Raw genomic sequence first — 124,826 nt, 5'->3', positions numbered from 1 at the left:
AACTAATGAATAATGACCAGGTCCCTACTGAGAACGGGACGTAGCCAAGTCACTGTGTAGCGGCTAAATACTATCATAGTTCAGGATCAGACCACTAGGGGGCATAATGGTTCCTATAAATGATGGGACATAGACAGCTGCTGTAGAATTGGCTATACACCGTCATCGGTTTCTATTCAGGACCTGACCACTAGGGGGCATAAAAGTCCTTCCCAGTGATGGGAAATACACAGCTGTTGTAGAGTTGTCTATTTGCTATCAGTGATAAGGACCAGGAACTTATCATGAAGGGTCTTTAGTCACAGCCGTTTGGCCAGGCGTAGCCCAGTGCCACTTTCCGTCCGCCCCTTTCACGTGACCCTCTCACGCCCTGCCACTCTCAGCACAACACCGTCTTCACTGAGCGAGCGGCCGATTTTGGGTCCGTCGATCAGAGCTCTCGTCATTGGTCAGAGGTTAGACTGGAAACCAATCAGATTGAACAAGATGCGCGCAGATTCGCTGCCGGCCTGTCCATCATATAAAGCACACCCTGTGTGTCGTTCTTCCTGCCCTGGTACATGTGTAGGCCAGGTGGTTGACTATTGCAGTGGGCGTAGAGACGGCCGGGTGAGCGGGTGTACCACACGTCGTAATGCTGAGGTATGGGGTGCGGTTAGATTTCTCTACTCTTGTCCTCGGCTGTTACACACCGTACAGTGAACACCATATTCCTGAACCGCTCCTCTATGCCCAAGCTTCATGCCAACAACTTTTGTCGCCCACTTGTCACTGCCATAAAGGAATTCTTGGCTTTTTGATGACAAAGCTGCATGATCGGGTCAGCCTGGTGGCACACTCTTATATTGGGGAGTTGCATTAGACGGAATTACATAACATTTGTGTGGTGACCAGGACATTGAAGTTTCTGCTGCTCTGCTGAATAGAGGTGCTATGTATAGCAGTCCGCATTCTGTTCTAGCAGTCCGCATTCTGTTCTAGCAGTCCGCATTCTGTTCTAGCAGTCCGCATTCTGTTCTAGCAGTCCGCATTCTGTTCTAGCAGTCCGCATTCTGTTCTAGCAGTCCGCATTCTGTTCTAGCAGTCCGCATTCTGTTCTAGCAGTCCGCATTCTGTTCTAGCAGTCCGCATTCTGTTCTAGCAGTCCGCATTCTGTTCTAGCAGTCCGCATTCTGTTCTAGCAGTCCGCATTCTGTTCTAGCAGTCCGCATTCTGTTCTAGCAGTCCGCATTCTGTTCTAGCAGTCCGTATTCTGTTCTAGCAGTCCGTATTCTGTTCCAGCAGTCTGTATTCTGTTAATGGTGGCCTCCTATGGGCAGTTGTAATGTGCTGACAGGCATAGCAACTTCCATTTTTCCTTTTCACTGGTATGATTTTTCCCAATTCAAAAATGGAGATCGAGTAGCGTGCTGGTTTCCGTATTCCGTATGATCGCCTTGGTGTGCGGCTCTATAAGGCTAACTGCCGTACTAGAAAAGTAGATGGGATTTTAGCAAATGTTGTTTACGTTTTCTGGATGTAAATTGAAATGCAGATTTCACTCCATTTAACCCCTTAGTGACCAGCCTATTTTAGGCCCTAATGACCAAGCTATATTTTTCGTTTTTCTAGAGTCTCATTTAAAGAGCTATAACTTTTTTTTATTTTGCTGTCGACATAAGGGCTTATTCAGACGAACGCAATATACGTCCGTGCAACGCGCGTGATTTTCATGCACGTCGCACGGACTTATATTAGTCTATGGGGCCGTGCAGACATGTGCGTGTTTTTTACGACGCGTGAGTCAGCGGCGTAAAAGTCACGACATGTCCGTTCTTTTGGCGTTTTTCGCGCATCACGCACCCATTGAAGTCAATGGGTGCGTGAAAACCACGCATGTCACACGGAAGCACTTCCGTGCGAACTGCGTGATTCGCGCAACAGCTGTGAAAAGGATGAATGAAAACAGAAAAGCACCACGTGCTTTTCTGTTTACAAACATCCAAATGGAGTGTCATAATGATGGCGGCTGCGCGAAAAGCACGCAGCCGCGCATCATATGCTGCTGCCACACGGAGCTGTCAAGTGGCTTTTGCGCAGGCAAAACGCCGCGTTTTTTGCGTGCGCAAAAACGCCACGCTCGTGTGAATCCAGCCTCACTGTATGAGGACTTTGTTTTTTGCAGGATTCGGGTATGTGCACACACACTAATTACATCCGTAATTGACGGACGTATTTCGGCCGCAAGTCCCGGACCGAACACAGTGCAGGGAGCCGGGCTCCTAGCATCATAGTTATGTACGATGCTAGGAGTCCCTGCCTCGCTGCAGGACAACTGTCCCGTACTGTAATCATGTTTTCAGTACGTGACAGTGGTCCTGCAGCGAGGCAGGGACTCCTAGCATCGTACATAAGTATGATGCTAGGACCCCGGCTCCCTGCACTGTGTTCGGTCCGGGACTTGCGGCCGAAATACGTCCGTCAATTACAGACGTAATTGGTGTGTGTGCACATACCCTTAGGCCTCATGCACACGAACGTATTTTTTTTCCTCCCGTAAATACGGGTACTTAGTCACACGTATTGGACCCGTATTCCACCAGTGTTTACGAACCCAGGCCCGTATTTACGGACCCCGTTTTCTCTGCAAAATTGCATTGCACTAATCGGCAGCCCCTTCTCTCTATCAGTGGTGGATTGAGAGAAGGGGCAGCCATTTCGGGCAGAGTTTCCGCAGCGGAATGCAGCGATTGTCTTGGTGACGCGTCCCTCTTTTGACATCCAGTCCGACCTCCCTGGATGACGCGGCAGTCCATGTGACCGCTGCAGCCTGTGATTGGCCTGTGATTAACTGCAGCGGTCACATGGGATGAAACGTCATCCCGGGAGGCCGGACTGGAGGAAGAAGCAGGTAAGGCCTCATGCACACGACCGTATTTTTTCCCACCCGTAAATACTGGCGTAAATACGGGTCCGGTGTCGCACGTATTCCACCCGTTTTGCACCAGTATTTACGAACCTGTGCCCGTAAATATGGGTCCGGTGTCACACGTATTCCACCCGTATTTACGGGCACGTTTTTGGCGGCAAAATAGCACTGCACTAATCGGCAGCCCCTTCTCTCTATCAGTGCAGGATAGAGAGAAGAGACAGCCCTTTCTGTAATAAAAGTTAAAGAAATTCATACTTACCCGGCCGTTGTCTTGGTGACGCGTCCCTCTCTTCACATCCAGCCCGACATCCCTGGATGACGCGGCAGTCCATGTGACCGCTGCAGCCTGTGATTGACCTGTGATTGGCTGCAGCGGTCACATGGCCTGAAACGTCATCCAGGACGTCGGGCCGGATGTCGAGAGGGACGCGTCACCAACGCAACGGGCGGGAGACCGGACTGGAGGAAGCAGGAAGTTCTCGGTAAGTATGAACGTCTTTTATTTTTATTTTTTACAGGTTTATACTGATCGGTAGTCACTGTCCAGGGTGCTGAAAGAGTTACTGCCGATCAGTTAACTCTTTGAGCTCCCTGGACAGTGACTATTTACTGACGTCGCTTAGCAATGCTGCCGTAATGACGGGTGCACACATGTAGCCACCCGTCATTACGAGAGCTCCATAGACTTCTATGGACTGTCCGTGCCGTTATTACGGCCTGAAATAGGACATGTTCTATCTTTTTCAACGGCACGGGCACCTTCCCGTGAGAAAACGGGAAGGCACCCGTCGCCAATAGAAGTCTATGAGCCCGTTATTACGGGTCGTAATTATGACCCGTAATAACGGGAGTTTTTACGGTCGTGTGCATGAGGCCTTAGTTAACTTTTAATACTATTCACTCCAGCAGTAGTCACTGTCCCGGGTGCTGAAAGAGTTAGGCCCTGTTCACACAGAGTTTTTTCCGTGGAAAACTCATCGAAAACGGCCGTAAATGCCTCCCATTGATTTCAATGGGAGGCGGACGCTTTTTTACCACGAGCGGTAAAAACGCTTGCGGTATAAAGAAGCGTCATGCCCTATCTTCGTGTGTTTACGCCTCTGATCTCCCATTGACATCAATGGGAGGCAGAGAAAGTGTATTTCACTGCGTTTTTGCCTGTAGCACTCAATGGGCGCGAGCGAAAAACGCCGCAAAAATCGCGGCAAACAGCGGGCAGGCACCTCAAAATCTGTCTCAAAATTCCAAACGGAAATTTGAGGCAGAATTTTCCTCCTGTGTGAACTCAGCCTTAGGGCGGATTTACACAAACGTGCTATACGTCCGTGCAACCCGCGTGCTTTTCACGCGGGTCGCACGGACCTATGCAAGTCTATGGGGCAGTGCAGACTGTCCGTGAGTTTTGCGCAGCGTGAGTCCGCTGCGTAAAACTCGCGACATGTTCTATATTTCGGCGTTTTTCGCGCATCACGCACCCATTGAAGTCAATGGGTGCGTGAAAATCACGCGCACCACACGGAAGCACTTCCGTGGGATGCGCGTTATTTGCGCAACATCAGTAAAAGAATGAATGTAAACAGAAAAGCACACAGCCACGCATCATACGCAGCTGACACACAAAGCTGTCAAGTGCCTTTTGCGCACGCAAAACGCTGCGGTTTTTGCATGCGCGAAACGCAAACGCTCGTGTAAATCCGCCCTTACTGCCGATCAGTTAACTCTTTCAGCACCCTGGACAGTGACTATCCCCTGACGTCGCCTAGCAACGCTCTCGTAATTATGGGTGCACACACGTAGCCACCTGTTATTACGGGAGCCCCATAGACTTCTATGGGCTGCCCGTGCCGTAATTCCGGCCTGAAATAGGACATGTTTCATATTTTTCAACGGCCAATAGAAGTCTATGGGCCCGTAATTATGGCCGTTTTTACATTTGTGTGCATGGGGCCTTAGTTGTACTTTTTAATGGCACCCTTTTGGGGTACGTATCATTTTTTGATTAACTTTTATAAACTTTTTTTTTTGGTGGGGAATAGAAAAAAAAAACTGAAATTCCGCCATAGTTCTATGCGTTTGAAATTCACGCCGTTCACTGTGCAGCATAAATATCACATTACCTTTATTCTATGGGTCGGTACGATTGCGACGATACCACGTATGCTTAAGTATTTTTATGTTTTACGACTTTTGCACAATAAAAACGCTTTTGAAATATAATTATTTGTTTTTGCATCGTCGCTTTCCAAGAGCCCTAATCTTTTTATTTGTCCGTCAATGTAGTGATGTGTGGGCTTGTGTTTTGCGGGACGAGACTTAGTTCTGATTGGTACTTGATTAACTTTTATTATGACTTATTTGGGGGGCAATGCAAAAAAATAGCAATTTTGCCATTGTTTTTTTGCATTTTTTTTTACGGTGTTCATCTTGCGGTTTAAACTACATATTGACTTTATTATTTGGGTCATTAGGGTTGCGGAGATACCATATATGTGTACTTTAATTTTTTTACACTTTTACTAAATAAAACCACGTTTTATCGAAAAAAAATGGTTTAATCTTTTTTACTGTAATTTTTTATTTCACATTACATACTTTTATTTATTTTTTTAACGGGCAAAACTGCCGCAATCTAAGAACTTCGATCGCGGTTGTTGTTGTCATCAGACAGCTGAGCCCCGGCTCCAGCCTGCATGGGACACCCGTGCAGGACTTAGACTGGGCCGCCATGAAAAGGCGATGGCCTAGCCTAAGGCTCCTTAGTGACCACTGTGAAAAGGTGTATTTGTGGTCACTAAGGGGTTAATGAGAGGGGTGAAAACCGCAACAAAATACTCGTATCTAACATGCCAATGTTGCGGCGGAAACTCTGCAAATTTGCGGCTAATTTCACAGGCGTATTTCCGGTTGAGTTTTCTGGCCAATGTGCAGGAATTTACAAGGAATAGGAGCATTGCCCTATGTAATGTGTGGGAAATCACAAACCATTGTATGTTGCTTGGTATTATCTATACAGTAAAGTTATATACTGATTGTATACGCACCTCAATGTTAACTAGTCAGTTTATGTCTTTCAGTCCAGTAGAGTTGTTTTCTGTGCGGAGTCGGGAGCAGAGCCTTCCTCAGCGTTCTCATGGTCAGAAGGACTTTCTGTCAGATGGGTCACAGATACAGAAGGAAAAGCTGCGGATCTGTCGTACGGAGCAGTGGGAGCTGCTGGCAGAAGAGCGAGTGGAGCGACTGTAAGTAATGGTGTGCTAATGTAGGATTAAATAAACCCCTGCAATGGCTACTTAGGCCCCATTCACATCCCGTTATTGCCCTATGTTTATTGTGTATGCCGGGTAAGGTTCTGCCGTATAATAGAGAGAGAGATAGATGAGCTCTAGAGGGAGAGATAGATGAGCTCTAGAGAGAGAGATAGATGAGCTCTAGAGAGAGAGATAGATGAGCTCTAGAGAGAGAGATAGATGAGCTCGAGAGAGATGAGCTCGAGAGAGAGAGAGAGAGAGTGATGAGCTCGAGAGTGATGAGCTCGAGAGTGATGAGCTCTAGAGAGTGATGAGCTCTAGAGAGAGAGAGAGAGAGAGAGAGATAGATGGCCTCTAGAGAGAGAGATAGATGGCTAGTGCGCGCGAGAGAGAGATAGCGAGATATATATATATATATATATCTCTCTCTATATCTCAAATCCAAAAGTCCAGCAGCACTGGCAATCTCTGTCCCGTCTATATAGAACAAAATAATCAAGCAGCACACTGTAGAATTTTCTACGGAGTGCTGCCTGGTTCTTTTGTTCTATATATTATTTTCTATTTTATTTTTGAAGGTTGGAATAGCGTAGTAGTACGTTATTCTAGCCTGAGGGATCCCACATAAAAAGCATATGCCATGTGGTATACAATTTTATTTTTTTGTTAACATGGGTTCCTATGGGTGATGGTTGCCACTGTATTTTGTTTAGGGAGAGAGAAGTGCTTAATATGGGGGGGGGGGTTTGCGGTTATGTTGATCTATTTTAGTTGTGCATTGAGGCAGTCTATCCCATCCACGGAAGTGTCAGCCTTGAGTCGTTCACGGGTCTCTCGAAGGAAGTCGGTAATTCAATAGGAATAAGAAGTTATAAAAAGTATTAGTTAGGCCTCATTTACACGAGCGTAATATACGCGCGTGCTTTTCACGCGTGTCGTACGCACCTATATTACTCTATGGGGTAGTTTAGACGATGCGTGAATTTTGCGCAGCGTGAGTGCGTTGCGTAAAACTCACGACATGTTCTATAATCGTGCGTTTTTTGCGCATCCACGCACCCATTGAAGTCAATGGGTGCGTGAAAACCACGCATGCCGCACGGAAGCACTTCCGTGCGAACTGCGTGATTCGCGCAAGAGCTGTCAAAAGGATGAATGTAAACAGAAAAGCACCACGTGCTTTTCTGTTTACAAACATCCAAACGGAGTGTCAAATTAGAGATGAGCGCACCGAACTTCACCGGGTTCGGCCGAACTCGTTTTGACCGAACCCGGCAAAAAATGTTTGGGTACGCGACGTCAGGAGACAGTCACTGCCCACGGTGCTGAAAGACTTAAACTGTTTCAGCTCCATGGACAGTGACTTTCGATCACAATATACATATACGTGTAAAAAAAAAAAGAAGTTCGGACTTACCGATAAGTCCCGGCTCCTTCCTCTAGTCCGACCTCCCGGGATGACAAATCAGTCCAAGTGACAGCTGCAGCCAATCACAGGCTGCAGCGGTCTCATGGCCTGCCGCGTCATCCTGGGAGGTGGGGCCGGATGACAAGAGAGGGACGCGTCACCAAGGCAACGGCCGGGAGACCGGACTGGAGGAAGCAGGCAGTTCATGGTAAGTTTGAACGTCTTTTTTTTATTCACAGGTTGGTGTATATTGTGATCGGCATTCACTGTCGAGGGTGCTGAAAGAGTTACTGCCGATCAGTTAGCTCTTTCAGCACCTTGGACAGTGACGGGCGTCGACTAGCCTCATCTCTATGATGGCGGCTGCGCGAAAATCACGCAGCCGCGCATCATACACGGATGACACACGGAGCTGTCAAATGCCTTTTGCGCACGCAAAACGCAGCGTTTTTTGCGCGCGCAAAACGCACACGCTCGTGTAAATCAGGCCTTACTCTGAGGATCTCTGTGGCGCTGTTCATCAGGAAAAAATTCAAAAGCTCTTTTGTCTTCATGTATAAGCGTTTTATTACATAAAAAGTAACCGCGGTGCACAAGATTATGTGATGAAGAGCCCGGTTCGGATCTTGTGCACTGCGGTTACTTTTTATGTACAATTACCACAGGAGCTTTCACAGCGCCGGAGTCCCCGGGCAGAGCACTAGTTTTCACAGGGCCAGTCCCCGGACTACATAGCCCACTGTATGCCATACGGTGGGATACGTTTTGGCCTCTTGTCCGTTATACGCAGGGGTGTCTTCCTGACGTATACTTCCGACAGAAGGCCAAAACGTGATGTGAATGGGGCCTAACTTGTGCATATATAGAACTCCTTAAAAAGGAGTGTGTTAAATATAGGAGAGGTACAAACCGTGCCCAGCTTGCTTTCCTCCACAGGAATTTCTAATCCTGGCACCTGCCCGCACAATTCCTCCTTGGCCCTGCAGCAGTTAAACACTACTCCCCTTACCTCCCAAAAAATAAAAGGAAAATTGGGCACACCAGGAGAACTGCCTGTGCCCAGTGGATTCGTGTTAGTCATTCTGCATCGGAATTCCGGTTTGGCTGGGCTGTGGGTGCTTCTTGGTGCCACTAGGTTAACCCCATCTGGGCATGTTGTCGATGCTCTTGTTTAATGGTTACTGATGTTTATGAATGTTGATTCTAAGGAAGTTAATAACCTCCTCTGGACCTTTGCAGGGGGAGCTTAGGGAGTGGAGTTTGGAAACCAGAAGAAGAATTAGTGGAGCTGACATTGCCTGCGGTATGTACTTTTCGGTGACTAATGGATGCTAAAGTTCTTATATCACCTGGTGTTTCAGGAAAAACTGGATGGGGGGGGGTGGGCGACAAGGGAAATATCAGGATTGACTCAAAGCAAAATGAACCATAAGCAAAGTCCAAGTAAATAGACCATAGTAGCTCTCCGAGCATCTTTTGGAAGGCACACCGAATCCCCCCCCCCCCCCCCCCCAAGACCACTCAACCTTCCCTTACCAGAAATAACTACCGGAATGTCACTCAATAAGACTTGTTCCTGACACCATGTGGTTAGAGAGAGAGTCTCATATCCTTTCTGATATGTACAGGTAAGGCCCGATGCACACTACCGTAAAAAAAATCTTCGTAATACGGTCCACAATTACAGACCCATTCAGTTCTATTGGCCGCGGACACCTTTTCGTATCGCCACTGATAGGTGTCTGTGCCGTAGAACTGTGTCGGGAGTTATGGAGCATGTACTATTTTTTGTTTTTTTTTTACGGGCTGTGCTCTCATACATTGTATGGCAGAATGGGCCGACAATACGGGCTGCACGATTGCGGGCATCACCGTGTGCATGAGGCCTAACACATCTATAAAACTTTTCCCACAATGCAAAGAACTACTGGGAGGGGGGAGGGGTTTGCTTGTATGTAATATCACGCAGGATGGGATTTAGGCAGGATATCTGCGGGAAATGGTCATGTGGAGTCCTTATGGGGGAAAATAAGGGGAAGGAGAAAGAATAATAAAATACTGATCGGGGTTTGTTCTAAAGGTCCATCTTGGGCCGTGTAAACGAGCGACTATGGTTGAGTCAGCTCGTTGATCGGTGCTTGTTTGCTCTTTCACAAGGAGCTAAGTATGGGGATGAGCGCTCGTTACTCTGATCGCTGGTTCCCATACATTATCATATCGGCAGCGCATCTCCCTGTTTAGGCATTTAAAACTATACATTCATCGGCTGATCGTTGCCCTGGGCAATTATCGAGATCGCTCGTTTGCCTGATAATTGGTCAGTGTAAAAGGGCCTTAAGAGTGGGTCATCTCCCCAGGGAGGGATCAGGAACTTCATACATTATCACATGATGGGTACGACCGTTCTGCCGCACGCAGAGCTTGGCTGGGTAGAGAAGTTGGAAGCAAATGTTCTGCTCGTGTAGGTATCCGCAGTTGTCCACAATGGCTTTCCGCTCTTGAGTAACTATAGCTGAAAAGTGCCGGAATATGAGAATTTTGCGGTTCTCAATCAGGCCTGATGTTGGTTGCGATAAGCATTCAGCAGCTTCTCCTTGACGGCCCAATGCAGGTATTTTGCTATAACCGGTCTAGGATGGTTCTCCCTGGGATCAATTGATGGAGCAATGCGGTGGCCTCTCTCTATAGTAAGCGGGTCTGGAGGCAGGTCCAAACGCAAGGCCTGCAGGATTTTTGCAGAGAGGAAGGCAATGAGGGCATTCCCCGTTGTGGTCTCTGGAATACCCACAAACCTCAGGTTTTTTCTCCGGTCTCTGTTCGCCAAGTCCTCCGGCTTTTCCTTTATAGCCGTTTCCAGTTCCCCAATTGGCTGGGCATTATATGTAATACGGCCAAAGCAGAATTGATTGAGGTGTGTAGCACATCAAGGCGTTTATCAAATGAGGGCAAAACAAGTCTAGACACCTCCTGTGCCCCTGTGGTTGAAGGTAGATGGTTAGGTGATCGTAAAGACTGAGGGCTACATGGTGGTGAGAGGTTAGGAGGACTTGGGTCATCCTGGGTAAGAAACTCTGGAGAAAACTGAGATGTTCTTGAGCTTGTCCCTCTGGCAGGTGAGGTAGGCTTGACCGGATTATCCCTCATAGCGCCCTTTGGTTGTAGTTTAGGCGCTGGGAGAACGGAGGAGGTCTGGGAAGTAGATGCACTAGGTGATCGTCTGTGGGGTTGGGTCCTAATAATAAATTTGTCCATCCCCCCCCAATCTGGAGAAGTTGGTAAGAATTCCATTTGTAGAGAACCGTCCGGATAAAAAATAAGCTGGGGAGAATTACACTCCCAACATTGACATACGGGCCCACGAGGCTTGTAGCGATGTATGTCTGCTCCCAATGGAGACCAGAGTTGGCATGTTGAGTAAGATTATAATAAAGCTGGAGTCAAGTCCAGAAACGCAAATTAGACAGTGTCCGTATTTCTGAGAGTAGATGGTGTAAAATCCGGAAGTTTCCCTAGAGGGCAGCAAAGGGTCACTTTAAAACGTAAATAGATCAGTGAGTGTGACGATCTACCAAAAATGATGACCGTGTGTCAGTAGAAATGTTAGTCCACTAGGACATAGCAGAACGTGTCTGTAGAATCAGCCCACGATTATCCACGCACATGGGTCAGAAGAAATAAGTCCATTAGAGAGGTTGCAACAGTAGAAATCAGTCCTTAGGAAGGGAAAGTCGTTTTGTGGGGAGGGCCCAAAGAATGGTGCAATAGGTGTCTCTATAGGCAGGCCTATACTGTAGAAGAACATAATGGTCACTTATCTCTTAGCCCCTATGTAGGGCCTGTGTGGCCACCACAGGTCCCAGCGCCTCCTGCTGTATCTGGATTTCCAGTCGGAAGGTGGTCCGCCTTCTGTGTCCCTTGTGGGCAGAGTTCCGATCCACCGCTACGGCTGAGGGCTATCTGCCACTGCGGCCTATCTTGGCGCCACACTTCAAATATGGCTGGCCGGCTTGCAGCCTACTTCCGAGACTGCGGCGGACAGTTTGGCTTACTGCACCTGGCCAGGGACAGTGGCAGAGGTGAGGTAGTTCGATGAAGGGGATTGGAATGCCTGAGACCAAGGCACCAGCAATGGCGGTTCAGGGCACCACCTCACTCGTGCAGTCTAAGATGGCAGGTCTCGGCTGAAAGCCCTACCGCTGACCAGATGCACCCGTCCTCTGGCTGGCTCCAGTCATAAGCAATAATTCAGCTCTCCGGGTTCCCTAGTACCACCGCTACTAGATTTGCCAAGATAGGTGATGTTTGTGAGCTGGATTGCACCAGATCATTTATTTATTTTTTATTCCCCGCTTTTTAGCTGCCCACAAATTGCACCTTTCTTGGATACAATAAATCCTCTGTCGGACTTGTTTACCATTAATTGTAACTGTAACTCTTACTCCCATGTGCAGGGCAAGTTTTGGCAGACTATGGGATTCACAGAGGGAGGAAAGCAGTGTCTCCTACCCGAGGAAGCGGTCTACTTACTCGAGTGTGTAAGTCCATATTACATAGAATCTATAAATGTGTGGTGGAGAGAGAACATTTATTGAACCTTTACTGCATATTAAAATTTCAACTTGTCACCATTATTAATAACTTACTCATAGAAATCCTTCCTGTCTACGCTAACGTCACCACATTATAGATGTTCAAAGCTTCTATAGATCGCTCCCCTGTGCCTTGTTCACCATATAAGTACCAATTGCTTCCCTGTTTAGGGAACTATTCAGCTGTTTTACAGGGATCTTGCACTGTCTGTTCAGGAGGCTTATGAGGAGCTGCTCTCTCGTGGTCCGGTCAGTCTGCTACACTATCAGGTAATAAACACACGGCACATGTCTATTTACCTTTCTCACTTAGCAGGGTTTTTCTTCTCTGATGGTTAATCTCTCTCTCGTGCTTTTTATGCAGGTTTATTGCCATCTGAAAAGATTGGGCTACATCGTTACCCGCTTTGACTCAAGGTACGACCACTTGGCCTTTTTTTTTTTTTTTTTTTTTTTTTTAAGCTTTTCTGATAAATGTTTTGCTTCTTTCAGATTGATGACAAATTTCTGCATGCTGTGTGAAACTTTACTTTTACAAATGTTTGGGTTGCTATAGATCTGGGATATAATATTTCCCATGGAGATCCAATCAGAATGCTTCATCAGCTGTTCTTGCCCATGGAAGCAGCATACGTTTTCCCTACAACGGCCGCTTAGAGGATCTGTCACTAGTTTATTCATTCCCGATCTCCTAACTAATCTAATAGGCGCTGTGATGCTGATAACTACAGTGATTTATTTTTATTTTTTTTAACTATTTGCAAAGTTATGCACATTTTTCTAAATATGCTAATGTAGCTATACTCGCCAAATAGGAGGTGACTTTCTTTTCACTCTGGGCGGTGTAATGTTTTCTGTATGACGCTGTCCAATCAGCATACAGCTTCTCCCGCTTCCCTGTTTAGCAAAACAGTGTGATCATTTAGTATACAGCTTCCATTCCTGACTGTTTCGAGCTGGTGATATCTCCAGTTGTGTCACAGCTAGAACTGCGTGTTTGAATCTCATCTTTCGAGTGACACCAGAAAAGCTGTTCTAGGTGCTCCACAGCCGTAGATATGGCCATTTGAAGTGATCCCCTTCCCTCCAGCCTCAGTCTCTCACACTGTGTGAAGCAGCTTCATGCTGATAGGGCGGCGTCAGAGGCTGTGAGGTAGCTCCACCTCCGGAGAATCACTGGTGTTGACACCCACTTATCTAGTATATCATCCTTTGCATTGTTAGAAAAAAGCTCATAACTTTTAAAATAATAAATGTTTTGAGATACAATATTCACTGGAATTATCAGCAAGACTGCGCCAATTAGATTAGCTAGGAGATAAGTAATTACTAAACTAGTGACTGATCCTCTTTAAAGCAAAATATAGTATTACATACAACATGTTCAAATGAATGGCTGAGCATGTCATGCATGAACAGGTCCACCAGAGCAAGAGCTTCTCTTTATCTGATCTGGTCAATAGATGAGACCTCCATCTGTTGTCCTGGTGAGGAGACCTTTAAACTCATTGGTTCCTTACAATCAAGCTAAGAATCTGTTTTGTTGTACATGCTGATTTTTTTTTTTTTTTACTGAAACTTGGCATTTGCTTGCATAGGAGTATAGTATATTTTAATGTCGCATATACTCATCACTAAAATTATTTTGCTAAGGGGTCCGTATTCTTCATTAAACCACAAAAAAAGGTTGAGAACCCCTTCTCTAAAGAGGCGGAGGAGAGGATCGCTGGTTGTGGTACATGAAATTTCTTGAACTTAATGATATTCTGGTTCTAGAATCTAATGTTCTTCTACATCATTCTGCTTTTCTTCAGATCAGTACAGAAACCTTATGAGAGACAGATAAACTTAGAGAGCCGTGTTGTACCGAACAGAAAACGGAAGAGGAGTTCAAGACCATGGTAAAGATTTACATCTTCTACTGTGTAGTCATTCATTATAATTATTTAGTTGGATTGTGAATATTATGTTTTGGATAAGACAGCATAGTAATAATTTGGCCTGTTAGTATTGCGTGAAACATAAATTCCCAATGTCAGCAGTGTAGGCGTTAAACAACCCCTTTCCGACGTGCCATATATACGGCGGCCATTGGGTGTAGTACTATGGAGTGAGCACACGGGCTGAGCCAGCTCCAAACAACGAGCATGTCGGCTGTATCTTACAGCAGACACTTCAGTGTAATGTCCCGCTTGTTTAACAGACTCTATCGTGGGGTGCCTGATAAAGGCCCCCAGGTCTGACCTCTTTGAACTCGTATGAAGCCCTGCTTCCGGCAGGGCTTCGTAGGAGACTGTCAGTATGACTATTTTACTGCAAAGCATTAGTATTGTATAGCATGAAATCGATCCACCCCTAAGGCCTCATGCCCACTTCAGTTTTTTCCTTCAGGATGATAGCCGTTTTTCTGATGGCTAGCACCCTGACCCATTCATTTCAATGGGGCCATGCACACATCAGTTTTTTTGACGGTCCTGTTGCTCCGTTCCGATCCAAAGTAGAGCATGTCCTACTTTGGTCCGAGATTCCGTGACCGTGAGGCCCATGCATGTCAATGGGGCCGTCAAAAAAACTGAAGGCACATGGAAGGCATCCGTGTGCCGTCCGTGTGTGACGGAGCCTGTGATTGGCTTCGGAGGCCGCGGCAGCCTGTGATTGGCTTCGGAGGCAGTCACGTGGGATGAAGCGTCATCCCTGGAGGCTGGCCTTCTGACGTCATCCTGACATGCGTCACCGCCACTACAGCCTGTGATTGGCTGCAGCGGTGACATGGGATGAAACGTCATCCCTGGAGGCCGGACAGGAGAAAAGTAAGTATGAACTTATTTTTTTTAATTTCATTAAAATTTAATTTTCCGAGCATTGTACTGTCCAGGGTGCTGAAAGAGTTACCGCCGATCGGTGCAGTCCATTAACTCTTTCAGCACCCTGGACAGTACCATGCTCTGCGCTCGGAAACACTGAGTGCACAAGGCCTCTAAAACGGGCACACGGATCCGTCAAAAACGGTCGTGAAAACGGCGTCGGAAGTGTGCACGAGGCCTAAGGGGAGCTACTAAAATAAAGTTAAATACAATAAAATTCATCTTGTATTTTTTTTTTTGTATTTATATAAATAAATCTATATTTTCTTTTAATATTACAAAAAAATATATTAAAAGTTCAAACCCTTTTCCCATTTTCCCCCAAGCGCAATGTAAAAAAAATTAACATAACTGGTATCGCCGCGTCCGTAAAAGTCCAAACTATTAAAATATATCATTATTTTACCCGCACGGTGAATGCCATAAAAAAATAAAACCGCCAGAATTCCTGTTATTTTTGTCACTTCATCTCCCACAAAAAAGAATAAAAAGTGATCAAAAAGTCAATAGAAATTACAGCTCGCCCTGCAAAAAATAAGCCCTCATACCGCTCAATCCATGGCAAAATAATTATGGCTCTCTGAATATGGCGACAAAATTCTAATTGTTTAAAAATAAAATTTAGGCTTTTTTCTTGTAAAAGTAGTAAAACATTTAAAAAAAACTCAATTTGGTATTGCCATAATCTTATTGACCCGCAGAATAAAGCTAACATGATATTTTTACCACACTGTAAAAACTAAACCCCCCCCCCCCCCCCTCCCAAAGTTTGAGGAATGGCTGTTTTTTCCTATTCCACCCAACAATGAATTTTTTTAGTTTCCCAATACAATATACGGTGGCATGAAAATCTACAACTTGTCCCGCAAAGAACAAGCCCTCATACAGCTGTATCGACGGAGAAAGAAAAATGTTATGGCTTTTGGAAGTTCTGGAGAAAACTAAAGTGAAAATCCCAAAAATGACTGTGGTGGGAAGGGGTTATAGGAGTTTTCCAAGCCTTATAATAAAACCTTAGGATAAGCCAACAAGGTATGATCAGTGGGGGTCCAACCACAGGGATTAACCCAACAAAGGGACTGAGCTGCAGTACCGGGCACAGCCACTATCATATGGATGGTCCTGTGCCTGGAGCTTTGTAGCCCCTTCATTGTTTATACCCTTCGTTCTGCTGATAAGTCGGGGTTGAAGGACCATCAATTTGTAAAGCCAGGAAAACCCGTGAAGTACAACTTCCGTTAAGAATTGTAAAGAGAATGGAATTGTGTTATCGCTGTCTCTGTTTTATTTTTACTCTTCGTTTTTATTTTTTTCAGTTTAGGAGCTCAAAATGATTCAGAGACATCAGGAAACAATAGCAAAGAAGAAAGTAAGCTCTCAAAATCCAAGATTAGCCATTGCCCAGAAACAGTAGCTGCTCTCACCCCAGAGTCCGTCACCTTTGTGCCAGTATTAGAAAGCGTGAAAGCTGATGACGTAGCTAAAAATAACAACCCTCAGTTGGCGAGCACAGAAGCTCGTAACAAAGAAGCCAATGACTTTAAGGCTCCTATGGAATCACAAAGAAAATATAGATGGGATTTTTCAAAAATTTGCTTTCCGAACTGTGCACGTGATCAGCCTTGCGTTCAGCTGCCAGTCCCCAAGCCGGCCTTTCTGCCTGATAATGTGGTTGGACGCCAAGTGGAAATATCACATTGGTTAGGGAAACTAAACTTGCGTCGGGAGAAGTTTTCCAGAAGAGAACAAGAGCAATTGGACTGGGAACGGAAGTACAAAATCAGTATCAATGCTGACCCTAAAATAAAGAAATGCAGCAACTGGATTGAGTATAAGAAGCTCCTGCGAGAGAGAGAATGTCAGAGTCACAGGGAGAGGCCAGCACATCTTTGGTCAAGTACAATCCGACCACTGCTGACACCTGGACAGGTGAAATCTACAGGTGAAATCTTACTGTATATTTATCTTCCTGTTCATACTGTGTAGTGCGATTATTGCCCATGATCTGCAGAGCTAAAAAGTATTCTGTTTGCTGTTTAGCTTTGGACCTGTTCACATCACGTTTTGGCCATACGTTTAGTGTGCCTCCGACGTGCTGGTACACACAATTTTATTTTATTTTATTGAGGATGGAATAATGTAGTATACTAGGCCATTCCATCCTGAGCGATCCCTCAAAAAAAAAAGGAACGCACGGGATACGTTTTTAAAAAAATGTATTTATTTCTTTTTTTACATGGGAGGTCACAGGTGTACGACAGATAAATAAATACCTCTGGGAGACTCCTGCGACCACGGCGCTACCTGGTTCGCAGTTTTTACCTGAGAATTTGCTGCGTTATGGTGCGTATTTTCCGCAGCAAAATACGCAACGTATGCATGTAGCCTAAAGCTCATATATGGGATGGCATGTGGGCTATGGACGTGTATTTCGGGTTGTTTAAGCTATGGACATTGACATCATGGGCGTTCCCCCGGGCTCAGCGCCTAAGGTAGTGCTGTGCCCGGGAGTTCTGTATGCCTATGCAGTGGGATACGCCTGAGATATACATTAGAGAAAAATGTGATGTGAACAGGCCCTTTTCTCGCACAAAGCTCGTGCAAAACGTAATCCAATTAGGGTTCAAATGACATTCAATTCATAGCATTTTTTCTTCTGATCTAACCATTTTTGTGGACACGTTTTTTTTTGCTCTGTTACTCATTAGTGTCTTTATTGAAAATTGCAAACATGTTTTGTATTCACTCCACATTTCTCCATCCAGCTTCTGTTTTAGAGCAAATAACGGTGATCACTCAATCTACTTTGCTGGAGGATTGTAAGAGGTAAGTGTAATTAAAAATAGAAGGCATGAGAAAACTGAATGGCAGGATAATGTACAGAATGCAATTTTACCGCTATAGTGTGCTGTATGAAGAAGAAAAAAATGGGGGACATAGAATGTGGGTATATGATGTTTCGACTAGGAGGCTTGACACTAAGGATTAAGAAGTGGTCCCTCCTACAGGATATTCCCTGCCTACAGACACAGAGCTATTCAGTGTTGGCTTCGTGTCCGTGAGAGGCAGACACTCCTGCTAATGAGTTGTTACCTTTTTTATGTTTTGTTTTTCTTATATTTAAAAAAAATAAATAAATCTGGGAATCGGGGTTGAAGCAGTTCCCCTCCATGGCGGGCGCACATTGTCATACAACAAATGTGCCGAAGTCCACCTTTCTATGAAGACAAGAGCGTCAACTGCTTTGTCACCTGCCAGCCTAAAGAGCACCGCTCACCTTCTCCCACCAGTGTCTCCTCTTACTAAAGGCTGTACCACTGAGGAGGTGCTCCTGTTGGTCACACATCAGGGAGAAGGAGGATGCCATGGAGAGTGAGTGTTCCCAGTGTTGGTTTGGTGGGTTTTGATCTGGAATGTGCCAATTCCCTTTTCGAGAATCGTTGGTAACCTAGCAACTATCACTGTCCATGATGGGCATTATGGTTCACTTTTCTTGCCAACCTCCCCTAGAGTCTATGTTCATGAGGCAGGCCCCAAAAGCAGGCCAGGTCCGCTCGACTGACTTTACTTTCACCGGCCTCTTCTGTCTCACCACCACCACCACTGGAGGTACGGTCTGGTGCCCGCTCTCCCCCCTAGAGGAGTCTTTTCAGAAGGGGAACCTTCTGATTCTGACTTGGATTCGGTAGACAAGGGGTCTCTTCCCCCCCCCCCCCCCCTCCCCACTTCTGTTGAGGTGCCTATTAGTGCTGTCCGTGACACCTTACAGTTCACTCATTCTACGCGCTCTCCTTCCCCTGTCTATGTATTTCCTTCCTTCAGCCTCCACGATCTGAGTTGGATTTTCCAGTTCATTCTGAACTTGAAGGTATAGTTTTCAAGGAATGGAAACACCCGGACAAGAAGTTTTCTCACTCTAGCTGGCTCGACCTCATGGATCTTCTTCAAGAGGGGCCTCCTACAAGTGGGATAAGTCTTCGGTGGTAGGCTCTCCATATGAATGTATAGATGGATCTAGAACTTAAGTAATAAGTGATGCATGGAACACCCTATACTGCCTAAGTGATTTACAATACATGTGATATACTATGATTCATGTATACATCTCATCTCTAATGCATCCAAGCAACCTATGTGAAGCTTCTCTTGACGCTGCTCGACTGGTAGCTCGGACTTCAGCTTCCACCATTGCTTCCCACCGGACGATCTAGCTAAAAGCTTGGTCTGTGGATACAGCTTCCAAGCGGTTTCTGACCGCGCTTCCTTTTTCAGGTTTCCGTCTCTTCGAGACCAGATTGGGCGAGATCATTTCAGAGGCTACTGATGGCAAGAGCACCCACCTCCCCCAGAACACTGTCAAACGGGACCACCTCTGTCAAGAAGGCAAGTACTTTTTTTTTTTCTTTTTTTTCGATCCTTTCGTGGTTTCTCCAACACGCTTTTCCAGACTGCTGTCTAACCAGTAGTTGAAGGACAAATTTTATTTTAAGGCTCGCCCCTCCTGGCGACTCCAACCTCAATTTGCCAAGGCTAGAGCCAGTAAGTCCACTTGCGCCTGCAGGTACTCCCCCACTCCATTCAGTTTGAGTGGGGGGCAGGCTTCTGCAATTCAAGGACGTCTGGCTCTCTCATAATTTGGATGCCTGGGTTCAGGAAGTGGTATCCACCGGATACAAAATCAAATTTATCAGTTTCTTTCCAAAGCGTTTTTCATTCAGTCCGCTGTTTTTCAGTCCCCTATCCAGGACAACAGCCTTTTTTTTTTTTTCGAGCAATTGACACTCTGCTCTTTTTAAAGGGGTCATCATTCCAGTTCCGCCGACACAAAGGTTTCAGGGGTTCTACTTTTAATCTTTTTGTCGTACCGAAAAAGGTCCGTTCGGCCCACATGCGACACATGTGTTTCAATGTACATATCGGGGTCTGCCATCACTGCATAGAATCCCTTCGATCTGTCATCGCTTCCATGGAACAGGGGAAGTTTCTTCCCTCCATAGACATTAAGGATGTGTATTTGTACGTTCCCGTTTGCCAAGTTCACCAGCGCTTCCTGCCTTTTGCAGTGCTGTCCCATAATTACCGATTTGTGGCTCTTTCAGCCTGGCTACGGCCCCTTTACAAAAATCCTTTTATTCGTGATGGTGCTCCTTCAGACCAGGTGGGTTTCGGTCACCCCATGTCTAGACATCATTTTGATAGTCTCCCTCCAGGGAGAACAACGAGACGGTGCTCCAGATCACACTGGGCACTTTGTGCCAGTTCGTTTGGACTGTCAACCGCTCCAAAACTTGCCTGTTTCCTTTCCAGCAGATAGTGTTCCAGGGTGACACTTTTGACACTCGATCTGTGAGAGTCTCCCTTTCAGAAAGACTATCGGTCCTTCAGGATTTGCTCGTTGCTGATGGCTGCTCCTACCTCACTACGCCTTTGCATCAAGGTTTCTCGGAACCATGGTGGCCTTGATCGAGACCATTCCGTTTGCGCAGTTCCACACGCTCCCTTTTCAGCAGATGATCCTCTCCCAAGGAGTTCAGGGAATGGTTCCTCCGGATCTGTTTTTTTTTCCTTCTCCTAGGTGAATATCCTACCTGGCCGTTCCCTGTGGTTGCTCCTTTCTTCCTTCCTTTTGCTAAACTGGCAGAGCCTCTCCACGGATTCTAGTCCCAAGGAGTGGGGAGGAAGGTTCTGAAAATTAACAGCTCAAGTTCTAGGGTCTCCACAGGGAACCTCTTCAACCTGCTGGAGTTGAGAGCCACCTTCCTTTGCCTGCTGTATGGACATCCGGTGTGAGTTTCAACAGACAATGTCACAGCCGTAGCTTAGCTCAATCACCAGGATGGAACTTGCACCTCTTCAGTGGAGGCTGAGGTTGCAAAGATTCTTGTCTAACCGCAGTACACGTTCCCAGGGTCGACAACTGGGTCGTGGACTTCCTCCGTCATGAAAAGGAGGATCCTAGGGAGTGGTCCCTCCACCAAAAGTTCTTCGAGCAGACATACCTCAGCAGTGGCCAGCTGGGTGTAGACCTGACAGCATCCAGGTTAAATAGTCATGTTTCCTGCTTCATCTCCCGAGCCCGGGATCCAGAAGCCTGCGCTGTGGACTCTCGTGGCTCTGTGGACCAACTTCAGGCTCCTCCACGTGCTTACTCTCCTGCCTAGGCTCAAGGCTGAAGAAATTCTGGTAGACCCACATTGGCCAAATCGTTGGTATGTGGACGTCGTGTCCCTGCTAGATGATGTCCCATAGCCATTGCTTCTCTTCCTGACCTCCCTTCCACCAGACTATAAGGTCACTATGTTTAACGGCGTGGCTGAAGCTGCTGTTCTTGGGGTTTGCGGGAAAGTGTTGTTCTCTCTATTCTCAACTTTAGGAAGCCTTCCTCAGCCCGCATTTTGCCATCGTGCCTGGCAGACTTGCTTTCGTTGGTGGGAAGATTGTAATCTTTCTCCTTTTTTTTGATAAAGAAAATTTTCTGTCCTCGAAGGTGGCCTGGATCAAGGTTTGGCACATCGTTCCCTGAAAGGACAGTTGTTGGCACCTTCCATCTTGTTTGGCCAATTGTTGGCATTTAAGTCTGACGTCAAGACTTTTCTACAGGTGGTTGCTCACATGGTTCCCCCTTATTGTCCTCTGATTCTTACTTGGGATTTCAATTTGGTTTTGGAGATCTTGCAGTTGGGTCCCTTTGAACTCTTGTGAGAAATCTACATTAGTCTTTTTTCCAGCAAAGGGTTTTTTCTTGTTGCAGTGACTTCCATCCAGAGGGTCTCTGAATTGGCAGATCTGTCTTGCCATTCTCCGTTTCTGGAGTTGAGAACTCTTCAACTGCAACTCTTCATCAGGGAAGGCGGTGCACCAAGGGGTATTTCGGCGTCTCACGTTAATAAGGACATCATTTTACTGTCCTTATGTTCATCTCCCAGTCATCTGAGTTCGCTCTACAACCTGGATGTTGTCTTCGTCTTGCAGACTTATCTTTCTGTCACTGTTTCCTTCCAGAAGTCTGATTCCTTCATCCTCCGTGTCCCAGGAAGAGGCTGGCGGCCTCTAAGTCCACTTTTGCTCACTGGATTTGGGTGACTTTCCATGAGGCTTACCGGGTTCATGGTAAGGTTTCCCCTTTTTCATATCAAGGCCCACTCTACCAGGGCAGTAGGTGCTTCCTGGGCGGTGTGCCATCTAGTTTCTGCCCTTCAGGTATGCAAGATGGCCACATGGCCTTCCTTGCACACTTTTTTTTGTCAAGTTCTATCAGGTGCACACCTTTCCCTCTGCAGACGTTAACCTTGGTCGAAAAAGTCTTGCAGGAGTTAGGTGACAATGTCCTGTGTTCTGTTCCCGCCACTGGGGACTGGTCTAGAATGCACCGCAGTCTGTGTCCGCCAATGAGGACAGAATTTTTTGATTACTCCCCGTAAAATCCTTTTTTCGTCCAGTTCATTGGGGGACACAGCTTCCACCCAACGTGTTTTCAAGTTTTTTTTATTGTTTTGTTTATGGTTGTCCGTTTGAGAGATTCTCCTGTATTGTTTCGACATACCTTTTTCTTACCTTGTTTTTACTTCTCTTACTGCTTGCGGATAAACTGAATAGCTCGGTATCTGTGGGCAGGGTGTATCCTGTAGGAAGGACTACTTTTTAAATTCTTCGTGTCAGGCCTTCTAGTGGCAATAGCATATTCCCCCAATGAAAAAAAAAAAACGGCAGATTTCTTCGTGCTTTTCGCTGCAGATTTCACCGATTGTAATGTAAAGGGTAATATCTGTGGCCACATCTGCATGTACCATATTTTGATTTGGAAGCCATTTATGCAGAGAAACTTTCATTGCTTTATGTAAGCCGTGGCTGTGGTATGATTTGCAACGGTGTGATCTCCAATTATTAGTAGCACTTGGTAACTCCTGCTTACATGTCCTGATATCCTTTTTATTTATTTATTTTTTCTTCACTTTCCCTTGTTGGATTGAGACTTTGATAGGCGTTGCATTTTCAGTGTAATGTAGATATAGACTTTTACATCTTAAAGGGGTTTTCCCACCAGATACATTTTATGACATATCCACAGGTTAGGTCATAAATGTCAGATGCAGGTCCCACCTCTGGGACCCACACCCATCTCTAGAAAGGGGTCCCTTAAACCCCATTCTAGCTTTTTGTTCTCACTCTGCCTCCGGCCACTTAATGATTATATGTTCGGGAGTCACGGAAACGGCGTAACTCGCTGAGCTACGCTGTTTCCGTAAATCCCATAGAACTGATTAATAGTTACAGAAACAGCGTAGCTCACATGCTATATTACTTCTGTAACTGCCATTCACTACTATGGGCATTACGGAATCAACGTAGCTCAGTGAGTTATGCTGTTTCCGTAACTCCCAAACATGTAATCGGGAGGCAGCGTGAGAACAAAAAGCTAGAATGGGGTTTAGGGGACCCGTTCCCCCTTCATGGGCAAACCCCTTTAATTATGCTTCATAGGAAAAAATTACTCCAGCAGAATAAGTTTTTGTGTTTTTTTCCATTTACAGGCTTCAGGACAAGCAGAATATACCACAGATACACTTTAATTTATATCAAGCTGATGGTAGTGCAGAGTTTAAGAAATCCAAACCAGGCAAACCATATGCTTATTTGTGTGTGTGTAGGTAAGTGGGTTAAACAGTTACTGGTTCTGCTCACACTTAAAAGCTATGTAAAACTTTGAACACTTTGTTTTCATGAAAATAACTAAAATAAATATATATATATATATATATATATATATATATATATATATATATATATATATATATATATATACACATTTATCAATCACATCTAAGTTATGAACTTAGTAAAAAAAAAACAATTCAAAAGTTGCATTAAACACAATAATACTGTTTAAAGGTTTATGTAGCTTTTTAGCTTCTTTTTTTTTTTTTTACAACGGACAATATGGGCCGATCATCGAGACAGCTCGTTGATCGGCGCTCGTCTGCTCCTTTCACAAGGAGCAATGATTGGTTTTGTATGGTGACGAGCGATTGCAGGAAGATGTGCTGCTGACGACGATAATATTTATTGCCGCATATATGATATGATCATGGTTCATGCTCGTTCATCGGCTGATCATTTCCCTGTTAACACAGGGCAATGATTGAGGAACGAGCATTCATATGAACACTAGTTTTCCCGATCAGGGCCTTTTAGTTGTCCATATTTATTTTTATTTCTTTATCTTGAAAGTTCAGGTGTCCTCCATTGTCTATATAAAGGCAGAATGCTCACAAATTTATCCATAGACCTGATGGATTCCAGATTTATTTATTTTTGTTCCCATGAATGGCAGCTATCACGTCAACCTCCAGTGGAACGTATGTGGACAGTGACGTCAGGAGCTTTTCCAGGGCTGGAGTCCCCGGTGCAGAGCTGCTAGCGCTCTGTCCCAGGACTCCGGCTCTGCTTCTGACGGTACAGTCCATATATGGACAGTGACATCAGGATCTTTCCCAGGGGCCGAGCATCTACTACCTATCTGCCCTGGGACTACGGCCCCAGGAAAGCCACTGATGTCACTGTCCATATATGAACTGTATAGACCAACTCCTGGCACTCACTTGATTTGTATTTTTCCAAGAAAATACACATCAAGTGAGTACCGGGAGTTTGTCTATACTGGAATTTCTGGGATAGCTTCCCGTCCACGTGCACCACGCTGAACTACAAGGAGTGCCAACCGCCTTTGGTACATATACATATATGAACAGTAACGTCAGGAGCAGTACAGGAGTTCTGTTACAGAGCAGCTACTAGCACTCTGCCCTGGGACCCCTGTACTTCTCCTGGCATTACTGTCCCAGGTCAGAGCATCTACTAGCAGAAAGTTTAGTATGAAAAACCGCCCAATGCCCGGACAACCTCTAACGATTTGGGTACCTAGAAGGGGGGTCACTTTGAGCTTCTCAGTGGCAAGAGACCCTTCTAAGAAGTAGAGATTATCCAAAGCCTGCAAATCCTTGGCAGCATATTCATTGACTTGCATTGAATTTGCTATTAAAGGTGTTTCCGAATTTTTATATTGATGGTGTATCCTTAGGATGGGTAATCCATATCCGATTGGTGGGGGTCCAATCAGCTGAGTGAAAATGCTGCAGCCTTTCCTTAGTTGACCAAGCACAATGCTGTCCGCTTCCGTAGCGGCTGTGCCTGGGATTGCAGTTCAAGTAAATAGGACTGCAATTTTATAGTCACGGCTGATACAGAAGTGCACAGCGATGTGCCTGGTAAACTATGAAGAGGCCGATGTGGCGAATGATGCCATCCCTTTATTCAGCTGATCGGTAGGAGTGCTGGAAATTGGATCCCCGCCGATCTGATATTGATGACCTATTCTAAGGATAGGTCATTGAGTCCCAGAGAACCCCCTTTTAAAGTATTTGTATAATTGGGGAAAACCCTGAAAATGAGCAGATCTAAGGTGGGTCCCAGTGACCCCACGCCCCATGATCAGATGTTGCTGGGGGAAGTTGCCAGAAACTCTCCATTTCTCCTGTAACATTGCACAGTGCCCAATTAATGAATAGGAACTGGGTTCTTACGAAGAAACGCTCTTTGCATTTGCTCTTGCTAATATAGGGGGTTTTAAGCAGGATCAACCTTTTATTTCATCCATATGTCCTATTTGCGTAGGAGGTATCTAAAGCAGACCTTTTTTAATATTGTTAAATACTTTGGTCAAACACATCCTAATTTAATGTTTAATAATATAAGTATCGATAGTATTATTAATAATATTGCAAAGACTGAGCCCAAGTCCAGAACACTTAAAGGGGTTGGCCACTTTAAGGAAAATATTATTAGTGCATTATGAACAGTATTTTTTGTAAAAACATACTATGTGACAATTTCCAGTTCAGTGCCGTTTTCCTGGGATCATAAGCCACACCCACTGGTTATAACCACAATATCTTCCTTATTTATGGCTGCAGCTCCCATTCGTATTATGGCCGAGGATGAAGGAGCATGTGACTAGACATGTCACTCGGCGTCCTCATTGTAACACACTGCGCCTGCGCTAGTTTTCAGGACGCTCCGTATATCCTCCATCCTCTGCCATATTATGGACAGAAACTGTGGTAATAATAAGGCAGTGCGGCTTATGACGCTGGGAAACTGGCACTGAACTGAAAATAAAGTGAAATACGGTCTTAAAGTGTAGTGCTGATTTTTTTTTTTTTTTTTTTTTTTTTTTTTTTTTTACTTATTTATTTTTTTTTGTTAAAGTTTACAACCCCTTAAGTCTAGGTTCACATCTCGTTTGTGGTATACGATGACGCATTATTTTCTTAAAGTTACAAAAATATATGAATTTGTAACATACGCTTACATTTTCTTGTAGTGTACATCGTATACGTTTGTGTCCGTTCTTCTAAAAATGTATCCTTTTTGCGTTCTTGAGCGAAATCAAACTTTCTAAAGTCCAAATGCAAAGGAAGGAGGGAGTGGCATTCTGGCGCCAGTACGGGGGCGGTGGGCGCACTGGTTTCTCATGATATGAGTTATTTCCCCATGTATATTGACGATAACGTATACATTTACACGTAGGTTTTAAGATTGTATGTTGGCGCTATATAAATAAAGATTATTATTGTATGCGTCGCCATTGACGTCAATACAAACAAACGTATACATGTGGTTTTGAAAGAGTACTGAAAAGTTTAGACTACACTTTTCAGGACACGGGGGGTGGGGGTATAGAACGTAAGCACACAAGACGTATTCACAAACTACACCATTAGGGCATCCGTCTTCACCATGGAATTCAATATACACGCTGGTACTCGTTTTGGCACATATCGAAATGTAAACGTCAGACGTACAGTAAAAACGAGATGTGAACTGAGCCGAACGCTGTGTAGTGATTTATAGATCATTTTTAACCTTGCTTATCAATTTATCTTTCTACTTGTAGCTTCGATGAGCAGATCCCTTCCTTACGAACAGTGAAGAGCCTGGCATACCAGAGCGGAGACATAGCGGTTGTGTTTGCTCTGGTGGATTGGGGAGAAATAGCCTTTTACACCTTCAAAGACTTTCAATTACCGGTGGATGTTTACCCATAATAAATGATAATCCTTGAACATCTCCATGTATAGAGAAGAATTTGCTCCTTTTTTAATTGCTGTTTTTCTTTAATATATATGTTTTGAGAAAAAAAATTCCTTCTTGAGTTTATTTTTTAAAAAAAAAGAAAATCTACAATACCAATACTTAAAGAGGCTCTGTCACCAGTTTATAAGTGCCCTATCTCCTACCCATGTCTTTTCATTCTTCCGACACTCCGGTAAAGTTACTCTGGGAGTAATCTCCACCAGCGATCTGTCACGCTCGTGTGAACGTAGCTGAGGGAAGTCACAGGAGAATTTCTTAACTTCACTTAGGCCTAGAGATGGTGCCAGCCTGAATGCATGTGATTAGGCCTAGTGTAGTAGCGCTATATTATGATTTGTAGCCCACTTGCTGGGCTGGTTCTGTAGTTCCAATGGGAATGAATGAGAGCTGAGCATAAGCATGGCTACCGGGGTGGCGGTCACACAGGTCACCCTAGCCACTACGTCTAGTAATATAAAGTGGGTGGTTGGAGACAGAGCCATCTTGGCATTGCCTCATCTAAGAATTCCCTCCAATATGGTGGTGGGGTGATGTTGATAGCCACAATTACGTATTCTAATCCTCTAAAGGCAGCCTGTAGGATCACATATCTTCCCGACTGGTCTAACTGGATTGTATGTGGCTGAAAGGAAGAGATTTGCCCACAAGAATGGAAACTTCCCTTGCATAGTTTGAATAGGACACACATATCACACTGTATACTCTGTTTTCTCTAGTGCAGTGATCGCTGGATTATATAAGGTAAGTTAAAAAAAAATATATCTTTTTTTTTAAATAATTAAGACCACATACATTCCACTATGTTTCTTTGCACGTAGCCATAGCACAGGTGGAGATTCGGGATTTCTGTTGAATGGTGTCATCACATACTCTCATTCGTACAAAGAAACACAAAACCCTATCCCACACCCACAATGCCCAAACAACCCCAACTTCACAGGCAATTTAGCCTTTAGATCACACAAACTACACCAGTGTAAAGTCCTGATCGGTCGGTCTGTTAGGTGGAAAGGTTCAACCACCCAGATGCCTCCACTGGGGCAGTGAAGAAGCCAGTCGTCTCACCATCTCAAACGCCATGCCTTGTTGGGTATAGCATTGCGTATTTTAGGCCCTGGTCTCTCATATCACATTTGGGCAAATTGTCTCCCTTTTTTTTCTTGTACATATGTGGTGTAATCTGGGTTGAAGGAGACTTCTCCCTTCTTGCAATGAGCTGACAGAATGGAGTCACGGTCTCTGTAATTCACCATCATAATATAAGGCCATGGTGGTGTCCCAGGGGATTCTGGGCAGGTAGGTATTCTATGAGCCCATTCCATGATGAAGCCCTGTGCCAAATTAATAGGAGAAAGTGTTCCTTATCATTTGGTTTTGCAAAGAACTCTGGATTTGCTCCTCAGCTTTTCCTAGTAGGCCTAGTATACGGACAATATTCCAGCTATTTAGGTTTTCTGCTTCCTTTTGCTCGCGCCTGGAAGGTATTAACCTGTTTGGCTGATATCTGCACTAGCGTGCGCAGTGTCTTCCACGTTACCAAACCTGTGTTCAATTTATAGAGTGTGTTCAATAGATTCATTTAAGTCCACTTGGCAATAGGCTTTTCAATTTGAAAGATCCAATAGTTTTCCCGGAGTTTCAATATTTTTGTTTTGTCTGATAACTCGTCTGATGTTTTTTCGATTAATGTCCGTTTCACGTTACTAGGGTCCGACTTGTAGTATATTGAATAGTGACGGGAGTGCGGTGGATGGCTGCTATTTATTTTGGATCGGTGGGTGTAAATTTTTTTTGTGTACCTGTTGAGATGTGCAGGCCACATTATGGAGACCACAGGGGCACTTATTATTGGTCAAGGTGGTTTATAAAATTAATATTTGACGTTTTTTTAAATGATTGGTGGATTTTCTTTTGGGTTTGATTTCCAGACATGCCTCTTGCGATTGTGCTAGGCTTCTTTTATAGGCATCTTTCAAGATCTGTTCTGGGTATCCTTTTTCTTTGAAACTGTTTTGTAAAATCTTTGATTGGTACTTGATGGTAGAGGTTTTGCTGCATTTTTTTTTTTACTTCTCCTTTTGTACTGACCGTATGGTACATTGTTCAGCAATTTTTTGTAATGAGCAATGGAATATTCAAAATTCAATTCAAAAGTTATTGGGGAACAGTTGGGAGAGATCAGAGCTTATACGTGTACCCAAATATGTTATACCCCTAGCAGGCCAGGAGAAGGGGAAATTATTTTTGAGGAGCGATAGTGTCGAGGATGGAAGGGATACATTCAGCGCCTCAGACTTGGAGAAATTAATCTTAAAATTTGACCATACTCCAAAGCGGGACAGCTCGGACATCAACGAGGGAAGCGATAGATGCGGGTCCGTGAGATAAACCAATAGGTCATCAGCAAAGTTAGAACACTTCTATTCAGTCCCACCTATGACAACGCCCTTAATATCCAAGCTGTTCCGAATGGAGGCCATAAGATGTTCCATAACGAGGACATACAACAATGGGAATAGAGGGCAACCCTGTCTGGTACCATTATGAATAGCAAATGGAGCAGAAAGGGAGCCGTTTACTTTTAGTTGGGCGGATGGAGAATGATAGAGGGCTATTATTTTACTCATAAGGGAAGGTCCCAGTCCTATATGGTGAAGGGCAGGCCAGGATATCCTGTCAAACTCCTTTTCGGCATCTAGGGACAGGATCATGAGGGGGATGTGGCGAGTCTGGGCATGGTGGACAATATCAAAGGTTTTAAGAGTATTATCTCGCGCCTCCCGACCCGGCACAAACCCCACCTGATCCGGGTGGACTAATTCCGAGAGATGTTTATTCAGCCTGTTAGCTAACAACTTAGCATAAATTTTTAGGTCGACGTTGAGCAAGGAGATGGGGCGATAACTGGGGCAGAGCTGGGGATCTTTACCCGGTTTAGGGATAACCGTTACGTGGGCCAAGGTGGAGCCAGGGGGGAACAAGACGTCAGGTGAGATCGAATTAAAAAGGCCCGGAGCAGAAGTGGTGCTAAACCGTCAGTCAATGATTTATAAAATTTGGCAGTATATCCATCTGGCCCGGGACTCTTTCCCCCTGGGAGGTCCTTTATAACAGCAAGGACCTCCGATGAGGTAAAGTCAGCCTCCAACTCCTCCTGTTTTTATTATGTTTTAATACTTTTACAAAGAAAATCAAAAATGTTTTCGTTTTGTGTCAGTGTTTATTTTTCTGCCTCCCATTGATTTCAATGGAAAGAAAGGACATAAGGACGTGCTGCTATTCTCTCCCGCAAGTGACTGAAAGCCGCCCGGGGAAAGAAATGCCTCTGCCTCCCATTGAAATTAATGCGGGGCGATTTTGAAAGTTTTTTGGTGCTGATATCGATGCGGTTTCTGCACCAAAATCCGTGCCAAAAAACTCTGTGTGTACTGGGCCTAAGGCCAGATTCACACGAACGAGTGCAAACTTGGACGTGAAAAACGTTCGAGTTGCACCCATGCGGAACTTGTTTTTACGTATCCCTCATAGTCTATTTTTCAACGGACCCTTCATTCTGTCGTTTGAAACAACGGCCGCTTGAAATACGTGCGTCCCTGTGACGGATGTTGTCTTAATGACCGTCACAGACGCATACTAAGGTCGTCTGAATTTGGCCTTAGGCCGGGTTCACACAGAGTTTTTTGCAGGCGGAAAATCTGCCTCAAAATTCAGTTTTTCCTCTGCCTGCACGCCGATATTCGTGGTGTTTTTCACCCACGGCCATTGAGCATAAAACGCCGCGAAATACGCGTTCTCTGCCTCCCATTGATTTCAATGGGAGTTCAGAGGCGTAAACGCCTGATGATAGGCCATGTCACTTCTTTCTCCCGCTCGCCGGTTTTTCCGCTCGCGGGAAAAAAACGCCTCCGCCTCCCATTGAAAGCAATGGGAGCCATTTTCGGCCGTTTGTGAAATCCCCCTTGGCTATGTTTGCACAGAGTTTTTTGAAGCGGAAACCGCACCAAAAAACTCATCAAAAATGGCCTGAAAATGCCTCCTGTTGATTTCAATGGGAGGCGGGGGCGGTTTTCTCCTGCGAGCGGTAAAACTTCCCCGTGGCGGAAAGAAGCGACATGCCCTATCTTCGGCCGTTTCCGCCTCTGGCCTCCAATTGACTCAATGGGAGGCAGAGAAAGCGTATTTTGCGGCGTTTTATGCCCGCGTCTCTCAATGGCCGCGGGCGAAAAACGCCACGAAAATCTGCCTCAAACTTCCAAACGGAATTTTGAGGCGGAAGTTCCGCCTGCAAAAAACTCCGTGTGGACAAAGCCTTAGAGGGGTTATCTGTTTTATGTAAATAAAGCTTTTTCATTGTAAAAATGAAAATATTTTAAACTTTTTCCGTTTAAACGTTTTCCAAATAACAGTTTTCAAGATATCTGCCTGAATTTAGGGAATTCTTTACGAAGGCTGGAGACCTGTCTTGATAATGTGCTGCTCACACAGGTGAAGGGCTCATTAAGTCTATTTGTCTTTTCACACAGTTGGGTCAGAACACATTTTTAGACTTGATATTCACGAATGGAACCTAAGCCCCTTCAGCGGCGTCATTTGGACCTCCTTTTATGAGTGCAACTTTAACATTCTTTTTGGCTCCAGTTTATTGTTTGGCCTTTGCTCTTCTTCTTTTTAGCTCTGATGACATACAAAAATATTAACATATTAAATGCTGGTCTCTATTTTAAAACAAACAAGGAGAACAAAAGTGACTTTCTAATCTGAATACATCATGCTTTAAGAAGGGAAACAATGACAATAAAGCAGCTAATGACACATAAAATAAACTATAGTGACGAAGTACGCTCTGCTGGCACAGTGGCACTACCCCGGACCCACCCTAGCTTTACTGCTGTTTTGTGCATCCCTGACCTTTGGACTGTGCAGCCTTCCTTTCATGGTGAATTACAGTATATAGAGAAGGACCATCAGATGCATCTACTATGAGGTACGGTGAACATCAGAGGAGAGGAGTTGGGAGACTGAAATCTGAATTATCTTTTTAATTTTTGTGATCAAGAATAACAAACTAAGGCTTCCATCTGCGTCGGGGCTCCGTTCATGGGTTCCGTCTGAGCTTTCGGTCAGGAGAACCCATGAACGGAATCCAAACGGAAACCATAGGTTTCCGTTTGCATCACCATTGATTTCAATGGTGACGGATCCGGTGCAAATGATTTCTGTTTGTCACCGTTGTGTAAAGGTTCTGTCATTTTGATGGAATCAATACCGTAGTCTACTGTGCTATGGATTCCATCAAAACAACGGAACCCTTACACAACGGTAATAAACGGAAATCATTTGCACGGTTCCATCACCATTGAAATCAATGGTCATGCAAACGGAAACCTTTGGATTCTGTTTGTGGGTTCCCCTGACTTAAAGGTCCGAAGGAACCCATGAACGGAGTCCTGACGCAGATGTGAACGAAGCCTAATAATAAAGAAAAAATGCCCTATAAGGCTGGGTTCACACGACCACATTAAAGGACGGAACGTATTTCGGCCGCAAGTAGTGGACCGAACACAGTGCAGGGAGCCGGGCTCCTAGCATCATACTTATGTACGATGCTAGGAGTCCCTGCCTCTCTGCAGGACAACTGTCCCGTACTGAAAACATGATTACAGTACGGGACAGTTGTCCTGCAGAGAGGCAGGGACTCCTAGCGTCGTACATAACCATGATGCTAGAAGCCCCGCTCCCTTCACTGAGTTTGGTCCGGGACTTCCGGCCGAAATACGTCCGTCCATTACGGACGTTAATGTGGTCGTGTGAACCCAGCCTAACACTGAAGCATAAAAATTAAATATAACAGGCTCATGGGGGATCATCCATCACTTTTATTTGCCTAGAAAACCTAGCTCTGTCGTGCCAACAGTGCGCATGTCCTTGAAGATGATCCAGATGACATTCGTGAAAGCCAAAGTTCCCCATCTCAACAGTGACATCTGCAACAGAACTTATTAGTTAGTAATTGTTACTGTAAATGTAAAAGGGGTATTCCCATCTGATAATTTTATGGCATTTTGCAGGATTTTTGTTATTTTTCCCCTGTGCGTTTGTGCCCATGGTGGAGACCGCAAAATGGCCTTCCTCACAATGAATGCGCGGACTGTCAAGGAAATTAATTGGCAACCCTGTTTAATACCTAATATTCCTGTTGTTTTGGTATAGGGCAGGGACACTTTCACTGCTGGGACAATTTTCACACTTTTGACACACAAATAAATCCTGCATTATATTAAAAAAAAAAAGTAATCATATACCCTCAAAATACCATATTATACCCCCCCCCCATGTATTTTATGAAAGTCTGGCGCATTGTGAAAATGCCACTCACAACGTTACATTAAGGGTATGTTCACACAACCTTTTTTCAGCCATATTTTGGGCCGTGAATGCCCCGAAAAACTGCTAAAAATACGGGGGCTGAACGCCTCCAAACATCTGCCCATTGATTTCAATGGGAAAAACGGCGTTCTGTTCCCACAAGGCATTTTTTATGCGGCTGTTTTTAACCCCTTAGTGACCACTAATACGCCTTTTTACGTGATTCACTACTGGGCTTTAGGCTAGGCTGACGCCTTTTCACGTCAGCCTAGTCTAAGTCCTGCACGGGTCTCCCGTGCAGGCAGGAGCCGGGGCTCTGCTGTCTGATGACAGCTGAGCTCCTGCTCCAACGCCCGCGATCGAAGTTTACTTCGATCGCGGCTGTTTAACCCGTTAAATGCCGCCGTCAATAGCGACCGCGGCATTTAACTTTGTTTACAGAGGGAGTGCGCTCCCTCTGTCACCCATCGGCGGCCCGCGAATGCAATCGCGGGTCTCCGATGGGGTGTCATGGCAGCCGGGGGACTGATAAAAGCCCCCAGGTCTGCCCTGGACATATGCCTGTTAGGACGCGCCGGAGGCACGTCCTAACAGATTGCCTGTCAGATTTACACTGACAGGCAATAATGCTCTGGTATACTTCGTATACCAGAGCATTATAGCAGCGATCGGAACATCGCACAGTAAAGTCCCCTAGTGGGACTAATAAAATCAGTCATCAAAGTGAAATAAAGATTATTAATAAAAAGTACAGTAAAAAAATAAATAAAACCATTTTTTTCCATAAAAAGTGGTTTTATTTAGTAAAAGTGTAAAAAAAAAAAAAAGTACACATATGTGGTATCGCCGTGACCGTAATGACTCCATTAATAAAGTTAATATGTAATTTAAACCGCAAAGTGAACACCGTAAAAAAAAAAACGCAAAAAACTATGGCGAAATTGCAATTTTTTTCCATTGCCCCCCAAAAAAGTCATAATAAAAATGAATCAATAAGTCCCATGTACCCCAAAACAGTACTATTCAAAACTACGTCTTGTCCCGCAGAAAACAAGCCCAAAAAATCACTACATTGATGGAAAAATAAAAAAAGTTACGGCTCTTGGAAAGCGACGATGCAAAAACAAATAATTTTAGTTCAAAAGTGTTTTTATTGTGCAAAAGTCGTAAAACATAAAAAAACCTCCACATATGTGGTATCGCCGTAATCGTACCGACCCATAGAATAAAGGTCACATGTTAATTACGTCGCACAGTGAACGGCGTCAATTTAAAAACGCATAGAACAATGGCGGAATTTCAGGTTTTTTTTATAATCCCCCCCAAAAAGGTTAATAAAAGTTAATATAAAAATTATATGTACCCAAAAATAGTGCCATTAAAAAGCACAACTAATCCCGCAAAAAACAAGTCCTCATACAGCTATGTAGACGAAAAAATAAAAACGTTATAGCTCTTTGAATGCAACTATAGAAAAACGAATAAAATAGCTTGGTCATTAAGGCCTAAAATGGGCTGGTCACTAAGGGGTTAAAAATGGCCGCGTAAAAAAAAAATGGCTCGTAAAAAGAAGTGCATGTCACTTATTCAGCCATTTTTGGAACCATTTTTCATTCACTCAATAGAAAAACAGCGCCAAAAACGCCGCAAAAAATTCTAGTTGCTTAAAGGGCACCTGTCACCAGCATTTCACCTATTAAACCAGCACTACCTGGTGGTAGTGGGTGAAAAATCATTTCTTTATAACCTATAATTGTCTTCTTAGTCGGCTCTGTAGCTTTAGTATTCAGCTTTTTAGTGTTCCCGTGCTGTATGCTAATGACCATAAAACAGTCAGATCTTCATTCCTCAAGTATTTCCAGGTTTACCCCGCCTCCTTACTTTTGATTGACAGCTCCTCGCTTTCCCCCAGCACACAAAATCCTGCGCTTGTGCATTGATGTCCTTCTGGTGTGTGCGAACAAAGGGACACCGGATTATTACGATAAAAGGCGCAAAATGTTTGCAGACCGTTATTTACAGTCGGAGGAGGAGTTTAGGAGAGGGGGTAACGGCAATGAACTTTTGATAGCAGCGGCCAGTGAGGGATAAGTAAAGTTCAATAGGTGAAATGCTGGTGACAGGTTCCCTTTAAGAAATGGCTGAAAATCAGGAGCTGTTTATCCTTGAAAACAGCTCCATATTTTCAAACGTTTTTTGTTAAGCGTGTGAACATACCCTCCCAGGCACCTTTATGATATTTTTCATCAAAGTGTAATGCTTTGTAAATAATGCTTTTAAAGGTGTTTGTGTCTAAAAGTTCAAGATGTACAAAGTTCATACATGCCACTTATGCCTATGTCTACATGAACATATCTTCACATAATCACCAGAACTGAAGAGACCAAAAATCTCAGCAATCCAGATGGCAGAAATACAATCAGAATCACAGGTTACGGCCGCATGCACGCGGTCTGCGATTAAGGGCACTGGCGGCCGCGGACAACCACCTGCATATTCGGTTCGTGCCCACATACATATGGGAGCACGGTCCGTAAAAAGCAAAAGATAGGACATGTCCTATCTTTTGCGGAGGCTTTACACGGCCCGGACACCTTCCCGTAAATATACCGGAAGGTGTCCGTGGTCAATAGAAATACAAATTCTACAGTTATGTGCATGGGGCCTAAAAGGTTAAAAAGGGTTCTGATTAGCAGGCGCATGGGGCGAGTAAAGACGTGCAACTGCTCCTCTTAGAAATCGCTGAAAAATCTGCTGATCTAAAAAACGACACCGTAATATGTAACCTTTAATATATTGAGATAAAAAAGGGAAATGATTATCCCTCCAAATAATGATGCAAAAAAATAATAAGGGTAAGGGGAGGGTGTTTTGTTTATTTTGTTCATTGAGTTGAAAGAACAAGATAAACAACTGACCCTGGTATACCCTATCGGCAGGGGCGTAGCTAAAAGCTCATGGGCCCCGATGCAAAAGTTCTTATTGCCGGCCCCCCCTAAACTTCTCATGGCCGACAGCCCGTCGCTGTCAGTTGCATCCCTGGGTCTTCTAGGTGACCAAAAAATGCAGCACTAGCAGCCAGGGGCGTCACTAAGGTCTTAAAATGTCAGGGGAAATAGCCCCGATACATATATCCCCCCCGAGAAAGTGTGTGTGTGTGCGCGTGCGTGCGTGCGTGCGTGCGTGTGTGTGTAGAAGACAGCATATCTATAGCACTATGACCCTATAAACTATAGATAGGATTAGATACAGTGGCTCAGCAGACAGTATCACGCATGATGGGATTAGATACAGTGGCTCAGCAGACAGTATCACGCATGATAGGATTAGATACAGTGGCTCAGCAGACAGTATCACACATGATAGGATTAGATACAGTGGCTCAGCAGACAGTATCACACATGATAGGATTAGATATAGGACTCAGCTCGCTGACATTGCGGCTCCAGCACTGGACCCAGGAAAGGTAAGATTAATAATTGTTTTGCTTTTTTATGTGTTCCTAATTATTTTTTTGTGTTATTTTTACAGGTTCGGTTGTTGGACTACTTCGGATTCAAGGACTACTTCAATGACAGCGTTTTTTTATTCTCAATACAATAATTAATGGGGGTTGTGTGTATTTTTTCTATGTCCTTGTATTTTTTTAAACTTTATTACGACCACCATAGTAATAGCCGCTGGCTGATTGACAACCTCCATTACTAAGGCGGGGCTTAATGTTAGCAGGTGCAGAGGCCAACACTAACCCACATTATTACCCCGGTACCCACCGCCACCAGGGTTACTGCTAAGAGCCGGGTACGAACAAGTTGCTGCTGCTGTGTTGTATCTGGCTGGTTATGAAAATTGGGGGGGGGGGGACCCCACATTGTTCTTTCCAATTATTTTTTTTTTTTTTTAAATGACGTGGATTTTTAATAACCAGCCAGATACAATAAAGCAGCAGCAGGCTGGCATTACCAGCCTGATAATACCAGACCGTGGCCGCCCCACTATCCGACCATCACTACAGATGGTCAAGTACTGGATCATACCGAGATTTTCCCGGCACCCTGGTGGCAATGGGTACCAGGGTAATAATGGGGGTTAGTGTTAGGGTATGTTCACACACAAACTCAAAAACGGCTGAAAATACGCAGCTGTTTTCAAGGGAAAACAGCTCCTGATTTTCAGACGTTTTTTAAGGGTATGTTCACACGAGGGCATTACGTCCGTAATTGACGGACGTATTTCGGCCGCAAGTCCCGGACCGAACACAGTGCAGGGAGCCGGGCTCCTAGTATCATAGTTATGTACGACGCTAGGAGTCCCTGCCTCGCTGCAGGACCACTGTCTCGTACTAAAAACATGTTTTCAGTACGGGACAGTAGTTCCACGGAGAGGCAGGGACTCCTAGCGTTGTACATAAGTATGATGCTAGGAGCTCGGCTCCCTGCAGTGTGTTCGGTTCGGGACTTGCGGCCGAAATACGTCCGTCAATTACGGACGTAATGCCCTCGTGTGAACATACCCTAAGCCACTTGCGATTTTCGCAGCGTTTTTTACGGCCGTTTCTGGAGCTGTTTTCTATAGAGTCAATGAAAAACGGCTCCAAAAACTTCCCAAGAAGTGACATGCACTTCTTTTACGCGGCCGTTTTTCAAAATGGCCGCGTAAAAAAACGGTCCGTGGGAACAGAATGCCGTTTTTCCCATTGAAATCAATGGGCAGATGTTTGGAGGCGTTCTGCTTCCGATTTTTCGGCCGTTTTTCGGGGGTTTACGGCCCGAAAAACGGTCGAAAATAGGATGTGTGAACATACCCTAGCTTCTGCACCGGCTAACACCAAGCCCTGCCTTAGTAATGGACACTGTCAATCAGCCGGCGGCCATTACTAAGGCTGTAGTAATAAAGTTTAAAAAAAACACAAAGACATAGAAAAAATATTTTATTGAAATAAAAAAAAACACAAAACCCTCATTAACCATTTTATTGACAATAAAAAAAGCCATCATCGAAGTAGTCCTCGCATCCGACGAAGTCCAACGATCCAACCTGTAAAAAAACACAAAAACAAAAAGAACTATTAGTAACACGTGGTAGGCTTAGATACAGGGCCCATGCGTGATACTGTCTACAGGACCCTGTATCTAAGCCTACCACAAGGTAGGCTTAGATACAGGGTCCAGACAGTAATCTTATATAGTATAAGATTACTGTCTGCTGGAGCCTTGTATCAAAGGCTGGGTTCACACAACCTATTTTCAGGCGTAATGGAGGCGTTTTACGCCTCGAATTACGCCTGAAAACACGGCTCCAATACGTCGGCAAACATCTGCCCATTCATTTCAATGGGTTTGCCGATGTACTGTGCCGGCGACCTGTCATTTTACGCGTCGCTGTCAAAAGACGGCGCGTAAAATAACAGCCTCGTCAAAGAAGTGCAGGACACTTCTTGGGACGTAATTGGAGCAGTTTTTCATTGAATCCAATGAAGAACAGCTCCAAATTACGTCCGTAATGGACGCCTCGCAAAACGCGAGTACGAGCAATTACGTCTGAAATTCAGGAGCTGTTTTCTCCTGAAAACAGCTCCGTAATTTCAGACGTAAATGCAGTTATCGTGTGCACATACCCTTAGCCTACCATGTGGTAGGCAAAGGGTATGTTCACACGCTTAACAAAAAATGTCTGAAAAATACGGAGCTGATTTCAGAGAAAACAGGCTTCTTTTCAGACGTTTTTTGAGGCGTTTTTCATAGTGTTCAATGGAAAATCAGCTCCAAAAAACGCCTCAAGAAGTGACATGCTACTTCTTTTTACGGAGCGTCTTTTTACGCTCCGTTTTTTGACAGCAAAGCGTAAAATAAAGTCTCGTGGGAACAGGACATCGTAATTCCCATTGAAAGCAATGGGCAGATGTAAACATTGATGGCCTATCCTCAGGATCACGGAACCCCGCCAATCAGCTGTTTTAGATGGGGTGCAGAGCTTGCACACTGTGAGTCGCCGACATGGATTCATAGTGTGAGCAAGTGACCGGAATGAAGGGGAAGCAGCTCTCATACGAGCGCTGAGGCCCCTTCAAAACAGCTGATTGGCGGAGTCCCGGGAGTCGGAGCTTCAGCAGACAGGAATATTAATCTTACCCTCCTCTTCAGCCGCAGCAGAGGTCCTGACTCTATCCAGGGTCAGGATGTTGTGCGCGGCGCACATCGCTGTGACGTCAGGACCTCCGCTGCGCTCCGGAATCACGTGGGTAAGTACTGTCAGTTACTATAGTAACAGGGGCCCGCGGCCCCAGTTACTATATTAACTTTTTATTGATGTGGTGTGGGGGGCCTCGGGCCCCCTTGCTTTAGTGCCCTGACGCAATTGCACCGCTGCAACCCCTATAGCTACGCCACTGCCTATTGGGTCACCCTTCATGGTCGGATTAACGCCCCTACTCTAGGGACGACTCCAACCTGTACCCTAGATACCCTATTAATGGTCTAGCCAATTCTTTATAGTGGATATCTGGTACGGAGGTGGGAATCTTCTTCTCTGTACCCGGGTTGTGAGCACCTCAACCCACATGATACATTGGTTTTATTTGCCGTTCTACATTCCTGATAATCTTGAACCAGTAGGACTTTTTACATCCAGCTCTGTTGCATTAGGTCTTACAAGTATTGATCTTTTTTTTTTGACTATTTCTTTTTGACTACTAGTTTTGTTCCTTGATGAACCTGCCAATTTTCAGGGGTAATGTGTTGGAACGAAGTTTATTTTGTCTATCGTTTTAAGTCAATCAGAGTTTAACGTCCTTCGTCGCTGACCACGAACTCCTCCCATCCTGTCGACGCCCTTCTCTCCAGAGATGTCTGCACATGCGGCCGTCCTGTTCCGCAGTGACCACTAGGGTGCGCTTGCGAGCTCAGTCCAGCCTTAAGGAGCCAGAGTGCACACATGTGTGAGATTGAGCTGATTGCTCCCAGATCACCCTGGACTATAAGAAAGGCTCTGCTCCACCCTACAATGCCTGAGCGTGTTTTTTTTTGTGTCTACCTGTGTCTGTCTTGCAAATGGTTCCTTGAGTGTTTTCCAGGTCCAGTGTTCCCGTTCCTGCTACCTGTATCCTGTTTCCCATGTTCCTGTGCTATACTGAGTTGTCGTGTTGTGTCGCCTACTACACCCGCTGTGTTTCTCTGCACCTGTTGTCTGCCTGCTGCCAGAGTTCCATCCAAACCTAAACCATCGCTACTGTCTGTATTGTCACAGGTACCTTTTATCCGAACTATAGACATTGACTTTGTACTCTGTTTGGCCAGCTGCTATACCGCTACGGCGGTACGGCCCAGTGGGTCCACAGATCGTGACACAGAGCCACCACTAGACATACTGATTTATTTTTCATCATTCACAACCTCTATCTGGTGGTTGCGGTATTTTTTTGTATAAGTGTCTTTTTGCTGGGTATCGTTTTTGTTTTTTTTAATTTGTTCCTACCCATTGTTGTGCACAGTTTGAGTTTTCTGCTTTTTCTATTTGTGCATTTACCTATCTAGGCCTCAACTTTGTACCAGATACCCTACTAATGGCTTAGCCAATTCTTTATAGTGGATATCTGGGGTACAGGTTGGAGTCGCCCCTTGAGTAGGGGTGTTACTCCGACTATGAAGGGTGACCCGATATTGTTTGCATCATTATTTGGAGAAATCATTTTCCCTTTTTTTTTTAATCCCAATATATTAAAGGTTACGTTTTACTTTGTAATGATTTTGATCTGCTGATTTTTTTTACTCTGATTTCTTTTTGGACTACGTAATCACTGACTATACTTTTGGCCTACCACAGCCGCTATATTTGTTTGGTTCTGTAAGCGTGCTCCTCTTCTCAGTAGAAAAAAATCTATTGATGGAAAATAAGAGTTATGAATCTTGGAAGGCGGGGAATTAAAAAAACAAAATAAAAAATCAAAAAATGGCTCTGTCCTGCAAGGGTTAAAGGTAATGTGTCGCTAGAAAAACTTTTTTTTTTTTTTAGTTAAACAGTTAGTGTGTAGGTGATTAGACATTGTTCTAATTTTTTTATTTTTTTCACGAATCAGGAAATATTATAAATTAGATTCTAATTTATAATATTTCCCAGCGCTGGTCACTAGATGGAGCAATTCCCAAAATTGCAGCATTGCATGTGGTAAAGCAACCACATTGCTTTATGCTGCAAAATTTGAGAAAACTCACTCGCTCTAGTGAGCTCTCAGAATCCCCCCCTCCTTTATCCTGGCTAGTGCCGGGAGAAACGAGGGGATTGAACGGTCAAACCTCCTACACTGTGTGTCACCATTTTTTGAGCTAACACACAGTGTAGAAGGTTTACATACAGTAGTAAAACACACTGAAACACGAACATACATAGAAATAACATACCTGCTCCTGCCGCCGCCGCTCCCTCCGCTCCGTCTGCTACCGCCGCTCCAAGTGCACAAGTCCGGAAGCCGCGACCGGAAGTAGTAATCTTACTGTCCGGCCGCGACTTCCGGTCCACAGGAAAATGGCGCCGGACGTCGCACCGTTCAACTTGGACTGTGTGGGAGCGGCGCATGCGCCGTTCCCACACAGGCGGCGTACAGCATAGTGGATGGAACGGGCCCCGTTCGCATTCTCTATGGGACTGGAGCTGCCGTATTCCATGTCTGTATGTGTCGTTAATCGACACATACAGAAATGGAAAAAAAAATGGCAGCCCCCATAGGGAAGAAAAAGTGAAAAAATAAAAAAAAGTAAAACACAAACACACAAATAAATTAAAAAATGTTTAATAACACACTAAAGTCAAATTGATGTAAAAATTGATGTAAACATTTTTTTTCGTGACACTGGTGTGTCCCAATACTTTTATCTATATAGTGTATCTGAGACAGGAAATTTAGCTTGTGAGATGCAATTTAAAATTAAAATCCATATTATATATTAGGCTGGGTTCACACGACCATGTTACGTCCGTAATAGACGGAACGTATTTCGGCCGGAAGTCCCGGACGGAACACAGTGCAGGGAGCCTGGCTCCTAGCATCATAGTTATGTACGACGCTAGGAGTCCCTGCCTCGCTGCCGGACAACTGTCCCGTAATGTAATCATGTTTTCACTATGGGACAGTAGTTCCACGGAGAGGCTGGGACTCCTAGCATCGTACATAACTATGATGCTAGGAGCCAGGCTCCCTGCACTGTGTTCGGTCCGGGACTTCCGGCCGAAATACGTTCCGTCCATTACGGACGTAACATGGTCGTGTGAACCCAGCCTAACTCTCATGTCTAGTTGATGTCATTCTATCTTCCAACATCAACTCCCTCTCCCCCTGGTCTTCACCCCCTCCACTCTGCCCTTTGTCTCTTTTGCATTCCTTTATCTTGCACTTGAATATTTGGAATAATGAACCAGAACAAAGACAATGAAGATCAAAGCCGTCTTTTTTACCTTGGGTATTAACCTATACAACCCTACGTGTTTACCCTTGTGTACAAGGCTATAGCCAATAGTTTGCACTGATCTATGATAATGATAATACATGTGCTGACTTTTATTTTCTACTTCATTTGATAAACTTTGTTTGGTTAATCCTTGATGTTATCTCTAAAAAAAGAGAACACCCCAAAACAGATGGTAAGGCTTCGTTCACATCTGCGTCAGGGTCCCGTTCTGACGTTCCGTTGGAGCTTTCCATCAGAACAGAACCCTGACTGAAACAAACGGAAACCATAGGTTTCCCTTTGCATCACCATTGATTTCAATGGTGACCGATCCGGTGCCAATAGTTTCCGTTTGTCTCCGTTGTATAAGGGTTCTGTTGTTTTGACGGAATGAATAGCGCAGTCTACTATGGTATTGATTCCGTCAAAACGGAAGATGAAGCAGATGTGAACGAAGCCTAACATAGAAACCAAACCTCTATTAAAAATTCAAGAGACCAGTTGGGGTCCCATCCACGGGCAGCCTCCCCTGAAAAATCTTTTTGGACATCATATTTCAATGAAAACCCCTTTGGGGTTCATGTAAACAACAAAGCTCGGTGCATGGACTATCTATAGTGGTACATGGACTGCTTATGGGTCTGTATTACGTTCTTGTAGGTGCTCTATGTGCCACCGTAGAATCCCTAGAATACGTCTGTAAATGGCATGGATTCAGGGGTAAGTGGTGTAGGCAGCTGCATAGGGCACCATTGGGAAAAACAATATAATATTTTGGTTAAAAAAAAAAAAGAAAGAGTGCTCTGTCCTTGAATTACTCACTTGAACCAACTGGACTCTGCGTCTGAGTGGCTGATAATTATTTAGGTCCTGAAGTCCAATGTGGGTTCCCCTTCACTGTATTGGTGAGCAAATGTTCCCTCTCACACACACATACTGTAAAGGTGGAAGGCTGCCGACCCCACCCAGCACAGCATTGGTTAATGCACATATGTAACGAGGTGGAAAGAAATGGAGATTATGTATTATAATGATCACTAGGGATTGGTGGGGATGGATGGTGGGACATGGACATATAAATTACTGTCCATACGTCAATTATGACTTCAGGGAGGGAGGGTGCATTCGGAAACCCCTGACAAGAGGGCTTGCCCCATCCCTGCATGTATTAGTGCATGCCATGAGGGTTTTTCTCACTTATTCATATGGAATCTGTGAGAATAAAACCTCTGTGTACCTTCGTATGAAATCAGAAGCACATGGAGCTACAGTATGGGCACCATATTTTGGATTTGCACAACACAGATCCGTAATATGGCCAAGGGCATGAGGAATTAATGCACAGCGTTAACAGAAACAAAAAAAGTCCTTTTAAACCAGTTCAATCTTCAGGGTTAGGGGATACAGCAAAAACAATACTGAATGGAAGGTTTCTACGGCACGGACGCCTTCTCGTAAATATATGGGACGGTGTCCGTCGGCCATAGAAATGGATGGGTCCGTAATTACGGACCAAATCTACGGTCATGTGCATGGGGCCTTGACATAAAACACAACCCAGTATTATACATAGTGATTGTGAGCTCTAATGATTATGTAACCGCAGATTTGCATCATTTAGTGTTTTATTTAAATGAGGCTACACCCTGAAATACCATTTACCTGTGTCACAAAACCAACAATGAATAAATAACAAATACTGTAGTGCTGGACTATGTTATAGGTGTCGCTCTGTCTATACTTGGCTGTCATAGTGTACTGGGATTTTTAGTTCCACATCTAGGAAGCCTTATCTTCATAGGGTGGTGCTTAGTATGGAGCTGCAGTAACCCTGTGTGCCGCCTTATGGTGCTTCTATACGACACCGTATTATGGAGATATTCGGATAATGCATTTTTTTTTATTGGATTCATACGTAATTTAACAGTAAGGCCTCATGTACACGACCATGTTCAGTCCATGATATACAGGCCGCATTTCCCGGACCGAACACAGTTCAGGATGCCGGGCTCCTAGCATCACAGTTATGTACGACGCTAGGTGTCCCTGCTTCTCTGCGGGAGTTTTGTCCTGTACTGAAAACATGATTACAGTACGGGACAGTATTCCCGCGGGGAGGCAGGGACACCTAGCGTCATACTTAACTATGATGCTAGGACCCCGGCATCCTCAACGTGATTTCACTTCTCTGGAATCCAGTGGCGGTGCGCTTTACACCACCGATGTTTGGCATTGGGCATCGTCTGCAGCTGCACGACCTTAGAAAACGGACGCGGGGGTACAGAGCACCTGGTTAAGCACTTTTGCCTTTTCGTTTCAGCAATGGTGGGAGTCTCAGCACCCGGAGCCCCACAATCAAAATTATTGGGGTTGCCCACTTTATCTTTATTTTTCTAAATATGCATATGAAGTCAATGACTAATGTTGTTAGAAGATCAGCACCAATGTTATGAATTGTATAGTGCCACCGCCTCTGTTATTCCAATTTTTACTGACTGTACAGCAGGGGCATGTGACCAGATCCGTTCATCTCTGCCCTCCATTAAATGGTAACTAAAAAACGTTCAACAAACTTCTGACGTGTCATAATGACACGTCAGAAGTTGTGGTTGGTGGGGTCCGAACACTGAGACCCCCACCAATCTTTAAAACTAAGCGGCAGAAGAAATCGTGTGAGCGCTCAGCCGCTTAGTTTCTGTTAGGCTTTTTCCGGAAATCAATGTAGCGGTGAACGGGCTCATAGACATTCTATTGAGTCCGTACACCGCTACATCGATTTCCGGAAAAAGCCGAATGGAAACGAAGCGGCTGAGCGTTCACATGAGTGCTTCTGCCACTTCGTTTTAGCGATTGGTGGGGGTCCCAGTGCTCGGACCCCCACCAATCACAACTTCTGACATGTCAATATAACATGTCAGAAGTTTGTTGAATGTTTAGTTACCCTTTTAAATATAACTGCGCACGGCAAGGAAAATTAGCGGATGCTGTTTCCAGCACATTTAGAAAAATAAAGATAAAGTGGCCAACCCATTTAATATCCTTAGGCCCCATGCACACGACCATAAAAAACCTCCGTTTTTGTGGACTGCAACTGCGGTCCGCAAAAACTGACCCATTCACTTTCATTGAACGCGGACACCTTTCCGTAGCGCTATGGATGGATGTTCATGCCGTAGAACTGTTCAGAAAATTATGGAACATGTCCGTTCTTTTGCATTTTGCGGGCCGTGCTCCCATACTTTGTATGGGAGCACGGCCCGAAAATGCGGGTGGTAGTCGGTGGCCGGCCGTGACCGCAATCGCGGGCCGTTATAGCGGGCACGGTCGTGCGCATGGGGCCTTAGAGGCCTGGGGTTGTTTAACCTCTTAATGACCCTTTTTCACAGCGGTCATTAACCCCTTCACGTCAGCCATGCAGCTATATACGTTACAACTGCTGATGCCACGTGCAGGTGTAAATGCCTCGAAAAACGCCCGAAAAAACTGAAGCTGAACGCCTCCAAACATCTGCCCATTGATTTCAAAGAGAAAAACAGCGTTTCGTTCAGACGGGTCATTTATTTTACACGCCCGGTTTTTTGGAGCCGTTTTTTATTGTATCAATAGAAAAACGGCTCCAAAAAAACGCATCAAAAAACGTTTGATGCTTTAAAAACGGTTGAAAATGTTGCCTTGAAAACAGCTCCGTATTTTACAGCCGTTTTTACTTTAGCGCGTGAACATAGCCTTAATGAGAGCAGCACTGAACTTTCCTGTCTCTCCCCAATGGAGTCACCAGCCAGAGCATCGGACTCCAGTCTTGGGAAAGCCCTTGATGTCACTGTCCATATATATGGACAGTAGTGTTAGGCTGGATTCACCACGAGCATGTTCGGTCCGTAATGGACGGAACGTATATCGGCCGCAACTTCCGGACCGAACACACTGCAGGGAGCCGGGCACCTAGCATCATAGTTATGTACAATGCTAGGAGTCCCTGCCTCGCTGCCGGACAACTGTCCCGTACTGAAAACATGATTACACTACGGGACAGTAGAGGCAGGGACTCCTAGCATCGTACATAACTATGATGCTAGGAGCCCGGCCCCCTGCAGTGTGTTCGGTCCGGGACTTGCGGCCGAATTACGTTCCGTCCATTACGGACGTAACATGCTCGTGTGAATCCAGCCTTCAGGGTTTTTGAGATACCGGAATACACCCCGTATAGATAGTGCTACACCCCCTGTAGATAGCACCATATCCCCCTCCTCTAGATAGCGCCACGGAAGCTCCTTTTGAGAACGGAATCCCTGACAAGGGCATTGCCGACGCTTTGGTTGGGGATACCGCACCTAGAGGAAGCCCGTGGCGTCAGTGCCCATATATGGACAGTGACATTAGGGGCTTCTCCGAAATCCCCGGCCAGAGCGTTTACCTGCGGTTTTTAATGCAGATTTTCTGCACCAAATTACGCAACGTGTGCATGTAGCCTAATGGTTGACATTTTTAATATGTTTTCTCCCAAACTGCTCAGAACGGGTTTAAGGTCACATCTCTTCATATATTTATTCAGTTTGGAAAAAAAGTGAATCATTTCTCATTTTGAATGAATTTTAGAATGACTTCTTCCTTGTCTCCCAGTAGTTCTTCCTCTCTGGCCACAAATACGTGTTGATCCATATCGTACACTAAATTGTACAGTGTGTCAAGAATATCGAGGAATGCTGCCTGTGTAAACAGAGCTTGCAGGGATTTCTTTTCCTCACCGCGCAATGTTACGGGCGGTTCCATGAAGTATTGCGGCCAGGTAAGCCAGGTGCGCGGAGGAATCAATGAAACCAAACTATTACATTATTCATGAGAAGAAGGGCCGGGCATGAGGCCTGCTGCTTCAGCTGTGTAACGGGGCGTAGCCTGGGAAGCAGGATGTCTTTTCTGCCATTGGTCAGCTGTTGTAAGGATGTCATGAATATGAAATTAGCCGGCCCCCGGTGAAGGGAACCAGGAAGCGGCTGCGGCCCAGGCGCCTCCCGCGGGACGAGAATTTGGAGAACTGCTGGACGCTGGGAAGGTAAGAGGGCTATGACCTGAGGGAAAGTCGGCGAGAGTCTGTGGCGGCAGCCCCGGTTATAGGTGGTAATGTCCGGGGGATGCAGGGCAGTAGCGGGAGGCGGGGCACTCAAGTGTCTGCTGCAGTTGGCGAGATGCGAGCGCTTCATTGATGAGGTGCCCGGTGCTGTGAGGGTCACCCTGTATGCCCGGGTGTGGCTGTCTCACCACATATGTCTGACTGGTACAACAGGTGTGTGGCAGGGTGGGCGGGGGTGTAATGTTACACGGTGTCACGTCTTCCTGTCACACAGCCTGCAGCACAGGGTAACGCAACGTGCCGCACAGGGTAACGCAACGTGCCGCACAGGGTAACGCAACGTGCCGCACAGGGTAACGCAACGTGCCGCACAGGGTAACGCAACGTGCCGCACAGGGTAACGCAACGTGCCGCACAGGGTAACGCAACGTGCCGCACAGGGTAACGCAACGTGCCGCACAGGGTAACGCAACGTGCCGCACAGGGTAACGCAACGTGCCGCACAGGGTAACGTAACGTGCCGCGTAAAGTGCAGCGTACCGTAATATAACATGCAGCACAGGGTAACATAACATGCCGCACAGGGTAACGTTACATGCAGCGTACCGTAACGTACCGCGCGGGTCTCTCCTCAGGCTCTGGGGGCACAGCTTTGTGCACATTCTTCAATGGTACAAAAGTTTTAGTTTTTTTAGTTGTGTTGAATGTGTGTGGAAAAACTGCAGAGAAGCCGCAGGTCGGGAGCCGCCTCCGAGAATGACAACGAGCAGTCCCCTAATGTAACGTTTCTATGTGGACCCTCCTTATGTTCAGGTCTTCTAAATACAGCCCATCTCGGGAAATACTAGTCATTCTAGGCCAGTAGGCTACCAGAAAATGCTTGGGATTATATCGGGGGCTAGTTATGGATTTGTATTTTTTTATGTTGCACTTGCCTTTGCTATATAAACTTGTTGGTAGCTGAAAAGTTTCTTGTCTTATTTTATGGAAAATTCCCGGTCCGGCTGTTTGTGGGGAGAAGTTCTCTGCAGAAGTTTATTATGAACGGTCCAAAAAAGTATAAATGAAATGTTGTGCAGCTAAATTGAGTCTTTTGTTCCCGTTTCTTCTTTTTTTGGTGCTCCACCTGCAGCATTTTAAGGGTGCGTTCGGAGAAGATGTTTGGTAGCGTGGAAAAAAAAAAGGTAGCAGCAAAGGTGATCTCATCCACATGCAGTGGAAATGGACTTGCGGCGTAGATGCCCAATCTGCTGCATTTCTATTTCGTGAAAACGCTTCAGAATTTTGACACAGAATGAACGTACCCAAAATCTGATTTCACACGGGATGGAAATGCTGTGGCTTTTCTGTGAAGCAGCGGTTTAGGGCTTGTCCACACGCAACGGAATTGCTGCAGAAAATTTCTGCAGCGATTCTGCTGCGGCAGAAACTATTTCCTGCATTTTTTTTTTTTTTTTACTGTGAAAATCGCCGCAAAATACGCACCAATTTCTAATCTTAGGAGATGGTGACGCTGTAATTCAGTCCCCTTTCCGCAGCAGAAATTGACATGCTGCGGTATGAAAAATACGCACCGCAGGTGAATTTCTGCTCTGAACTTTTGATGGCTTATTCTATATTGACATTACCAAAAAACCGTGCTGTATGTAGAATGCAATTTTTTTTTTATTTTTTTTTAAACTCTTCTGACTAGATCCGTGTAACATGTGAGTCTGGGCTCATACACATTGCAATGTACTGTCCAGAGCCGTACAGGCACAGTTGGACACCTGTATGTATGGAGATATGTTCCCCTAGGCTCATTGCTTTTAAGGAATAGTACCTACGTACATACAAAGTCCGATGGAGCATGAAGTTTTGTTTTTTTTGGGGATTTGCGCAGAAGAAATTCCAATAAAATGTGAAGGCAGCCTTGTATAAAGGGTATGTTCACACAGGTCGGATATGCTGCGTATTTCAAAATAAACCACATATCCGATCCGGAACCCGCAGGCAATTCTGGCTGAAAGTTCGCACAAAATTGTGGGGCAGGCTGTTGTCATAAATCGCTGCTGCATTCAATACTTTACCTTCACTGATGTTGCCATAGCGATGTATCCCTCTGGTTTTCGTGCAGCACGACCTCCTGTGTTGTTGCAGCCCATGTGACTGCTACAGCCTGTGATTGGCTGCAGTAGTCTCATGGTAATAAACGATATCCCAGGAGGTCGGGCTGCACGCAGAGCAGCCAGGGTAACAAGGAGCTGTCACTATGACGATGCAAGGGAAGTATGGACTTTTGTTGTTTTGTTTTTTTTGCTGCGGAATTGCAGCTTTTCCACCACAAAAATTGCATCTTTGGATATTTTTGGTGGAACGATTCCGCAGAATAAATTGACATCCGCACCGCAGCTCAATATATGCACATTTTCTCTGCAGGTTTGTTATGTGGCATGTGAATGAGACTTGTTCATCCATATTCCGTTGCAGAGAATAAGCAGCTAATCTGCCCTGTGTGAACATGTCCAAAAGGGGATATTTAAACTTCTTTATCTCAGATTGCACGTTCGTTACGATCAGCTGTTGTTGCTGCTTTTTCTTGCAGTCCTGCAGAGCCGTTTTGGGACTCGAATTACAGCTTGTTTGCCATTAGGATCTCGCATGTTTGAGGCTCTCAAAAGGGTATAATCCCATACACTGAGATTCTGCTGCGTATCCTAACATGAAGGTAGATCTGTCAAAGAAATCCGCACAAAATAGTGCGTTATTGCTGCGGGAAGGCTTCGTTTTTTTTTCTGCAGCTTCTTTACCTGCGGATTTAGTGCTATACGTTAACTATAACTAAATGTGCACCTGCAGGTTTCCATCAGTTTTTACGGGGTTTACACTGCATAAACTCTATAAAAACCGCAACAAAACAAATCTGATCTGGTGTGATAATTCTGCTCCCCATATGGACCAAACACGAATCTCCTCACAGAACACGCATCATAAATTGACATGCTACGGAATTGAAAGTCGCACCGACTAAGTCTTTCAGCACAATAATTTATTTATTTTTTTTTACCGCAGCGTAAGGATTTTCGAAGTGTCATTCACTTTTCTGCTATTGTAAATGCCGCAGAATTTCCGCACTGAACTCCGTTGCGGAGATTCTGCAGCGTTTATGCTATAGGGAACAAAGCCTAATGGTTGAGTTGCTTTTTACCCCTATTTTATGGGCTAGTGGACTCAAACTCCTTTGTAGATCAGCAAATTTGGTGAATCCACTTTTTTCTCCAAGGGTAAGTCCACATGTAGCGTAAACACTGCGGATTTTCTGCAACGGATTTCATTGCGGAAAATGCGTAGTATAGTAGCAGCAGAGTGGATAAAATTTGCTCATTCACACGCTGTGTAAAAAATACGCAGAAAAAACGTTCATAAGTTCACCTGCGGTGCTTTTTTTTTTTTTTTTTTTTTTTTTTTTTTTTTTTTTTTTTTTAAATTTTTTTCATTTATAGCATAGACATTTAATGGGGAGGTAAAACCCCCAACAAACTGAAGATTTTGTGTTTTCTTCCAGCGGAAAAGCTGCTAATCCGCAACAAAAATCACGAAATAAAAAATAATTATACTTACCCTTTTCTCTATGCATCTGCGTCCAGCCCGGCCTCCAGGGATGACGTTTCATCTCATGTGACTGCTGCAGAGCTCACATGGGATAACGTCATCCCAGGAGGCTTGGCTGCAGGACGTCAGATTGAAGTGTGTGCTTTTTTGCTATTTTCTTCAGCGAACATTCCGGCCAAAAATCTGCACCACAATTTGGTGCGGTTTTTCGTCTGGAATTCCCTGCGGGGACCAGGGCCATATGCTGTGTACTCTTAAGCAGTGTATCTGCCCTGTGTGACCAAAGCCTAGTACTTTGTGATCTCTATTAGCATGCCAATGCCTCTAAAGATACGTTCACTATTTTATTTTATTTTTTCTCCAGTTTGGCCGCTGCTGCCGTAGCCATGTATAGCATTGACCTAAACGATGATTTATAGATTATTTTTTTTTTCTCTCTCTCTCGTTTTTATTATGGTGGTATGCATAGAATCAACTGTCCCATCTCTGGTAAGGACCGTGTGTGATCGTACCCATTGATCGCTCTTTATCCTTGATATTTCCCAGCATTCACACTGAACTATTATCATTACTTATATGTGTGAATGGTAGCGATACTTGGCCAATGTAAACGGGTCTTCAGGACTGTACTGAACTAATTCGTGTCACAGTAGTAAGGGCTTGTCCACACGTAATGAAATCCCGCAGAGATTCTGCTGCAGAAAAACCACTCCATTTCTTGTTTTTTTTTTTTACGGCAGAAAATGGTGCGGTTGTTGCTGTGTTTTTCTCAATGCTGAGATGGTGACATCTCCTCTAAAAAACAAAACAAACCTCAGCAATTCAGTCCACTTTCCTCAGCAGAAACTGACGTGCTGCGGTCCGAAAAATACGCACCGCCGCTCAATGTCTGCTTTGACATTTTACGCAGCGTGTGGATGGGATGTGTTAAGTCTCACTTGTACTCTGCTGAGTATTTTGTGTCCGCAATTCCGGACCTGATAATACGCAGCAATTCCGTTACGTGTGGATAAACCCTAGGGGTTAATAGTAACAAAAATAGCCCAGGACATTATCTTGTTTTTCTAGGTGAACTTTGGTCAGTCACTTAATCTGTTCCTGGTGCCTTAATTGGTCGTTCCACAATAAAGTCGTCTGGTAGGGGGAGGGTGTGCTGGGAAGTTGAAGGGACTATAGCGTGGAGTTTGGGTGGATTTAGGGATGGGCAGCTACAAATTCCAGGTCGTTCTCTCTTTGGCTTCCCAGCTTTTGAGTCAGTGGCGTGTCCTCAAACTTTTTGTTTCAAGTTGTGTGAAGTGTCTGTCATGTCTGAAGTATGCGTTCAGCTTTATATCTTTTTTTTTGTCCCTTCCAGCTTTTCACTTCATGGCTGTAACACATTAGCAAAACATGGCAGCAAATTATGTCCATTTCGTTAAAATTTCTAATGCATCGATCGGTGAGAGAACACTTTACCTTAGGACAGCTATGAAATTCCTTTATAGAGAGAAGTCTTTGTATCTCCATCTGCTCCACCCAGGGGCAGAGGGCTGGCACACACTATATGCAAGACTTGCCCAGGTATGAAATCGCAGGCATAAGGAGGTACGGTAAAGATCTCATGCAACTTTCTGGCAGCCCTATTACAGCTCTGTACAAAATGAACCTGTAATATGGCCATTTACATGAGCACTAAGGTTCCTATCACACTAAGTTCTTTAGAGCGGTTATCCTTACTTTTTTTTTTTTCCCGTCAAATTTGGTAGTGAATGCTAGTACAAAGAAGGGAAACCATTCCTAAAGCCGGGTTCCCACGTAGTGTAGAAACGCTGTGGAACTTCCACGACAGAATTCTGTGCAGAGATTCCGCAGCATTTACGGTAGCAGCAACGTGGGTGAGATTTAGTAAATCTCATGCCCACGCTGCGAAAAAACCCTGCAGAGTAAACCTTAATAAATGAACCCGAGGTGCGGGATTTAAATCTGCATGTCAATGTATGCTGCGTATTCATTGCTTTTCTGTTGCAGGTTTTCCCCATTGAATTAAATGGGAATGTATAACCCACAACAGAAAGCCAAGTTTTGCGACTTTTGCGGCAGAATCGCAGCGATCCTGCCTCAAAAATCGCTTCTCAGAAAAAAACAACCTCATACTTGCCCAGAAATCCCTGCTTCTCACTCCAGTCCGGCCACCTTTTTCATCCCATGTGACCGCTGCAGCCTCACCCAGGGAGTCTAGACCAGTTTTCACGCAGAGTATCCGACCTCTGAGAACCCGGCCTAAAGGAAAATGTGTCTTTTTTTTTTTTCTTTTGTACTAGGTACCTTTCCAATTTTTAATGAAAAAAGGACAGCTGATCTCCCAATATAACTCCGTACAGTTAAATATAACACAATGTAACGCTGGGTCTGTCTGAGAACATGAGTATGCTCTGTTCAAGGAACAGTCTGGATCACCAGATAAACCGTGGTGTCTCCCTTCAGGATAGGTTGGACACAAATTGAAAGATAAGGCTGCAGAATTTCTGTGGTGCAATTCCCCCAACGTATTACAGTAGCAGCATAGTAGATGAGATTTTAACTCTTATCCACACGCTGCTGAAAAAAAACCACGCAGAATGCACATGCGGAAATGTATTTGCAGTGCGGTTTCCCAATCTGCAGCATGTCAATTTATCACGCATAAACACTGCATCATTTCTGCCCGGCAATCCCTCAGCATTTTTATTCTGTGTGCTGGGGCCTTAGGTCAGGTTCGCACGGATACGCTGCGTAAAAATCACGTAGCGTATCCAACCTGGAACCCGGAGCACCACCTTCCGTCAAAAAAAATCTTACCACGTTGTGGTGTGAATTTCTGCTGCGTAAAAAAGCGTTCATACTTAACCCCTCCCTCCTTTGATGTCCGCTCATGCCTCCTACGATTTTGCTGCAGCCTGTGATTGGCTGCAGCGGTCACATAGGATGAAACCACGTCCTCCCAGGAGGACAGACTGGAGAAGAAGCAGGGAACACAGGGTAAGTATAACTTATTATTTTGCAGCGTAATCGCTGCGGGTTTTGCATCTCCATTGAATTCAATGGGGAAAACCCCACAACAGAAAATCAACAAAAACACAGCATAAATTGACATACTGCAGAATTAAATTCCGCACCGCAGGTCAATTTATTAACGTTTCCGCAGCGGGGGGCATGAGATTTTCTAAATCTCATTCACTACGCAGCTACTGTAAATGCTGCGGAATTTCCGCACAGAATTCAGTTGCGGATGTTCCGCAGCACTTACGCTAGACTTGATGTATGTGAAACCTCTTCTAATGAACCTTCTAGAATGTCGGCATCCGTTTTATACAGGTAGAAATGAATAGCATCCATGGGTAGATCGTTACCCTTTTTTCTGTTTTTGTTTTTTGGATAATATTTTATAAATATGGAAAGCAACAAACAAGATCTGCGATGAGCAGGTTGAGTTGCATCAAGAATATCTTTCTCCTCTTGAGGTTACCCCGTTGTACCATCTGTTAGGCGGCTGCAGTGACTTTCCCAGTGTACTTTGTTCCTTTTTGTAAAAACACCATATCGTCATTAACCCTGATGTTTCTAGAGACGACGACTCTCGCACGTTCGCGGCCTTCCCTCTTTCACCTGTGATGTCTGTTTGACATTCCACAAATGATTCCTATTACAGCTCCTGACCTGTATTCAGACCTGAGTAATAGGCTTTGATCTTTAAGAATGAAGCAGTAACTTCCTTCCAGTGACCTAGCTGTGTGCGCTCTTCCCATTCATACTGTGGTATTTACTTTCCATTGTGTGTTCCTCCACTTGGAGACATTTATCTGTTCGGAGTCATAAATCCAGCCTAGTCTTTCTGAATCATCTGCTTGTTTTCCTGGCCCTGCTGCCCCGTCCCTCTAAGGCCCCACATTAACTGTTCAGACACGTCTTTTCTTCCTCCCTTGACTTTATTCATTTACACACAAATGTTCTCCGTGATCGGATGAATAGATTTTTATTTATTTTTTTGAGGGTAGAAAAGGTCATAGATATATATAGAGATGTGATAAAGTATTTGCCCCTCACACAATTTCTTCTAGTTTTACATATTTATCAAATTTTAAATGTTTCCGATTATCCAACTTCTTTTAATATTCTAAGAAAGTATTTGGCACACTCTTGGAAAAGTGAAAACTTATTTATTTTGATTTTCTATGATGCCAGTTGCTTACGTGCAACCTTTGTCAGGCACGGAGCCGTACTGGGAACTGTTTAGGAGTTTAGCTGGCGCTGGGAGTATAATGGCGTCTTACCGCTGAATTAGGCACCTAATTGTAGCGGAATTAAAACAATTCTGCAAAGAGTGGCCAAAATTCCTCCTCTGCAATATTAAAGACATTGCAAGTTATCGCAAAAGTTTAATTGCCGTTACTGCCAAGGGTGGCACAACCAGTTGTTGGGTTGAGGGGAGCAATTCTGCTTTCACGTGGGTGATATAGGCTTCGGGGAAAACTTTTAATCTTCATCGATCATTTAAAAGCTGCATTTTAAGTGTATTTGTGTTGACTTTCTTATATTAGTTATGTTTAAAATTTGGCATAAACCACATTCATGTCTTGTGCTGCATTAGTAGCGGATTACTCCATAACACCTATATATTACCTATGTCTACCCAGATTAAGAGCCATAATTTGGCCATGTCAATGAGAGCAAACAAAGGGCTTTACAGAAACCTACTCTAGAAATACCTACAGGCCCGTCTGTGCACACGCTTGACATGTGTATGAGCCCTACGGTCATGCAGGATTTTTCGTACATGTAATTTGTTGCAATTGTGTGTTCCCTGCTGAAAATCTGCTACAATATAATGCGGGGTATACATTTTTTTTATTTTATTTTTTTTATTCAACATTAATAAAAATTCAATGTTTTCAGACAATACAGAAGTAAAGAATAATGCAATATATCTCGAATCAGGCCAAAAATACAAAAATGAGTACATAACATACATACGCAAGCAGAGTCGTATCATAAACCGGACAATTCGTCTCACGTTGTATACATTTATTTTTATTCCCTAATGCATGGAAAAACGTAGAAAGAAAAAGCCCGGCGTATACAAAAAGTACACACTTATGGTATGCACTGGGTGCATGGGTATATCCGAGTATACCGCTCGTGCTTAAAAAAAAATTATAAGTGAAGTTCACCTAATATTTGTAGCATTGGGGGAGATTTAATAAGCAAAATTTGCCAGAATTCTGACACCTACTGCTCCAAATGAGTGGCGTACATTGTGTGATTTAAATTAGTTTGAGTCTCTAAACAAAGGGGCGTGGCTAAGAAGTTGTGAAATGTGGCGGATCTGTTAAAGGGTAACTAACTATTAGAAAACTTTTGACATAGTGACATGTCAGAAGTTTTGATCGCTGGGAGTCCCAGCATTGAGACCCCCACCGATTGCTAAAACTAAGCGGCAGAAGCAATTGGGTGAGGGCTGATCTGCTTGGCTTCTGATAGGCTGTTCTCGGATAGCCGAGCAGTTTGTGTATGGACTCAATAGAAAGTCTATGGGCCCTAACGCCAACTGCTCAGCTTTATGTAAAAAGCAGTTTAGAAACTAACCAGCTCCGTTCTCACCCAAGCTCTTCTGCCACGTCGTTTTAGCGATTGGTGGCGGTCTCCGTGCTCTGACCCCCACCGATCAAAACTTTTGACTTGTCACTATATGTCTTGATGTTTTTTAAGTTTAGTTACTCTTTAACAGTTTAACTTTTTTTTTGCCACAAAATATTGATATTAAAGTGTCTGGCGTGTTTTGCTAGACACGTTAAATTTATTTTGCAGTATGCGCTACTGTGATAAACTCATCGCCGTTAGTCTGTCCAGGCTAGTCTTGTTTGTTATCTTTAAGACCGCATTAATCTCCCCATCGTCTTTTTTTCTTTTTTTTTCGTCTAATCCTAGCAAACTCTGTCTTCTATACATCACACATAGATTGCTGTATATAAATGTGGAGGTTCGACAAATATCCAGTCAGTATAGATGTTTACCTGCAGATGCGTCACATAAACATAATAAAGCCATGGGATACAAAGGAGACTCAAAAAATTTAGGAAGCGCTAAAATCTGCAGTTCTTCTATGCATGAAGACGCCCCAGTGAAAAAGTGGTCAGTTGTAATATTAGGATATCGCTATGATGAAATACCTTCCGAGTTCACACCTATCCCACATGAATCGTACTGTAGTGTGCAGGTCACAAAGTCTCGGCTTCTACGCCCACTTGTTGAAAGTGCAAACACACCCAGAAACCTCTGAACTGCTGGCTCTGTGCCATCCTGTTCTATACAGACACTGAAACTCTGCACAGGGTGCACGAACCAGATGTGAACTGCCAAACCTACTTCTATCATTGCACTTCTTAATCCTTCCTATACGTGCACAAGAATGGAAACTAGCTCTGGTTTGCAAATCTTTTTCTGTTTACCTCTTCTCCATACAAGGGTAAGCAGGCCGCCTCCGTACAGTACACAAGTGCCGTGAAAATCCACCAGCCGTTCCTTGTATGGAAATATTATGCAGACAATTACAAAAAAGGGGGAACGTTTTAGGTCATTTCATCTATTCTTAGCCCCTGGAGACTTCAAGAAAACATTTTGTTACAAGATGCAATACAGAGATCCATTTGGCATCAGAATTCTAGTAATTAACAACTACGCCTGTTGTAGATCAACTAAATTATCTGTGAATGTCTGGCCTGAAGAGGACCTGTCGGCACTTCTGGCATGTCTGTTTTATTAGAGGGGTTTTCCAGGATTTGAAAAATGTCTTATCCTTCGGATGGGCCATAAATATTAGATCGGTGGGGGTCCGACTGTTTTACGGGGCATTGCTGACATACCTCATACAGCCGATACAAAAATAACGCTGTGTGTGTGTGTGTGAAGGTACGAGCAGGAATGAAACTTACATAAACCATGAGGATGCAGCACTCGTGAGCGCCATGGCCCTTAAAACAGCTGATTGGTAGCGCCGAAAGTCAAACCCCCACTGATCTAATATTTATGGCCTATATAAGGATATACTGAAATGTATACCTCACCGCTCAACATTATCTGAATCCAGACTCTTATGGGGAGGTTCCAATATGTTTGTCCATTCGGAGTAGATAAAATAAATGTAATTGTGAGTGTAAGCGGTATCCGCCAGTGGTTCTCCCTCTCGCTACTCTGGCACACAATTCACGCACCAGCAGTGGAACAAATTAATCCTATTTAGGCCAATGCAGAATTGGATAATAGATGGCCTTGTTCACACGTGACGGAATGAATAGCGCAGTCAACTACGTTATGGCTTCCGGCTAAATGATTGAACCCTTGTACAGCGGAAACAATTTGCACCGCATCCATCACCATTGAAATCCATATTGACTCAAATGGAAACCTATGGTTTCCATTTGTTTCAGTCAGGGTTCCATTCATGGGTTCCCCTGATGGAAAGACGGAACACCTGAACGGAGACCTGACGCAGATGTGAACAAAGCCTTAATGTGTGCAAATTTATGCAAATATATAGTGTGTGCATAGGTATGATATTTGACTGTGCATCTAAGTAGCGAGTGTTCATGTGTGTGTGGTTGTGTGTGTGTGTGTGTGTGTGTGTGTAATAAAAAAAAATGTATGATTGACTAGGGCTGGACAATTAATTGTAAAGTAACCGAAATTCAGAGCAATTAACCGGCATCTTGCGCATTTTGTTTCTTTTCGTTTTTCTTGGTTTCATCTGTATCCTTGGTACGCCGTTACAGCTGAATCCAATGGTAGAGCAGGGAGCTGTAAGTTCCCTGCTCTACCATTCACCTCTCGCTATGTATCGCCTGAAGCTCATGGCTAAGCGCACAGACGCGAGGCAGTGATGTCATCGCGCAGGTATGTGCTGAGCCACACAGACCGGAGGAGCGGTGTGGATTTTAATAAGGCACTATTGTGGAGGCCGCTATGGGGGCATTATACAGCGTGGTGGCAACTGTGGGACATTATACAGCATGGGGGATCCTTTTCAGGACATTATACTTACTACAGTTAAGCAGCTAGCTACAACTGGTGTATAAAACACCAGTCTTAGGCCGGATTCACACGAGCGTGTGTGTTTTGCGCATGCAAAAAATGTGGCGTTTTGCTTGCGCAAAAGGCACTTAACAGCGCCGTGTGTCATTATCATATGGCGCGCGGCTGCGTGCATCATTATGACACTATGTTTGTAAACAGAAAAGGATGTGGTGCTTTTCGGTCTTCATTCATATTTTTCACTGCTGTTGCGCAAATTACTGACTGTCTGCACGGACCCATAGACTAACATAGGTCCGTGCGAGGCGCGTGAAAATCATGCGCGTTGCACGGACGCATATATCGTTCGTCTGAATAAGTCCTTAGTATATCTGCCTCGTGGTTTTTAATGTGCTTCACCTGTAATACATGCACAGCCAAAAACCATGGTTCGTGGTAAAATGCATTTTTTTTACCATGCGTTTTTTTTGGTGTTTTTTAATGCAATTAAGAATCAGGCGTTGCAGTTGTGGTGCGGTTAAAACCACTTAAAAAAACAAATCAAAAAATGTGTTTACTGTGATTTGGTGTTTGTCAATGCTGTTGCGGTTAGAAGAAAAAAAAACACCGGAAAATTGCACCAAATCGCAGTTTACATTTCTGTGGTTTTTGAAAGCATTTTCTCAAACTGTTTTAACTGCACCTCAACAGCAAAGTCTGAATAGGCCGTAAGAAAAGCGTGAAAAACTTCACAAAACTGCAGTAAAAATGCCCTGCGTAACCTCCGTCTTAGAGCCAGTTCACGAGTTGCGTAAATACTGCGGATTTTCCGCTACGGAATTCATTGCGGAAAATCCGCAGCAAATACAGTAGCAGCAAAGTGGATGAGATCGAACAAATCTCATCCACACGCTGCGGAAATACTGAGCGGAAGTACCGCTCAGAAATTGACCTGTGGTGTGGAAATTCATCCCGCAGCATGTCCGTTGTCTTTACGTAAACGCTGCTCATATGTTGCAGGATTTCCCCATTGAATTCAATGGGGATGTATTTCCCACATCAAATAGCAGGTCCGTCTTTGCAGCGGATTTGCAGCGATCACGCCGCATAAAACGGAACTTAGAAAAAAAATGAAAACACTAAGGCCCCATGCACACGACCGTGTTTTTGCGTCCGCAATTCCCCCGCAAATCCACGGGAGAATTCCGGACCCATTCATTTCTATGGGCCCATACACACTATCCGTGTTTTCACGGGTCTCCGCATGTCCGCAAATCCGTGCCGCAGAAACTCAGGACATGTCTTATTACGGGCCGCAAATTCGATGCAGACATGCCAATAGAAGTCAATGGGCCCGTGGAAATTGCGGATACACCTCCGTGTGTCATCCGCAGTTTGCGGATTTGCGGAAATGTTGCTAGGCGACGACCGGGAATGAGTTCTGTCGTCATCTTGTTTTACCTAGGCTTTTTTTTTTCATCCGCATTTTGCGGATTACATATGGATGAACTGCGGATTACATATGGATGAACTGCGGATTACATATGGATGAACTGCGGATTACATACGGATGAACTGCGGATTACATACGGATGAACTGCGGATTACATACGGATGAACTGCGGATTACATACGGATGAACTGCGGATTACATACGGATGAACTGCGGATTACATACGGATGAACTGCGGATTACATACGGATGAACTGCGGATGACATTTCACGGAACACGGTCCTGGAATTTGCGGACCAGAAAAACACTACGGTCGTGTGCATGAGGCCTTACCAAGGAGTCTGTTTCATCTTCCTGGGATGACACTTCAGCTCATGTGGCTGCAGCGGTCTCCTGGGATCAGACGTCATCCCAGGAGGCTGGCCGGCTTTAATGCTGCAGTTTTTAGTGTTTTAATTATTGCTTGCCCTTGCCGACCACCTAGGTAGGGTTACAATATATCTGCAAAGGGGAAGTGTGGAGCGGACTCGCAGGCTGAGTCTGCTCCATACTCACTGAGTGTCGGCTGTAACATCGAAACCTCACTGCAACAGCTGGGATCGCAAACCACTCCAATCCCAGGCGTTTAACCACTTAGGTGCTGCGGCCAATGATGGCAGCATCTAAGCCAATAGAAAGACGGTGGCCCCATCCTGCAGCCCATTGCCTTCCCCCTGCAATGCGATCGCGTGGTGTGGATGGTTGTCATGGCAACATGGGGGCCTACTGAAGGGCCCGTGGTCTCCCATTTTTCTGCTCCTATTAAGCCCTTCCAGAAACGGGACACAATAGGAGCTGGTAAATACTATACACTGCAAAACAGAAGTATTGCAGTGTATTGGGAAAGCAACCCAACGATCGGTAGTTGAAGTCACCTAGGGGGACTAAAAAAATTAAAATAAATATATATATCTATATCATATCTTATCTTAATTATTCAGACACATTTCAGCTTAAATATTTTTCGACTTGTGGTGCAGCATAAAAATATCTGGAATTCCACATGTCAGGAGTGAGGGTGCAGTCGTACGCGGTAGATTTTATTGCAGAAATTTCTGTGATTGAAAATCACTTGCATTCAAGTAAAAAAAATTCTTTCTGCTGCAGGTGCGCACGTTTCTGTAACGTTTCATTCAGATGAATGGAACTGATTTTCAGTCGCAGAAATTTCTGCTGCATGTGACTGCACCTTTTTAGGCCGGGTTCCCACGAGTCTGATACGCTGCGTGCCGTTTTCCTACGGAATTTCCGCATAGTAAAAAAGTGCACTGATCATACTTTCCCCTCCCTCTTCTCTGCGCGTAGTGCAGCCTCCTGGGATGACTTTGCAGTCCATGTGACGCTGCAGCCTGCGATTGGCCGCAGCGGTCACATGGGATGAAACGTTCGTTCCCTGTTTGCCCTGTGTAAACAGGCCAACGATCTGCCAATGAATGAGCAAAGCTTGTTCATCGGCATAGCGTTTATACAGCAGAATATAGTCGTAGGCAGCACGTATCCCTGTGTAAACAGTCCGCTGCCGACATGATTGAACTGTATGAGGACGAGCGATCATGGGACGTGTGAAACGCAAACAAACTCTTGTCAACGAGCAGTGTCGTTAATCGGCGCTCTTATTTACGGCCAGTGTAAACGGACTGTTGGTTTCGATGGCTGATGTGCTAAGTCGTGAATAAATTGAAAGCTGTCTGGTCTCTACCACCCAGACAATGGGGTGTAAATTTAGAGGCTCTGTCACCACATTATAAGTGGCCTATATTGTACATGATGTGATCGGCACTGTAATGTAGATTACAGCAGTGTTTTTTTTGTTTTTTTTCGAAAAATGATTATTTTTGATTGCGTTGTGACCTATTTTAGCTTTATTCTAATTAATTTATTAATGTACAACTAGGCGTGTTTTACTATATGACCAAGTGGGCGTTGTACAGAGGAGTGTATGACGCTGACCAGTGACCAATCAGCGTCATACACTTCTCATTGTTCCAGCCCAGCTTTTCACTGCACAATCACACTGTAACAATGAGAAGTGTAGGAAAGTGGTTGGTCACTGATTGGTCAGCCTCAAACAACTCCTCTGTACAACACCCAGTTGGTAAAAAGTGAAAACACGCCCAGTTGTCTATTAAGAAAGTCATTAGCATAAATCTAAGATTGCTCATAATTTGCTCAAAAATGATTTTTTCAAAATAAAAACCACTGCTGTTATCTACATTACAGCGCCGATCAGATTATGTAGGAGACAGGGCACTTATAATCTGGTGACAGAGTCTCTTTAAATGTATCTGCCTGTAAGACAGGCAGTTATATCACACCAAATAGTTACTAGTTCACATTTCCCGTGTCTACTTTTGTTTGCATCGTTTTTTGAACGTCCTTTTATTTTTCTAGAACGTTACTTAGGACTTTAGCAGCAATTTCTCACATTTTCCAAAAGGCTATTTTTACAGGGACCAGTTCAGTGCTGAAGTGGTTTTGAGGGGTCCATATATTTGAAACCCCATAAAACACCCCATTTTAAAAACTGCACCCTTCAAAGTATTCAAAACCACTTTCAGAAAGTTTTGTAACCCTTTTGCTTTAATTCCTGTGAAACGCCTAAAGTAGAGGGGAAATTTAATTATTTAGCCAAAATTCATTTGTAATACAACTCTATATTTATGGCCCAGATTATGCAGTTTTTATAAATATCCCATTTTGGAAACTACACCCCTCAAGGAATCTATATCTAGGGGTATAGTTATCATTTTGACCCACGGTTTGTGTTTCTTTTTTTTGTTCTATGAAATGATCGAAGCCTTTTTTGCAGCATCTACTGTCCCTGCTGTGACGGCTCCTGCGGTGACTATTCCATAAATTCACCGTTCTCACAGTAAAGAAGACTTGTCGCCTCTGGAGGTTGAACCTTCTTTTTTTTTTTTTTTTTTTTTTTTTTTTTTTTCTCCAGACGGAGGGAGTGCCCCCTTGTTTTTTGAGGGGGTTTTACATTGAACAGGATTTCACCATACATTAATGGCACATACAAAATATATTTATATAAGTTAATCATGTCCCCCCTTAGTCGTGTCTTTTCAAGGCTAAATAGGTTTAGTTCTTTTAATCTTTCCTCATAACTTAGATTCTCCATGACCCTTATTAGCTTCGTTTCTCTTCTTTTTTTTTTCCAACTCCAGGGCATCCTTTCTATGAACTGGAGCCCAGAACTGAACTGCATATTCTAGAGGAGGCCTCACTAATGCTTTGTAAAGTGGTAATATTATATCCCTGTCCCGCGAGTCCATGCCACTTTTAACCTCTTCACGCGCTGCGGCGCGCCTCAACTGTACGTCCTGCGGAGGGCTTGCTTGCCGCATCAGGACGTACAGTTGCAGAGTATTTCCCGGCGCACACTGTCCTAACGGACAGTGTCCGGGAACCGGGAGGTCAGCTGTCCCCGACAGCTGACACTCCAGTCTTGTCGATAAGCGGACCATCGCCGCTGATTTTGCCAATTAGCCAAATAAATGCGGCGACTATTGTGATCGCCACATTTAAGGGGTTTGGAGCACATCAGCAGCCCCCACAATATGATTGTGGGGGCTGCCGATGCTTGTCGCAGCAATCGGAGGCCAGACAATGATCTCCAGGTTGCCATGTATGGAAGCCTCAGAGGAGTAGCCTCTGGCCGGTCCTCCGAGGCTTCCTGTCAGTGTGAGGGTATGTGCACACAGTAGCAGGCTTTTACGTCTGAAATGACAGCCTGTTTTCAGGAGAAAACAGCTGCCTCGTTTCAGCCGTAATTGCTCCTCCTCGCATTTTGCGAGGCTTCTCTGACAGCCGTAAATTTTGAGCTGTGCTTCATTGAGTTCAATGAAGTACGGCTCAAATTACGTCTGAAAGAAGTGCCCTGCATATAATATATATAAGTGCCCTGCATATAATGTATAGAAGTGTCCCGCATATAATGTATATAAGTGTCCCGCATATAATGTATATAAGTGCCCTGCACTATTTTTGGGGAGGCTGTATTTTTACGAGTCGTCGTTTTACGCGTCGTCGTTTGACAGCTGTCAATGACAGGTTGTCTGCACAGTACGTCGGCAAACCCATTCAAATGAATGGGCAGATGTTTGCCGACGTATTGTAGCCTTATTTTCAGACGTAAAACGAGGCATAATACACCTCGTTTACACCTGAAAATAGGTCGTGTGAACCCAGCCTGACTGTCACGTCACAATGACAGAATACACTACACTACACTACACGTGTAGTGTAATGTACTCTAGCAGCGATCAAAGCTGCAAGTCTAAACGTCCCCTAGTGGGACAAGTAAAAAAAAAAAAAAAGTGTAAAAATAAAAGTTTATAAATTATATAAACAAAAAATGCTTTTTTTCCCTATAAGAATTTCATTATAGGAAAAAAATGAACACATTCAAAAAAGTTCACATATTTGGTATCACCGCGTTCGTAACAACCCAAACTATAAAACTGTAAGGCTATGTTCACACAGAGTATTTTGGGGGAGGAATATCTGCCTCAAAATTCCGTTTGGAACTTTGAGGCAGATATTCCTCTCCCTGCACGCCGATTTTCGCGGCAATAATCGCGCCGTTTTTCGCCCGCGGCCATTGAGCGCAGCGGGCATAAAACAGCGAGAAATAAGCTTTCTCCTGCCTCCCATTGAAGTCAATGGGAGGTCAGAGGCGGAAGCGCCCGAAGATGGGGCATGTCGCTTCTTTTCCCCGCGAGGCAGTTTTACCGCTCGCGGGAAAAAGACGTTGACGCCTCCCATTGAAATCAATGGGAGGCGTTCTCGGGCCGTTTTTGCCGAGTTTTGCGACGCGGTTTCCGCGTCAAAACTCGGCAAAATACCCCGTGTGAACATAGCCTTATGTTTTTTCCTGCACGATGAACACCCCAAAAAAAAATCAATAAGAAACGACGTACCCGAAAATAGTACCGATAAAAGCTACAACCCGTCCCGCCAGAAACAAGCCCTTACACAGCTTTTTTGACTAAAAAATAAAAAAGTGATTTTATTGCGCAAACACTTTAAAATGTAAAATAACCTATATACATATGGTATCGCCGTAATCTTACAGACCCGCAGAATAAAGTAAAATTGACATTTATAGCACATGGTGAACGCCACAAAAAATAAACTAAAAAACATCGTCAGAATTGCTTGTTTTTGGTCACCCGGCTTGCAAAAAAATTAAATAAAAAGTGATGAAAAAAAAACCGCATGTACCCCAAAATGGTACCAATGAAAAGTACAGATTGTCCCGCAACAAATAAGCCCTCACGCAGCTCCGGTGGTAAATAAAGAAGTTCTCGCTCTCAGAATATGGCGATGCAAAATGTGCAGTGTGTTCCAAAATCGGATAAGATCGGGCGCCATTTATCAGTGAGACACCGGCCACACCTATGAATTATTTATTTACCACATTATTATACCCTCTTTGTTCTCCGCACAGCTTACATATGCCCCCACATTATAAACTAAAATACCAGCAAAACCCCAAACAGAACAACCACCAAGAAAAATCTGCGCTCCAAAAGCAAAATGGCGCTCCCTCCGCAGCGTGCCCAAACAGCAGTTTGCGCCCACATATATGGCATCGCCATACCCGAGAGAACCCTCAACTTTTTATGAGGTATGTCTTCAGCGGCACAAACTGGGCACATTATGCACACCATCCGCTGCGCATTAACCCCTTTGCGCACTATGACTTAATAGCACGTGATGGTGCGGGGTTAATGTATGGAGCGGGTGTCAGCTGTGTATTACAGCTGACACCCAGGACTAACGGACAGGAACAGCGATCGTGCAGTTATAGAAGCCTGTAAAAATAACAATATACTGTAATACGTTAGTGTTGCAGTATATTGTACCAGAGATCCAGTGATCGCCGGTTCAAGTCCCCTAAGGGGACTAATAAAATGTGTAGAAGAATTAAAGTTATTAGTAGTGAGAGAAAAAAGTTTAAAGTTAATAAAAATGGGAGAAGTTTTTCTTTTTAAGTGTAAAAAAATAAACAAAATTGGTATCGCTACGTCCGTAAAAGTCTGAACTATTACAATATACCATTATTTAACTCACACGGTGAACACCGTAAAAAACTTTAATTCAAACTGCCAAAATCGCTGTAGTTTTCGCCGCACGGCGAAAGCTGTAAAAATGAAAACCCCCCAAAAATTATTATTTATTTTTTTTTTTTCCCCCCTATATCAGCCCGCAAATCATTTTTTATATTTTTTATTTTTTTCAGTTTCACAGTACATTTTATGGGACTTTAAATGGTGTCAATAGAAACTACAATTCCTCCCGCAAGAAATGAGCCCTCGCATCACTCTACTGACGGAAAAGGAAAAAAGTTATGGCTCTTGGAAGGCGGGGAGTGAAAAATGAAAATAAGAAAGCAAAAAATGGATCAGTCCTGAAAGGGTTAATTAATTTCTAATGAAAAAAATGTTTGACCAGATGTGGGGTATTTCCCTACTCGGGAGAAATTGCTTTACAAAAATTTTGTTTTTTCTCCTTTTATCCCTTGTGAAAATGAGAAAATTCAACATTTTAGTGGGGAAAAAAAATTATGATATTCATTTTCACAGCCTAATTCTAATAAATTCTGCAAAAGACCCGTGGGGTCTAAATGCTCACAATACCCCTAGAAAAATTCTTTGAGGGGTGTTTCCAAAATTGGGTCACTCTTTGAGGGGGGTTTCCCCTGTTTTGGTCTCCGCAGGGTGTTGCAAACGCGGCATGGCACCGAAAACCAATCCAGCAAAATACGTGCTCCAAATAGCGCTACTTCCCTTCTGAGGCTCCAATTAGCAGTTTATTACCACGTATGGGGTATTGCCGTAATCGGGAGACAGTGCTTTACAAATGTTGCGGTGCAATTTCTTTATTATTCCATGTAACTATTAAAAATGTTAATTTTTACAGACTAAGGCCGGATTTACACGAGCGTGTGCCTTTTGCGCGTGCAAAAACGCGTGTTTTGGCGCGCGCAAAAGGCACTTAACCTCTCCGTGTGTCAGCTGCATATGGTGCGTGGCTGTGTCGTTTTCACGCAGCCGCCATCATTATCCCCTTCCCGCACCTTGACGTTAATGAACGTCAATGTGTGCAGTAACTTCGCGCACCTTGACGTTCATTAACGTCAGTGCTTTGACAGTTAACCGCCGCGCGGCGCTACACCGCAGCGGCGGTTAACTGTGCAGGGTGTCAGCCCTGCTCTCCCTGTTGCCGATCAGCGGCCTGTCGCCGCTGAAATCGGCAATTAACCCCTTCGATGCGGTGGTCGATTGCGATCCCCACATTGAAGAGGTTTACAGCGGATCGGCAGCCCCCCACATGTATTTGCGGGGGCTGGCGATCCTTCTCACGGCAACCAGAGGCCAGACAATGACCTCCGGGTTGCCATGTACGGAAGCCTCGGAGGATCAGCCTCCGGCCGTTCCTCCTCTGCTTCCTGTCAGTGTGACAGTTACGTCACAATGACAGTTACAACACATTACACTACGTGTGTAGTGTAATGTGTTCCAGCAGCGATCAGAGCTGCAAGTCTAAGTGTCCCCTAGTGGGACAAGTAAAAAAAGTAAAAAAAAGATAATAAAAATGTTTTGAAAAAGTGTAAAAATAAAAGTTAGAAGTGACATAAACAAAGAATGCTTTTTTTCCTATAATAAGTCTTTTATTATAGGAAAAAAATTAACACGATAAAAAAAGTACACATATTTGGTATCACCGCGTTCGTAACGACCCCGACTATAAAACTGTAATATTATTTTTCCCGCACGGTGAACACCGCGAAAAACAGTGCCCGAATCACAATTTTTTGGTTACCACCCCTCCCAAAATCGACAATAAAAAGTGATCAAAAAGTCGCATGTACGCCAAAATGGTACCAATACAAACTACAACCCGTCCCGCAAAAAACAAGCCCTTACACCGCATTTTTGACTGAAAAATAAAAAAAAGTTATCGCTCTCAGAATATGGTGACACAAAAAAGAATTTATTTTATAAATAAGTGATTTTATTGCACAAACGCTGCAAAACATCAAAAAGTTATATACGTATGGTATCGCTGTAATCGTATCGACCCGCAGTATAAAATATAATGGTAATTTATAGCCCAGGGTGAACGCCATAAAAAACAGTTTCAGAATTGATGGTTTTTGGTCACCTTGCTTGCCAAAAAATTGAATAAAACGTGATCAAAAAAATTTCTAGTACCCCAAAATGGTACCAATGAAAACTACAGATTGTCCCGCAAAGAATAAACCCTCACCCAGCTCCGGTGGAAAAAAAATAAAACCGTTCTGGCTCTCAGAATATGGCGATGCAAAATGTGCAGTGTTCCAAAAGCAGATAAGATCGGGCGCCTTTTATCAGTGCGACACCGGCCACATATCTGCGGATTATTTATTTACTGCATTATTATACCCTCTTATTATACCCTGATGTACCCCGCACAGATAACATGTACCCTGATGTACTCCGCACAGATAACATGTACCCTGATGTACTCCGCACAGATAACATGTACCCTGATGTACTCCGCACAGATAACATGTACCCTGATGTACCCCGCACAGATAACATGTACCCTGATGTACCCCGCACAGATTACATGTACCCTGATGTACCCCGCACAGATAACATGTACCCTGATGTACTCCGCACAGATAACATGTACCCTGATGTACTCCGCACAGATAACATGTACCCTGATGTACCCCGCACAGATTACATATGCCCCCACATTATATATTGAGACACCAGTAAAACCCCAAACAGAACTACTACCAAGCTACATCTGCGCCCCAAAAGCCAAATGCTGCTCCCTCCCTTCTGAGCCCTGCAGCGTGCCCAAACACCAGTTTACGCCCATAGATATGGCATCGCCATACCCAGGAGAACCCGCTTAATATTTTATGAGGTATTCGTCTTCAGTGGCACAAACTGGGCATAACATGTAGTGCACTAAAATGGCATTTGAGGGGAAAATTGTAATTTTTACTCTGCACCATCCGCTGCACATTAACCCCTGCGCGCACCACAACATAGCATGTCGTAGTGTGGGGGGGGGGGGGGGTGATGCATGGAGCGTCTCACGTGAAAAATAAAGCATTTAAAACGGCAAAATCACTGTTTTTTGGTCACCTTGGCTCTACCTAAAAATGTAATAAAAAGTGCTCAAAAAGTTGTATGTACCAAAAAATGGTACCAATAAAAACGACCTCTCGTCCCTCAATAAATAAGCCCTCATACCGCTCTATTGACTGAAAAATAAAAAAGTTGTGGCTCTTGGAAAGCGGGGAGGAAAAAACTAAAAAGGAAAAGAAAAAAATGGATCAGTCCAGAAAGGGTTAATTACTTTCTAATGAAAAACCATTTATGACCACACGTGGGGTATTGCCGTACTCGGGAGAAATTGCTTTACAAATGTTGGGCAGCATTTTCTCCTTTATCCTTTGTGAAATTGAAAAAAATACAACATTTTAGTGGAAGAAGTGTTGATATTCATTTTCACGGCCTAATTCTAATAAATCCTGCAAAAGACTTGTGGGGTCTAAATGCCCACTATATCCCTAGATAGATTCTTTAAGTGGTGTAATTTCCACTTTTGGGGGGTTCCCCTGTTTTGGCCTCTCAGGGGCTTTGCAAATGCAACATGGCACCCAAAAACCATTTCAGCTAAATTTGATCTCCAAAAGACAAATAGCGCTCCTTCCCTTCTAAGCTCTGCTGTGGGTCCAAACAGCCGTTTATTACCACATATGGCATATTTCCGTAATCGGGAGAAATTGTTTTACAAATGTTGGGGTGCTTTTTCTCCTTTATTCCTTGTAAAAATTAAAAATGGCTACCTTTTTTCAGAAAAAAAGTAGATTTTTACCTTTACAGAATAATTCCAATGAATTCAGCAAAACAACTGTGGCATCAAAATGCTAACTTTACCCCTAGAAAAATTCCTTGATGAGTGTAGTTTCCAAAATGGGGTCACTTTCCGGGGGTTTCCACTATTTTGTTCCCTCCAGTGCAATTCAAACGCGACACGGCACTGAAAACTATTCCAGCAAAATCAGAATTTCAAAATCCAAATGGTGCTCCTTTCCTTCTGAGTCCTGCTGTGGGTCCAAACTGCAGTTTATTACCACATATGGGGTATTGCTGTAATCGGGAGAAATTGCTTTACATATGTTGGGGTGTTTTTTCTCTTTTATTCATTAAAAAAATAAAAAAATTCTACGTTTTTTTCAGAAAAAAAGTAGATTTTCATCTTCACATACTAATTCAAATACATTTTGCAAAAAAACTGTGGGTTCAAAATGCTAACTATACCCATAGATAAATTCCTTGAGGGGTGTAGTTTCCAAAATGAGGTCACTTTTGGGGGTTTTTATTGTTTTGGCCCCACAAGACCTCTTCAAACCTGACATGGTACCTAAAATATATGCTAAAAAAAAAGGAGGCCCCAAAATCCACTAGGTGCTTCTTTGCTTCTGAGGCTTGTATTTCAGTAAATTAGCGCACTAGGGCTACATGTGGAATATTTCTAAAAACTGCAGAATCTGGGCAATAAATAATAAGTTCCATTTCTCGGGTAAAAACTTCTGTGGTATAGAATTTTTTTTATTACAAATGAATTTTGTAAAAAAAAAGACATTTGTAACTTTCACCTCTACTTTGCTTTAATTCCTGTGAAACGCCTAAAGGGTTAAAACACTTTCTGAATGCTGTTTTGAATACTTTGAGGGGTGCAGTTTTCAAAATGGGGTGATTTATGGGGACTTTCTAATAAATAAGACCCTCAAAGCCACTTCAGAACTGAACTGGCCCCTGTAAAAATCGGCTTTTGAAATTTTCTTGAAAATATGAGAAATCGCTGCTAAAGTTCTAAGTCTTGTAACGTCCTAGAAAAATAAAAGAATGTTCAAAAAACGATGCCAAACTAAAGTAGACATATGGGGGATGTTAACTAGTAACTACTTTGTGTGGTATTACTATCTGTTTTACAAGCAGATACATTTAAAATTTAGAAAAATGCTAATTTTTGCAAATTTTCTTCAAATTTTGGTGTTTTTTACAAATAAATATTGAATTTATCGACCAAATTTTTTCCGTAACATAAAGTACAATATGTCACGAGAAAACAATCTCAGAATCACTTTGATAGGCAAAAGCATTCCGGAGTTATCACCACATAAATGGACACATGTCAGATTTGAAAAATCGGCTTAGTCCTGAAGGCCAAAACAGGCTCAGTCCTGAAGGGGTTAAGACTCTCTCTGTATGTTTGTAAACAGACAAGCACGTTGTGCTTTTCTGTTTTCATTCATACTTTCTACTGCTGGGGCGCGAATCACGCACGTCTCACGGAAGTGCTTCCGTGTGGTGCACGTGATTTTCACGCACCCATTGACTTCAATGGGTACGTGATGCGCGAACAACGCACAAATATCGGACATGTCGTGAGTTTTACGCAGCGGACATGCTGCGTGAAACTCACGGACAGTCTGAACGGCCCCATAGACTAACATATGTCTGTGCGAGGTGCGTGAAAATCACGCGCGTTGCACGGACGTATATCACGTTTGTCTAAATAAGCCCTTATTCTAATAAATTTAGCGAAAAACCTGTGGTCAAAATGCGAACTATACCCCCTAGATAAATTCCTTGAGGGGTGTAGTTTCCAAAATGGGGTCACTTTTGGGATGTTTCCACTGTTTTGGCACCACAAGACATCTTCAAACCTGACATGGTGCCTAGAATATATTCTAAAAAATAGGAGGCCCCAAAATCCACTAGGTGCTTCTTTGCTTCTGAGGCCGGTGCTTCAGTCCAGTAGCGCACTAGGGCCACATGTGGGATATTTCTAAAAACTGCAGAATCTGGGCAATAAATATTGAGTTGCATTTCTCCGGTAAAACCTTCTGTGTTAAATTTGTTTTTATTAGAAATGATTTTCGTCAAAAAAAATAATAATTTGTAAATTTCAGTTCTACTTTGCTTTAATTCCTGTGAAACGCCTATAGGGTTAAAACTTTGTGAATGCTGATTCGAATACCTTGAGAGGGGCAGTTTTCAAAATGGGGTGATTTATGGGGACTTTCTAATATATAAGGCCCTCAAAGCCACTTCAGAACTGAACTGGTCCCTGAAAAAATGACCTTTTGAAAATTTCTTTAAAATGAAGTACAGTAAATAGTGTGTCTTAGCCAGAAACAATATGAAATGTTAAATACCTTTGTGCCAAAAAAGACAAAAGTATAGAAGGTATGATACCTTTATTGGCTAACCATAAAGGTTCTATATGCGGCTTTCAGAGCACACAGGCTCCTTCAGGCAGTTTACAAATGAATGTCTTAGAAAAAAGCACAGACAATTAGTACATGAGGTGATACATCATTACGATAAGCCGGGGCAATAAAACTGAGGTTATAGGGGTGATCTGGAGTCAGTCTGATGGGGGACGTGACGTGTGTCCATGTAGTGGCTCATAAATCCTGGTGTTAGATTGAGGCCTTGTGTCAATGTCTGGAATTTTATCATCATCTTGAATTCCCAAATTTTTCTCTCTGTTTTTAAAATGACCCTTTAGTATTAGGACTTTTAATTCTGCCAAACTGTGATCAGGTCCAGAGAAGTGTTTTCCCACGGGTGTATCCACCTCCTATTGTATGTCTGTGAAGATTCATCCTGGATTGTAGTTTTTGTATGGTTTCCTCAAGGTTAACATTTATTTAGTGTAAAAATTTGTATTGGTAAAAATTCCACACCACATTGATATTCCTCTAGTAGCGGAATCCCTGGCCAGAGCGTTGTCTATGCCTATGGGAGCAAAAACCAACCCATGAGGAGGAGAGAACTGCCTGTAGAGCTCAGGGACAGGATTGTGTGGAGGCACAGATCTGGAGAAGGGTACAAAAAAATGTCTGCTGCACTGAAAGTTCCCAAGAGCAGAGTGGCCACCATAATTCTTACATGGAAAAAGTTTGGAACAACCAGGGCTCTATCTAGAGCTGGTCACCCCAGAAGGGTCTTAGTAAGAGAGGTGACCAAGAACCCAATGGTCACTCTGGGTGAGTGCCAAAGATCCTGTGGGCAGATAGAGCAAAGTACAGAGAAATTCTTAATGGAAACCTGATCCAGAGTGCTCTGGGCCGAAGGTTCACCATCCAAAAAGACACTGACCCTAAGCGCATAGCCAATACAACACAGGAGTGGCTTGGGGACTATTCTGTGAATGTCCTTGAGTGGCCCAACCAGAGCCCTGACTTGTACCCAATCGAACGTCTCTGGAAAGACCTGAAAATGTCTGTCCACTGACGTTCCCCATCCAACCTGACCGAGCTTGATCTGCGAAGAAGAATGGCAGAATATCCAGATGTGCAAACCTTGTGAAATCATACCCCAGAAGACTGGCGGCTGTTAGCTGACGCACCTTTGGCAGCGATAAGTACTGAGTAAAGGGTCTGAATACTTCTGTCAATGCAATATTTTAGTGTTTCCCTTTTCAATAAATTAGCAATGATTACTAACATTCTGTATTCACTTTGATATTATGGGGTATAGAGTGCAGAGTGATGGGGAAAACTTTAGGTTGAGGACTTGTGCTAAAATAAAAACAAACAAACTGTAAAAAAATTGAAAGGGTCTGAAGACTTTCCGAATGCATTGTAACGTCTGTATTTGCAGATAATAAGCTCGGTAAAGTAATCCACACGGAGGAGGATAATGTAATACTACAGAGGGATTTGGGGAAGCTAAAAATGTTACTTTAGCAACCAGTGCCAGGCAGCTGCTGCCAATGCAAATAAAATCATGGGATGAATCAAAAGAAGCATAGATGCTCATGACAAGAACATCGTTTTGCAGGCCTTGGTGCCTTTCTTGAAAAATATAATACAAGTTTTATATATATATATATATATATATATATATATATATATATATATAAATTTATATTTATTTTCGATTCTGGAGATGGGATCAATGTTGATCTAGGGATTTTTGCTTTTGCCTTCCTCTGGATGAACACTGCTGGATTATAGGTTGGACTTGATGGATGTGTCTTTTTTTTTTTTTTTTTCCTTCAACCTTGCCAACTAAGTTAGTATGGATGTTACGCTTTGTTGCCACTTTTTGGTGCACAATCCGCACTGGCATTCTGTTTCAAATGTGCTGCTTGTGCACGCAAGTTTTCCAGTCCAGTCCAGAAACTCCTCATTCTAGATTAAACAAGGTGATCATATAATCAGGAGTGAAGAAGTTTATCCTGATCCTTCTGGATCTGAGAACTGTAGTGAATGTATTGTTTGCACAGTTTGAAGCGCACGGTTTTCTTAAAGCCTCTAGTAGAACTACTGCACTGACTGATCACGTGTAAGCATACTAAAAATAGGACTGCTCCTGTGCTGCAGCCTCCCCTTCACCAACCCCTGTGTTCAGCATTGCCATTCCTAGCAGTTTTCATCTATACACCACATATACCTTGTGGCCTAAATAACTAGTATCGAATCCTTATTCATGGACTGGGTATAGTCCCTTTAATAATTTTTTTTTTTTTCTATCCCATTCAAGTTGAATCTTTGTTCACATCTGCGTCCGGGCTCCGTTCGGTCGGAGCTTTACATCAGAATGGAACCCTGACTGAAACAAACGTAAACCATAGGTTTCAATGGTGACGGACCCGGTGCAAATGGTTTCCGTTTGTCACTGTTTAAGGGTTCTGTTGCTTTGACTGAATCAATACCGTAGTCGCCTGCGCTACATGTGTTTTCCGTTTGTTTCATTCAGGGTTCCGTTCTGATGCAAAGCCCTGACCGGAAGCCTGAACCAGAGCCCTGACACAGATGTGACCGAAGCCTTCATGCTAAATAACATGTTTAATTCTTTAGGTTGTCACGTAGATATCAAATATGTGCAGGTTTTTTGTATGTAATGTGTGGGCAATAAGATATATTTTTATTCTAAAATACTTTTTGTTTATTTTACGGTTTTATTACCATTAAGGGATGACTTTAACTACATTTTAAACTTCTCTATTATCTTGCTACTTTATGCTAATACATTACACTGTCACTATGACATAGGCTGAGTAGTGTGCCCTAACACCTGGCTTATAGAACAGACTGCACTGGGGTTATTCTTAGGTACCCTGCTTACTGTAATGGGTACCCCCCCCCCCCCCCAAAAAAAACAAAACAATTCCCTAGCCATGGCTCCCCCCCCATCTGCTTCTCTATTGAACTTCAAAAACGTTGGGAAAAATGCATGGCACCTAATATGCCACTAAAATCCTATGTAAACACGCCCCGTTAATTTAGCTGTAATTCGTCTTAAGTACATGAACTATTGAAAGACAAGGGAGTCTGCGTATTTTTAAAAAAAAATTAAGAGTTGTTGTCCCTCTTAGTTGACCTCTTGCATCATTTAGCTGCTTTGAGTACCAGAAGTCCTGTACAGGGCTAGTTGGTTATCCACGGTTCCAATAACCCTCATCTAAACGACCATATCCTCTTCAGTATGCGTAGTGTTCCTCGTTCTGTGTGCACATTCACTAAATGCATTGAGCTTGGCAGTCGGTGACCACTTCTGCCTCCATCAATGCCTGCAGAGATAGTGGAAGATGACCCTAGATGAGCACAGAGGGTGCACAATGGCTGGCTGAGATCAATGCATGAAGCTACATACAGAAATCTCTCATTACACAAAGGAAACGCTCTGCCCATGGAGACATTTTCTTTTTAACTATTATATTAACAGATAAGTTCTTTGTTTGGACTGGTTAGGGAGGCTGGTAATATCTCCTCCGGTCCCTGTCACCGGTTGGGGTAAAGGTCCAGCGTGTGCAGCAGTCTATGGGTTAATGATTAACTTATTTCAAGCTTTCAAATTCAGCCTTCCTCTGAAAATGCATCAGATATTTTCCCAAAAGCCGTAGACGTGTGTGAAAGTGAACTCGTATATGGGTTTTACCAATTCTTATATTGGTGGCTCTTATCTGTACTTGCATCAATTCCTTACATGATCTTTGTTCTTCATAGAATGTGGATTTTATTTTGTCTCCGTTGTATATTCAGGGTGTCGCTAAGCTCGGGAGCTGCAGAAATGAAACGCTTCCTGAGGTCTGGTCAAGACTCTGTGAGGGAGAGACTGAAAAGGGACCTGTTCCAGTTTAACAAGGTGATGTTTGATTTCATCCTCCACAGGGCACTAGTCTCCGTGTAGCCAACATGGCAGTGAAGCACTGGTCTTGCTATCCTGGCAGAAGTTTTCATTCCTGAATATTTGTAAACACACCGGAACTATTCTAACTAAGGCTTTAGTTCACACCTGCGTTAGTGTAATCCGTTGTTCTGCTGCGTCAGAGGAGCAGAATAAGGGACTGACGGTTCCCATTGACTTTAATAGGTTTCGTCGGCTTTCCGTCAGGGTGTCCGTGATGTTACTGGACACAATAGCGCAGCATTCTGTGCTATTGTCCCATGTAAACTCTGGTAATCCCTGCTGGATCTGCAATGGAGGCCCCTAACCGAGCCGATCATGTCTGTTTTTTGGCTATTTATTTATTTGTTGTACCCACACTGAGACAATCTGCTGCTTCAACTCTTTCAAACGTAAAAAAATGGATATCTCATTCACACATGAGTGGAAGTGTAACTGAGAACCGCACCAGAAAAGTACACGGTGATCGTGTTTAACAGGGGACCGGTCTCTGTCTTAGTAAATACTTCCATTCCCATGGAATTACCATTCTTGGTCCCTGCCCCCCTAAAACCCATTCATTCTACCATTCCTCTGTTATTCCACTTGGTAATGTATGAAGAAATTGACAACTGGTTGTTACCATTTCCCTTGTCAATGTGTAGTGTCACAACAAATTAGAGTGTGTGGGGACTCGCCGGTTTGACCTGGGGAATGGTAACCCTCGATTGCCCATTTATTCATTAATTTCCAGGAGGACTAACGGAGCAACAACACTGTTATAAAAGGTCCACCATAATTATTTTTTCATGGAGAATATAAGTCACATATTGGGAGAAACAATGAAACGGTTTCCTACTAAAGGTAAAGGGCAATGCCATATGTGAAAAACCACACTAGATGGGAATTTCTTTGTTCTCTACCAGCTTTCTGGATTAGAAAAGTCACCAATGCCTCAAAAGTAGAAAAAAAGCAAGCAAAAAATACATGACTTTATAAAAGCATGGCACTTTACAAAAAGTTGACGTGGCTTAGCAGAACGGATGGGGTCTTCAGCGTTCCGACATATTTACTATAATTTACAGCAGAAATTGGCATAAATTATCGCCCAAGTCTACTCCAGTTCATAGCTGGAGTAGTTTTGACTTTCTGGCGCACGGGTGGCCAGGGATGTGCCTTATTTTATTATTAAGTGTGTTCCTCTTCGTAACTTGGGCACATCTTGCGCCATTTTTATTTTTGTAAATTTTTTTTTCAAGATTAAAATTGGCGTGTGAAACTCCAATGTTAATATAATTCCTCCACTAAATACTAGACACCTCTGTGTTTTCAATCATTGCCAGACAGGATTCTTAAATCCCACGTCTTAAATTTTTGTCCCATTAAATTGTTTTTCAGATATTTCAATTAATTGGCATTAACCCTTCACAACATCCGCCGTATATATACAGCAGACGTCGGGTGGGGGAGTGTGGAGCGAGCTCATGGGCCGCACCGTAGAAAGAATGTATTGGATGTATCTTACAGTTGACACTTCAGTGTAACTAGCGGAATCCCGCTAGTTTAACCCCTTAAATGCTGCAGTCAATAGCGGCATTTAAATAGTTAGAAGCAGGTGGGCGGCCCCCTGTAACAAAGGCCCCGTGATGCGATCGTGGGGTGCCAATGGTTGGCATGGCAGAACCTGGTGGCTTCATAGTGTCAGTATAACAATGTACTGCAATACATTAGAATTGCAGTGTATCATGCAAGCGATCAAACGATCGCTGGTTCAAGGGGAACAAGTAAAAAAAATGAAATTAAATACAAAAAAAAACAACTATTTTACTGTGTTCTTGTATGTATGTTCAAAGTTAAGAGAATTTCCCCCAAGCACAATGTAAAAACAAAAATTAACTGGTATTGACACTTCCTTAAAGGTCTGCACTCATACAATATATCATTTAGTCCGCACGGTGAACGCAGTAAAAAAAACTAAACTGCCAGGATCGCTGATTTCTGGTCACTTCATATCCCACAAAAAAATGAAATAAGGTGATCAAAACGTCTCATGTACCAATATAAACTACAGCTCGCCCTGCAAACAATAAGCCCTCCTATCGCTCAATCAATGAAAAAATAAAGTTATGGCTCTCAGAATATGGCGACGCAACTCATTTTATTTTAAACAGTTTTTTTTCTTGTAAAAGTAGTAAAACCTATATAATGTTTAGTATTGCCGTAATCTTATTGACCCGTAGAAAGTTTAACATGGCGTTTTTACCGCACAGTGAACACGCTCTTTTTCCCATTCCACGCCACAAATTATTTTCCAGTTTCCCAGTTAAATAAATGGTGCTGAAAAAAAAAATACACCTCGTCCTGCAAAAAAAACAAGCCCTGATACGTCAATATTGATGGAAAAATACAAAAGCTATGGCTTTTGGAACGTGGGGAGGAAAAAACTAAAGTGAAAATCTAAAACATGGCTGCCAGGGGAAGGGGTTAATGCCACTTATTTAAATGAGTTAAATTTGTGTAATTTCCAAAGGCAAAGCAGGATAGCATGCTCCCAAATTTCTAGTGTTAAATGTTAATGTTTTCTAAAATCTCATTCATAATCCTTGTGCTTTCTATGCAGAATCTGCAACGATCCACCATGTGTGAACATGGCCTTATACGATTCATAACTTTTGTAAGGGGTCTGAGAATATGTCCATAGGAAGAAGGTTGTAGAATTGTCTAGTGAGTTTTGACCAAAAAGATTCACTGTTGCAGTGAGGTCATGTGACAAAGGATCGAAGTTAAGGGGTTTGTTGTTAGTGTGACTACTTTAAAAGGGAACCAGTCATGTGGTACGTGCGTCCAAGCTGCGGGCAGCTTGTCCTAGAGCAGGAGGAGCTGCACAGATTGATATTTGGGGATAAGACACAGGATGACTTGTATTTTTTTTTTTTTTACAGTTTCTGGTCTTAAATGGTCACTGTCCTTTCTACAAACTCCTTCCCATCTGGTGCCCACGAACTGCAATTGACTTTAATTATCAGGTGTCGCCGTTCTTTCTATCCACTGCCTGTTTACAGTAGTAATAAGTCTCTAGCATTCCCATCTCTATCTCTCCTCTTTGAAATGCAGCCAGCAAAATACAGAGCAGGGGTTTAGTACCAGCCGGCTGCCCATTGGACAATGCATGATCGGAAGTGTTGCACCGAGTCGAGAGTTTGTGTGTTCATATAACAGATCCTGGTTTTCTTCAGTGCATGTAAAGCCCCATGCGCACGACCGTGCCCGTAATCCCGGTCCGTGATTACATGCACGGACCACTGCAGTCATCCGCATTTGCGGGCCGTGCTCCCACTAAGATACGGGAATGTGTCCATCGGCCATAGAAATGAATGGGGTCCGTAATTACGGACGAAATCTTGGGTTGTGTGCATGGGGCTTAAGAAGGGGCAGAGGACGACCATTCTTCCTTCTCTTCCGTTTGAAGACAACTGCTCAGAGAGGCCACTGTTTTCTGTTTTTTTTAGACAGAAATATGGATCCAATAATGGCCCTTACAATGCCATGTATATTATCCTACAGTCATACTCCCTTTTATTAGTCCTCTACTTCTTGCTAATGTACATGCAGTATTCTGGCAAGAATTTCTTTCTTCTATATTTTTTTTATTACTGTGCAGATGCATGTTTTTTTGTATAGGAGCTATAGATGCCCCTGTGTGGGGTATATGTAACCTTTCATTAATAAAATAATTGCTGGGCATGATTTTTGCTCTTATAGCAAGTACCGTTACCAATACTACTTGTCAGACTTCCTAGATCAGTATATAATCTAGTCAAAGGCCTCATGCACTCGACCGTAGCCATGTGCACGGCCGTGATTTTCGGGTCCGCCGGCTGCGGAGTGACAGCCGAGACCAACCTGCAAATCGCGGGCCCTGCACATTCTTGCATTATTTCCTATGAACACGGCCGTAAGAAGACATGTCCGTTCTTTCTGCGGTCCGTGCTTTTGCGGTTGCAATTCCCCCAAAAATCCATGGGAGAATTGCGGCACTATTCATTTTGATGGTTTCCACGGTCCGTGCATGGCCCAGGAGCAGACAGAACGGACATGTCTTATTACGGCCGTGTTCTGCGGTCCAGGCTCATAGAAAATAATGTGCACGGCCCGCGATTTGCGGGTGACACTCCGCGGCCGGCTGACCTGAAAATCACGGCCGTGCATGAGGCCTAAGGCCGGGTTCACATACAGAAGATCCGCCTGCGGGTTTTTGCCCGAAATTGATACGCTGCAGCTTCTATAATTCGTACCGTAGGGAAGTTTTTGCACAGAAATAATCTGCAGCAGGTGTATGAAATTTGTGAAAATCTCATCCACATGGCTGTTACTGCAATCTGCTGTGTGTTTTTCCGTGCACGCCACTGCATATTGTGCGGACCCAGCTTAAATAGATTCTCCGGGCATTTAAAAAAAAATAAAAATGTATGGCCTGTCTAAACCCCAGGCACAGCCGGTACGGCACTGTGCCTGGTAAACACTGAGGCCATGGTGACAAATGCTGCGGCGACTTTAGTCAGCTGATCAGCGGGGGTGCCAGGAGTCAGACCCCCACCGATCTGACATTGATGGTCTATTCTAAGGATAGGCCATCAGTATAAAATGCAGAGTACCTCCTTTTAATGTGAAACTCCCAGCCGATTACGGTAGAAGGAAAGCGGATTTTCTTTTGCATGTCTCCTCCAAATGCTGCTAACTTTTCCTCCTGAAAATATACATGCTTTGCAGAACTTTAAAATCCGCAGCATGTCAATCCCTGTTGCGTTTTTTTTTTTTTAGTCTTTTTTTTATTGACCGTTTTACAAATATAAAACATATAAAACCTACCCCCGTAACCCACCCTAGATAATCACAGCATCCAATGTAGACCGTAAGTACACATACTGCAAAAGAACAGTAGACATGACCTAACTCGATATGAAGTAATGCCTTCCCAATGACAAAACAATGGAAAAATCGCAGCAAAATCCAAATATTACAAATGCGGATTTTGCTGCAAATTCGTGTGTGGTAACTGTCTGCATGAGCTCTGTCAATAGAACAATTACACGACCAGAAGGGGGTTCTTACTGTCCATAAAGACGGATCCGTTATTGCAGAAGCGCCCAGAGACTTGCATAGGGGAGTCTGTGCCGCAATTGCAGACACAAATAGGGCATGGTCTATATTTCGCTGCTCGTTTCTACGGCCCGGACACATCTGTAAATCTACGGGAAGGTGTCCGTGGCCTATTGAATTGAATGGGTCCGCAATTTCATCCATAATTACCTGATCCGGAATTACAGATAAAATGTGGTTGTGTGTATGGGGCCTGAAGGTTTGAAAACTGGTAGTAAAAAGGATCCTGTCATTTGGACTTGTTTTCCAGACAAGAAATAGCATTGACCTAGTTTGTTGTGCAGGAGACCTGTCTCTGTGTGCCAAGTCCAAGAGCAGCAACGATGCTTCACTGTGTCTATGGTCCCATGAGAAATCTTTACTGGAGATTTCTGAGAAACTGGAGCAAGTCATTTATAGCAAAGTGAAACCGGAAGATTATATTTTATCCACAAGTAATTGCCACATGAACACAGTCCTACGTTAAGCTTTGGTGAACCTAAATATCATGTGTGTGTGTTACAGTATTAGAAGAAGTCCTCTATCAGAAAAGTCATTTTAGCGACCGGAACATTTCAATTCTATCCAGCAAGGGATTTCCGATCTCCCGTGATTTTGGTTGTGTGAGACATGACACATGACCCCTATACCGATATATAGATAATATTTTTACAGGATCACACCTTTGACAATAGGTTTTTGAAATTGCTCGCCTCCTCTCCCTCTCTTTACAGTGACCTCTCAGCAGCAAGATGGTTACCTCCATAATTGTGCTTGGAAAAAAAGTTTCAATCTCTAGGTTCACTTAGTTAAAAAAAAAAATATATATATATATATATATATATATGTGTGTGTGAAGCTTTCCCTTTTTAAGGCTGGATAGACACGGGATGAAATAGATTCGGTTTTTCTGCAGCAAAATACAAAGGTTTTAACCCCGTTCCCGATATAGGTGCAGGTCCCAGAGCTTTGACCGTCATCTATCGGACATTTATAGCATATCCTGTGGCTATGCTATAAATGTCTGTGAATACCCCTTTAACATACCGTCTAGTATTTCTAGCATTTAGTGCCTGACCTTTGTGTCATACCTTTACCGGTGCTGCTGGCTCAAATGAGCGCACAGATTGTTTGCCAGTCATGAGCAAGTTTAGACTGGCATTAAAAACCAGCTTGTCCTGTTCTCAAAGTATGATGTGACCAAACTACAGAAACTAGACTGTACAATCCTGAAAGTGATAGTATTGATAGTTTGCCTAGCAAGTAATGGTCACTGTGGGTATAGTTTAGATGTTTGGTAGGTACAGGGAACTCTGAGTTTATGGAGTTAATCTTCATCCATTAGAATGTGTTACGCAATGGAGTACCCGACTACTACATTCCTTTAAGTTCAGGGAAGTATAGCAATAATACATTGAAGTTTATAATAAAATCAAAAGCTGATACGGTATTATAGTTTTTACTTTTTCTATTCCTAGGGCCCCATTGTCAAAATGTACCACTCGTAATAAAAATGAATAATCTTCATATACCGTCAACGCATTCCACAGCACTTTACACTTTATTCCCATCTTAGACATTTATGGCATATTGGCAGTGTATGCTAAAAATCTAATAAGTGGATGTTCCGATTCTGCAATTCCTATTAGCACGGCACTGGTCTGAGTGGCAAATTAAAAACTGCCGTTTTGGTCTATTTTTCTCGCCCGTTTTGCATTCGTTCCGGGCAGTGTTTCCATTTTTAACAGCAGATTTTGGCCAGTTTTGCATCCTTGTGTTTCGTTTTTTGTTCTTGCCCCCTGTCCGTTTAAAGATGAATTTAATTTGTACATTTTTTGCCACACACTGCCCTCTGTAGGTAGCACCCCACCCCCCTGAAGGAGCAGAATCAGTCTGGCCAGGAATCTCCGTTTCAGGAGTTGCCCCTGATGTCATTGTCCATATATGGATAGTGATGTCAGTGACGTCTCCTGGAGCAGAATCCCCGGCCACTGCTTCAGCAACGCTATGGCCAGTGATTAAAGGGATTCCGCCCCTACGGAGAGCTACAGTGGCACGATCTACAGACCTGGGGGTAGGTGCCATCTACAAGGGGTCTGTGGCAGCAAAAAAGAGAACTCCGATGCACGGTGAGGAGTATAGAGAGAGAGCGTCAAAGCACGGCCGTCACTCAGATCACATCCAAGTGATGGTACTGCTTTACACGGCCCCATAGACTTCTATAAGCCGTGCAGCCGGGAGAACGGCCCAAAATCGGACATGTTCCATTTTTTTTTTGACGGCCCGCTTTACTAGGCCGTCCAAAAATTGGCCATGTGAATAGCCCCATTTGGGGTTTATTGTTCTGACAGCCGTTAAATAAATGTCCATCGCACAGCCGAGTGTCCCTGTCGTGTAAATGGGGCTGAGGCCACACGGCTCCCATAGAAATCTATGGGGCCGTGTAAAGACACTATAGTAGAAAAATGATCAACTTAGGCACAAAACAATGTTGAGATATGAAAATATATACATTTTATTACATAAAAAACATGAACAAGTTAAAAGATGAGTCACACAATGATATTGATGTCAACCTGTGCTAGACCAGGTATGAGTTATTTGCCATAATTATAAGCTAGTAACAGACACCATATTCAACAGCATCCAATAAGATCAGTCAAACAGAATATCAAGGATTTGTAGGTTTGCTGAATGAAAAAATGGCGATTGGTAAAATGTAATAGAATGAGAAATAATGATGTACAATACGCCACAGTAAGAGGGACTAGTGTAGAAGTGCTGAAACGACAAGCTCATTGAAGTCAGAAATACCACAGTAAGGTTACTGACTTGGTGGAAAAAAATGAGGCATACATACCAGTAGACACACAGAGGAGACGCCTGTAGGTAGTGTAATGTGTTCCAGCAGCGATCATCTGTGTCCTCTAGTGGGACAAGTAAAAAAAAAAAAAGATTCTAAAAATGTTTTTAAAAAGTGTAAAAATAAAAGTTATAAGTGACATAAACAAAAAAAATTTTTTTTTAACTAGAAGTCTTTTATTATAGGAAAAAAATGAACACATTAAAAGTACACATTTGGTATCACCGCGTTCGTAACGACCCCAACTATAAAACTGTAATATTATTTTTCCCGCGCGGTGTTCACCGCAAAAAATAAATAAACTAAAAAACAATGCCGGAATCACAATTTTTTTTGGTCACCACCCCTCCCAAAATATACAATAAAGTTATCAAAAAGTCACATGTACGCGAAAATGGTACCAATACAAACTACAACCCGTCCCGCAAAAAACAAGCCCTTACACAGCTTTTTTTGACTGAAAAATAAGTTATGGCTCTCAGAATATGGTGACACAAAAAATAATTTATTTTATAAATAAGTGATTTTATTGCACAAACGCTGCAAAACATAAAAAAGATTATACATATGATATCGCCGTGATCGTACCGACCCGCAGAATAAAGTAAAATGGGCATTTATAGCCCAGGGTGAACGCCATAATAAAAAACATTGTCAGAATTGATGGTTTTTGGTCACCTTGCTTGCCAAAAAATTGAATAAAAACTGATCAAAAAAGTTTCTGGTACCCCAAAATGGTACCAATGAAAACTACAGATTGTCCTGCAAAGAATAAACCCTCACACAGCTCCAGTGGAGAAAAAATAAAAAGGTTCTGGCTCTCAGAATATGGCGATGCAAAATGTGCAGTGTTACAAAAGCGGATAAGATTGGGCGCCATTTATCAGTGCGACACTGGCCACACATCTGAGGATTATTTATTTACCCCATTATTATACCCTCTTATTATACCCTGATGTTCTCCGTGCAGATTACATATGCCCCCACATTATAAACTGAAATACCAGTCAAATGCCAAACACAACTAACAAGCTAAATCTGTGCGCCAAACACCGCTCCCTCCCTTCTGAGCCCTACAGTAGTTTACTTCCACTGATATGGCATCGCCATACCCGGGAGAACCCGGTTAATATTTTGAGGTATTTGTCTTCAGTGGCACAAACTGGGCATAACATATAGTGCACTAAAATGGCATATCAGTGGAAAATTTTAATTTTCACTCTGCACCATCCGCTGCACATTAACCCCTTCGCGCACCATGACATAGCATGTCGTAGTGTGGGGGGTGATGTATGGAGTGTCTCACGTGAAAAATTTTTTTTTTTATTTTTTTTTATCACCTTGGCTCTACCAAAAAATGTAATAAGTGCTCAAAGTTGTATGTACCAAAAAATGGTACCATTAAAAACGACCGCTCGTCCCTCAATAAATAAGCCCTCACACCACTCGGAAAAATAAGTTTTATGGCTCTTGGAAAGCGGGGAGGGGAAAACTAAAAAGGAAAAGAAAAAAAATGGTTCAGTCTGGAAAGGGTTAATTACTTTCTAATGAAAAACCATTTATGACCACATGTGGGGTATAGCCGTACTCGAGACATTGCTTTACAAATGTTGGGCGGCTTTTCCCCCTTTATCCTTTGTGAAATTGAGAAAATTCAACATTTTAGTGGAAGAAATGTTGATATTCATTTTCACGGCCTAATTCTAATAAATCCTGCAAAAGACTTGTGGGGTCTAAATGCCCACTATATCCCTAGATAGATTCTTTAAGTGGTGTAATTTCCAAAATGGGGGTCACTTTTGGGGGGTTTCCACTGTTTTGGCCTCTCAGGGGCTTTGCAAATGCGACATGACACCCAAAAACTATTCCAGCTAAATTTGAGCTCCAAAAGCCAAATAGCGCTCCTTCCCTTCTAAGCCTTGCTGTGGGTCCAAACAGCAGTTTATTGCCACATATGGCATATTTCCGTAATCGGGAGAAATTGTTTTACAAATGTTGGGGTGCTTTTTCTCCTTTATTCCTTGTAAAAATAAAAAATTGGTACCTTTTTTCAGAAAAAAAAGTAGAGTTTTACCTTTACAGAATAATTCCAATGAATTCAGCAAAACAACTGTGAGGTCAAAATGCTAACTTTACACCTAGAAAAATTCCTTGATGAGTGTAGTTTCCAAAATGGGGTCACTTTTCGGGGGTTTCCACTATTTTGTTCCCTCCAGTGCATTGCAAACGCGACACGGCACTGAAAATTATTCCAGCAAAATCAGAATCTCAAAATCCAAATGGCGCTCCTTCCCTTTGGACCCACAGCAGGGCTCCTAACAGCAGTTTATTACCACATATGGGGAATTGCTATAATTGGGAGAAATTGCTTTACATATGTTGGGGTGTTATTTCTCTTTTATTCCTTGAAAAAAATCAAAAATTTTCATCTTCTCATACTAATTCAAATAAATTTAGCAAAAAAACTGTGGGTTCAAAATGCAAACTACCCCTAGATAAATTCCCTGAGGGCTGTAGTTTCCAAAATGAGGTCACTTTTGGAGGTCTTTATTATTTTGGCCCCACAAGACCTCTTCAAACCTGACATGGTACCTAAAATATATTCTAAAAAAAAGGAGGCCCCAAAATCCACTAGGTGCTCCTTTGCTTCTGAGGCCTGTATTTCAGTAAATTAGCGCACTAGGGTCACATGTGGGATATTTCTAAAAGCTGCAGAATCTGGGCAATAAATGAGCTACATTACTCGGGTAAAACTTTCTATGGTATAGAATTTTTTTTTTTATTACAAATTTAATTTTGTAAAAAAAAAAATGATTTGTAAATTTCACCTCCTACGTTGCTTTAATTCCTGTGAAACACCTAAAGGGTTAAAACACTTTCTGAATGCTGTTTTGAATACTTTTAGGGGTGCCGTTTTCAAAATGGGGTGATTTATGGAGACTTTCTAATATATAAGGCCCTCAAAGCCACTTCAGAACTGAACTGGTCCTTGTAAAAATCGCCTTTTGACATTTTCTTAGAACTTTAGCAGCGATTTATCATATTTTTAAGTCTTGTCACGTCCTAGAAAAATAAAATGTTCAAAAAAACCATGCAAATATAAAGTAAACATATGGGAAATGTAAACTAGTAACTATTTTGCGTGTTATTCCTATCAGTTTTACAAGCAGATGCATTTAAATTTAGAAAAATGCAAATATTTGCACATTTTCTCCAAATCTTTTTCTACAAAAATATTGAATTTATCGACTATTTTTTCACTAACATAAAGTACAATATGTCACGAGAAAACAATCTCAGAATCACTTGGGTAGGTAAAAGAATTCCCAATTTATTACCACATAAAGTGACTGTCAGATTTGAAAAATCGTCTTCGTCCTGAAGGTCAAAACAGGCTCAGTCCTGAAGGGTTTAAACGCTTGTGGGGGAAGAAAAGGCCGTTTCTGTTTTTTTTTGTTTTTTGGCCTGACAAAGCCATGTGAACTAAGTTAAAGCGGAGTTCTTATTGGTTGCTACAGGCAAGACGGTCAGTTTCTTTTAGAAAAACACATGCCCCTCGCAAAGCGCACTGATGCAATAGCGCAACGCACGCGGAAAAGACGTGCATAAAATCTGTCCCGCTCGTGTGAATGCAGCCTAAGTCTTTTGACTTCATTACCTATACTGGTTCTCTATAGAGGTCTTGTCCGTATAATAATCCAAAGTGTTTAATGCCAGTATATGAGGCAACCGTGCTACCCGCTAAGCAGTCACCTTTCTCTCACCTTGGACTTCATCTTTAAAACATTCATTTTACCGAAGAAATGTAGGGTTTTACTAGGATAGAAACCTAAATGATGCCTCACGCCAAAATAGATGCCTTCTATCTCTCATAGTATCCTTTTATTATTTTTGCACAGCAGTTACTTTTTTCCCTTTCTAGTGCTTGATATTTTCAAGCCCACGTTCATGTAATAATACTGACCCATTTTGTTTTCTTTGTAGACCGTCGAACATGGATTTCCTCACCAACCAAGTGCCCTGGGATTTAGCGACTCTCTACGACTCATGGCAATTGGTACCCGTTCCGGAGCCATCAAAGTGTATCCTTTAACCTTTATAGTTGCATTCATGTCCATATCTGTGATACAAAAACAAACATTTCAAAACAATTTTTTTTCTTTAACCCAAATTTTCATCAGATATGGTTGCCCTGGAGTGGAGTTCATGAACTTGCATGAGCAGAATAATGCAGTGATAAAGATCACCTTTGTTCCAAACCAGGTGAGAGGTGTTTGAGGGCATCCCTGCATGTCGCTTCTCTGCTGGAAGAGGTGGTCTCCTGTATCGGTTACTGTTAGCCGCAGGGCAGTGGAATCTGTAAGCCAAACTTCCGACTCCTATTTTTTCAACTGTCCGACTCCTTCATAAATGGTTCATGTATAATCAGCCCGGTTGTCTGCTTGATGTGTGCGTCACTGTTGTAACAAAACCGTGAGCATTCAGATAACTTTATGCAGCTATAAATATATATATCCTGGAAATCAGGTGCGAGTCTATGGGAAAAAAATAAACATGTTCTATATTAAATACTTGCATTAATGGGGTTTTCCCATAATCCTTAATCGCCTATCAATATGATAGGTGATTAAATATTTGATCGGTGGGAGTCTGGCAGCTGGGGCCCCCACTGATCACTAGAACAGGCAGGGCAAATATGGGGAGGAGCTTGCGCCGCAGTTACTGGCCACTCTTGTAGATAGCTTCAGTAGGGGGCGGCTTCCAGAAACAATGTATGAAGCGACTATAGTAGTTCTGCCTAAAGAGGGGAAGGATCCTCAACTCCCGGGCTCTTATAGACCAGTTTCACTGCTGACGGCGGATATTAAAATCATGGCGAAAGTATTGGCGCTTCGACTAGCTAAAGTAGTAGCTGGGGTGGTACACGGAGATCAGGCCGGTTTTATGCCATCCAAATCGACGGCGGTAAATCTGAGGCGGCTGTTTTTGAATTTACAAGTTATGCCGGATAATCGTGGGGGGAGAGCCATAATGTCCTTAGATGCGGCCAAAGCATTCGATTGTGTGGAGTGGAATTATTTGTGGTCAGTTCTGGAAAAAATGGGATTTGGCCCTAATTATATAAAATGGGTAAAATTGTTGTATGTAGCCCCGACAGCAAAGATAAGGGTGAATGGGGTGTTATCGGATCGGTTTGCGCTGGAGCGGGGAACGCGTCAGGGATGTCCATTGTCCCCATTGTTGTTTGCGGTGGAACCCTTGGCGTGTGCAGTGAGACAACATGAACAAATTCAGGGGTTGAGATATGGGGGGGTGGAGGAAAGAATTGCATTATACGCAGATGATATGCTGCTATTCATGGCGGATACCGAACGCACATTACCGTTAGTGATGGCCCTAATTAAGCGGTTTGGGAAATATTCAGGACTACTCATTAATTGGTCAAAATCGGCCCTAATGCTCCTGGACCTGGGGGATAATCAGAATGGGGAAGAGGAGGTGGAGATACCTGTGGTGAAGGAGTTTAAGTATTTGGGGGTGAGGGTGACGGCGAAAGTACAGGATTATATGTCCCTTAATGTAATGCCACTGTTAACAAAGATAAAAGCCAAAGTAGAGGCGTGGAATAAGTTGCCCCTATCGGCTCTGGGTAGGACAAATTTGATTAAAATGATCCTTATGCCCCAGGTGTTGTATGTCCTACATAACTCACCGGTATGGATCCCCAAATATTGGTTCAGGAGATTGCATAACCTTTTTAGGGACCTAGTATGGAAGAAGGGGGTACCTAGGATTAAACTGGAGAAATTACAGCTGCCAAAGGAGGAGGGGGGCCTGGCTGTTCCCAATGCTTGGGTGTATTATTTAGCTGCCCAATGTCAGCATTTCTGGGGGTGGGAGCAGGAAGAGACATGGGGGTCCAGTGCGCGCATCCTATCATATCTGGGGGGGGGGGGGAGAACCCGTTGGCAGGACTGGAAGCGCACAGATATAAACAGATGGCGAGTACCAGACCCACTCTGCTTCTCATACATAAGGTGTGGTGGCAGTGCAAGCAATTGCTGGGGATAGGAGAGTGCACTAAATATACACCGCTCTGGAGAAATGCTTATTTGGGGGAATTGGGTAAATTGGAAGGGATGCAGGGGTGGGAGCAGCAAGGCATAATACGGTTGAATCAGTTGTACGAGGGAGACATACTCAAATCTTTTCAGCAAGTAAGGGAGGAGTTTCAACTGGACTCCCGCATGTTTTATCAGTACCTGCAGATTCGGCACGCAGTGCAGACACAAGCGGTCAGTGTGGACCTGACGATGCATGCAGCGGGGGTGTTGGAGCATATTGCAAAGGCAGTAACATCAAAAGGATTAATCTCATTGGTTTATCGCAGGTTGTTGATGGAACATCTGGGAGATCCTATGGCAACAGTGAAAGCAATATGGGAGAGGGATGTGGGTCCTATTACAACAGTCCACTGGGAGGCGGTATTGGCAGCAACATGTACTTTGTCCATTAATGTAGCACAACGAAGATCGCAGTTGTTTCTGATACATAGGGTGTACAGGACCCCGTGGGTGCTGAAACAAATGGGATTAAGAGCGGATGCAAAGTGCCCTAGGTGCCCGGAAGAAAAAGCAGACATCCTTCATATGTTCTGGACATGTGGGAAGCTGGGGAGTCTGTGGACGGAAATATTGGAAATAGTGGGGAGAGTGTTTGAGGTACAGATCCCATGGGATCCTGTAGTAATGCTGCTAGGGTATGTTGGAGATTTGGGGGGAGATAGGATGTCAGGGTTGGCAATTGCTAAAATACTGTATCAAGTTCGGAAAGGAATTGCAAAGCACTGGCTGGATGCGGAGCCACCATCAACACAAGAAATCATAGGGGCACTTAACTCACAGGTTCTGATGGAGTATAGGATATACTCCAAGAGGGGGTCCAGGGTCAAGTTCGACAAACAATGGGCTAGGTGGATTGATCAATCTGGGTATGCTTCTGTGGAGCTAATGACACTAAGGCAACAAGTGCAGGTATAGGGCAACTGAGGGGAGAGGATTGGAAAAGTGGTACTGAGGAGATCGGCTGGGGGGGATACAGGGGGGAGTTGGGGGGAAGGGAATGGTTGGTTAAATGTAAAGAATTGGGTCTGTTGAAAATTGCTTGTACACTGTATGAGAACGTACAATGACCTGTAATAATGTGGAGTTTTGTTGAATAAAATTGAACTGATTAAAAAAAAAAAAAAAAAAAAGAACAGGCAGGGCAGCCTTGCCACTCCTGGGAGCCCCATATGAATCAAGAGGTACTCGGTTTGCGCTGCCACCGCTTCATTCATTTCTATGGGGCTGCCAAGCGCGATCTTTGGCAGACCCATAGAAATGAATGGAGCTGTGGCTGAGCATGCGCAGTACCGCTTCATTCATATGGGGCTCCCAGGATCGGTAAGGCTGCCTGTTCTCGATCGGTGGGGGTCCCAGCGGTTGGAACACCAATGATCAGATATTTATCACCTGACCTATTGATTATGGGAAAACCCCTTTTAATACGGTCGTCTAGTTTTTCTCTAGCAGTTATAAAACGACTGAATGCATGCCCGGTCAGGGCTGATCTAACTATAGGGCAAATTGTGCACTTGCACCAGGCCTCCTAGTGGTGGCACCATTTTTAGCTGTGTTTACATTCTCCACGCAGACACCGTTGAAAGCTTGTTAGGGGGCTTTGGGGCGGACACCCTAATAACGGGGGAGAACAGCATTGTGTGTGTGTCTTCCCCCTGTAGAAGTGTCCCATTAGGCAACCAGTAAAAGTGAAGGACGCAAGGTCGTTTTTTTTTTTGTTTTTTTTTTTAACAGTGTACAGGCTAGCGTTGTATGAGCTCAATATCAAGTCTGAGCCCGTACTCCGATCGGCTTTCTGGAAAAGGCTCAACATAAACAAAGCGGCTGAGCGCTCACGCAAGCACGTCTGCCGCTTTGTTTTAGCGATAGGTGGTGGTCTCAGTGCTCGGACCCCCACCATTCAAAACTTCTGACATGTCACTATGATGTGTCAGAAGTTTGAACATTTAGTTACCCTTTAAGATTTTCTAAATATCCTATCCGGTCTTTCAGATCTGACAAACAAGCTTACTCAAGATCAAGATTTACTATGCATGGTCTGATGTACCAGAAAATTAGAAATAAATGACAGAAAAAAATCAAATATTTCACTATTTGGCAGTTTGCATGAGTTTCTGCAAGTTCCTAAAAAAAAAAGTCTTGTAGAAATCTATCAGGGTAGAGGCTTGTCCAGAGGAAGGATGTTGAAACCATAGCGATTAGCACTAAAACACCATGGTTCTTTTTCCACTAGCACCCTTAGCGTATGTTCACATGGGATTTTTTGGCGCTTTTTTTAACGCGGAAACCGTGCGAAAAAAGTCCGAAAAAACCTCCAATTGATTTCAATGGGAGGTGGAGGCGTTTTTCCCCGGGAGTGGGGAAAAAGAGGCGACATGCCCTTTTTCAGGCGGTTCCGCCTCTGATCTCCCATTGACCTCAACGGAGGCAGAGAGGTTTTCGCTGCGTGTTTTTCCCGTGATGCTCAATGGCTGCGGCCGAAAAATGCTGCAAGGAATTCAGGCAGGTCAAAAATCCTGAAGGAAGTTTGAGGCAGATTTTTTCCGCCTGCAAAAAAAAAAACCTGTGTGAACTAGGCCTTAGAGGAGCAAGTTTTTTTGTGGGTTTTCTTCAGCTGGTGTCGGGTGTGACCTAACTTTTTTTTTTTTTTTTTTTTTAAATATATATGTATATTTTTTTATTGGCTTGTTACTTCTTGTCAGAGCAACATTGGGTATTTCTACTACCCTCCTGCCTGACCTAGCAGCCTAAGCCTTGACCCTTCTCCAAAACAAGTTCTTTCCCAGTCTTCATTTAGGAGGGAAAAATGAAAAAAAAAAAAACTCCAGAAAAATTTCGAAGGCTATATTAAAAACGCTTCTTGTTCCGTCCCCAGCCTACTTTGAGGCGTTTCTGCTCTGGCTCCAAACTTTTATAAATTCTATCTTATTTTAACACATTGAGAGATTAAGTTTTATTACGGTCATGTAAACCAATTATGTTAAAAATAAACTAATGCCATTTCTCCCTGACAGATATGCTTGTTTTTAAAATTTGTTTTTACACAAGGTATGTGAAATTAAGGGACCTTTTTTCATATTTTGCGTTTTCTATTTATTTTTATTTTTTTTTCCCCTCTCTCTAGTGTCAACTTATCACACTGCTGGATGACAACAGCCTCCACTTGTGGTCTCTGAGACAGCAAGATGGGGTGTCTGAACTGCAGGAGGAGAAAAAGTTTACTCTCCGTGGACCACCTGGGTGTGTAAAGACAAGTTATCAGGGCAGGAACAAATGAGCCGGCATGTGGTTTTAATGGCTGCTGTTTACCTGCAAATACATGCGGCTGTACAACGCCCACTTGGTCTAAAGTAAAACACGCCCACTTGGGCATTAAGAAAGTAATTAGCATAAAGCTAAAAATCGCTCAAAGTGGTAAAAATAGATTGTTTTTCTAAATAAAAAGCACGGCCATCTTCTTATATAGGAGATGGGGCACTTATGTGGTGACAGTCTTTAAGGCTATGTTCACACACTTAACAAAAAAACAGCTGAAAATATGGAGCTAGTTTCGTGGGAAATCGGCCCCTGATTTTCAGTCATTTTTTTTTAAGCAACTTGCGGTTTTTGGATCTGTTTTCTATTGAGTCAATGAAAAACGGCTTAAAGGGAATGTGTTGCCAGCAAAACATGTTTTTTTTTTTTTTTTTAATTAAACAATTAGTGTGTAGGTGATTAAACATTGTTCACATTTTTTTTATTTTTTTCACGAGTCAGGAAATATTATAAATTAGTTTCTAATTTATAATATTTCCCAGTGCTGGTCACTAGATGGAGCTATTCCCAAAATTGCAGCATTGCATGTGGTAAAGCAACCACATTGCTTTTTGCTGCAAAATTGGGAAAAAAGCACTCGCTCTAGTGAGCTCTGAGAATCCCCCCCTCCTTTATCCTGGCTAGTGCCAGGAGGAACGAGGGGTTTGAACGGTCTAACCTCCTACACTGTGTGTCGCCATTTTTTGAGCTAACACACAGTGTAGTAGGTTTACATACAATAGTAAACACAAACACGAACATACATAGAAATCTCTTACCTGCTCCTGCCGCCGCGGCTCCCTCCGGCCCGTCCGCTCAGTCTGCTGCCGCTGGTCCAAGTGCACAAGTCCGGAAGCCGCGACCGGAAGTAGTAATCTTACTGTCCGGCCGCGACTTCCGGTCCACAGGAAAATGGCGCCGGACGGCGCGCATTTCAAATTGGACTGTGTGGGAGCGGTGCATGCGCAGTTCCCACACAGACGGCGTACACAGAAGTGGATGGGACGGGCCCCGTTTGCAGTCCCTATGGGACTGTGGCTGCCGTATTCCATGTCTGTATGTGTCGTTAATCGACGCATACAGAAATGGAAAAAAAAATGGCAGCCCCCATAGGGAAGAAAAAGTGTAAAAATAAGAAAAAGTAACACACAAATAAATAAAAACTTTTTCCTTTTTCCTTTTTCCTTTTTCCTTTTTCCTTTTTCCTTTTTCCTTTTTCCTTTTTCCTTTTTCCTTTTTCCTTTTTCCTTTTTCCTTTTTCCTTTTTCCTTTTTCCTTTTTCCTTTTTCCTTTTTCCTTTTTCCTTTTTCCTTTTTCCTTTTTCCTTTTTCCTTTTTCCTTTTTCCTTTTTCCTTTTTCCTTTTTCCTTTTTCCTTTTTCCTTTTTCCTTTTTCCTTTTTCCTTTTTCCTTTTTCCTTTTTCCTTTTTCCTTTTTCCTTTTTCCTTTTTCCTTTTTCCTTTTTCCTTTCTTCCTTCTTGGGCTACATTCAGACGAGCGTGTTCGATTTCATGCGTGAAACACTGATGCAGTCCGTGTGCTGTCTGTGGTTTTCACGCACCCATGGTCTTCAATGGGCGAGTTGGTGCGCAAATACGCACCAATATAGGACATGCAGTCCGTGTGCTGTCTGTGGTTTTCACGCACCCATGGTCTTCAATGGGCGAGTTGGTGCGCAAATACGCACCAATATAGGACATGCAGTGAGTTTTACGCAACGGACGCAGGCTGCATGAAAAATGAATGTGTGAATAGCCCCATTGAATTGCACGGGTCTGTGGGCTGTAAGTGATTTCAATGCACGGAGGAGTATTACGCTTTAAAACCCTTTAGGGCTCCGTGTCTAAATAAATTGCTTCAGTGAGGGCTTAGACCAATCGCTTTCATTAATGCTTGGTAGGTCAAATGATAGGCCAATCAGCTGTCAGCATGTAGAGGCTGAACTATAATCGCAGGAAGCTAGACAGGAGTTAGAACTTGTAATAAATATTGAAAGATTACCTTTTATATAAATATTGCTATGTTTACAGGGCGCCACCTAGTGTAACACAAATTAAGGTGCTCCTTGCACACTCCTCTGGAGAACGGCTGTATGTGGGCACAGAAGGGGGCAGTGTCTTTACCCTTGCGCTACCATCCTTGCAAGTAATAGAGGAGAAGATAGTTGGGCATGAAATGGCCTTACGTAGGTAAGCAACGCCGTGCCCTCTTCATTGCTGTTTATTTTGACTCGAGTCAGAATTATTCTCGTCCCTTTTTTTTCATTCACCCAGTCTTCCAGATGAGTACGCTAACAGACGCCCCTTTGAGTCAGTGGAAGCGTTGCAGGAGAATCCGAACGACCCAGACCAAATCCTGATTGGCTATAGTCGTGGACTAATGATGGTGTGGAATGTAACAACTGGTCGCATTGTGCAACACTTCCTTGGCATCAAGGTATCTGCGTAAGGGTCTCTCCTCATACAGTGTACATAACATGTCCCTGAATTTTCATAACCGCTCTCATACTATGGTCTTGTGACTTTTCAAATAATTTTACTTTTAGCAACTGGAAAATGTTTTCTGGTGCAGGGATGCACAGCAAATTATTAGTTGCCACAATGATGGTGGTTACAGTCAGTGGGAAGCAACCGGGGATCTTATACAACAGTCTCCCATGGAGAATAAAGTGCCATATGGTAAGTCGCTGTCAAAATAGGAAAGATTACAGCGGACAACAGGAGTAGTTGTTGGCACTGATTCCGGTTTTGTTTCATAGGTCCTTTCCGTTGCAAAGCAATCTGTAAAATAACCTGGCTGACCTCACGCGGAGGGTGAGTAAATGATGTTGGATTGTAGAACTGAAATTATTGGCGGCAGTATTCTGTCTATGCACTCTTGATCATGCAAGTAAATGGCTTGATTCTTATTTCAGGTCACCATATATTGTGTTCCAAGGCGGCATGCCAATGGCAAGCTATGGAGACAGGCACAGCATCTCTGTAGTCCATGGTAGCCAACAAATAGCGTTTGACTTCACTTCTCGGATCATTGATCACTTGGTCATTTGCAACTCTGATCCCTCAGCTGGTAAGTAAAGATGGTGATGTGGTTTGGGTTCAAGTAGAAAAATGGCAAAGTAGCTATGTGGGTAGACCTAGAGATAAAAAAACAAAAACAAAAAAATGTCATTCTAAGCTGTCAGTTTTTTAATTAAACTTCTACATTTACTAAATTGCTGTTTGAGAAATGTGTCTAATATTCAATTGTAAGCCCCAGTTTTAGGCCCTATTCACACAACAGGAATTCCCAGCCATCACATAGCCGCAGTAGGAAAAATAGACCCAAAATGGGGCTATTCACACGGTCTATTTTTATTCTTTATTTATTTATTTTTGACGGCCTGGTAAACCGGACTGTCAAAAAATGGGACATGCTCTATTTTCGGCCATTTTCCGGCCCCCCATAGAAGTCTATGGGGCCGTGTAAAGAACGGCTTTCACTCGGATGTGATCCGACTTACGGCCGAGCTTTCTGCCGCTCGTTAGCTCTCTTCCTCACAGTGCAAAGTGCATGTGAGGAAGAGAGTATTTTTTGCTCCCTGTAGAAGCAGAATCCCCAGCCACAGTGTTGCCGAAGTTGTGGCCAGGGATTCCGCTCAAGGAGCGGCAGGGGCTTCTCTTGGCCTGGTCCCCCTACTCCTGAAACTGAATCCCTGGTGGTTTGTCCGGTGTTTCCGCTCCAGGAGAAGTCCCTGACTTCACTCCCCGTATATATGGACATTGAAGTCAGGGACTTCTCCTGGAACGGTCCCTTAGAGTGGCACCTTCTACAGGAAGGTAAGGGGTGCTATGCAAAAAAGTGCTGTGGCATTACCTGCAGGGGGGGGCAGTGTGTGGCATTACCTGCAGGGGGGGGCAGTGTGTGGCATTACCTGCAGGGGGGGGCAGTGTGTGGCATTGCCTGCAGGGGGGGGCCAGTGTGTGGCATTGCCTGCAGGGGGGGGCCAGTGTGTGGCATTACCTGCAGGGGGGGGGGCCAGTGTGTGGCATTACCTGCAGGGGGGGGCAGTGTGTGGCATTACCTGCAGGGGGGGGCCAGTGTGTGGCATTGCCTGCAGGGGGGGGCCAGTGTGTGGCATTGCCTGCAGGGGGGGGCCAGTGTGTGGCATTGCCTGCAGGGGGGGGGCCAGTGTGTGGCATTGCCTGCAGGGGGGGGGCCAGTGTGTGACATTGCCTGCAGGGGGGGGGGCCAGTGTGTGGCATTACCTGCAGGGGGGGGCCAGTGTGTGGCATTACCTGCAGGGGGGGCCAGTGTGTGGCATTACCTGCAGGGGGGGGCAGTGTGTGGCATTACCTGCAGGGGGGGCCAGTGTGTGGCATTACCTGCAGGGGGGGCCAGTGTGTGGCATTACCTGCAGGGGGGGCCAGTGTGTGGCATTACCTGCAGGGGGGGGGCAGTGTGTGGCATTACCTGCAGGGGGGGGCCAGTGTGTGGAATTACCTGTAGGGGGGGGCCAGTGTGTGGCATTACCTGTAGGGGGGGGCCAGTGTGTGGCATTACCTGCAAGGGGGACAGTGTAAAAACTAATGCGATACAGGTCGAAATCGTCTGCTAAAAACTGAAGCACAAAACTGATCCAAAACGGACGTTTTTATTGGCTGACACTGTCGTGTGAATAGAGCCTTACAGGAGCAAAAGTAAATTTATTTATTTCTTTTTTTTTTTGTCTTCATAGTATTGATAAAAATATACAGTGTATGTATAGGTATCTCTCAATTCTATCCTATCTCTCCATGGTTTTTCTTTTTCACACAACTTCTCGTATATACATCAAATTAAGAGTTTAGTGTTTTTATGTCTAGGCTGCGATGACCCACGTGCCCTTCTGGTTCTTGCGGAAGAAGAGCTTGTGGCCATAGATCTCCAGACACCTGGTTGGCCAGTTATTCAGTGCCCTTACCTGGTTTCCTTACACTGCTCGGCAATCACTTGTTCTTACCATATCTCTTCTATTCCTCTGAAGCTGTGGGAAAGAATGATCAGCGCAGGCAGAAAACAGAATACCCATTACTCCAATATGGTAAGGAAAACGTGGCATGGATTTGGCCAGGTTTCTCATAATGCTGCTTGCTTATTTTTTTTTTTTTATTAGGATTTTTTTTTAAGATAAACTAGAAGCCATGCAATCTTTGGAACTAGTCAAATATATGTTCTGGCCAGGGATGGGAGTGGTTCTATATGGTGAATATTGGATCATATAGATTCATTAGACTCTTACTGAGGACATTTCTGTTTGTTTGCAACATTATGCAAGCATCTTTATACGAGACCCCCCCCACCCCACGGTGTTTATTTACAAGCATGGCTTTGCTCTTTAGTGGTTATTTTTCGTAGCATGAATGGGATATACCTGAAAGCATCTGTTAGTCTACGTAGATTAAACTGATCGAACAGTTCAGATAAGTGTTGCTGGACCCCTCTGTTAATGGGGTCATCCTGACTCTTAGCTTTGCTGTGCTGGGAGTTAAAGCTGCTGCCGGACACTGAGATCTGTGACTTTCTTTTCACTCTGGGCGGTGTAATGTTTTCTCTATGACGCTGTCCGATCAGCATACAGCTTCCCCCCTTCCCTGCCCAGCAATACAATGTGATCATATAGTATACAGCTTTCATTCCCGACTGTGTAATCAACTGGTGATATCTCCAGTTGCTAGAACTGCGATCCTTGTGTCATATGAAAGATCAGAATCTCCTCTTTTTATATATGCCCTCAGAACCGCTGTTTTAGGTGGTCCACAGCCGGAGATATGGGCATTTGAAGTGATCCCCCTTCCCTCCAGCCTCAGTCTCTCACACTGTGTGAAGCAGCTTCATGCTGATAGGACAGAGGCAGTGAGGAGGCTCCACCCCAGGAGAATCACTGGTGTTACCTCCCACTGGTCTAGCATAGCCTCATTTGCACATTTAGAAAAAAAGCTCAAAGCTTTTAAAATAATAATTTTTGGGACACTATCACTTATCACTGTGACCGCGCCTATTCAATTATCTAAGGGAGATGGACATTACTTAGAGGCTCTGTCACCAGATTTTGCAACCCCTATCTCCTATTGCAGCAGATCGGCGCTGCAATGTAGATTACAGTAACGTTTTGTGTTTTTTTTAAAACGAGCATTTTTGGCCAAGTTATGACCATTTTTGTGTTTATGCAAATGAGGCTTTCTAAAGTACAACTGGGCGTGTTTAAAGTTATGTCCAAGTGGGCGTGTATTGTGTTCGTTACATTGGGGCGTTTTTACTACTTTTACTAGCTGGGCGTTCTGAATAGAAGTATCATCCACTTCTCTTCGTTACCACCCAGCTTCTGGCAGTGCAGACACACAGCGTGTCCTTGCTCATCCGACGCGATGAAGTTCCTGTGGGAGGAAGTGAGTGACGTGTCAGCGTGATCTCGCGAGGACACGCCGTGTTGTCTGTGCACTGCCAGAAGCTGGGTGGTAACGAAGAAAAGTGGATGATGCGGATTCGTCAGCATCATACACTTCTATTCACAACGCCCAGCTAGTAAAACAAGTAAAAACGCCCAGATGTACATACACAATACACGCCCACTTGGACATAACTTTAAACACGCTCAGATGCAACACACACAATACACGCCCAGTTGTACTTTAGAAAGCCTCATTTGCATAAATATAAAAATGGTCATAACTTGGCCAAAAATGCTTGTTTTTTTAAATAAAAACGTTACTGTAATCTACATTGCAGCGCCGATCTGCTGCAATAGGAGATAGGGGTTGGAAAATCTGGTGACAGAGCCTCTCTAAGCCCTTTACCCTCTTCCAGAAAAAGGACTAACTATTATGTCCTAATTGTGGTTTTCTTACTGTAATATACAGCCGACGACATGTAGCCGTTGCAAAAGTCTTATCTTAAAGCAATAAAACCGCAATGAGAATTCTGCTAGTGTGAACAAAATGTAAAAACACTGATGACCTGCGTTTTACCAGTAGCGGGAGTAAATTGAATATCGTGGATTAGAAGGATGTTGAATACAATGGGATCTTAGTGTTTAGTATGCTCCCTCTAGTGGTGGCTGCTTGCGGCCTGTGTTCTGACTTTTAGCCACTAGAGGGCTACATTTACCAGTAGCTTATTTACTTTATGTTGCATTTTCTCTTTACAGCCGTGGCCAGTTGATGGTGGTGTGAACATGGCTGAAGCCCCAAGACAAAGGGACTTGCTACTGACAGGGTGAGTTGCTATTATTTATATGCAGTAGATTTACCATTCCGGTGTACTCTTTGCAGACGGTCTACCTGCATATGCATATATAGTTCAGTGGAGCATTCAATCTGGCTTCCACATGTCTTTCTCATACACTAGCACCAGGATGCCAGTTGACTCATCTGTATATCTTGAGGATTCCCATGAAAACTCAGGACCCAGTGCTGTAAGCAGGTGTGGCAGCAGATTAAAGAGGACCTGTCCTGTCCCTTGGAGTGTTAAAGGGGTTGTCCGGGATATTTAAAAAGTCTGCAGACCTGGAATGTTATAAAATAAAAAAAAGTAATACTCACCTGATATTTCAGGTGATGACCTGATTAGATAGATGGATCTATCGATCGTGCATGTCAAGTGGGGGGTTGGGGGAGTATGGAGTGGGCTCACGGGCTCAGTACCATCATGCTCGTTTAACTCTTTAGATGCTGTGGTCATTAACGACCGTGGCATTTAAGTAGTTAGAAACAGGGGAGGCCCCCTGAAACATTGCAACAGACGCGATGTGATCGCGGGGCGTCGATGGTAACGATCTACTGCAATACATTAATATTGCACTATATCATGCAAGCGATAAACTCCCATAGTCGCATCAATAAAAAAAAGTGAACCTGTTTTTTTCTGAGATCTAAAAAAAAAAAATTAACCCCTTAGTGACCACCAATACGCCTTTTCACGGTGGTCACTAAGGGGCCTTAGGCTAGGCCTCCACCTTTTTACTCCGGCCCAGTCTAAGCACTTCACGGGTGTTCCGTGCTGTCTGGCAAACGGGCTCCTGCTCCACTGGCCACGATCGAAGTTTACTTAGAGCTTTGCCATTTAACACGTTAAATGCTGCGCTCATTACCGACTGCGGCATTTAAATAATTTGCAGAGAGATTTACACTGACAGGCAATAATGCTCTGGTATACTAAAGCATTATAGCAGCGATCTGAAGATCGCATAGTAAAAGAATAAGTAATAAATGTGAAAACTTTTACTAAATCCACTTTTTATGGAAAATGGATTTGTTTACTGTATGTGTAAAAAATAAATAAAAGTACACATATATGGTATTGCTGCGACCGTAATGACCCAAACAAAGTTAATATGTAATTTAAACCGCAAGCTGAACACTGTAAAAAATAAATAAAAAACCATGGCGAAATTGCTATTTTTTTCCATTGTCCCCCAAAAAGTCATAATAAAAGTGCCCCAAAACAGTACCAATCAAAACTACATCTCGTCCTGCAAAAAACAAGCCCTCGTATAACTACATTGACATAAAAATATTACGGCTCTTGGAAAGCGACGATGCAAAAATAAAGAATTTTAGTTCAAAAGTGTTTTTATTGTGCAAAAGCAGTAAACCAAAAAACCTCTACATATGTGGTATCGCCGTAATCGTACCGACCCATAGAATAAAGGTAACTTGTTATTTACGCCGCACAGTAGACGGCGTCAATTTAAAATGCATAGAATAGAGACATTTCAGGTTGGTCACTAAGGGGTTAAAAGTTCAATAAACCACCTTTTCACGGACTGACGTCCGTCCGGACTGAAACGTAGCTATTTTTGTACATGGGTGAATAAACCACTACTAGTGCAGCGTCTATTTCCTCGTATCTATATATCTAGATCTATCTCTCGTAACTGGTATTGCCATGTCCGAACCATTACAATATATTGGTAGTAGAAAAGGAGAGCGAGGGGAAAAAAAAAATCTCGCTCCAGCGCTGAGTTTAAAAGGAAAATCTTCCACTTTATTGTAAAGGAGTTTAAAACTTACGCGAGCACCGAGGGGTGGACGCACAGAGCCTACGTGTTTCTACCAATTCATTCGGTCTTAATCATGACATGCCTAAGACCGAGTGAATCAGTTGAAACGCGTAGCTTCTGTGCGTCCACCCCTCTATTGTAAAGTGTAACACTTGCACGAGCACAAAGTGGAAGATTTTAGTTTTAAACTCCATGCTGGATCGAGATTTTTTTTTTCTTTCTTTTCTACTGCAATTTAACAGCGTGCCACCTCGGATCTGTGTGCAATTTTTGGGATCAAAAACGCCAAGACTGGTGAGCTGGAGAAACTTTTCGATTTTCTTACATTATGATATATTTCACCCGCGCGGTGAACTCCATAAAAAATGTAACCGCCGGGATCACTGTTTTTTTTGGTCTCCATCTCACACAAAAAAATGGAATAAAAAGTGATCAAAAAAGTTCACGTTGCCCAAAATGGTACCAATAGAAACTACAGCTCGCAAAAAGTAAGCCCTCCTATGGCAATATTGACAAAAAGTAAGTTATTTGAAACGTGGGAAGGAAAAAACTAAAGTAAAACTAAACATTCAATGAGGATTTTTTTTTTTTTTTTTTAATAACTAATGGGAACATTTGTTTTTCTTTATCCTCAGGCATGAGGATGGCACTGTGCGCTTCTGGGATGCATCTGGGATTTGCCTTCAGCTAATGTACAAAATGAGCACAGTGGGAGTCTTCCAGACTGACATGGACCCGAATGAAAACCTGAACTCCCAAGGAGATGAAGACTGGCCCCCACTGAGGAAAGTGAGTGCCCTGCTGAAAACAAGATATTACAAATAATCAACTAACTCTTAATATTTGAAGTATTAAACTTTTTTTTTTCTTGCATGTTTGACGATCACTAGATGAGCTGTTATTTTGGGGAAAATGACGACAATGAGTTAATTATATTACTAAAAGACACTGCTAGGTAATATTCCCATGCGCACAACCGTAATTGTTATCCAGAATTCCAGATGAAATTGCAGACCCATTCATTTCTATTAGCCACGAACACCTTTCCGTATGTTTCCGTATGTTTACGGATGTGTGTCCGGGCCGTAGAAATGATCTGCAAAATATAAAGCGTGCTACTCTTGTCTGGCAATTGAGGGCACGGACTCGCTCAAAGAAGTCTATGGGCTCTTCCACGATTGCGGATAACCACAGATGTGTATTTGCAGCCGTCGGCTCCGTATTTGCAGACAGTAAAAACTATTCCGGTTGTGTACATGAGGCCATACTTGATTGATTTTTTGTTGTTGTCCTCCACCTCCCAAAAAAAACCACCGCAAAAAGACAAGAGATGGGTAAAAAAAACACAAGTGTATTGCCCTCGCATTCACACAAATTGTTGCAGAAACCTACCCAAACATTTCTACACCCAACTCCTTCAGGCCTCCTTCACACAGAGGTTTTTGTAAACTGTGTAAAAAAAAAACACTAAAAAAAAACACATCAGGTATCAGCAAAAATGTTTTGTTAATATTGTTTTAAAAAAAGTTTGCTTTATTGAAATCCTGGCATTAACATGTTGTCCCGTCCCCCCCCCCTCCCCCTCCTGACAGGTTGGCTGTTTTGACCCATACAGTGATGATCCCCGCCTGGGAATACAGAAGATTTACCTTTGTAAATATAGTGGCTACTTGTCTGTAGGTGGGACTGCAGGACAGGTGAGCGAGCGTAAAGGAAACTTCCACCTCAATGGCACTTTAAGACTATGTAAAGCTTTGGTGACTTGTATGTTTTTGTATTATACATGTTGTACAAATTTGGTACCGTTTCTTCGCTGCAGCTTCTATTATGTATCCACTTTAATTAGAAGTTACATAATGCCGCTGAAAGCAGAGTCCGTCAGTGAGCTAGACTGACGGCTCGGCTGACACGGACTCCTGTGTGCCTTCGTTAATCAATCTAACCCAAATACTGTTCGTAAGCTCAACTTAGATTTGGCGTCTTAGGGAGTCCACTCCTTTAGTGACAGCATTTAAAAGAATCTGAGTTTTTAATTTGTCATTCCTCAAAACGTTTTGTTTTTTATTTCTCCTCAGGTCCTTGTTCTTGAGCTGAATGATGAGGCTTCACAGCACACGGTAGACCAGACCCTGGTAGATCTCTTACAGGAGCAGGAAGGATATCGTTGGAAAGGCCATGAGCGACTTCACGCAGGACAGGACGCAGTGCGCTATTCCCCTGGTTTTCAGCCTTTTGCCTTGGTACAATGTCAACCACCTGCTGCTATCACTTCTTTGGTACTACATTCTGAATGGAAATTGTTAGCGTTTGGCACCAGTCATGGATTTGGAGTATATGATTTTCTGCGGAAGTGTCAAGTGATGGTTAAGTAAGTGCCTCACACGGAAAGAAATGGTCTTTGTCATTGTAAATTATGCTTTTTGTTCATTTTTTTTTTTTTTTTTTTTTTTTTTTAAATATTGACCTGGAATTTGGAATTGGGAGTGGGCACAGCTGTGTAAGCACACTTGTGTTTGTTTGGTGTGTGGAATTCCCTAAAATATTCGCTGTGTAGGACACTTAGTCAGTGACAACTTGGTTCTGGCAATGTGCCAGTGAAAAGAGATAATAACGTCGTCCTGTCGCTCTAATGAAGTCCTTGGTTGGACCATGTAGAAAGTGGTGGTCGTTAAGGGGATATAAAGCAAAGTATAGAAAGGAAATAAAAAATTTCAGAGGTGAGAAATTATGGATCTCGCCTAGATCTTGGTCAGTTTACTTATGTACAGATGCCTACAGGGAATCTTTCAGAGATGCATGCTGCAACAGTCCTGCACCTGGTACCTCTGACTCTAAACCCCAGGTCCCACAAAGAATAGAAGCCGCTGTCCGGAGCTTTAACCGCTTCCCGACCGCCCACAGTAAATTCACGTCGGCACTTGCTGGGCTCTGTGCAGCGCCGATGTGAATTCACGGGTGTTAAAAGAGCGATCCGGGTGTCTCAGAGTAGCGCTGTTATCACCTGCCTCTGATCCCGGAGATATGATCGGGACCTGATTAGTTCAGGTCCCGGTCATGTGATAGCAGGGAAAGTGTGTTGTAGCAACGAACTGGAAAGTTTGTTGCTACAACAAACTCTCCCGGGGACCGATTGCTGGTGCTGCAGTCGGTTATAAGGCAGAAGCGGGGGCCATACAACGGCCCCCGGGTCTGCCATGCACAGCAGCCTATGAGAACCAGCCGGAGGCCGGTCCTCATAAGCTTCCTGTCAGTGTGACACTCAGCGTCACACTGACAGTTTATAATACGTTACACTACCTAGGTAGTGTAATGTATTATAGCAGCGATCAGAGCTGCCAGGCTTCAAGTAAAAAATAAAGTAATAAAAATGTTTTATAAAAGTGTAAAAACAAGTTATAAGGCTGGGTTCACACGACCATGTTACGTCCGTAATGGACGGAACGTATTTCGGCCGGAAGACCCGGACCGAACACAGTGCAGGGAGCCGAGCTCCTAGCATCATAGTTATGTACGATGCTAGGAGTCCCTGCCTCTCCGTGGAACTACTGTCCCGTACTGAAAACATGATTACAGTACGGGACAGTTGTCCTGCAGCGAGGCAGGGACTCCTAGCATCGTACATAACTATGATGCTAGGAGCCCGGCTCCCTGCACTGTGTTCGGTCCGGGTCTTCCGGCCGAAATACGTTCCGTCCATTACGGACGTAACATGCTCGTGTGAACCCAGCCTAAAAGTTACAAAAACAAAAAATGCTTTTTTTTCCTATAATTCTTTTATTATAGGAAAAAAAATGAAAATGTTAAAAACAGTACACATATTTGGTATCACCGCGTTCATAACGACCCAAACTATAAAACTATAATATTTTTCCCGCACGGTGAACACCGCAAATAAAATAATTAAAAAACAATGTCAGAATCACTATTTTTTGGTCATCAACCCTCCCAAAATATAGAATAAAAAGTGATCAAAAAGTCGCATGTACCCCAAAATAATACCAACAAAAACTACAACCCGTCCCGCAAAAAATAAGCCCTTACACCGCTTTTTTGACGGAAAAATAAAAAATGATGGCTCTCAGAATACGGCGACACAAAAAAGAAATAATTTTATCAAAGTGATTTTATTTTGCAATCGCCACAAAACATAAAAAACCTATATACATATGGTATCGCCGTAATCGTACCGACCCGCAGAATAAAGTAAAATGTCATTTATACCGCACGGTGAACACTGTAAAAAAAAAAAATGCAAAAAACATTGTCAGAATTTATGTTTCTTTGTCACTTTGCTTCCAAAAAAATCTAATAAAAAGTGATAAAAAAAAAAATCGCATGTACCCTAAAATGGTACCAATGAAAAGTACAGATTGTCCCGCAACAAATAAGCCCTCACACGGCTCCGTTGGAAAAAAATAAAGTTCTGCCTCTCAGAATATGGCGATGCAAAATGTGCAGTGTGTCCAAAAGCGGATAGGATTGGGCGCCATTTATCAGTGCGACATTGGCCACATATATGCGAAATATTATTTATGTACCCCATTATTATACCCTCTTATTATACCCCTGATGTACTCTGCCCAGTTTACACATACCCCCACATCATAAACTGAAATACCAGCAAAACCCCAAACAGAACAGTTACCAAGCAAAATCTGCGCTCCAAAAGCCAAATGGCGCTCCCTCCCTTCTGAGCCCCACAGCGTATCCCATCACCAGCTTACGTCCACACATATGATATTTTATATCCGGGAGAACCCGCTCAACATTGTATGAGGTATTTGTCTTCAGTGGCACAAACTGGGCAAAACATATAGTGCACTAAAATGGAATATCAGTGGAAAATTTTAATTTTCACTTTGCACCATCCGCTGCCCATTAACGCCTTTGCGCAATACGACTTAATAGCATGTCGTGGTGCAAGGGGTTATATATGGAGCGGGCTCACGCGCTGCGCCCGCTCCATATTCTGCAGGTGTCAGCTGTGTATTACAGCTGACACCCGGGACTAACGGACAGGAACAGCGATCGCGCTGTTACAGGAGCCTGTAGAATGACATTATACTGCAATACATTAGTATTGCAGTGTATTGTACCAGCGACCTAATGATCGCTCGTTCCAGTCCCCTAAAGGGACTTTTGGGAGGTTTCCACTGTTTTGGTACCTCAGGGGCTTTGCATATGCGACATGACACCCGAAAACCATTCCAGCTAAATTTGAGCTCCAAAAGCCAAATATTGTCCTGCCGTGGGTCCAAACAGCAGTTCATTACCACATATGGCGTATTGCTGTAATCAGTACAAAATGCTTTACAAATTTTGGGGTGATTTTTCTACTTTATTCATTAGAAATTTTTACAAGTTTTTTCAGAAAAAAAGTAGATTTTCTCTTTTTCACAGACAAACTCCAATAAATATAGCAAAAGACCTGTGGGGTCAAGATGCTAACTATACCCCTAGATAAATTCCTTGAGGTGTGTAGTTTCCAAAACCGTCTCACTTTTGGGGGATTTCCACTGTTTTGGTACCACAAGACCTCTTCAAACCTGACATGGTGCCTAAAATATAGTCTAAAAAAAGGAGGCCCCAAAATCCACTAGGTGCTCCTTTGCTTCGCAGGCCTGTGTTTCAGTCGATTATCACACTAGAGCCACATGTGGGATATTTCTAAAAACTGCAGAATCTTGGCAATAAATATTGAGTTGCATTTCTCGGGTAAAACCTTCTGTGTTCCAAATTTTTTTTTTATTACAAATGAATTTCAGCAAAAAAAATAAAATTTGTACATTTCACCTCTACTTTGCTTTAATTCCTGTGAAGCGCCTAAAGGGTTAAACTTTCTGAATGCTGTTTTGAATACTTTGAGGGGTGCAGTTTTTAATATGGGGTGATTTATGGGGTCTATCTAGTACATAAGGCCCTCGAAGCCACTTCAGAACTGAACTGGTCCCTGTAAAAATAGCCTTTTGAAAATGTGAGAAATTGCTGCTAAAGTTCGAAGCCTTGTAACGTCCTAGAAAAATAAAATAATGTTCAAAAAACAATGCAAATATAAAGTAGACATATGGAATATGTAAAATAGTAACTATTTTGTGTGGTATTACTATCTGTTTTACAAGCAGATGCATTTAAAATGAGAATCATAATTTTTGCAAATTTTCTCTAAATTTTGGTGTTTTTCACAAATAAGCAATGAATTTATTGACCAAATTTTTTCACTAACATAAAGTACAATATGTCACGAGAAAACAATCTCAGAATCGCTTGGATAGGCAAAAGCATTCCAGAGTTATTACCACATAAATTGACACATGTCAGATTTGAGAAAATGGGGCTGGTCATGAAGGTCAAAATGAGCTCGGTCTTGAAAGGGTTAAAGAAGTTGCCTAGTGTAGAAATCCCATTTTCACATACCCTATTACACACTGCAAGGCCATAAATGTTCAGCAACTGGGCATGTGCGAACCTGGCTTTACATGTCACTTGGCGTCCCACCTTCCATTAGTGAGAGTATTATACGATTTGTAGTTGTCCCTTTTTAGTAGTAAAAATTTTCCCCTGCTTTCTCCTCCACTTTCTCGGTAGTCACCGCAGCGATTTACCTCACTTCCCTGATAGTCACCCTCCTAGTAGTCAAAGCAAGTTCTTCCCTCAGCTCGCCCAATCTCCAGTAGTCACAATTTCTTTAGGCTCCAGACGTTTTCCCACCATTTATACAAAATGTCACAGCATTCATAAAACGTACCTAGCCTTAGGTGAATGTACAAGAGGAATAACACGATTTGACTTGCAAATGGAATTGTTTAGCGGTTTTTCTCTCTACAGACTCTCTAATTCTCAGTTTTTTCCCTGAGCTAGTGTTAGAGGCCAACTGCTATCAATACAAAGCACACACAGAGTAGAAAACATCCTGCTCTCCTATCTCGTTGTAGCACCTTCAAACAGCAGCAGCATGAAGGAGATTATACAGCAGTAATGAGCAGTGTAGCTGTGAATCCAGCTCTGGGGTGAGATATAAAACTTTCTAGAAGCTACAGCACCTATTGTTTCAATCTGCTCCTGCTCTCCCCCTCCACTCTCCATAGACTATTATGGGCAGCTGTAACCTGATCCTTCAGTGTGGTGATACTACTGGAGATGACTTGATCAGTAAATTCAGTGATTGAATATTAAGGGGGGGGGGGGACTCATAAGTGAAAAAAGAGGCAATATTCTCTAGTAAGACATATTCAATTTTTTGTATCCGCTTGTGCTATTGCTTTATGCAAAGTTTTTTTAAGTTCGTAACCATTTAATGCTTAGTGGTAAAAGATTACTGCACTATTGCAATGGTGCTATAATTTTTATAGACGGTATGAAATTATTTGCAGCTTAAAGCTCTTGACGCTGGCTTCTACTTTTAGTATGAGCAGGCGCTCCTAAATCACGGAGGTACAAGCGGCAATTTTGCAGCGTGCACCGCTGAGAGATTCTCAAACGGTGATGTGTACAAAGGTAAACACGGAAGAGGCACAGAACAGATCCTTCGTGATGTATTGATATGCATTAGTAGCATTTCTGGTCTGGTCAGTGAGCGGGCAGGATTACTTCTGCCCCAAAAGATTGGGTATTTGAGTAGGTATGTTATAGTGTGCAATATGGATTCATTTTTCATGTTTGATGCACTAAAGCATCAGTATCATACAAAATGTGTGTGACTCAAGCCATTAAAGAATTAACAATTTGCAGAGAAACCACAATTCTAAAGTCATGAAGGGCCTTTAACTGGAGCCTAATGGTGAATAGGGTATTTACCAGCTACATCACCACACTTTAACCATTATTCCTCCTGCCACAGGTGCACACTACACGCCAGTGATCAGCTGGCCTTGGAGGGACCCCTGTCCCGTGTGAAGTCTCTGAAAAAATCATTACGACAATCTTTTAGACGCATCCGAAGAAGCCAGGTCAATAAGCGAAGGGATGGAGTTGCAACTAAAGTAAGCGCTTTATTCTATATACTTTTTTTTTTTTTTTTTTTGATTTTCTTTTTTTTTTTTTATTTATAATTTCTTTTTTTGATGTGTTAAAGGCTTATGCGGACACCCCGGAATATGTTCTTCAGGGGCCAGGCTACTTTAACTCTTTTCTTATGACTTATACAGAGGATGTCTCTGGGGACCCTTGAAGAGAAGCGTCTTAGAGTAGGGCAGATGATAACAACTCACCAGGATAATATCACTAGTATGCATGCATCCCAATAAAGTTGAGAAGAGGAACATTAAGGTAGACCACAGCTCAGGGGCCGATGTGCACTCTGGGTGGCCAGTGTTATCCAGCAGATATAATAAGAAACAATAAGAGCGCCTGGCTCTTCTGTGAAGTCGGTATTTGGGTAAATGTAAGATCTGCCTTCAGTGGATATTATAGTTGTACTTCAGTTTGCAATCATATCGTGCCTCCAGTCTCTGCGTATATGTATCAAAGTACGGTATAAAGAAAGGTGTATAGAGGGGCGCATTCATCAATCCACCTACTCACTCAAATTCCTCGTAGGGAAGAAGGAAGAGACTGCATTTTTATAATGAAAGTGATTAGAACGTATTAAAAATTTAAATAAAGAAAATCCTAAGGGATGAATCTCGTTCAATGCTCGTATCGTGAGTAAATATATTTTTCATCATTTGATACTTTTTAAATAAAAATTAAGTGATTGTATGAGTTTGTTACAAGCGCATATTGGCCAAAAATTGTGATCGCCACAAACCTTACATTTGGAGGGGTTCAAGAAACTCCTATTTAACCCCTTAGTGACCTGCCCATTTTAGGCCTTAATGACCAAGCTATTTCATTCGTTTTTCTATAGTCTCATTCAAAGAGCTATAACTTTTTTTTTTTTTTCCGTCTACATAGCTGTATGAGGACTTGTTTTTTGCGGGATTAGTTGTACTTTTTAATAGCACCATTTTTGGGTACATATAATTTTTTTTATTTACTCTTTTTTTGGGGGATTATAAAAAAAAAACTGAAATTCCGCCATTGTTCTATGCGTTTTTAAATTGACGCCGTTCACTGTGCGACGTAAATAAGACATTACCCTTATTCTATGGGTCGGTACGATTACGGCGATACCACATGTGTAGAGGTTTTTTTTATGTTTTACGACTTGCACAATAAAAACACTTTTGAACTAAAATTATTTGTTTTTGCATCGTTGCTTTCCAAGAGCCGAAACTTATTTTTCCATCAATGTAGTGATTTTTTGGGCTTGTTTTCTGTGGGACGAGACGTAGTCTTGATTGGTACTGTTTTGGGGTACATGGCACTTGATTTTTATTATGACTTTTTTGGGGGGCAATGGAAAAAAATTGCAATTTCGCCATTGTTTTTTGCGTTTTTTTTTTTTTTACGGTGTTCACCTTGCAGTTTAAATTACATATTAACTTTGTTAATGGAGTCATTACAGTCGTGGCGATACCACATATGTGTACTTTTATTTATTTTTTTTACACTTTTACTAAATAATACCACTTTTTAAAGAAAAAAATGTTTGTTTTTTTTGTAATTTTTATTAATCTTCACATTTTATTTATTTCACTAGTCCCACTAGGGGACTTTACTGTGCGATCTTCAGATCGCTGCTATAATGCTTTGGTATACTTCGTATACCAGAGCATTATTGCCTGTCAGTGTAAATCTGACAGGCAATCTGTTAGGACGTGCCTCCGGCGCGTCCTAACAGGCATATGTCCAGGGCAGACCTGGGGGCTTTTATCAGGCCCCCGGCTGCCATGACACCCCATCGGAGACCTGCGATTGCATTCGAGGGCCGCCGATGGGTGACAGAGGGAGCTCACTCATAAAACAAAGTTAAATGCCGCGGTCGCTATTGACGGCGGTATTTAACGGGTTAAACGGCCGCGATCGAAGTAAACTTCGATTGCAGGCATTGGAGCAGGAGCTCAGCTGTCATCAGACAGCAGAGCCCCGGCTCCAGCCTGCACGGGAGACCCGTGCAGGACTTAGACTAGGCTCACGTGAAAAGGCGTCGGCCTAGCCTAAGGCCCCTTAGTGACCAGCGTAAAAAGGCATACTGGTGGTCACTAAGGGGTTAAAGAGGCTTAAGGTGTAAAGGGCACGAGATGAGCAGACAGAATTGTTTCTTAGAGACCCTTCTATCAGCCCATACATGTGCAGCGGAGTGCACCATGTAATGGGCAGGGCTGCACAAATTTTGCCACTTTTATAAAAAAATTCTATCCTCTGCCGTTTACATATCAGGCGCCAAATATAATGGCACCGTTATCTAAATAAACCCCTGAACTGTCAATGGGGCGTCTCTCTTTATTTCTAAATGGCATGGGGGTGGGTTACTTATCGCTCGGACACTGTCCAATCCGCTACGGACAGTGTGAGCGGTTTGGGCTGTTCCCTCTCTCGCGTGATTTAGAGTTTTGTCGTTCTGCAGGGAGCGTGGTCAACTCATGAAGATCGTGTACACTCTTCCAGTATCGTTGCTAGCGGTGACTTTGGCGATGTGTGCGCGCTCTGCAGAATAACAAGACAGTGATCACGGGAGAGAGATGCACAGCACAAGCCGCTCTCACTGTCAGTGGCTGATCTGATCGTGTCAGAGCTATAAGTAACATGTCCCCTGCCAATTATGTGAACAACCCCCTGAACGGTCAGTGGGGCGTTTTTTCCCTATCTGGTGCTAAATAACGGAGGAGGATAGATTTTTTTTTTTAGTAAGACTAGGTTTGTGCATCAGCACCCATTACATGGTGCACTCAGGTTCCCTTTAAACACCCCTTAGAGTAAATTTAAATGTGATATCAATTCTGGTCTCTCCCTCAACCTTTAAAGTCACAATTGTAAATTAATGAAAGGATATTGAGGTGTATATTTTGTGACGCCAGGTATGGGATGACAACCGAGCGAGATAGGGGGAATAAAGGGGTTAGAGATAATGAAATGTGTTGGAGAAAACTAAAAGAAAAGCATTGATGATCGATATCCCATTTTGAGTCCCTTAGAGGTCTTTGATCCATCCAAAGGGTATAGCTATTGTCTTTCTGGCAAAAGAACAAAGATATGCGACCATGATGTGGCCAAATTTTTCTGCAGAGGAACAAATAATAGATATACTGATATTTTACATGTTCTGGTTCCACCTCAAACAGAGATATATTTATCTCTCGCCAAAAGGTTAAATTAAGTGGCCATTTCTCATCATGTGCCAAAAATTAGAGCGAGAAAAATGACATTAGGTGATTGACATGCAAGATGACGAGTGGGGTAGCCCTTGTATATTACAAATAACTGTATCAATGTGGTTTGCTGCCAGGGAAGAAAGGAGATGACTCTAATATATTAGGCCAATTTTCCCCCGAGAGAGTATGGGTAGTGTCTTTCCATGTAGTGTCCACTGGTTAACGGGATTTCAAGGTATTAACTGATTAATCAGAACCTGCTCTTGAGACCTATTTTGACTTCTTTTCAGGTGCAGGAGGCAAATGCCCGCTTGGAGCAGGAAGCTCTGCATGAGATGGAGCTGGCCCCTGTACAACGCAAGATTGAGGCTCGATCGGCAGAAGATTCCTTCACTGGGTTTGTGCGCACACTGTATTTTGCGGACACCTTCATCCGTGACAGTAAGCTATATATTCCAGTAGGAATGGAAAGTGCATTCTGTAGTCGAGGAGGTTTATATGATTTTCTTTTGTCACTTTCTAGCGTAGGTTTACCTCTTAAAACACATTTTTAGCTTCGTATTCTGGTTGCTACTGAATTTGATTGGTGCTTCTGACCAACACATCTGTAAGACCATACGGTTGGGTTCAGAAGTATTTGGACAGTGACACAATTTGCATCCTTTAGCTTCTGTACACCACCACAATAACTTTACTTCAAGGGGTTTAACTGTTTAGGAATTACAGCCATTGTGGCTACAGAATAAGTTGGAGCACAACTAATAGAAATTAGATACAAGTGTGTGAGCTTTTTTTTTTGAATGTATGAGAGGATCCTGTTTAGAATCTTGCTCTTAGTCCTTCTTGGCAAGCAACAACAGATCAAAAAAATGTAATCCAGAATCTAAGGTCCTGATTGCGTTAAGATGTCAGAACCAACCAATGTCATGAACATGTACGTGACGTGTTAAGGGGTTGTATGGATAGGGCCCATTGGCTGAGCGTGCTCCATACTTGGTGGGCATCAGCAACAGGTGCAATCAAAGATCAATTTCTTCCCATAGCGACCTCATCAAAGCCATTAGAAAGAGGGGGGGGGGGGTGGCCCTCCATCCCATCAACACCTCCCCCGTGCGACGTGCCAATAGTTGTCATGGTAGCCTGGGGGCCTAATGAAGGCCCCTATGTCTGCCATCTTTGTGCTCCTAATAAGCCCTCTCAAAAGTTCAGAAAACTCCCCCTGTTTTCTTGGTTTTTTTTTCCCTACTTATGTTAATGTTTTAAAAATAAATAAGCTATCGGGTATCGACATGTCCGTAAAAGTCTGAACTATTACAATATAATGTTATTGAAACCCGCACAGTGAACTCTGTATAATATAAAACACGCACACACACACTTTTTTTTTTTTTTTTTTTTTTTTTTTTTCGCTTCACAATGATTTAGAATATCATCAAATTTTAATTTCAGTATTTCAATTCAAAAAGTCAAACTCCTATATTATATAGATTCATTACACACTTTTAAAATTGAGTGTCTCAGAAAATGAGAATATTGGGTAAAAGTTGAGGATTGTAGACTCATGGGGTCACTCTAATCAGGAAACCTTTGCACATGTTGTGTTGATTCACGAAGTCTTTACAAGGACTGGTCTGTTGCTCAGTGGTCCAAAGTCCTGATTTTAGATGAAAGTAAATTTTGCATTTCATTTGGAAATCACGGTCCCAGAGTCTGGAGGAAGAGTGGAGCGGAATCAATTCAAGTGTCTTGCGGTCCAGTGTGAAGTTTCCACAGTCAGTGATGGTTTGGGGAGCCATGTCATCTGCTGGTGTCGCTCCACTGTGTTATATCAAGTCCAGAGTCAGTGCAGCGTCTAGCAGGACATTTCCCAGCACTTCATGCTTCCCTCTGCTGACCAGCTTTATGGAGATGCTGATTTCATCTTCCAGCAGGACTTGGCACCTGCCCACACTGCCAAAAGTACCAATACCTGGTGTAATAACCACAGTATCTCTGCACTTGATTGGCCAGCAAACTCGCCCGACCTAAACCCCATAGAGAATCTATTGTCAAGAGGAAGATGAGACACCAGACCCAACAATGCAGACGAGCTGAAGGTCGCTATCAAAGCAACCTGGGCTTCCATAACACCTCAGCAGTGCCACAGGCTGATCGCCTCCATGCCACGCCACATTGATGCAGTAATTCATGCAAAAGGAGCCCCGACCAAGTATTGAGGGCATATACTGGACATACTTTCAGCAGGCCAACATTTCAAGTATTACTTTTTCATTTTTGAAATTGGGCTTATATAATCTAACTTTCTGAGACTAAATTTTGGGTTTTTATTAACTGTTAGCCATAATAAACAATAAAATTAAAAAAATGCCGGAAATGGATCACTCTGTGATGAGTCACTTTTTTTATTGAATTACGGACATTAACTTTTTGATTTTTAATAATAATCTATTCGAGCGTGTGCATTCTTGCGTTAGGTCCACACACATCGGAAGAAATCCACAGCAAAATTTAAATAACAGACACAAACCATGGATAGGGGTGGCACTGTTGAATGAATTGCGGACCCATTCATTTCTATGGGCGCACGCACACTATCGTGGTTTCCATGGTCCGTGCATTGGCCGGGAGTCCGGACCGCAAAAAAGTAGGACAAGTCATTTTACAGGCCGCGTTTGGGGTCCGGCCTACTTAAAGTCCATGCACATCTTGTATGTGCACGGTCCGTGATTGCGGACAGCCCGCGGATGACACTCGGCGGCCGTCTGAACCGGTCTACACGAGTGCATGAGGCCTTAGTCGCTTCATTGTTTTGCATTCTTATACTGAGCAACTACCATGACCCTGTAGTGTCAAAATGGATACCTTTCTAGAATTAATCTTCTAGATCTTCATGAAAATATTTGTCTAATCCTTATTATGAATCTTATGGGTGTTTTTTTGTTTTGTTTTAAACATTGCTTAGTTTTAGCTTGGTTACTGTTTTTAGTTTGGTTATTTTGTTCTTTTTTTTGCCAGATATTCGGCATTGTCCCTCACTATGGGCCGGTACTAATGGTGGCACAGTGTATGCTTTTTCTTTGCGTGTCCCCCCAACAGAGCGACGGATGGAGGAGACAGTGTCTGGATCACAGAGTAAGACTTGATATGTGATAGTTACTCTGTAGATTTTGTTGCTGATGGATAATATTGTAAGAAAACGACAGATCCATCCTAGAGAGCGAACCGTATTATAGGAAGATTTTCTTATTTTATCATTACTCTTTCTTAGTCAAGGAAATCCAACTAATGCACAGAGCACCAGTAGTGGGGATCCTAATTCTGGATGGTCGCAGCGTTCCCCTCCCAGAACCCCTTGAAGCTGCTCATGACCTTTCAAAAAGCCCAGATATGCAAGGCAGTCACCAATTGCTGGTCATATCTGAAGAACAGTTCAAGGTAGGTCTGCTGGCATTTATTGGGTTGGGTTAGGTATTTACCAGCTTTAATCTGACACGTGCCTCTTACAGGTGTTCACTCTGCCAAAAGTTAGCACTAAGTTAAAGCTGAAGCTGACCGCCACAGAAGGGTGCCGGGTACGGAAGGCCGCAGTGTGCACGTTTGGCAATTGTCGGGCAGAAGACCATAGTGAAAACCACTTGACTGTTCTTACCAACCTAGGAGATATCCAGGTAGTTTCGCTGCCCCACCTTAAGCCACAAGTGCGTTATGATTGTATCCGGAAGGAAGATGTGAGTGGAATAGCATCCTGTGTGTTCACCAAGTGTGGACAAGGTGAGTGGCGGTCGCCTTCCGATTTTTCCTTTGACCAGTTTATCACTTAGTACAACGATTAAAATATGTTGCATTTAGGTATGTGACTATATGCTTTTTATTTATTTTTCTTCCCCCATCCTAAAGGGTTTTATCTTATATCTCCTTCTGAGATGGAGCGTTTCTCGCTGTCCACGTGCCGGCTTATTGCTCCTCGCTGCAATATTGATCCACCAGAACCATCTGTGAACAGAAGCCCCAAAAGAGGGGACCGCACGGAAAGGCGAATTGAAAGATCTGGGCAAGTAACTTGTTCAAAATACTAGAAGACAAGTTTTGCACAAGTAATTGCTAACGTATCATCGCATTTCCGTACATGAAGCCTGGAATAGCAGTAGCCAATACCAAATGGCCTGAGAATAAAATATAATTTTTTTTCTGTCATTACAGGGTGTCCGGCAGGAGTGATTCTAGTACAGATGGTAAGAGGGAACACTTACGTTTTATGGGGAATTTCATGTATTCGCTGTAAAAGAAACAGCTGTTTAAATGGCTGACACCATGCTCTAATGGCTGGCATATGCGCTAAAAAAAATATAAACATAATAGTTATCGCCGCTTCCTTTAAAAGTCTTAACTTTTTATAAAATAGCGTTATTTATCCCACACGTTAAAAAGCGTAGAAAAAAAACAAACTCCAGAATTGCTGTGTTTTTGGCAACCTCGCACAAAAAATGGAGTTTAAAGCGATCAAATATTGTGTAGTACCGATAAAAACTGCAGCTCGCCACGCAGAAAGTCTTCATGCAGCTCCATTGACTGAAAAATAAAAAAAGTTCTGGGACTCCGAATATTTCCAATAAAACCATTTTGTGGTTTTTGTCTTTTTAAACAATCTTATTTGGTAAAAGATGAAATAAGGACTATATAAACGTGGTATCACTGAAATCGCATGGACTCGCAGAATAAAGTTAAGTGCCTGTTCACATCAGCATTGTCTTTCCGCTGAGTGTTTCCGTCGGGTGAACCCATCAACGGAAAGTTTCTCTCGCCTAAAACAAGGCCTCATACAGCCACGTCAACAAAAAAATAAAGTTATGGATGTTGAAAGGCAGAGAGGCCAAAACAGAAAAAATTAGCTGGTCTTTTCAGGCCCGGTCATTAAGGGGTTAAAATCGGAACAGCAGAGAATTCCTGTACCTCTCCCGAGAAAAATATGTACATCAGACGTTTTATTTTTTCTCTTAGCACAGAGATCCAGAAGGCAGGTGATGGAGCACGCGTTGTTGAATGATGAGAGTGAGTATCCGTCTAATCCTGCCATGTCTTGTAAACTGAGCACCAGATGATGGGATCTTCATATAGTCGCCTGCTGCGCTGGCCAGGGGCCTCCTCATGTGCAGGAATGGTTAATAGCTGTGGATTATCTTGCGCTTCCACCTAGCTCGTTTTTTTGAATTAATTGTTCAAATTAAGGATTACGGAGCAGATTTACACTCTCAGCATTAAGCCGGCAGGAATAAAATGCAGCTCCTTTATGAAGAGGCGCGCACCTTCTGCTGTCCGTCTCCAGAAAGGGAAATCTTCACCTGCATGCTGGTGTAGATTTCCACTTTAATTTACGCCGGTTTCTAACATGAGTGATCGTAAATGTGTCGGCCTGCGGGTGGCCCCGTCCCTTCCACTAAGCCCCACCGTCATGGCTAAAGTGGCCTAAACTGCAACTTTTCACGCCAGAAAACTGGCGTGGGACATTTTAAATAAAGCTTCTGAGTCATTTGAAGCACTGAGCGGGAAATGCAGCACATTAGTTACACCTCCGCATTGAAGAGCTCTATCCCTGATGTATTATTTTACAAAAACACAGGCATAGCAGTGGATCTGAACAGCGAGCACAAGGTATCCGCCTTTTCACGTGATCCCACGCTTCTTCAGGCCTCCGTTATGTCAGCATGATACTTTTATGCGCGCACCGTGAGAACATATACACAAACATGTTCCTAAAAAGGATACACACAAAAAGACGCACAAAGATCATTACGATTTAGAAGTTCTAAAGTATTCGTCCTCGTTATCCACCTCGCTTTTTTTTTAGAAGAAACTTGTGGCGAACGCCACACGCTCTTGCTACCCCCACTCCTTGAATCACATTAAAATCCCCCATGTAGTAAACCTCGTCCAATGTGCACCCGTGCTGCAGCCCCGCATCCCCCATAGACCAGTCTTAGGAGGGATCTGTGAAGCGCAAAAAAATAGGAGGTGCTATCTTTTCACGGACCCTTCATACGCTCCGTTGAAACAACGCTCATGTGAACGGCCATATTGAAGTACATGAGTCCCTGGGACGGCCCTCATACGGACTACAGATACGCTCGTCTGAATGAGCCCATAGATGCTCTAAGTTTAGTGAACATGTAGCGGTCAAACTGTAATGTTCCCTAAACTCTTTCTATAGGCAGCGCATGGTCTTCCCTATATAGCAGTGGCTGCACAGTAAAAGGACAGAAGCTGCATCATCGCTTCTACATTTAATAAATTCTCACTGTAGTTGACAGCATTGATGTGTGAACCCCGCCTATAGGTGCTCTAGCGCTTAACAATCCTACTGATCTTATTATTTTTTTTAACTTGTGTCCGTGTTTTGTTTAAAAATGTTTGTATGTTGTCATGCATATAAAAGTAGCGTGCTGAGGGTATGGAGGCTCAAAGTGCGGGCTCACGGTAAACGGCGTTTGCCTTGTGCTCGTTGTCCATAACCAAAGGATCCCACTTTACTGGCCAAACAGGAGTTCTTCATGAAGCTGCTTAACGCATGTTGAGGGACAAAGGAGAAAAACACCTCCGCTTTTACACTGCATCTACACAGCTCTGTCGCATTTGTAATGCCATGTAAGATGCAGGGACGAAGGTGATGCACAAATCCATTTTTCTTGCTCACTGTGAATGTTCGACAGACACGTTTAGCGGTGATTCACCGGTATTGCAGCCGTCTTCTTCCATTCACTTTGAGAATGAGAACAGGCTGCAATACCTGTGAATCGCCACTAAATACATGTCCACGATTCAGTGCGCAAGAAGAAATGAAGGGGAAGCAGCGATCATGCGAGTGCTGCGGCCCCTTTAAAACAGCTGATCGGCGGGTGTCCCGGGAGTCGGACACTGACCCATCAGCTATTGATGGCCTATCCTGAGGTTAGGCCATCAAATTTATCAGCTGGAAAACCCTTAACTTTCCCCTCTATGACTAAGCCATTCGAGATAAATAAAATTACTGTTTTATTAGCACTGATCTGTTCTTTTTGCAGGCATGCTGAAAGAGATTCAGAATACTCTGGAAGGTTCTCGCATGTAAGTGCACCCTGCAGTGGAACAGTTTACACATATATATTGTGGGGTTCTGTGCATATGGGGGGGGGGGGGGGGTTGTGGCTGGCTATTACAATGTCAATACCGTTCAGGATTAAAGAGGCTCTGTCACCAGAATATAAATGCCCTATCTCCTACATAATCTGATTGGCGCTGTAATGTAGAGAACAGTGGTTTTTATTTTGACATTTTTGAGCAAGTTATGAGCAATTTTAGATTTATGCTAATGAAAACACGGCTCAAATATGTCGGCAAACATCTTCCCATTCATTTCAATGGGTTTGCCGATGTACTGTGCCGACGACCTGTCATTTTACGCGTCGCTGTCAAAAGACAGTGCGTAAAATAACAGCCTCGTCGAAGTGCAGGAAACGTCTTGGGACGTAATTTGAGCCGTTTTTTCATTGACTTCAATGAAGAACAGCTCCAAATTACGGCTATAATTGACGCCTCGCAAAACGCGAGTACGAGCAATTGCTTCTGAAATGCAGGAGCTGTTTTCTCCTGAAAACAGCTCCGTAATTTCAGCCGTAATTGTCGCTATCGTGTGCACATACCCTTAGTGGTAAATCTGGACAGGGCAGCTGGCTTCCTGGCACTTTCCCACAGGCACATGAGTGAATACACATACAGGTCTGATGGGACAATATTTCCTCGCTGCGGGAAAACGAATCATGTTTTCAGTACGGGACTGTTTTCCCGCAGTGAGGCAGGGACTCCTATGATAACTGACGATAGGAGCCGGCTCCCTGCAGTGTGTTCGGTCCAGGAAATACTACCACATACAGTCCAGATATCATGGACCGAACACGCTCGTGTGAATTGGCCCTTCCTCCTCACATTCAATCACTTTCATGCTCCTGTCTCCTTCACCTCAAAAACCTCTCCATAAATTGCCATTTTCTTACTGTGGTAACGGCCAAAACTCTCATTGACTCTTTGTAACCACTAGCAACTGAGACGTGGATCCTGAACAGCGGAGCCCGCTTTATTAACTCTGATCTAAACTACACAACTCCTTTAACAGCCAACATTTTCATATATACCTTATACGTAATTCAATTACTTATTTATTTGCAGGAGTTATGGGGAACGAAACTCTCGCCAGATCCCGGTAGGCGGCCGGCTCAGTAATGGAGCAGGTATGGAATATACCCTGTATAAGAACGCATCATGTTACTCTGAGATGGTTTTAACTTATTTGTCTGGATATTTTTACAAAATATATTCACTAAAAAGCTGCCATTTTTTTTTGTTCCTTTTTGTCTTCATGGTGATACTACAGGGATAGTACAGGAAACATTCATAGGTTAAAGGGATTCTCCACTTTCATACAATTCCTACTTGTTAGAGGGGTGCCTAGACCATAAGCTGATCACAAAGTGGCCTCTTGCTGGGACCTGTCGGTAGGCGGTAGTTCATACGGTATTTCTTAGTGCTGATTTAGACGCGCAATCCGCACCAAGAAATACACCCCCCCCCCTCCATTTTAATGAGGCAGAGGCTTTTTTTTTTCCTCTTCCATTGAGCGGTTTCTGCTCTGACCTGCCATTGAAATCAATGGGAGGCAGAAAGACCCACGGCGCTCGTTTGGAGCGTTTTTTGCTTTCGGTTTTTACATTTGATTCCTGGAGGAATTTTGAGGCAGATGTTTGTTTTTTTTTTCTGCAGCGCCACCACAGGGGAAATTAAACATTACAATCGTGTCCATTCAAATCAATGGGCTGTCTGTGTAATAGAGCACAGATCTTCCAGAGTGAGATACTTTTGTAGCCGCTCTCCGCCCAAGAGATGAGGATAGGTGATAAATGGGTTGTCCCACAAAAATCATTTGACATTTTTTTACTATTTTTTACATTTGTTTAGGTAATTTGAAATGATGATTTTTGTGATTTTATATACAATGTAACCGTGTATTTTGTTATCAAGACTAATTGTATTTTACTTGCCTTTCAAAGCAGAATGACCCTCCCGCTGACGTACTGATGATTTGGGTTCCAGCTGACCCGTTGTGAATACACTACTGACCCACGGCCCTTGGACAAGCGCAAACTACAAGACAATATGCTCTTCTCCATGGTTTGGACTCTGTGGCCATACAACCTCCAATCTGCACACGTCTCTTTAGCTATTCCTACAGGAAATTGTTTTTTAAGTTATACATTTTACTGCCTTACACCCTTCCCTCTATGCGTGTGAGAAGGTTCCTTGGAGGAATTTGGCCAAATTGTTTTTGGTTTTTTTGTATTTTAATTTTGGTTTTTAAATTTTTTTTTTTTTTTTAAATTGAATTATTTTAGGTTCAGTGTTTTTATACTGTACAATGTGGTGTAAGCTGCCCTTGATGTTGGGTATCTTGAATTTTTTGGGCTATTGTGCTTCCCAGTGATCGGGCTGCCATGCAATCTATTTTTGTAGGAAATAACCATTTGGTTGCCTTGCACACCAATAAATTATATGTTCAGCTACCGCGGTCTGTGTGTCAATGATTTAATATGTATAAAGGTGTCCTTTTAATAAAATAAACCATGGCAGCCAATACAGGATCTTCAGGCATCAAAACGGCCTCATCAAAATTGTGAAGATAAAGCCGTTTAAGAAATGATATGTTGCTATGGGTAACAAGGCCATTTTTTCTATTAAAGTAAGCTGCACTGGTTGCTATGGACAAGGATAGATTTTCTTTTATATGTAAGTTCATATGGGAGGTGGTGGATACAGC

The 124,826-nt window shown here is 43.3% G+C and overlaps 2 protein-coding genes across 5 annotated transcripts; both read left to right on the top strand.

Annotated features, from left to right (window-relative positions):
• The first annotated feature begins 332 nt into the window (after positions 1 to 332).
• Positions 333 to 27,146, top strand: TSEN54 (tRNA splicing endonuclease subunit 54). 3 transcript variants are annotated; one of them, XM_075845387.1, is made up of 11 exons: positions 333 to 455; positions 5,986 to 6,150; positions 8,807 to 8,870; positions 12,019 to 12,102; positions 12,328 to 12,426; positions 12,521 to 12,573; positions 13,971 to 14,057; positions 16,337 to 16,962; positions 17,786 to 17,846; positions 23,552 to 23,668; positions 26,974 to 27,146. In XM_075845387.1, exons 4-11 carry the CDS (start codon positions 12,037 to 12,039, stop codon positions 27,122 to 27,124), a joined length of 1,260 nt encoding a protein of 419 aa, XP_075701502.1. In that variant the 5' UTR covers positions 333 to 455; positions 5,986 to 6,150; positions 8,807 to 8,870; positions 12,019 to 12,036; the 3' UTR covers positions 27,125 to 27,146. The 3 variants fall into 3 exon arrangements, with proteins under 3 accessions (XP_075701502.1, XP_075701501.1, XP_075701500.1); XM_075845386.1 differs by lacking the exon at positions 333 to 455 and adding an exon at positions 474 to 642 and having other exon boundaries at positions 12,373 to 12,426; XM_075845385.1 differs by lacking the exon at positions 333 to 455 and adding an exon at positions 475 to 642.
• A 20,666-nt stretch (positions 27,147 to 47,812) lies between these two features.
• Positions 47,813 to 124,573, top strand: LLGL2 (LLGL scribble cell polarity complex component 2). 2 transcript variants are annotated; one of them, XM_075846426.1, is made up of 26 exons: positions 47,813 to 48,029; positions 77,238 to 77,340; positions 89,348 to 89,445; positions 89,545 to 89,626; positions 94,610 to 94,725; positions 96,808 to 96,966; positions 97,051 to 97,213; positions 97,323 to 97,455; positions 97,536 to 97,590; positions 97,692 to 97,846; positions 99,622 to 99,839; positions 101,943 to 102,010; positions 104,432 to 104,585; positions 105,389 to 105,493; positions 105,872 to 106,164; positions 111,634 to 111,775; positions 115,279 to 115,429; positions 118,004 to 118,120; positions 118,257 to 118,423; positions 118,495 to 118,759; positions 118,886 to 119,039; positions 119,189 to 119,220; positions 119,987 to 120,037; positions 122,044 to 122,086; positions 123,185 to 123,246; positions 124,066 to 124,573. In XM_075846426.1, exons 2-26 carry the CDS (start codon positions 77,266 to 77,268, stop codon positions 124,068 to 124,070), a joined length of 3,063 nt encoding a protein of 1,020 aa, XP_075702541.1. In that variant the 5' UTR covers positions 47,813 to 48,029; positions 77,238 to 77,265; the 3' UTR covers positions 124,071 to 124,573. The 2 variants fall into 2 exon arrangements, with proteins under 2 accessions (XP_075702541.1, XP_075702540.1); XM_075846425.1 differs by having other exon boundaries at positions 124,063 to 124,573.
• Positions 124,574 to 124,826: the final 253 nt, after the last annotated feature.

Source organism: Rhinoderma darwinii, chromosome 13 (assembly GCF_050947455.1).
Source record: "Rhinoderma darwinii isolate aRhiDar2 chromosome 13, aRhiDar2.hap1, whole genome shotgun sequence".
Taxonomy (NCBI): domain Eukaryota; kingdom Metazoa; phylum Chordata; class Amphibia; order Anura; family Rhinodermatidae; genus Rhinoderma; species Rhinoderma darwinii.
Note: the sequence above shows the minus strand (reverse complement) of the source record. Positions and strands in the feature narration are given on the sequence as shown.

What these genes read in the sequence shown, in the direction of transcription:
- TSEN54 (XM_075845385.1), top strand. An exon ending in TGGAGCTGACATTGCCTGCG is followed by an intron (nt 8,871 to 12,018) that starts GTATGTACTTTT and finishes TCCCATGTGCAG; the next exon opens with GGCAAGTTTTGGCAGACTAT. An exon ending in CGGTCTACTTACTCGAGTGT is followed by an intron (nt 12,103 to 12,327) that starts GTAAGTCCATAT and finishes TTCCCTGTTTAG; the next exon opens with GGAACTATTCAGCTGTTTTA.
- LLGL2 (XM_075846425.1), top strand. Translation starts at nt 77,266, where the DNA reads ATGAAACGCTTCCTGAGGTCTGGTCAAGACTCTGTGAGGGAGAGACTG. An exon ending in CATGAAATGGCCTTACGTAG is followed by an intron (nt 96,967 to 97,050) that starts GTAAGCAACGCC and finishes TCATTCACCCAG; the next exon opens with TCTTCCAGATGAGTACGCTA. An exon ending in TATCTGAAGAACAGTTCAAG is followed by an intron (nt 118,424 to 118,494) that starts GTAGGTCTGCTG and finishes TGCCTCTTACAG; the next exon opens with GTGTTCACTCTGCCAAAAGT.